This window comes from Phyllostomus discolor, chromosome 6 (genome assembly GCF_004126475.2).
Source record: "Phyllostomus discolor isolate MPI-MPIP mPhyDis1 chromosome 6, mPhyDis1.pri.v3, whole genome shotgun sequence".
In the NCBI taxonomy this organism is placed as follows: domain Eukaryota; kingdom Metazoa; phylum Chordata; class Mammalia; order Chiroptera; family Phyllostomidae; genus Phyllostomus; species Phyllostomus discolor.
This window is the reverse complement of record NC_040908.2, coordinates 118,508,228-118,649,131: the sequence shown is the minus strand read 5'-3', so window position 1 is coordinate 118,649,131 and position 140,904 is coordinate 118,508,228. Positions and strand designations below refer to the sequence as shown.

General features: G+C 39.0%; 1 protein-coding gene across 11 annotated transcripts; it reads left to right on the top strand.

The window, feature by feature from the left end:
- Positions 1-39,927: 39,927 nt before the first annotated feature.
- On the top strand, positions 39,928-119,865 carry EMSY (EMSY transcriptional repressor, BRCA2 interacting). Of its 11 annotated transcripts, none has more exons than XM_036028782.1 (22): positions 40,019-40,293; positions 41,991-42,099; positions 47,042-47,141; positions 48,772-48,846; positions 50,191-50,232; positions 53,599-53,774; positions 55,426-55,575; positions 57,747-58,006; positions 66,702-66,978; positions 73,797-74,051; positions 79,909-80,058; positions 82,881-83,051; positions 89,234-89,370; positions 91,769-91,942; positions 95,613-95,811; positions 105,913-106,077; positions 107,826-107,981; positions 108,985-109,026; positions 111,210-111,361; positions 113,230-113,793; positions 114,735-115,235; positions 117,883-119,865. In XM_036028782.1, exons 2-22 carry the CDS (start codon positions 42,030-42,032, stop codon positions 118,075-118,077), a joined length of 4,011 nt encoding a protein of 1,336 aa, XP_035884675.1. In that variant the 5' UTR covers positions 40,019-40,293; positions 41,991-42,029; the 3' UTR covers positions 118,078-119,865. The 11 variants fall into 11 exon arrangements, with proteins under 11 accessions (XP_028373138.1, XP_035884679.1, XP_035884681.1 ...); XM_028517335.2 differs by having other exon boundaries at positions 55,423-55,575; XM_036028781.1 differs by lacking the exon at positions 40,019-40,293 and adding an exon at positions 40,311-40,436 and having other exon boundaries at positions 55,423-55,575.
- The last annotated feature ends 21,039 nt before the right edge of the window (positions 119,866-140,904 follow it).

Here is a 140,904-nt window from a genome sequence, read left to right as displayed (position 1 = left end):
GGAGAGTACATAAGAAGAGAGATGTTCATTGCAGTTTGATGTCCCCTGAGTACAAAACGTCCCGCAGGCCCACCGTAGGGACAGGCAATATCCACCTCCCACCAGGTGGCCCAATCTTGGAGTCACACTTTCTTTGAGCCTCACATCCCGTCAGGTCTATGCCATCCCCCTAACATTTCTTAGCGTCTCTTACTGCAGCCAGACAGGGGTGGGTGGTCATCTGCTTGCCACCTCATTGTCCTGAAGTCCATCTTCTACACTGCTGAACACGTGCTGTTTGGTTTGGGGTTTGCTGAGAGCCAGGAGCTCTCTGACATCAGTTTTTGAGCTGGTTCGGGTCACACCTTCTGCCTGAAATCTTCCCGCTGCCATCCACCAAGCAAACCCCTGCTTGTCATTCAAGACTCAGCCTTGCTGTTGCGGTTCTCCACGCCCAACCCCTCTGAAAAGCAGCCACCACAGTGTATGGTGCACATTCATGGAGACTGTAACACTTAACTGCATGTGTCTGTAGAATGATTTTCCTCCCCTCCCAACCCAGAGAACCCTCAAAAGCCAAGACCATACCTGATAAATCTCTGTATTCCCCGAGTCCAGAATAAACTTGTCAGGAACTGCTCAATACACATTTGATAGATGAGTGAAAGAACAGACTTTTATAGTAATTGCTTTTTTTTTATTGCAGTGAAATTCACCATCTTAACTATTTTAAAGTGTGCGTTTCCATGGCACTTACTACATTCACAGTGTTGTATGGCCATCACCACTGTCTAGTTCCAGAACACTTTCTTCACCTCAGAAAGAAAACTGGTATCCATGAAGCAGTCCCTCCCCAATTCTCCTCCTACCCCTGGACCCCGGATACCACTAGTCAACTTTCCATCTGTATGGATCTGCCTATTATGGAAGTTTCATGTAAATGGAGTCATGCAATACATGGCCTTTTGTGTCTGGCTTCTTACTTAGCATACCATTTTCCAGATTTATCCATAGTGTAGCAGGTATCTTCATTCCTTTTTATGGCTAAACAGTATTCCATTGTATGCTACAGTGCATTTTGTGTATTCATTCCTCTGCTGGTGGACATTTGTCTTTCCTCATTTGACTACCATGAATAGTGCTGCTGTGAACATGTATGAACAAATTTTGTTTGAACGCTTGTTTTTAATTCTTTCATATGTATACCTACAAGTGGAATTGCTGAGTCCTATAGTAATTCTGTTTAACTTATTGAAGAACCATCGAACTGTTTCCACAGTGATTGCACAATTTACATTTCCCCCTGCCATGTATGAAATGAGGGTTCCAACTTCTGCAGATTCTCGCCAACACTTATTCTCCCTTCAAATTTTTTTTAAAGTTACATCTATCCTGCTGAATATTAAATGGCATGTCATTGTGTTTTTGATGTGCATTTCCCTACTGACTAATGATGTTGAACATCTTTACATCTTTTCATGTGCTTTTTGGCCCTGTGCATACCTTCTTTGGAGAAATGTCTGTTCAAGTCCTTCGCTCATTTTTTTATTTGGGTTGTTTGTCTCTTTGTTGATGAGTGGTAAGAGTTCTTTATATATTGTGGATACTAGACCCCTATCAGATATATTATTTGCAAATATTTTCTGCCATTCTGTGGGTTGTCTTTTCACTTTCTTGATAATGTGCTTTAATGCACAAAAGTTTTACATTCTGATGAAGTGTAATTTATCTTTGGGTGCTTGTGCTAAGAGATGATCATCAAACCCAAAGTCATGAAGATTTATCCCTCTGTTTTCTTCCAAGGGTTTTATAGTTTTAACTGTTATATTTAGGTCTTTGACCTATTTTGAATTTTTCTATATGGTGTGAAGTGTCCCACTTTTATTTATTTATTTATTTATTTATTTATTTTGCATATGGCTATCCCGTTCTCTCCACTATTTGTTTAAAAGACTATTCTTTCCACATGGTCACATATGCTTTTTTTAACATTAAAACAAGATTTACTTATTTATTTTTAGAGACAAGGGAAAGGAGGGAGAAAGAGAGGGAGAGAAACATTGATGTATGAGAGAAACATCAACATGTTGCCTTGCACACGTGCCACAACCAGTCAGTCCCTGGTCCACAACCCAGGCCTGAGCCCTGACTGGGAATCGAACTAGTGACCTTTCACTTTGCTGGATGACACACTTTATTTATTTATTTTTAGAAAGAGGGCAAGGGAAGGAGAAAGAGAGGGAGAGAAACATCAATGTGTGGTTGCCTCTCACATGCCCCCCACTGGGGACCTGGCCTGCAACCCACGCATGTGCCCTGACTGGGAATCCAACCAGCGACCCTTTGGTTCACAGCCCATGCTCTAACCACTGAGCATACCAGCCAGGGCTTGGTCAGGGCTTTTGAAATATGTTTTTAAATTATAAGTTGATAATTCTTTTCTTTCTTTTTCTACATTAAATACTTTGCTCCACTGTCTTCTGTCTTACATTTTTTCTGATTGAAAGTCTGCTATAATTCCAACTTTGTTCATCTGTATGTGCTGTTTCGTCTCTTGGTGCTCTTAAGACTTTTTCTTTATCACTGACTAGCAATTTGATTAAGAAATGCCTTGGTAGAGTTTTCTTCATGTTTCTTGTGCTTGGGGTTCATTGACCTTCTTGGATTTGTGGGCCTAAAGTTTTCATCCAATTTGGGAAATGTATGGGCATCATTTCTTCAAGAATTTTTTTGACCCCTTCTTCCTTTAGGACTCCAATTACACTTGTATATGAGGCCTCTTAAAGCTGTCCTACAGCTCATTATGGTGTGTCCAATTTTTTCTGTCCTTTTTTCCTGTCATTGTGTCTTTTCATTTAGTTTCTAGATCTATGTCTCTAAATTCACTAGTGTTTTCATCTGAAATGTCTAACCTGTTTTTATCCCATTTTGTATATTTTTTGTCTCCAATATTATAATCCCCATCTCTAGAAGTTCAGTTTGGTTTTTTAAATAGGTTTTTATTTTGGAGTAATTTTGTTTTTAAAGATTGTATTTATTTATTTTTTGAAAGAGGGGAAGGGAGGGGCAAAGAGAGGGAGAGAAACATCATTTGGTTGCCTTTCACACATGCTCCAACCGGACACTGGGCCTGCAACCCCGGCATGTGCCCCGACTGGGAATCTAACTGGTGACCTCTCGCTCTGCAGGATGACACCTGACCAACTGAGCCACACCAGTCAGGGTGAAATACTTTTAGATCTACAGAAAATTTGCAAAGATAGTACAGAGTGTTCCCACATGCTCCTCATCCAGTTTCAGTTTCCGCTAATGTCATCATCTTATATTACTATGGCGTACTTATGAAAACTAAGATACCAACACTGGTATGTTACTATTAGCCAAACACCACACTTTCTTCAGATTTCAACAGTTTTTCCATTAATGTCTTTTTTGTGTGTTCCAGGAACCAATTAAGGACATCCCATTTCATTTAGTTGCGGTGTCTCTTGAGTCTCTTCTGACCCATGACAATTTTCAGCCTTTTTCTTATTTTTCATGGCCTTGAAAGTTTTGATGAGTACTGGTCATGTATTTTACAGAATACCCCTTAATTTGGGGTTTGTTTGATGTCCTCATGATTATTAGCTTGGAGTTAGGAGTTTTGGAAAAGAATAGCATAGAGGTAGAATGTCCTTCTTATTACATCAAATTAGAGGGCACATGATATCATTGGTGATATAAACTTTAATCACTTGGTTAAGGTAGTTTTGCTAGATTTTCCTACTATGAAGCCACTATTTTTCCCTTTCTATACTGTTTTTGGAATGAAGTCATTAAGTTTAGCCCATACTCAGAGGGTGGGGAGTGGTTTAAGTTCTATCTCCTGGAGAGGGGTGAGTATCTACATATATTATTTGGAATTCTTCTGTATAGAAGAGTTATTTTTCTCTCCCTTTTTATTTATTTGTTTAATCACTTAATACCAATTTGAATGCATGTATATTTATTTTATATTTTGGGTCATAATACAATACTATGTGTTTATTTTGTTGCTCACATTGTTCTACATCTGGCCATTAAACTCTGTGTGGTTGGCTTCTGTCTGTGACATGCTCCCTCCCATCCCTTTTTTTTTTTTTTTTAAGTGTTTGCTTACTTTCTAGGACTACAGCATGCTCCAGGGTCATCTTGTATTTTCCCTGCTCCTTATCTGAAACCAACCATTTCTCTAAAGATCTATGGTTACTTTTATTGGAAAATGGTATTTAGAAACCAAGATATGGACACTGAGTATGTTTGCTGTTTCTGGGATTTTGGGTCTTTTTTTATACTTCTATTCTTTACTTGACAAGCTCAGTCTTTTCTCTAGAATCTTGATCACATGGAAAATAGTTGTAACTATTTAAATGTCCTTATCTATCCATTATACTTATCTTCATTAGTTTCAGTTGACTGATTTTTCTCCTCATATAGGTCCTTCTGTATGGGTCCTTTAGCTTTTTGGAAATAGTTTTTGGCTATTACTTTTAGCTTTGTTAGATGGGACCAGAGCACCATTAGTCTAGGGCTAATACGGCCCCACTATTAGGGCAAAGCTCACGATGCCTTGTGAAATATGCATTGCCACTCTGAGTGTTGGGAATAGAAACTAGACCTATGTTATCCCCAAGAATTGCTCCTTCTGGTCCTTTTAGGTGGTTCTCTCTCTGGCCTCACATAACTTCCTCATATGCATGCTGAAGACCCACGGGGACCTCAGCAGATGACCAGAGGTTTCTTCTTGTGCAGCGCTCTTCTCTTTGGTGTTCTCCCCTGTGAACTCCTGCCACCTTGACCTCCCCGGGTTCCTAACTCCATCTCCTCAATGCAGGGAAATGACTGGGTTCTGCCTGGATTTACTCCCTCAGCCCCACAGCCTAGAAACTCTCTCCAGGATGGAAGCAGGGACAATTGGAGGGCTTACTTCATTTGTTTTCTGTGTCTTAGGGATCATCGTCCTTAGTTGTTTGATATTCAGTGCCTTAAAAACTGTGTTTCATATATTATGTCCAGATTTTTAGTTGCTTCGGTAGGAAGGTAAATCCAGTCCCTATTAATACATCTTGGCCAGAAGCAACAGTATAAGCATAGGAAATTTATAAAGCCAGAGGCTAGGGTTAGCACACAGGCATGCATGTCATAAGGTTTAAAGAGGTAAGGTCATACAGTGATTAAGAGTAGGGGCTGTGGAACCGGGCTGCCGGAGTTCAAATTCTGCCCCCTGCTTTTTACTAGCTGAGTACTCCATGCCAGTTGTGACCTTTCTGGGCCTCAATTTCCTCATCTTAAAATGGGGATCATAATGATCCTATCTCACTGGAATGAGATGAGGGTCAAGTAGATTAACACATGAAAAGCATTTGGAACAGTGCTTGCTTCGTAGGAAGCATTTAATAAATATTAGCTATTATTATTCTACATACTTACTTATTTAAGTGGCCAGTAAATTTGGCTGAGTTTTCTAGTGAGCCTCACAAAGTAGAAATATCAATACATGATTTGTTGTCCATAAAATATATACAAACTCGTTGTACAGGAGAAGTCTGGATTTCAGGATATTGCCCCCCCAACATTCCTCACAAAAAGGATGCTATATGTGCCTGAAATAATACACCAGCCAGAGAGAGTTTCCCAGGATTTTGTCTTTACCATCCCTGCAGACAGCCAATGGCTTCACACCAGAGCTCAATTCAGTAAAAGTGATTCCACTGTGACTGAAATATTGCAGTACCTTGGGTCTGGCTTAATCCAAAAATAAAATTCATAACATCAAAATGAAACTACAGAACCACATGCCCTTTGAGATATTCTCTATAATATAGGAAGGTCAATTAGGAGGCAATTACAGTGGTTCTGGCAAGAGGCAACTAAAGCCTGACCCAAAGAACTAGCTACAGGATGAAAGCGCCTTGGCATGGAACCAACGCACGGTACTATGAGAATCCACAAGGCTTTGCAACTGACTCAGAGTGCGGCAACAGGGAGGAAGAACTTTCAAGGCCTAAGAATGTAAGTATGGAAAGGTGGAAAGAAAAAAAAAGCTTAATTGTTGTATTCGTGTCATTCAAATTTTCTACCATCTTACAAGTACTTTGTCAATCTATCCTCTACTGAGGAAGATGTATTAAAATCTCCCTCTGTGACCGGAGAGGCCATCTGGCCAAATCCCCTCATTTCATAGATGCATCTATATTTGCTAGGCCTTTGCTCAGAGATCTCGAATGACTTATGTGTGACCTTTGCCTTGTGTCACTGTGCCCTTAAGATGAGGGGCAATTCATGTCCTTTTAGTGCCAAGCCTCCTTTAATGAAACACAATCCTGCACTGGGATGGTCATCTGTTTTTTATACTCAAAACAAATTTTGCACTTGTGATTTAGCAGTGTTTCAAATAAAAACAAAAGGGAGCAAAGGAGGGGAGCAGGGAAGGGGCGTTTGCTTCGGCCCCTCCATTCTGTGCCCTGCCTGGGAACCCGACGCCTCTGGTGAGAGCCTCCCCTTCCTTCTGGGCGACTGCTCTTGGGAAGGTAAAACCAGAATCATTATGTAAATATAACGTATAAAATCCTAGTCAACGTATTTTAAATTTTAGCTTTCTTAATATTTAAGTATTAACCAAAAAAGAACGTTAAATTTTGTTTATGTCACTGTGTAAATTTATCCATTTCTCCTTGTAATTTTGTCTTACATATTTAGAGGCATTGTTTCCAGTTGATTCGAAGATGTTCTGGATCATAGTATCTTCCTGATGAGCTGTCCCTTTTATCATTCAAGTATATGACTCTCTTCCTAATAATACTTTTTGCTTTAAAATATATTATTACTGTATTATTTTGTTTAGAATTTGCCCACTGTGTTTTCTCCCATCCTTTTAACATTTCTATGCCAATACCTTATCAATTTGTCCTAGTAATTGACACACAGCTGGATTTTTAAAAATCCAATCAGAGTATCTTTGTCTTTTCTTAGGCATGTTTATATTTCTTATTATGCTGATATGCTGGGCCTGTTTTTCCCCATTATTTTGTTTTATCTATATGCCATATGTTTTCCTTTCCTGCCACCTTTTGAGCTGGTTGTTTTCTTTACACCCTTTTTATTCTCACTTGTGCTTTGAAAGGTATACATTTTAATTCTGTTGTTTTAGTGAGAGTTCTTACATTATTAATGTGCATACTTGCCTTACAATTGTTAATAACCATCTCTAGCCATTGTGAAGACTTTATGAGCCTTAGAACTCTTTAATTCTTATCTCTACCTTCTTCTATCTTTAAAGTAATTTGGGTTTTAGTATTTTAGTTCCAACCTAGTGTTAACCACTAACCCTTTCTTTAGATGTTTTAATAGCCCATATTTATTTAGATTTACAAAACTGTGTACCAGTTTATTTGCCTACCTTTCTTTTTATTAAAATATAATTCAAATACAATTAAATCCACCCTTTTAAAGTGTACAATTAAGTCATTTTGGGTAGATTCACAAAATTATGCAACAATCACCACTAATTTTAGAACATTTTTCTCATCTTGAAAGAAAACCCATACCCATTACCTCTCTATTTCTCCCTACCCGCAGCCCCTAGCAACCACTAATCTATTTTCTGTCTCTATGGATTTGCCTATTTTGGTCATTTCATTTATTTTTTTTAAAGATTTTGTTTATATATTTTTAGAGAGGGGGAGGGAAAGAGAAAGAGAAGGGAGAGAGAAACATCAATGTGTGGTTGCCTCTTTCAACCCGCTACTGGGGACCTGGACCACAACCCAGGCATGTGCCCTGACTGGGAATCGAACCTGTGACCCTTTGGTTCACAGGCCAGCACTCAATCCACTGAGCCACACTAACCAGGGCTGGACATTTCATTTAAATGGAATTTTACAATATGTGGTCTTTTGTGTCTGTCTGGTTTCTTTCACTTAACATAATGTTTATAAGTTTCATCCATGTTGGAGCAAGTATCAGTACTTCATTCTTTTTTATGTCTGAAAACTACTCCATTGTATGGCTATAGCAATTTATTTATCTATTTGTTGGTTGATAGGCATTTGGGTTGTGTCCGCCTTTTAGCTATTATGCATAATGCTGTTATAAACACTCATTACAAGTGTTTTTGGTGGACATGTGTTTTCAGTTCTCTTGGATATATACCCAGAGTGAAAACCAATTTCTTGTATTCAGTGGTGTGTTGATAAGTGTTTAACAATCAGCTTTCATGTGGTAGCAGGTAGTGGAGACCTGATTTGCAGCATTTGTTGGTCTCTGGGGTCTAAGTACACAAGTTACCAAGGTGACATCACGGAATGCAGGGATGGGAGGAGGTGCAGAGTAGCTGACCATTGTCCAGTAGTTGTACAGTCTAGATAGAACAGATACGAATAACCTCGAGGACACAGATGATAGCAAAATTATAGTAAAATAATTAAGAGGTAATGCATGGTGAGGATATTTTATTTTTTAAAGAATTCATTTAGTTGTAAGTTTATATAATTTAATTTCTTATAATGACCACATTTAATCATCAGTTCATAAAATTTCTGGAATTTTAATAGCTCTCTGGACTGATGTGAGCTGGCTATCTGTGTTCTTTCAGCAAGAGTTCATATGAAGTAAACTCATTGTCTTTGCTTTTCTGAAAATGTCTGAAAATTGAGCTCTCACTCATAACTGTAACTGTGTACAGAATTCTGGTTTGAGGCTTATTTTCTTTCCACACTGGGAACATGCCACCCTCCTGCCTTTTGGCTCCCACTGTTGCTGATGAGAAGGCTGCTGTCACTGTAGTTGTCATCCCTTTGGGGAACCTGTCCCTTTTCACTGGAAGCTTTTGTATTTTTCTCTTGACCTATGGTTTTGCAGTTTCACTGAAGCATGACTGGTTATGAAATTGTTTATTGACCTTCTTGGTATGTTTCCTCAGTTCCAGAAAATTATCAACCCTTGTGATGGTTGATTTTAGGTACCATCCTGGCTGGGCCGTGGGGTGTCCAGATATTTGGTGAAATGTTAACCTGTATGTGTCTGTGGGGATGTTTTTGGATGAGATTAACAATTGAATCATAGACAGAGCTCAGTGTGTTGCCCTTCAAAATGTGGGTGGACTTCATCTGATCAGGCCTGAATGGAACAAAATTTGGTTGACCATCCCAGGAATAATAAGGAATTCCTCCTACCTGGCTGTTTGAGCTGGACATCAGTCTTTTCCTGCCTTCAGACTCAAAGTGGAACATCAGTTCCTCCTGGGTCTTGAGCCCGCTGGCTTTCAGCTGTAGGCTTAGACCACGGGCTCTCCTGATTCTCAGCCCTTTACGCTCAGACTGGAAGTACACGGTTGGGTTCCTGGGCCTTCAGCTTGCCAGCTACAAGTCTTGGGACTTGTCAGCTTCTATAATTGTGTGAGCCAATTCTTTATAATCAGTAAATATATGTATAAATGTACATACATTTATACATATATATGGTATAGATATTAGATTTTTTTTCATATGCATGTGTTGGTTCTGTTTCTCAGGAGAACCCTGATGAATACAGCTATAATATTTTAAAAAATGATTTCCCACCATTCCCCCTATTAAATCTTTCTGGAACTCCTATTAGACACATGCTTGACTTGCTCACTTTATCCTTCATATCTTTTTTAAATTTAATCTTTATTATATTTTTTCCCATTACCATTTGGTCCCCTTATACACCTGTCCCCCCAGCAATCACCACGCTGTCGTCCATGTCTATGAGTCCTTTTTCCTTTCTGCTCAATCCTTCCTCCTTCATATCTTTTAAATTCTTGTTAAGACTTTTTTTATTTCTTTCTGTTTCTTTACTCCATTTTGATTGATTTCTTCCAGTGTCTCTCCTAATTCCCTCTTCAGCTAGATCTAATATGTAGTTTAACTCATCATTTGAGTTTTTAATTTCAGTGACTATGATTTCCTTTCTGGAAGTTCTGTATGATTCTTTTAAAAAATCTCCCAGTTCTTTCCCCCCATACTATTTGTTCTTTTATTATGGCTTTCATTACATTCTTATCTTTCTAATTTAATCATCCTGCTTTATAATCTCTTTCAAATATTTCTATTTTTATCCTTCTTTTCTCTAGCTGGCTGTGTTTGTTGACCCTTCATCTCGATCATTTCTTTCCTCACGTGATTTGTTACTTTTTGTGAGCATCTTTATCAGGGGTTGTTTTTTCTGCTAGCCCTGGATTGTTAAGTGTCCCTACAGAGCAATTTCAAATTTGTTTCAGCCCTAACCTAAAAATTTTAATAGGTCTTACTTCAGCCCTAACCTAAGAATTTTAATGGTCTGGACCAATTTTTATGTTATGTTATCTCAGTAGGTGCCTACATATACAGGTAGAGAACACTTAAACCTCCATATGCATTTGGCAGAAACTGAGGTTTCCATTTCTCATGAGTCCCATTCCCCCCCACAACCAAAGGCCTTCAGACATCAAGATTCCTTGCAACTTTTCTAACCCTGGGGTATAGTTTTTCCAGTCTCCTTTTCATGGAAGGGGGCAGAGCTTCCTACGTTAGGGCTTTATGCAGGGGCTCAGCTCAAGCTTCCTCACCTGGCTGGGACTTCAGCCCTGAATCCTGCTCCTGAGTGTGCAGTGGAACCTGGCCTGCAGTTCTCAGAATCCATAGCTAATTTGAATCCCCTGCATGCTGGCAAGACACATCACCTGTACCCTATTTTTCATTTCTTTTTCACTTCTTACATCTGGGGACTTCTCTTTATAGTTTTCAAATTTGGCAATAAAATTAACTTTTCTGGTCTAGTTCATGCAGCATCGCTATGTGTCTGTAGCAGGGGGTGGGATGGGAGAATCATCTATGCTAGAATAATGGTCATGTTTCTGGAAGTGGCCAGATTGGAAATAATAATTTTGTGAGAAAAATATTTATCGTCTCCATTTTATAGAAAAGAAAACTGAAGCTCAGAATGGTTGTCTAAATTGCCAAAGCCATAAAAACTTTAAATGGGGAAATGGGTTTTGTTTTCAGTCTGTTTGCCTACAAAATCCCATGCAAGATATGTTGGTATCTTAAAGGTAGCTCGGTACCTCTGGGTCCTCTCTGTTGTTAGCCTTCATGGACAATCCACTCATGGCATTTTGCTAACATAAGTACTCTGGAAAAGACTCCTTCTACTGCTAGGTAAGGCTGTTTGGAGATAAGGGGAGGGGGCTGAACATAAACTGGAAGCCTGAACCAGAGAGCTGCTGGCAGGAGCATTTGGCCGGGAGCACGTGGAAACCAACAGGCATTTCGGCCACCACCCGGAAGCATCCCTGCGTGTGCGGCGGTCAGTGAACAGGGCATACGTAAGGGTCCTGCCCATTGTTTTTGGCTTGCCTCTGGAAGGAGGAGGAAGCCCAGGCTAGGGCAGGATTTACCTGTAAATTCTGTGGGGTTTAGAGATGTCTCAGTAGAGACTGGCACACGTGTGCGTGTGGTTATATATGTTCTCCATGTCTCCTAACAATCCTGTGAAGTCGGACGCTCTCAAATGAGGCCTGATACACAGCTGGAAATAGGTAGAGCCAGACTTCAGACCCAGTGCTTTCTGACTTCAGTCCGAGGGCTCTTTCCATTGCTACATACGCCCCACTAGCCCCTAAACTGGCCCTCCTGGGTCTCGGTCTTGGAATCACATTAGGCCCAAGTGCACTTGATGAAAAGAGAAGGTGGAAAGGGATCAGCTCTGAAATAAGTTGACGCCTGTTCCTGGGGCTGTACACGGAGTAACGCTGAGAAGAGATACCACAATTACACGAGCCAGACTTGTGCCTCCACCTGAGTGGAGTCGCTTTGGAACGATCATGCTGGGAGGCTCGGCACTCATTCTGATGATACCACAACTGCCCGAAACTCCTGTGGGACCTCTCCTTTATAAGTCATGAAAAGACTTCAGTCCCATTACTGTAAAATTACACCTCATTTCTGATTCCAAACCCAGCTGCAGTTCCACATCTGATTTACCGTGAGTTCCAAATGGCTTTTGGCTGTTGCCAAAAATAAAAAATCAGTCCCCAGAGACAGAATTGTATTATAATTTAGATGCAAAAGAATGGGTTGAATGCTCTGCAGGCAATTTTCAAATCAAGATTACAGAAATGTTTAAAGTAGCAGAAGCACTGTTGAAATCAATATATTCTCCCAGGCTGATATCTTGGAAGAAGACAACTCTAAGTTTGGTTGTATAATTTCTGCTGTTTAAGAAAAATTATTCACCTTGAGGCATTGTGAAAAGAACACTGGCCGTAGTAAAGATACCAATGGGATGACACTGAATGCAGGCCGGGGCACTGTGAGATGGGCCTACTCAGCGTGATGGAATTATAAGTTGGTACCGTTTTGTCAGAGCAATTCAGCAATAAACAGCAAGAACCTTTAGAGAGTTTAAGTCAATTGACCTAAAAATTCCACTCCTAGGAATCTTTCTTAGAAAAATAGGCCAAGAGGTGGACAAAGATTCATGTATACGGCTAATCATTTTATTTGTAAAATAGTAAAAAGAAGTCAATAATCCCACAATGGGGAAATTGTCAGGTAACTTTTGTTGTACTTACTAAGTGAAATAATGCATCCATTCAAAATGATGTTTTTGAAGAATTGCCAGTGTTTGAAGATGTTCACATGGAGTAGGTGATAAAGTAAGACTATAAAACTACATACATTATATAGCCCCATGTTTACTTTCTGTATGCTAAAAAAGTTTCAAGATAGACTCAAAATGTTACCAGTGGTTTTACCTTTGTGATGAAATTATAGGTGACTTTAAATTTTCTTCATTATACTTTTATATAAATAATTTTTATCATCATAACTATAAGTATTACTTTTATAATTAAAACATGTACAATGAAAATTAATTTTAAAGAAAGGAAAGAAAGAAAGGAAGAAAGAAAGAAAGAGATTTTTTTTTCTTAAAGAAAGAAATAAACATGTTTTACTGGAAGAGATTTGCCCCCGAGAAGCTGATGGCTTAGTGGAGGAAATGAGACACATACACAAGTAAATTTATTAAGAGGTAATAAGGACTATAGAGCATTTACAAAGTGTAGAGGGAAAGATTAGCTCTTTCTGGGAGGGTTGAGGGTTGGTGAAAACAGGTAGCATTTATGCAGGGTCTTGAAGGATGAATAGGAGTTCTCTAGGGCTCTGTAAATTGTCAAGTGCTATAGAAGTGTAAGTTACTTTAGGGCCTTTATTATTACTGTCAAAGTCTACCTCATATAAAGCTTTCTTTCTTGTCTCTTTCCCATGCTTCCTAAAACCCAGGGTCCCTGGGACAGGAAGCAGCAGCAGTTAAACAGTCACACATCAGTGCGCTAGCAAGTGAACTGAGGTGCATCCAACTAAGGAGCAGATCCAGGACCAGAGGACATAAAATTATCTGGGAGCAGGGCCAGGAAGGTGCCGGTGGGTAAACAATTCCCCTTTATTTGCCACCCTGTGAAAAGGCTGGCTTTGCTTGGGGCCTCCACCCTGAGTTATGGGGCCATCTCCACCTGGGGGATGGTAAAACCCGAGAAGGAGCATCACACATCAGGTCGTGATTTACGTGGGCAGGAAATGGTGTGTCAGATGTCCTTACAGCCTCCAGACAGGGTGGAGTGGAAAGGAGGGGTGTGAGTGAGGGGACCAGGAAGGGTGGCAAGAGATGATTTATTTGGGAGAAATTATTAGAAGCTCAGGGTTGGGAGGGATTTAAAACTTACGTGGTTTAATCCTCCTGATCCCCTCCCCAACATCCTTATCACATTGCCATCCTCTGCTTTCACAGCTCAGCTCCAGGCTGCCTCTTCTGTTACCTCCCACTTCAATTCTTATGCTTCAGGCATTCCTCATTGTTCAATTTCATGAGAAAAAATACCAAGTATGCCCTTCTGTGCCTCCTGTTGCCTATTTATTTAAGCAACAAACGTGTTTAATGCCCACACTATGCCTGCAATGTTCTAGAATCTAGATGTTGTCAGAGAATGAAGAAAAAGACAGCCAAGGTCTCTTGTCCTCACGGACCTATCATTTGATCCATGGTTCTCATGGACCATTCATTGTAGTGGGGAAGACATACAATAAACAAAGGAACACGTAAGAAAATATCAGGCTATAAGTGTCAAGGAGTCAGCTTTAGGAAAATGTAGGGGAAGACCTTCCCATACAAGGAGAGCAGCTGATTCCAAGATCCGGGGGAATAAACTTTGCTCTGCGAACAAAAATAAGGAACCTGGCATTGTGCACAGAATACACTTTCTTGCTTAATATGCAAATAAAAATCTTTTCCTGTTTTAGGACTTGATGTAAGCATTGCCTCTTCAGGCAAATCTCTCCTGACTTCCCCGGGTAGAAGTGACCACTGTCCCCTTTCCTCACTGTTGACTCTGAGTGGGCTTCTGCAGGCAAACTTGTAACAGTCTGCCACTCTTACCATGGCAGAGCATCACTACTCCCTGGTGGGCCTCAAGGCGGAGCTTCCTCACTCAGTCCCTAATGCCCAGCACAGAGCCTGGCACAGAGTCTGTGATCTGTATGCATTTGTTCCTTGAATATGTGAACTCTTACTGTTCACTCTATCAGAATCTCCTTGTTGACACTTAATCCAGAATTAGCAACCATGTATTGATCAGAGCCAGTCCCTGTGTTGGGACTTTCAACTCAGCTGACTCTTACAAGGCTCATGACCACCACATGCGGTGTCATTATCCCACTCTGTAGTTAAAACTCAGAGAAGCAAAGTGACTTCTGAGGTGGCTCAGTAATAAGAATCAGAGCTGACATTCGAACCCAGGTTCTCTTGGCACCAAATTCCAATGCTTTATCTCTTATGTGATGCACTTGTCATGCACTAATCTGCGGAGCTGCCATCTCTGTTCTCCTAGATAGCCATTTCCCTGAAGGAAGGGTCTGTGCTTGACTTCACGCTGTATCCCGCATGACACCCCAACAGTGCTTTCTGTTTGAACACATTCAGTACGTGTGTCTCAAACACCCAAGGAGCGGAAAAGAAAGTATGAATGTATAAATGAATGCTCCACCCAAAGTGAACCAGCTTCTGATACCACTTCATAGGACCGTGATGGGTTGGAACGAGAAATATTTTTGAGGGGAGGGGCCTTCCCAGATACCTCCGCGCCCATCTGGGAAAGAGAGTGTGCTGTCTCCGTAGCAAAGCCCTCGTTTCTTAGAAATCACACCTTTTGCTCAGTTGTATATCTCAGCAGGCAGGCAGGGGCACAGAGGGGAACATGCATGGCTTCCAATGAGCTGGGAAAATGAGGTTAGGTTTCGATTCAGATAGTTATTTGTGTTTTCTGGGTCTGCACGGTCGATAAATTTTCAACGAGGAGTGATTCTGTTCCTCATCTTTCATGCTTTATGGGACTTCGGGGAATGAAAGCATAACATCCTGCTTTCCCATAAGTTCTCTGGCCGCTACCCTGGCACCAATTAAAGACATGTCTATGCAATTAATCAAAACCAATTTGGAAGCACTCCGGCGCTGCTCCTCTGATGTGCTGCCTGCTTCGCATACAGTAGTTCCTCAGCTGCAGCCACGGAGTCAGGCACATAGGAGCTTTTGATGAACTGGCTGAGCCGGCCCCAAGTGTTAACTATGTCATCTGACATGACTAATGAGGCTCCCAACTTGATTCGCGTGAGTGGAGCAGCCCTGCTGTCTGGAGGAGGCTCGGTTTCCGCAGCCAACCTTGGAAGAGACTGCAACGTGCGTGGTACACACTCCATCATGTCAGCTGGAGTCCTAGAGGCCTCTAGTGTTAGAGCTGGGAGTCGTCCTCTGGGAAGGGGATGGAAACTGTAGGCCAGGCTCTGTGCTGGGTGCTGGAGGGAATGTGACCCAACTGAAACTTGCAGCTCAGCCTCCTCATTTTATAGACATGGAAGACAAGACCCAGCAGAAGTGTGGAGCTTGCTAGACACCTGAGCTTTGCATACAGAAATAAAGAGAAGGGATGGTTCCTATCCTTGAAGAGTTAAATGCCTTCACAAGCATATAGATGCCCTCAGGAGTAACAGCTGGGGCCTGATGCAAGTATGCCTTATCAAGGGTTAAATCATGGGTTTCCTTTATTCTGCAAACAGGGTAAGGGGGGGGAGAGTATGTGTTCTTGCCACCTTTGCAATCCCCAAAGCATGGGATTTGTAGTCAACAGATTCAGGTTTGCCTCACAGGTCTACTTTGAGTTGATGTAATCTTGAACAAATCACTTCATTTTTCTGAGCCTTGGTTTCCTCATTGTAACACTGGGACAAGCCAATTACTTCTGCCCACCCAGCCTACTTCCTAGAGTCCTGGTGAGACCCAGCAGAATTAATGTGTGTGAAAGTGTAAGTGAGAATCTCTGCACATGTTAGTTATTATTCATATTATTACAGCCTTTAAGAACCCCTGGCTGAAATCTCTGAAATAAGGATCCACAGCTAGATTTAACTCTCGTTCTCTTCCTGCCTCTTCAAAATGCACAGGAAAGAAATGGATATAAAACCAATTGGTCATCTGCCTACAATTTTAACAGCTTCCCCAGAGAGTCCATGACACAGAAAGGAGAAGTACTCCGCCATTGTAATTTAATGTCATTCCACACATTGATCGAGCACCTACCATATGCCAGACATTTGCCATGCTGTGTGGGGAATCAGAGTTGGATAAGACATGTCCCTCAGCCACCTTGAGAAACTCACCAATTAGTGGGAGAAACAGACATGGACGTAAATAACTGTAACATACTGCAGAAAATACAATTGCCGTGCAAAGATGCAAATCAAGTGCTGTGGGAGCCAGAGGAGACTGGGAAATGTTTCCTCAAGGAACCATTCCTGAAGGATGGGCAGGCTCAGCCTTGTCAGGAAGCACGAGAAACGGTGCTCCAGACTGAGGGAACGGCATGGGCAAGTGGATGGGGTCCTGCGAGGAATGGTCAGAATAAAATCCAGTTTGGTATGGGGTGTGAATGTGAATGAAGGAAAAGTCACTGGGCCCCAGGTCTGAAACCCAGGCATGGGTGCTGCTGTTTCATTCTTCTCTTTGCTGCCTGGATCCCTTTGGCCTCTGTCCCTCAGGCAGAGAGAATCCCATACTGGCCCTTCCTCCAGCATGGATGAACCCAAGCCCCAGGCAGAAGAGCCAACAGCGAGGGAACAGCAACAATCGTAAAAGCAGAGTGGCCAGGGCTGGGAAATGCCAGTCACAGCCACACCTCCCCGACCCAGGTGAGAGCTTCACATGAATCCAGCAATGACACTGTGTCTGGAGCATGATGACAAAGACCTGAAGCCTCTTGGCATATGTCACATGTTATGTTTCTCTCCTTCCCTACTTTGTCTAGAAGAAGCCAACTTCTTTATGAGTAGCGCCATCAGAACAGCTTTGGAAGGTCGGAGCTGCAGCTGGACTCAAGGCATGTCCATGGGCCACCCAGGGACTCCTATTTTCTTGGCCTTCCCATTTTTTGTTGTAAATCATGTTTTATCATGCAAATGATACAGCGAAAAGGACGTCAACCCCAAAAATAAGAGAAAGGAAAGGAATGCCTACTCATACATTATCTGTTTCCTTTTTCCTTGCTCCTTCCTTGCTGTTGACTGTAAACATAATGTTTTTTTGTCTGCTTTCATCACTGATACAATTATATATTCTATTTTTATCACTGAGAAGTGTATCGTACAGCTTTTTGCATTTAGCTACTGCCAACCACTGGTTTCCACACAGGCCTGGCCCTGCTTCCCCAAGACTGGAGAAAGAAGCGAGGGCTGTGTAAAAGTGGCCCCCCACAGATGACACGGGTACCATTGACAACTGGCATCACATTGCCGAGGAAAACCACTGACTGCTCTGCCATCACATAGGTTTGGGTTGGAATCTCAGCTCCTCGACTCTGAAGCTAGACAGCCCTGGGCCAATCTCTCTCTCTTTGAGCCTCCGGGCTTTGTCTGTGAAATGGTTAGGGAACGGTATCAGTGCCATCCTCATGGACTTGCTGTGAGGATTACATCAGATACCAGAAAGGAAATGCCCAATCCAATAAATGGTAGCTCCCCTTCCTGTGCCCTTGCTGGGCCCACCTAGGGTGCACTCTGGTTCTACCCTTCCTTTCTTGCCCATCTTGTACTGTCTCCCCTCCCCTGGGCCCAGCAGGCCTCGTGGGTGAGCCCACCCAAATTCTGATAGGCACACCAATCTACATATTTATTATTCATTGGATGAGTGCACCATCTTTTACTTAAGTATTCTCCTCTGATGGAAGTGTTGAGTTTTTTCCCCAATGTTTCACTATTTCTAATAATGATGCAATAAATCTTAATGTGTATCACTCATTTCATCCCTTAAAAAACACATTTGCTTAGAAACAATCCCCAAGAATAGAATCACTAGGACAGGGGTTAGAAACATCTTAATGGCTTCTGATGGGTATTTCCCAGTGGTTTTTCAAAAGTTTGTACCTGTTGTCCTGCCACCAGCGGGAGGGAGAGGACCATTTGGGCTACATTAGAGGCTCTTGGGCTCTGGCTACAAACTCCCCTCTTGTTTAGTTTCCCACCATTTTCTCCCCTAACACGCCTCCTGTATTACAGTCACGTGGATGACTCACTATTTTCCCCTAAAATGATGCTCCCACGCTTTCGTGTCTATGTACTTCTTACTGCTTGCCATCACCCTCGTATAAGAATATCTTTACATCCTTCCCCTTAACACATCCTCTCACCTCAGCACTCACCCTTCGTGAAACTGGGAACTTCTACACTCTCTTCAAGACCCAGCTCAGATACCCTTTTTCTGTGAACTAGTTCCAGTGAGAGAGAGAGAGAAAGAGAGGGAGAGAGAGAGAGAGAGAGAGAGAGAGAGAGAGAGGGAGAGAGAAACATCAATACAAGAGAGAAATATCAATCGGTTGCCTCTCAGAGGTGCCCCATCTGGGGTCTACACCCGCAACCCAGGCATAAGTGGAATCAAACCACTGACCTTTTGGGTTGCAGGATGATGCCCAGCCAACGGAGCCACACTGCTCAGGGTGAAGAGTGAGTCACTCTTGCTACATGTGGTGCCTGGAGGAACTCTTCGCATCCAAGGGGTCACCTGAAACCGTCATCCCCTAACCCAATACGTGCCCAAATCTGTGTGACTCTCCTCCCTCTTCCCCTCCCTCGCCCTTTGCACAAGGCAATCACCAAGTTACACCAGGTCACAGCTTGAATATTCTTGGATCCATTTATCTCCATCTCATTGCCATCACTATTGGCCATCACTTCTCATCAGGGTTCCAGCAACAGTCTCCTAAAAAAGAAAAAAAGAGTAATATGTACATAGTTCAAGTCAAATTTTTCCCAAAGGCTTTTAGTAAATAACAGGAGATTCCTGTCCCACATGTCCCACACCAAGCCCTGCTCCTCAGAAATGATGAGCCACTTTCAAGTCTCTGGGCTGTTTCTTTTGGTATTTACTTGTCTTTTCCAAATAATGTACCTATACTGTTGTTCTTGATTTTTAAGTTTAGAAATTATCTACTGACTTTGAACAATGGGAGATTTCTCTAACACCACTTCCCTGCCCTATCCTTCACTGTAACCGTATCATAATGTTTGGTTAAATTGTTGTGTGATATTTACATATTGTGACTAGGAGTACCATTATAAATATTTGCCCTCTGAGATGCCAGCATCCCCTCCAGAACTGCTGTCCTTCCTGGTGAGGCCTAAGGCTGATGGCAGAGGGCGGAACACTGGGGGCAGGAACTGTTGTGGGGGAGGTGGGGCAGGCTGGCCATTGTCTAGCAGGTGGTGGGCACCAGAACAGTCTCTGAATGGTTCCCATGCTGGGCTCTCTGGGCCCAGGCAGGTGTAGCAAACAAGGCTGAGGTAAGCCTTCTGGGAGAGCCAAAGGCAGTGCCGAGGCAGGGCTAGAGGCTGCTGATTGGCACAGGCACCGACTGAGCCAAATGGGTGCTGCCTTCTCTAACAGGGTTCTGGAGACACTGGCTGTGCCAGGGCTTCTCTCTTTGGATGATGGACCCTGGGAAGGTTAGGGAGTTGTAAGACAGGCAGCAGGGGCAGCTGGAGCAATGATGCTCAGGGAGCTTTGGGGTAGCTACTATTTACTAACCACCATAGAAGAATTTCAACACCAACAACTAGTACAGTCTAACAGAACGAATACAGTCCTGTTGGCTCTGGTTATGACTATGTAAATATTATTAAGTGAGTAGGGCTTTGTGATTAGATTTACATTCATTGTAAGATTTTAGTTTTTCCTAGAATTAATAATTGTCTTGTTGTTTTCTTTGGCTTAGTTTCTCCACACCTATCACTAAATTTTCTTCAGACTCTTTGATAGAACAATATCATAGCCAAATCAGGTAATTTCTCACTTCTAGCCATGTACTAGGCACTGTGCTAAGCACTAGGGACTCAGCTGTGAACAAGGTAGATATGTCCTTGCTTTCATTAAGTTTACAGGTTAGTAAGGGGTCAGACACAAAATAATTACAATTGTTTTAAGTATTACGAATGAGAGAAGTATGGCTTCTATGGGAAAACACAGCAGAAATACCTCACTCAGCTAGAGAGACAGGAAAGATTTCAGACTGGAAAGATGGATAGAAACTATTCACTCAGACAAAATATATTTAGTCATTCTCTGCTACTTGATGGGCACTGTTCTAAATGCTGAAAACGTAGTACTGGACAGCCTAGGCAAGGCCTCTGCCTTCCTGGGGCTTACGTTCCAGTGAAGAGAGGCAGATAATTAACACAGAAGATAATATTCAATAGAAACAAAATAAACCAGGTGGCATGATGGGCAGGGCAGGTGGTGGGGTGGGGTGAGGCTATTTTAGACAGGTTGGCAAGGTCACAGAGGAGGTGACATCTGACTTGATATCTAAAGGATGAGAATAGCCAACCAACTATGTGAAGATCAAAGAAAAGAGGGGCCCAAGCGGAGGGATCATTAAGTGCCGGATCTGAGGAGGAGCAAGATTGTGAGCCTTTACAGCAGAACTGGAAAGCAGTTCCATAAGGCTGGAACATGAACGGTGGAGGGCCGCAGCTAAGATAAGGGAGCTGTTGTTACAGAGCGGGAGCCCTGGCACCTCCTAATAACACTATTATTGATAAAATCCAGACTCTGCAGCTATGTTGTAAGATACATCCCCAGTCTGTTTTTCCTCTCTTTAGTATTACAGGAAGTATGGAAACCTGCAAGTTCCATTTTGGTAGACTCCCTTCCCAGGAGGATGGTGATGAAAGGCACATGGAAGGAAGAAGCCATTGTTTCATCCGGCTTTTTGGTGGGAGCTCAAGAGCGGCAGCAGCACCCCTGACAGAGCAGCACCTGCTGTGGGCTGGCTTCACCCAGTGGTGGAAGCTCCTTCCTGATTTCCCTATTTTTTCTTCTAACCCTTCCAGCCCTTTCCTCCTTGGGCAACTGTGCCCCATATCTCTGTAAACCATCTCCTGCTTTAAATCTCTGCTTGACATGATATAGAGTAGTGCCATCACATAGAATGCTCTGTGATGACAGAAATGGCCTAACTGTGCTGACCAGTGCAGCATCTACCCAACGGATGTGACTTCTGAGCTCTTGGAATGTGACTAATGTGATTCAGGAACTGAATTTTTAATTTTATTTCATTTTAATAATTTAGATGTAAATAAGCCACATGTGGTTAATGACGACTGCACTGGACAGCACAGATCTAGGACAATTTGTTTTGCTGACAGGACCCTGGCTGATATGGTAGCTGATATGAAAAGTGGTCATGGGAAACTGCCCCTCAAAGATGGGACTGTGGGGTTGTTATATGACCTGACTGGGCTTGAACTCAGTGATGACCTCATTGCCAGTGGAAAACGGGATACTGTGTCATGGAAGAACCCCAACCTCATGGAGATGGCAAGGAGTAACAGGACTCCAAGTTGGCTTACTGCACTCCAGAGGTGCTGAAAGTAGACAACGAGACTCTAGATCAGAGAAAGTGAGTTTATTTCACAGCACTGCAAACTGCAGGAGCTATAGCATGTTACAGCTGGTTTCCTTGCCCCCCTGGCCCCATGGGGCAATGCAGTGGGCCCTGATGGCAGCAACGCATGCAGTGGGGTTATACTGTCACTGAGCGGCCCTGTGCTGGGGCTCAGAACCATTTATAGTCAGCAGTCAATAAGCTAGTCTCCTTTCCCTGGGGCATGATCAGTTGTACAGTAGTCACATTGTGGTCACCTTACCTACTTAATTGCCTTTGTGACTAGTTGCAGAAATGACTCAGGGTCAGAGCATGGTTAGATCTTGCAGTTTGGCATACTCGACAAAGATGTACAGGGACCCCTGGGGCCCCTGGTAGACTGTCTCTCCCAGTAACCAGTGGTCCATGGCATGCAACAGCAAGAGTTACTTACTTGTAAATACCTGGGACAAAGTGCCTATTGAAGGCAAGTTTTTGGGAGACCAAATTGCTTCTAAAATGGACTTTTATGGTGGAAATTCTGATTACAAAGTTTTTGAGATGGGTTGGCTGCTTCTGACTGCACTGGAGAGCTTATTGAAAGAAAATTACAAGCTCAGAGTTTTAAACTTGCAGTTCTAGGCACATTTAGAGAATTGGAGAGCTTCTACTATGGCCCTAAAATAATTTTTTTACCTATTATAGCTACCGGACTAATGTAATTGAAAATCCGATCCAAACTTGGATCTTGTGGCTGCAGAATTATAATGTTGGTAGAATTTACAGCTTCTCCAGGTTTCTTAGATGAAAGGGCATGAATGGAGGTGAACGGGACCCTGAGACTCACAATGGAGACAGCTGGTCTAATGCAGGCAAATAGGAGACTCTGGAATGCCTAAACTTCCTGAACTCAGAAAAAAAAAACTTTTTAAAGAAGCTTATGGGTCTCTTTTCTATCTACTTACTTTCCTGGGGAAGCATGAGAATGTGACCAGGTTTTTTTAAAAATCAATCTTTGACCCTGGCTGGTGTGGCTCAGCAGACTGAGCACCGACCTGTGAACCAAGGGGTCACCAATTCAATTCCCAGTCAAAGTACATGTTTGGGTTGCAGGCCAGGTTGAGCCCCCAGTGGGAAGTGAGTGAGAGGCAACAACACATTAATGTTTCTCTCCTTCTCTTTCTCCTTCCCTTCCCCTCTCTCTAAAAATAAATTTAAAAATATTTTTAAAATCAATCTTCACATACAGAAGTGTGTGTGTGTGTGTGTGTGTGTGTGAGAGAGAGAGAGAGAGAGAGAGAGACTGAGAGAGCAGAGAGCACGTGTGTGCATAAAGGCACCTGTTCACCTCAACACCATTCAGGACCCCTTTGTTTGAAGACAGAATAGAAATATTCAAACCTCTTTCAAACCTCCAAGTCAAATGAGTCTAGATCTCCTAGAACCTCCAAAACACTTTGACTCTATGTCCAGTCCTGCCTATTAGTATACTGGAGGCAGGCATGGTCCGTGGGGAAATAGAAAATTTCTAAACAGAAATCTATCCACCTTGGAAGCATTCACAGCCTCTTGCTAACTCCAATTTCTGTCCTCCTCTTGGGGCCTATACTTCCCTCTCCCACTTGTTGCATGCTATTTTTATTTTTTTACTGAAGTACTCCAATTGTTGGAAGTCTCCCAAGGAAGTAAGTCATCATGCTATGGTCTGTGGGGCTGTTTGGGGCTCCACACAACACCCATGGCAGATGTGTATTTGTTGCCATTGTAACTTCATCGTAAATTGCAGGGTTCTCTTCACTGACAAGATTTCAATGCAGTAGTGATACTTCAACACTCTACCCGTCTGAGTGTAGAACAATGAATAATGTGGGGAACCCTGACCTTGACTCATGGTCTTACAATGTAATGGTAGAGACAGGGAAGGAAAAGACAGTTACAACCCAGGGAGATCAATGCGATGATAGAAAGAAGTGTAAGGTGCTTCAGGATCACTTGAGCTGTGGGTAGGAGGTGGAGAACGAGAAGACATTTTCCTAAACCCTGCCTGGAAGGATGAGGAAGGATTTTCCAGGCAAGGGGGGCAGTGGGGTTGGCAGTGAGCCTGGCACAAGAAAGTAGCACATGAAAAGGCTTGGAGGGTAGAGACAGATGGTCTGTTCAAGAACAGCAGGTCATTCATTTCCAGTGACCAGAATTTGAGGGGAAGGTGACGAAAGATAAAGCTGCACAGATGAGGACAGCCACCTGTTCCGGAAGAGTTTTGAGTGCATGAGTGACATGATTAGTTTTCTCAGTCAGCACTGTCATTCTGGAGAATGACATGGGAGCAGACAGAGTAGTTAAGAGGCGCTGCATTACTCCAGACAGGGGATGTTTGAGGCCTGAAGCAGGGTGGTTAGTGGGGCGGCGGAAGCATGTAACAATTTGAGGGTTATTTAAAAGGTGGCATTGATAGACCTTAGTAACCTATTAGACATGAGGGGTGTGGGAGAGGGAAGGATCAAGGGTGAGCCCAGGCTTTTGGTCTGGCTAGCTGGAAGTACTCAAAAGTGTGAACCAATGAGAACTTCAAGTAAGTGCTCTAGGAATTCAGAGGCTAGCGTGACCACAATGCAGGGATGTGGAAGGTGTAGTCAGTGAGCATCTCTGCCTTTAGAGAGGAGGTTAAGTGAGTAGATTAAGAAAGAAAATGGGTCAGTGGAAGAGTATGAGGCTTTGGCATCACAGATACATGAGTTCAAATCTCTGCTCTGCCACTAACTTGCTCTGTAGCTCAGACAAAGTTCTTATTCTCTGAGCTTTAGTATCACCATGTGCAAAAATTAAGATAGGGCTAATTTCTATTATCTCTCCAGGGAAAACTCAGTTTGTAAAAGTGTAAGTACTGGACCCATGTTAATTATCACTGTCTTCGTGTGCTTCAATTGTGTATATGCAGGGATTCACCGGCTGTAATCATCCCAGATAGTTACTGAGTGCTTACAAGAACTCAGACACTGTTTATCAAGACTTACTCAATTTAACAAGCATTGTGTATAGCCAGCATCTGATTTAATCTTTACCATAACTCTATGAGATGGATATCATATTATCATCCCTATTTTACAGGTTAGGGAAATGATATCAAAGAGAGGTAAAGAGCTTTGCCTAAGGCCGTGCTGCTGTAAGGCCCATCAGTGTAAGTGGTAGAGCTGGGATGGGAACCTGGATCCAACACAGCTATAGTCCTGGGTGCTACGGAGGAGCAAGTAAGACAAAAGATGGTTCCTACCCATCAAGCTCCCATCCTAAGCTGAGGACTCAAAGGCAAGAAATGATATCAAGTCTTGGTGGTGGATGGGTTGTTGGTATTAAGCCATCTGACCCTTCAGTAAGAGAGGTGGGATTGCTTCTAATCCATCTAGGGACAAGAGCACGAGGGCAGTGGGCTACCTCAAAGGAATCATTGTCCTACTGGGTCTCCTGACACAGAGGGAAACCTACTGAGCATGGGCAACTATTCCTGAAGGATTGAGGTCTGGCAAGTTAATCTCACACAGTCACAACTATAGAACATTAAATATGAACCGTTTTTTGTGCTCATGCTTTTGAGCCTTTCAGGCTGAGGACAAGCCAAGGAACCTTTGTTAGAGACATCAGCCTGCTGCCCAAGTATTCTGGCAATCATTGTATACAACTATAATAAGTAGCTATCATTTACTAAGCACCAAAGACTTTACATATGTCATCTCATTTAATTTTATAACCATTTAGCAAATTGATCATCGTATTTCCATTTTACAGATGAAGCAATTGGTGCTCTTAGGGTTATGTGACTTGAAAAGATCACAAAGTGAGTAAGCGTTAAAAATGATAGCTAACATATATTTAATGCTTACCACGTGCCAGATTCATCCTGGCCCTTTTCTTGTCACAGAATCCGAATTTTGTTCAGATATCCATCCCTCAGGAAAAAGGACTGTATATCCAGTATGACTGGCCAAGCCAATCACAGTGATTCTACTCCTTTTGGTAAGTGATTGGATTAATGGCAGGTTTGTGACCCAGGTCAGGCCAAAGATATGGGAGGGGGCATCAGTGATGAAGTCCAGTATGCAAAGGCTTTGAGAGGAGAGATTGTGTGTTCCATGAGAACACCTGGGAAAGGTTTTCTCACTCCTACCAAAAAAAAAAAAAGGTGACCCTGTGCTGTTGCTGCACAAGGTAGTGTCTGGATGTGATGCCTGGAACCATGGAAGCCGTCATGTGATCAGGAGGAAAGCCAGCTTAGGAAAGCCTACAGTTGGAAGTTGGAAGAGCATGAGGGTAGAAAAAACTTGGAACCTTGATGAACTAATTAACCAATCCTGAAAACTTCCCTATATCTAGACTGCTTGTTTTATGAGATAATAAATTTTCCTTATTGTTTTATCTATTTTGAGTTTTTGTTTGTTACTTGCAGCTGAGAACATTCTAACTGATACACACATGTACTTTCTCATTTAGTTGTCACCAGCAATCAATTAGAATGGTGTTATTGTCCCTATTTTACATATTAGAAAGTGAAGGCTCAGAGAAATTAGGTAATTTGTCCGAAGTTGCAGAGATAGGAAATGTCAGAAGAGCATTTGAACCTGATTCTGCCTAACTCCAGAACCAGAGTTCTTATCTACATCATACTAAGCAACTCGATGAGAATTGAATCTGGTTTGTCTGGCTCCAAGACCATGGTCTTTCTTCTACATTTTGCTTCCTTCCAGTTTCTGGAATGGAATTCCCAGAAACTTGAGTCCATGATGTTTGGTACTTAACATTTGCTGGCCCCTGTTAAGATGAGGAGGATGCAGGGCAGGATGACTGCAAGTGAGAGGGAGCCAGGTACATAAGTTGGCTTAGCCTCAGGACCCCATTATTAGCAGACTTTCCTGCTCCCAGGGCTTGGGGACATCTGTTGAAAGGGAGAACCTGGTGTCCAGTGAAACACAACTGAAATAACTCTCATGCCTTTGTACATGAAAATCCTGTCTTGCCCAGGTATTTAGTTCCACTTTTCCAACTGCCTCAGTGGGAAATTACTCAGCATTGTCCCCTGTTAGGGGTGTCAAGAAGACAGATTCCTATCATCAAAGGCAGGATTGGACAAAATCACAACTAAGATCCATTTCTTTGCTAAAAAGTCTAGGATTACATGAGAGGTACAAGGAGACCTTTTTTCTGAATGTACCAAAAAAAAAAAATCACAGTAATGAGGAACATAATCAGCTTAAATGTTTCTGAGCAACTTGTTTTCACTAGAGCCTGTCTGGGACATGGTGAAATGGATGAACATACATGACCCCTGTTGTCTGAGCTGAGTCTAATGAGAAGGCTGAGGCAGGGGCAACATAATTAAAATGAGGAGACTATGTCCAGGATTTAACAAGGAAAACACAATGTGTGGTAGGAACCTCAAGAGAGAAGTGACCTGTGACTGGAGCCATTAAGGACATTGAAGATAGCCTTGAGATGCAATTTGTAGAATGGGTAGTCTTTGAAGAGGTGAGAATAACCAGGGAGAAATGAAATACCAAGGCAAGAAAACTCCCTCTCTGCAGAGAATGGCAAGTATCCTTCTGGCTGAAGTATTTGGTGTTTATAGTGGAAGACAAGCCTAGAAAAGACATTTGGCTTGTCCTTGGAAAGGTCCAACATACAAGGGCAGATAACTTGGTTTGAATTTGGTAGGAAATGAGAAGCCACGAGACTTTTAATCAGAAACATAGAATACTTAGCATTATGCTGTACTGTATGTTAATTCAGTAGGTACATGCAGAATTGATGTGGGAAAAGATGCAGGGCAGGGAGATGAATTTAAAGACTTAGGGAATCCCTTCTCCCTGACCACCTAGTGAAGGAACTGCTTTCTAACCAGTGGAGCCCAAGGATCCTGCATACTGCAGAAAGGCAGCTTCAGGGGCCTGGGGAGAAACTCACACCTCACTCTAAGGGTTCCTGCCGGGCTCGAGGCTCCCGCACATCACGATGCACACCGCAGAGGTGCTGACAGAGTCAGAGGACTAGATCAGTTACACAGCGGGGAGAGGCAAGACTGCCAAGGACAAGTGCAGAGAATCGTCACTGAAGACAGAAGGCCCCAAGGGAGCCCAGGCAGCTCCTTCTCAGCCAGCAGCAAGTTGCTCAGAGCAGGAGTTCTAGGCTTTGAGAAGGCTGGAGGCCTTAGGTACTTGGAAGTGCAGTGTAGTCTCAGGATGTGAGGACAAGGGAAGTTCCTGCAGGATCCAGTAACCCTCTTACTGAGAAGCTGAGCCAGTTCTGCATGATTTCTGGGGGCAGCTCTGTGTTTTAGGCCTGGATCTAGAAGTGGGGGTTGCCCTGCATTTCCTCCAGGCTGTCAATGGCTACAGAGAACTCCTGCCATTAGCTGCCTTTTGACCACAGACAAGCCCTGTTCTGAGTCCTCTCAATTACTTTCTACTCGATTCATCTCCTCTGTGAGGCTCTGAGATTCAGTGTTGGCTCCTCTCTGACAAGCTGTGGCCAGACATGTATGCGTTTCTTCCCTACACCTTCTTTAAGACCAACATTCCCAGCACATTCCTTCTTTGTCTGAGTACATTGCCATTAGGTTTCATGAAAAGTAAGGTGGCCCCATGAAATCATCACTCTTTGTAAAGAGTGACTTACCTGCAAGTGTTTAACCCTGCAGGTAAGTTAAACAAGGGAAGGGGATAGGTTTAAGAGAAAGTTATAGCTCTCCAACAGATATACTCATTTGTTCACTTTCACAAAGAAATATGCTATTCCCCATTTTTTGGGATGCCTGGCTCTTGTGGGCTAACCTCCATTTCCCAAGTTTCCACAGACACATAGGTATTAAGAAGTATTCTCCATAAGAATGCAAGTGTAATGGCAAAAGGGTGTGGTGGAGATGAGCAATTTACAAAACACATGTGGCATCTGAGAAGGATAAACAACACTTAGCTCATGTGGGAACAAGAGCCAAGAGTGGCTAGATCTTCTGATCTTTCAGCAAAAGCTGGAGATCCAGAGTTTTATGTGAAATTTCTCAATTTTAAAATGTTGGCACAACAATTTAATATTTTTTGAGATGACTAAGGAGATGTATTTATTTTTATTTTTTTAAATTAATAATTTTATCTTTATTTTTAAATCTTATTTTATTGATTATGCTATTATAGTTGTCCTATTTTTTCCCCTTTGCCACCCTCCACCCAGCACCCCTGACTCCCTCGGGCAATCTACACACCATTGTTCATGTCCAGGGTCATGTATATAAGTTCTTTGGCTACTCCACTTCCTATACTGTACTTTACATCCCCATGGCTATTCTGTAACTACCTATTTGTACTTTTTAAACTCCTTATTTCTTCACCCATTCCCCTACACACCCCTCCCGTCTGATAACCCTCCAAATGATCTCTGTATCTTGATTCTGTTCCTGATCTTTTTTTTTTTGCTTAGTTTGTTTTTAGATTCAATTGTTGATAGATATGTTTATTGACACTTCATTGTTCACAGTTTTGATCTTCTTTTTCTTAAACAATTCCCTTCAACATTTTATATAATAACAGTTAGGTAACGATGAATTCCTTTAGTTTTTCTTGTCTGGGAAGCTCTTTATCTGCCCTTCAATTCTAAATGATAGCTTTGCTGGATAGAGCAATCTTGGCTGTAGGTCTCTGCTTTTCATAACTTTGAATATTTCTTGCCAGTCCCTTCAAGCCTGCGAACTTTCTTTTGAGGAGTCAGCTGACAGTCTTATGGAAAATCCCCTGTAGGTAACTTCTTTTCTCTTGCTGCTTTTAAGATTTTCTCTTTACCTTTAACTTTTGGCATTTTAATTATGATGTGTCTTGGGCCTCTTTGCATCCATCTTGTTTGGGACTCTCTGTGCTCCTTGGACTTGCATGTCTATTTTCTTCACCAAATTAGGGAAGTTTTATTTCATTATTTTTTCAAACAGAGTTCCAATTTCTTGCTCTGTCTCTTCTCCTTCTGGCACCCTTATAATATGAATGCTGGGACACGTGAAGTTGTCCCAGAGGCTGCTTACACTATCCTCATATTTTTGGATTCTCTTTTCTTCTTGTTATTCTAATTTGTTGTTTTTGCTTACATTCCAAATCATTGACTTGATTCCCAGCTTCATTCACTCTACTATTGTTTCCCTGTAAATTCATTATTTCAATTAGTGTACCCTTCATTTCTGACTGGATGTTTTTTATGCTGTTGAGGTCCTCACTAAGTTCCTTGAGCATCCTTATAACCAGTGCTTTGAACTCTGCATCTGATAGATTGCTTATCTCCATTTTGTTTAGTTCTTCTTCTGGAGTTTTGTTCTGTTCTTTTGTTTGGGCCCTGCATCTTTGCCTCCTTATTTCAGCCTCCCTGTGTTTGCTTCTATGTATTAGATAGAGCTATTTTGACTCCATGTCTTGGTAGTGTAGCCTAATGTAGTAGGTGTCCTATAGGGTCCAGTAGCACAGCCTTCTGTATCACTCAAACTGGGTACTCGAGGTGTGTGCCCTTTGTGTGAGCTGAGTATACCCTCCTCTTGTAGTTGTGCCTTGGTTGCTGTTGTCAGATCAATAGAAGAGATTTACTCAGGCCAGTCAGCTGCAAGGACTGGCTCTGACCACTTGCCACCAACTTCTGCCCTCTGTGGAGGATCAGCTGTGAAGGGGCAGGGTGGTGGTGCTCCGATGTGGTCTGTAGCTATCCACTGGGTGTGAAGGCTCTAGGGTTTTCTGGGTGGTGCAGGCCAAAGTCAGCCCCCATCTGTGTTTTTCCCAGGGCCACCCTGCCTGAGCTATAAAGCAATGTGAAATGGCTGCTACTTGTGCTGAGCTTGAAGATTCCCAAAGAAAGCACATCTCTGGGCCAAATCATTCTAACAACTTATCACCTCTGTCCTACAGATTCAGGTGTCAGCTCCTTAACTTAGAACTCAAGATATTTCTGACCTGTTTTGCTGGTCTCTGTCTGCGATACACATCCTCCTCTCTCTGCCTAGGAATATTTTAAGCAATTTCTCAAAATTTAGATCAAACTATACTGTCTTCTGAAAACTACCTTTTTCTTTGTAAGGTTTGATGCTCTTCCTTCTTTCTATGCTCCCACAGTACCCTGAACATACTTCAATGAGACCTCCTACTACCCTGTCCTGAAATTTGTGGCTTCCTTTCCTGTTGTGCACTAGCCGGAGAACTCCCTGAGAGCAGGACTTTCATAGTCTCTGACTGAGGACCTAGGGTAGGAGAGTGATAAATACACAAAGAAAGTAAAAATAGTTTAATCACTGGAAAAAATGAAAATTAAAATAAGATAGCCAGAGGCCTGAATATTTCAAGTAATATGTCCAAGGGGTGATAGCAGGTTATAAACAGAAGACAAACCCAGGAGTCGGGAATCAAGATGATTAAAACAGGTTGGGAAGTGCAATGATTTAAGGTAGAAGGTATGGATGAAATAAGCATGTATGGAGCCTGTTTTTACATGGTACTAAGATGAGATAGGGACACAGATGGGTCTCACTGCCTTCATGTCTTAGTACTGGGCTAGTTACTGGTAGTAGCTTGATAGTCTAATGAGTTTCTATTCTTCATTTCAAGGATTTATTCTTCCACTGAACATCTACTAGGCATCTATTCTGTGCTAGACATTGTTAGCACCATAACTGTAGAAAGGAATCAGATATGATCCCTATGCTTGAGCTCATGGTCTGGTGGAGGAAATGGGCATATAGATAGTAACAAGAATGAAATGAAATAAATGCTACAACAGAGAGAAGCAGAGGGGGCTATGATAGCACAGAGGGCTCCTGATCCTTTAAGGCCCAGAAATAGTAATTTACCTGAGGTGGTATAGCTAGGGAGGAGCGGAGCCAGGATGAGAACCCAGGCCTTTCAGACTTAAAAGCCCACAGAAGAGTAGAAAATTGGGAGAAGACAGAAAAGACTTTGTGGTGATGGAAGGAATTTATGTGTGTCAGCTTGGTTAAGCTTGCAACCATATGGCTCCAGATTAGTGTTGGTTAAATGAGGGTTGCTTGCAATTTAGGAAGCAGGGGTGAATCAGCAGCCATTGCTCCCTGAAGATCATGGGGTTAGTTACAGCAACAACAGACATGGAGGTGCCGTAGATTCCAGGTTGTCTTCACTCTCTTGCACTCCACATCCAGCTCGTCCCTACTGCTGGCTGGCCTGGACAATAGTAGCTCCAAGTCCACCACCAGACATTTGGCTGTGGAGCCACAGACTTCTCTGTTGACTTCTCCCTCAGCTCCCCCTTCACAGAAGCCGGTGCGCTTGGCTTCTTCTGTGATTGACTGCTTTGGTGATTCCACCTATCTCCTCACCCTCTATTTTCAGAGCTGTTACTGTGCTAGCTCCTTTCACAATTGTGTAAGTTCAAATTTCTATAGAAAATCCCTTATCCAAGAGTTCATAGGAGTTTGGCTTCCTTAGTTGAACACTTACTGAAATAGTGTGCTTTTCCCAAGGATGAAAATAACTGAGTAGATAGAACAAACTAAAGTTAGAAGTCAGCTTCACCAGTATCTCTATAACTCTAGTGCCTCTGCCCTTAGTAGTTCAGTAAATATGTGTTGAATTGCATTGAATTTTTCCATGGCTTCCAGTTCTTCAGTGGTACGGATATCATTACAAACAATAGCTTCTGGGGAAGAGGTGTTCTGTTTCATTTTGTTTTTGTTGCTTGTTTTTTGCTTCTGTTTAATTCTTTTAATAGGGTCAGCACAAGAATATGAAGTCCTTTATGGCTCAGGCTCTGCAGTTTTGACCCAGGATGATATCCATTGTGTTGGCTACATGTATTTTTCATCTCCTGGAGGTGCAATAAAATTTCCTCTGGCTTTAATTTTCCTCTCTATCCCTCACCTTCTGTCCCTTGCAAAAACAGAGAAAGGCCTCCCTTTCATGCATTTTCTCCAAAGAAAGTATTTCACATTCTAATCAGATCAGACCAGCAAAAAAAAGATATATTTGATTACCCTTCTGAGAATGTTCCTTTCACCAGGCTAGGTTGGAAGAAGGAGAAAGAAAGACATCTGGAAGTGCAGGCTCTGCTCACTTGGGCTGGACAGACAGCAATCAAGTCTGAACCACTTAATTGCCAGAGAATTTCCTCTTTGCTACTTAGCTCATTCAGCAGTTCTTAGGAGAAGACATGCTACATATTCACTTTGCATCCTGAAAGGCTGGATTAAATGTTGTTTCAATTAGGCAACCATTTATGGAATGTCTGTCCTAAACTAGTTCCTGTGCTAGCTGCTGGAGATAACTACCCTTGAAGCATTACCAGCTCAAAAGGGTGGGGAACAATGAGTTATAGCACAAGTCAGCCTATAGTAAGTGCTGCAAAAGAGACATAAACAAAGCACCATGGAACAGAGGGTCAATTATACCTGTCAAAGGAGTGGTGGGGTGGGGGAGAGAAGTCTAAGAGAAGTATTAAAGAATATATAGGCAGTAGGAGCTAACATTGATGAAGTGCAAAGATGGGTTTCACAGAGGAAGGTTAAACAGGGGAGAGAGCTAACAATTACTTGCTGATTGTCTACCCTTTGCCAGTCACTGAGGTACTTGCTATACATACATTCTTCCCAAAATCCATCTGGGGGAAACTGAAGCACAAAGAAGTGAGATAACTTGTTGAAGAACTTGGAAATAGTGGCATTGGGATTCAAACACAGATCTCTCTGACTTCCAAGAACATTCCCTGCTCCCTTCTGTGCTTGGAGAATTATATTCAAAAGGCATTTGTGGTGGTGAGAGGGAGGAGGGCGCAGGTATAAGGGGACTAAATGGTAATGGAAAAAACACAATAAAGATTAAGTAAAAAAAAAGACATTTGAGATGGACATTTGAAAGCTCAGTGTGTAAAGAATGAGAAGGATTTTGACAGGCTTCCAAAGGCAAGGGTGTGGAAGAAAGGATGGGGTGAAAGCATTTTGGGAGAACAGCCCCAGGCCCGATGTGAAGGTGCAAGGCTGGTCTGGGACATCTTAGGCAGTCTGGGGTGACTTTGTCATGTGCCCACAGCACTGCCTTCTCGAGTTTGACATGCCCTTCAGTAATTCACCCAGCAGCGCTGGGGATTCAGAGCTCAAAACTACCCCTTGCTCTCAAGGAGTCTCCAATCTAGTTAGAGTTTGGCAAGATAACTGCTGTCACCACTGACTGTCCTGTACACTTCAGCTTGGGGCAGGGGGGGTGTGCGTGCACGTGTGCATACTCATACAAGTGTTATTTGGACCATTTCCTTCCCACAGTCATTTCTCAACACATATATTCCCTGGGCTCTCCATAAGCGTGTGTTCTTTTATTGCCTCTTCCTTCAGCAAGGCTTGGCCCTGATGTGATAAGTTTAGAGCCCATAGCATCTCAACAAGGGATCTTTCAACCCAAGAGAGACCTGACGTGGTCTTCCACTAGCTCACTTAAAAAATAATGATCAACCCTAGGGTTGCAAGGGAAAGATCTTCATTGGCAATGACAAGAAAGTGAACACCTTCTACCATTTCTCTGCAGACTTCACAAGTGCTCAACACATCTTGAAACAGAATACGGCTCCAAGCCTCTCATTCAGCTGGCTGGAGCAGTTTTAAAAAATGCATTTTGTCTCTGGCAAATCACAGCAGAACGTCATAAACAGCTGGAAACTCTCTGAGGTGAAGACAAGCTGGATATTATGTTTGGATTTATAGCCCCCTCCCCCATGATAGCTGATTTCCATTTCCGACAGGGTTATTATTTCCATCTTTATAAAGTATCTTGGATCTCACCTTGGATAATTACTGATTATCATCAGCTCCTCACCTAAGGTGGCTTAGTGCTTGGGTGAACCTAAAAAAAAAATTTTAAAAAATGAATTAGGGAAAGCTCAGTGTGTGCGTTTAGGTATTTCTATTTTCATTTGCAATTCTCTTTGGCTCTCTAATGATTGAGTCATTACTCAGTGTCAAATCACCATCCAGAGCATAGACAATATTTTTGCCAGTTGGGTTCCAAGGCAGATTAAACGGCAGTAACTTGTGTTATTAGGTCTGGGGATCTCTTGTGATTTACTGTGGTAATCACAAACACAGAGACCTCTGGTGTATAGTCAAGATCTCGGTGGCTATCTGTGGTTTTTACCTAAGGATGTACATCACCATGTTTGGAAATTTGATAGAGTTCCCCAAGTTATTCTGACAAGTTCTTCCAGTTGAGGGCCTCTAGGAGTCCAGCACTCCTTGAGATGGCCATGCTATGCATCCTTTAAGCTTTCAGCCCTTTGCTTTTCCTACTTTGTCTGCCATGGTACTCCATCTTCACCTCACTTCTTTGCCTGGCCAAATCCTGTTCATTCTAGGAGCCCAGCCCAAATGCTACTTGTGTTGTGAAGCCTTCTGTGATGGAATCCCTTTTCCCTGATCCCAGAGCACTTCTTACACACCTTTATGAACAAATGTTCTGAGTTACCAGGTTCTTCTATGGTATACAGAGCTGTCTGCATGTGTCTAACTTCTCCATTCAACTGTGAGCTCCAGGAGGATACTGGTTGTACTTTATTCATCTTCCTATCTCCATGGCCTGGCATGGGACCTGACACTCATTCATTGAATGAATGAGGAGGTTGATTCCTGCAAGAACTAAAGAGATTTTTACTTTGGTCCGTATAGTCAGATCTGAGCTTCCTCTGCATTTATTCACTAAGTTGCTTACAAAGAAAGATGTATAAGGGTGTGAAAAAGAAGAACCTAAAGGGCCATGATGTTATTTTTCATATTCTTTTAAAAATACCACTTTCCAACAAAAGCAATAGTAGCTGCTTTGATTTGAATTAGTAATGAAAGTCTCAATATCAACTTGAAATTGAGGAAGTGTTTTCAAGGAAATCAAACAATATCATAAAAATACAAATCTTAATTGATGGTTATGTCAGTGTAGGCAATGTTAGCTTAAAAATCAGATCTGTTCCCTGGTTCCTGTGTGACTCTGTGCAAGTTACTTCACCTCTCTGAATCTCAGACACCTCTTCTGTAAAATGGGAGGTTAAATTGATTATCTCTGAGGTTCTATTACTTTAACAAGAATCATTAATCAACTGAAGCAGCAGTTTCTTCTTTATTCAGTTTTACTCCATCCTTAGGAGAATGTGGTATTCGTAATGAGACTAACAAGTTTTGTAAATGTTATTAAACCATAACAATAATGTAAATACCTAAAGAAAACTTGTAAAATAGAAGAAAAAGAATTATCCAGTTCTGTCACTGTAATATGTTATTGTTTGGGCATTTTTTATATTTACATGTACATGCTTTTTCCACTTATCATATTTATTGATGTTATTTATATTTCTTATTTTAAGTGACTGTATAATGAGTAGGTGTGTGGGATATGTAAATACTCTTCTATTGTAATATAATTAGGTTGTTTTTGATAGCATTAAAATTAAACATAACTTTTACCAGTTTTTAAAAATTTTATTTTTTGAGTTTTCTATGTTTTAAAGTTTTTGTTCAATCCTCCTACCTCATTCCAACCAGGGCACCACCCAAAAAGCTGTCAGCCTGTTTTCTATCTGAGTCTGTCTCTATTTTGCTTGTTCATTGTGTTCATTAGATTCCACATAAGAGTGAAATCACATGGTACTTGTCTTTCTCTGACTGGCTTATTTCACTCAGCATAAAGTTCTCCAGGTACATCCATGCTGTCACAAAGGGTAAAATCTCCTTCATCTTTATAGCCAAGTAGTATTCCATCTATCAGTGTACCCAACTTTTTTATCCACTCATCTATAATGGACACTTGGGCTGCTTCCAAATCTTGGTTATTGTGAATAACGTTGCAACAAATGTAGGGCTGTGCATATTCTTTCAAATTATGTTTCTTCAGATATGTGAGTGTATACATAGAAGTGGAATCACTGGGTCATAAGGCAGTTCCATTTTCTTTTTTTTTCTTTTTTTTTTTTTAAAGATTTTATTTATTTTTAGAGAGGGAAGGGAGGGAGATAGAGAAACATCAATGTGCGGTTGCTGGGGGTTATGGCCTGCAACCCAGGCATGTACCCTGGCTGGGAATCGAACCTGGGACACTTTGGTTCCCAGCCCGTGCTCAATCCACTGAGCTACACCAGCCAGGGCTTCCATTTTCAATTTTTTAAAATCTTCACCCGAGGATATACATATTTTTTATTATTGATTTTAGAGACAGAAGAAGGGAGGAGGGAGAGAAGGAGAAAGCAGAAGAAAGGGAGGGAGGGAGAGAGAGACAGACATCGGTTGCTTCCCATACACATCCGGACCAGAGATCAAACCTGCAACCGAGATTAATCACCTTAATGTATATAATAGGATCTGGAATAGAGAAAGCCCCGGATAAGTACTAGCTATTATTCTTATGTGCTGGGCACTAGAGTGCACAGACCTGGTCTCTCTCCTAGAAGACCTCATTGACTAGTCAGGGTGGTTTTCAAATGACTGTAACTCAATGTTCTAAGTCCTGTAACAAAATGTGTACTAAGTGGTGTAGGAGCACAGGTGGGAATGCCTCCTGTCTCATCCTTGAAGGAAAGGTAGGGGCAGGATTAGCTTCTTGAGGGTGAAGTTTGAGTTTGATCCTTAAAGAGAATTTGGGGAATATGGAGCAGTCAGAGGCAGCATGGGGAAGGCAGTCTCTGACCACAAAATACAAATATGGCTAGGAGGAAAGGGAGGGTATATAGATTAGATAGTTGATGTCAGAGCATCAACATCACTTGAAAGCTTATTAGAAATATAGGATCTTAGGCCCCATCCAGACCTACTCAATCAAATTTGCATTTTAATAAGATCCTCGAATGGTTCCTATTGAACATTTGTGTGAGAACCACTGGTCTAGACCAGACTCTGAAGCCAAGCTGCTTACTTAGGTTTAAATCCTGGCTTTACCACTTCCTTATAATGTGTGACTTTAGGCAAGCTCTTTAACCTTCTTCCTATGCCTCAATTTCCTCATTCAAATAGTTTCTACCTCATAAAGTTTTTTAAGGGCTAATAAATATGTGAATTAATATGTGAAATGCTTAGAACAGTACTGACACCTAGTAAGCACAATGAAAGTTATAATAATTCTTGACTCATATAATATTTATTACAGCCAGGGTTGGTTTTATAAGCAGCTTGCCTTTCCATTTCTACTCCATTATCTGTCACCTTAACATTTGCTGTAGAGGAAGTCATTTAGCTGTTAGAGACCTGAGTTTATAAAGCCCACCTCCCTTCAATTCCTAGCTGTGTAAAATTGGGTGAGTTCTTTTTTTTTTAAGATTTTATTTATTTATTTTTAGGGAGGGAAGGAAGGGGGGGGGAGGGAGAGAGAGGGACAGAGAGAGACAGAGACAGAGAGACAGAGAGAAACATCAATGTGCGGTTGCTGGGGGTTATGGCCTGCAACCCAGGAATGTACCCTGGCTGGGAATCGAACCTGGGACACTTTGTTTCCCACCCGTGCTCAATCCACTGAGCTACGCCAGCCAGGGCGTGAGTTCTTGAATATATGTTTTTCTCACTCATAGTAGGGAGGAACCTTATACCTGCTTCACTGAGATGCTGTGAGGCTGAATTCAAAGAATGTATGTTAAACTACAAAATCTTCTATTAAGGTTTCATATACCATCTTTCCAAGAGTTCTTAAGTAATTGGACTGAAAACAGGTGGTACCTCAAATTAGAAGGGAATAGCTGGAAGAGAATTCATTGGCAGATCACAGAGGGAAAGGAGGAAGAGCTGGCGATTACCTGCCCCATTTTGACTTTCTGAAAGGGGAGGCTTGGGTTTCAACAATAACCATTTTTCTGGACCTCAGAGAGTATTTTTAGTTAATGGGCGACTAGTAGGAAACTTAAATAGTTATTTATATTCTGATCTACAGCACCATTCAAGATCATGAAGTTTCACGTTTGTATAGTAGTCCACAATGTACACGATTCTTCCACGTTGTGCATCACAGTATCTCCATGGGGCAATATATACATAAGATTTTATTTATTGTTAGAGAGAGGGGAAAGGAGGCAGAGAGAGAGAGTGGAAAACATTGATGGGTTGCCTCTCTCACAACCCCAACCCGGGACCTGGCCGGGATGGATTCCAGGTTAGGGCCAGCAACCCAGGCCTGTGCCCTGGCCTGGAATCGACCAGCGACACCTCCGGTTTGCAGGATGACGCTGTACCCACTCAGCCCCGCCAGTCAGGGCTCCAAAGGGTAGTATTGTCCCCATTTTTTTTTCCAATAAAACTTAATATCAGAAGACATATCGAAAACCACTTTTACCAAATGTCTACAAAAATACAAAATTTAAGAGGGCAATCACAAAATTCGATGGAATCTTCAACATCAGACACTCGATTCGATTTTATGGCTGCGAGTAACTAACTATATATTGGGTCCCTTTGCGCATCTGTAAAACTGGGAAAATACCTTCACACAATTGTTCTGTGATTAAGAACAAAGGCTAAATGGTAAACCTACAACGTGATAATGCCTCAAACAAACCCCTTTTCCTTCTTGACTTTGACGGATACAGCACGAGATATCGCTATCATTCCCACTTCACACGTGTAGAAACCCGAAGTCAAGGACGCTCGGGTTCCCCAACTCCGCAACCCCATCAGGTACAGGCCAACTGCGAGGGCTACTACATCAGTTCTCGCATCGCATTCTCTCTCCCCGAATTGCGTCTTGGGGGGAGGGGGATGGAAGCCGCCGATAATTGCTCTTGACACTCTGATGAATACGATCCTAATCCTCCACAGCGCTTCGGGGACGAGTCTGCTTTTCCAGCGTCCCTAACAGCGCTTAAGATGAAGGTCGCGGTGAAACTTCAACTCCAGCTACGAACGCCATTTTGACCGCTTCGAATGACGCCACACGTAGCAGAGAGCGCAGCTAATTGGCTGGGAGACAGCGGCCGGAGGCGAGGCGCGCGAAGCCGTAGAGGAGCAGGTTGAGGAGAAGTCAAGAAAACTACAATCCCAGTCTTCCTTGCGCGTGCGACAACCCGAGTTTGGGCTCGGACCACAACTCCCAGTACCCCTTGCGATGTCTCTCGTTTCCTTTCAAAACGCGGTGGATTAAGAGGGACCGGGAGGATGGAGGCCTTCTGCTCTGTGTTCTCCCAAAGGCGGGAAAGGCGAACTACCATTCCCGATCGGCAGCGCGCGCCTGCGCCTGCGCCCTGATACCTGTCGCCATCTTGCCCCTTCTGAGGCACCGCAAACAAACCCAATTCCTGGTGTCCCTTAGTCTTGGCGAAGGAGCCTTTTAGATGAGCCCCGAAAGGCCGGGCAGGTGGGTGACTCTGAGACCGGGTGCTGGGAAGAGCTGGCAGATTAGCCAGGCTGGAGGGGCGCTGGGCCAAGCATTCAGAGCCTGGCTTGGGGCGCCCAGCCTCATCCTCCGTTGTCTTCTAACGGGATCGTTGGGCTCCCGAGGTGGTTTGAGGGGGACTCTGGCAGGCCTCATGCTGGGATCTCGGGGGTCCAGCTCAGGGACCTTCCCGGTGAGTCTCGGTCGTCTGCTTGCTGCCCACGAGTTTACTCTCCTCGATGTCCTCTCCGCAGAGGAGGGAGCGAAGCGCTCATGTTGGCCAGGTCCCCTTGACACCGGCTATTGGTCCGAAGGGCTTAGGTCGTGAGCTTGACAGTAGGGTCGGGGCTGAGCGGCTGCGGTGAGGATGTTGGGCTGGCTGCTGTGGTGGTGCTGCGAGAGTGCATGTTTGGGGAGGGGGCGGGGCGGGCTTGCTTGTCTCCTTGACACTTGAGTAGGGGAAGGATTATACAAATCTCGGTTCCGGGATCAGGCTGCAGTAACTGCTGCCCAGGTTTCCAGTGCGATGCGGTGGGGTCCGCTGGCGGGGACTCGTCTGGATGCCGTTACGTGGTGCCTGATTCCGGCGGTCGCTGGCCGCCTCCGAGATCCTGTCGGGAGGCGGGGACTGGGTTGTGGAGGGAGCGGATTCCTTTGGCTCTGCCCCTTGTTCCTCCTCCCCACCCCTTTTCTTTATGTCATCCTGCCGGCTGGGGTGCGCTGTCCAGTTCTCCTTGCTCCGCGTTGGTTCTTAGCTGAGAGGACTGGGAAGTAGGGGGATGGGGACTTAACTCCGGGTGAGGAGTTGGAAGTTAGCAGCCCCAGTGACTGAAACGGGATATGGTAGTTCAGTGCTTAGGCTTTGGCGTCTGACTCCTAGACCAGTGAGCTCGCTCCTTGGTTCATTCGTTTCACTCATTCACTCATTTTACTCTTCTCAGTCATTCATTTATCTATATGACAAGTATTTACAGCGGATCTACAGTGTGCTAAGCAGGTGGTGTGCGAGTGCCCAGTTCTGCTGTCTTTTTATCCTCCAGATTAGGGAATTCCATTACCAAGTAAGTTTCTGGCATCTAAACTTTTGGTAAATGGTGGTTTAAAAACTATAGGATGTACATTTATCTTTAGTTATGATTGAGGAGAAAGTTCGTCATTAAGATCCAGTAACCCAGTTACCGTGCTAGGATCTTTACATATTTTATCTCATGTAACTCATAAATTGAAAAAGCCAGCAGAAGTCAAGTAACTTCCCCAGGGTTGCACAGGTAGTACTGCCTATTTATTCAACAATGTACCAGCCACGGTGATAAGAACTTCCCAGAGACCGTTCTCTAATCCTCATAACAAACTGGGTGATGATACCTCTGTTTTAAAGATGAGTAAACCGTATGCTCAGATATATCAATTTTCCTAGGATCACACAACCAGTAAGTTGAAACCTGAAACTAGAATTTAGAGGTCTGACCGCACTGTCAGAGGTGCCTTTTCCACTGTCATAGACTGGAATAGTGAGCTCCCAAATGGTGGTCTAGTTCTTTACTTGTCAGAAGTTGGAGAAGTGTGGTGGTAAAATAGGATTGCGAGATATTCTTACTGGTTTTACTTCTTAGCCTTTGTTTCTCCAGGTGAGTGGCCTTTTGATTGTACTTTGGTAATTTGATTTTTTGTTTTGATAGAGAAGACAAGCTCTTTAGGGCTACCAAAAAGAAGCAACAATGCCTGTTGTGTGGCCAACCCTTTTGGATCTCAGCAGGGATGAATGCAAAAGGATTCTTCGAAAATTGGGTATGTTTTTCATTTTCAATGTTTTATACCTCTATGATACTTTTCTGTTTTTATTTGGATCATGGCTGTTTGCATGGATGACATATCTTTTGTTGCATAAGAAATTCTTTATAGAGGTATAGTTCCCATCTTATTCATTGTTATTTCCCCAATGCCTATCCTAGTGCTTTGTATGTAGTAGGTGCATGAATCAATAATCATAGCAACTAAGAGTTCTTGAGGGGTACTGGGCTATTCTGAGTTCTTTACATTCTCATTTAATCCTCAAACCAAAAAGGTAGGGTTTTTTTTTTTTTTGTCTCCATTTTACAGATGACAAAACTGAACCTTAGAATTCAAGGTAATACTGATAGTAAGTCCTGGAGTCAGGATTTCAACCCAAGGAATATGATTTCTGTCGTATTCCCTGGGAACATGAATGTATGTGTGAATTGCATATTGTTTCTCATTTGTAAGTTAATAAGCTATGCTGACTTACCCAAATTGTATTTCACTGTCAGTAATAAAACACCCTATATGGTTATAATGAATTACATAGGATGTATTTCTTTTCTGTTAGAGCAGCTTTACTCAACTAGCATTTAGGGAATTAAGCCCCAGTGCTAAGGCATCCATTGTATGTAATGAACTAACTTCTCCTCATGCAACTTGAATGGTATTTGCTTTGGGAAAAGTGAGAAAAAGAGTTACTCAAATCATTTTCTATATTCTCTGGTTCAAAGTGAAGATCCTTGAGAAATGCTGCCTTAGCCTGTAAGGTCCAAGAAAGACGTTATTGTTTGTCTTACTTACCACTGTAGTCTTAGGCTAGCACATAGTAGGTGCTCAATAAATGAAAAAATACTTGAAAAGAACAATAAATATTTAGCAATATATATGAATTATTTAGATACCTGTGATTTTGAAGGAGAAAGTGTACACCTTGAATTCAGACCGATCCCTGGGTCTTGGTTCTGTTACTGATGACCCGCATGATTAAGGACAAGTTATTTAGTCTTCCTAAATCTCTTAACATTTTGTAAAGGAAGGATAACAATATCTGCTGCATAAGCTTGTTATGTGAATTAACTGTATATAAAAAAGGCATATCACAGTGCCTGACATCTGAGAGTATAGTATTTTAAAGCAGTTACTTTCAGACATTAATTAAATTTTTTCACATGAATCTTTTCTTCGAAGGAAATGTTTGCTGGGAATTCCCATGTATAAATCTGGTCGGCGCTCCTCTGGCCCTGCCTGCTTATAACTTTGGCCATTTTTATTTCACCTCAGGCCACTGTGAGAATTTCTCTATTTTAAACTACTACTTAGCATTGTATTTTAGAACAACTAGGGATTTTTTGGTCAGTCATTCCTTTTTCTTTTCTTTAACCTTATATCCAAACTTTTAGTACCAACTTAAGATGGTTTTGTATTCACTTACATTCAACTACTTTAACTTGCTAGCTGTAAACTACACAGTTGGGCTTATATTTATTTCATAGCTGAAATAATTACAGAGGAACAGATCGTAACTACAGCAGATTGATTAAAGTTTTTGGGCTTTTAGGGCCATGAATCAAGACATTATGTGTAAATATAAAAATGGTAACCTTTAAGTCTAAATTATTCCTTAATTTTAGTAAGAGCTGTGTGAGAGTAATGCTACTGGAGAGCCACTCTACGCAAAAGAAACAGCCTTCCTACCAGGCAGTGTCACCTACTACGGCCCTTTACTTTGGGAGTTGAGCCTTGACAATGATTTGCAGAGAGACTTCCTCTCCACCCATTGGCTAATTATCATAATAATGAAACCCTTCCTTCAGATGCTAGCTCCAGGTTTGAAGTTTAGAAAAGGTACTATATTTAAGAATTGGCTTAAAATATTTTAAGAATTAGCTTTGTCCTTTTAAAAATAGTTATAAATCATTGTAAGGTAAGATGCTAAACATATAGATTTTACTTAAATATAAAGAAACGGGGACAGAGAATGTTTTTTATGATTTACTGAACATACCAGTGAGAGTTAAATGCTTCCTTTTATTTTATGCTGCCTTTTCTTTGCCCTCCCCCACCCTCTGTTTAAAATAAGGATTCTTGAGCTACAACTTTAACGGGCTTTGTGGACTATAGTATAATTAAATGGCTGATGGGTTTAAATGGAATGGGTTGAGGGCTTTATAAAAATGATTTGGTAAATCTTTTATTTTCTGTGGTGGTTGTATGTGTTTATTATTTCATTATACTTACGTGTCATTAGAATTCACATTACAGTAGAATGGCACCAAAATTAATATCAGAAATTGATATTTGTCAGGATCTGAGGATACCCATCAAAGTGGAAATCAACAAATGTGAAGGAGGTTGGGAAGCTATTAAAGGTCTTTACAATGAGTGAATTTCTGGAGAAGGGGAGGAAGTACCTTGGCTTTTGTAGCTATGATAACTGTTCTGAGTCTCAGTATTGTGTGAGGTTGCCACCTCTTACTTTTGTGCATGACTTTTTAGTTAGACTTGGAGTGAGACTTGAGATGTCAAAAATGTTTGTCACATTTCTAAAGAAGTTAATTTTACTTATTTTGAAATAGTGTCATTATCACCATAAATTTCAAAGGCAAAAAGTCAACTTCTTTTTCTTTTTCCTTAAACCACTTCCACTTTCTGACCTCTCCATTTCCTATGATATTGACATTCTCCTAAATATTTTGTAAACTACAAGACCTGATTCCTTTCTTTCTGCCATTCCTTCCACATTGAATGACTGAGTCCTATCAAATAACTTTTTAGACTGGAATAAGAGGCTGTTCTTAGTCTGGCACCAAACTACTTTTCCATTTTTATCCTTCTCTGTTCCCTTCTATGTGTCCCTTTTTGGATTTTAATCACCTGAGGATAGGGACTTTGTTTTGTTTATGTAAATGTTCTCCATGGTATCTAGTAGTACCATGTTCAACTAGGAATTTGGTTTGAATTAGTGACTGTCCAAATACAGAGATGTTTTTACTTGTAGTATAAAACTCTCAAAATAGTCACTTACTGGAAGTTTGATGTCTGTATGAAATATTGTCTGCTCTCTTATTCTTTGTCCCTTTTGCATATTTGCCTTTTCTTCCCCTGCCTTTTCTTCCCTTGCCTCCCTCCTTAGAACACGGTTTCTTTCTGATTAAAGCTTATGCTTCCAGACTAGAATGATGTGTTTCTCCTCTGTGCCTTTACCATTGTATTATAAACTGCATTATAATTGTCTGATGACTTGTTTCACTGTAGCTTTATTCTAGAGTTAACTCCTTGAGGGCAGGATTTAGCATACTATCTGGTATATAGTAGGACTCAGTACTGATTTGTTGAATAGAGTATTTCATAAATGGGGCCTAAACATTAGAATATAGTGATTTCTTAGTTTGTTATCCCCAGAGTCTTTCTGAACTCTACTTGGGTCTTGATAATAGCTAAAATATGTTTTCTGGAGCTAAGTGTCTCCTTCACTACTACTCCAGAGCATCAGAGCTTTGTCCTTCCAGAGAGAGCTTGTGAAACATCGCCATAGTATCCAGCACAGATTGTACATGTGGGATGTTTACATCTGGGATGATTCTGTTGGACCAGAATATAGTTTGTTTGTTTTTTTTACACAGAACTGTGAATAGTATGACCTCAATGAGGCTATTAGTTTATTATTCATGTAGTGCTTAGGATACAGGTATCCTCGCTTTCATCATTTGGCTAACAGTGAGTGTCTCTTGTGTGTCAGGCATTGGCTATCGCAAATTCTGGTAGCACCTTGAATTTAGTAAGAAGATAACTGTAGGCTGGACACTTTCCATCATTTTGTTTTATTCAGCTATACCTGTCCTATAGTATTAATAATTTAAAACAGCCACTATTTTATAATTTCTCAAGATTCTGTGGGTTGCTGGTCTTGCCTGAACTCTCTCATATGGCTGTATTCAGTTGGTAGCTTAGCTGACTGGCTGGGTTCAGCTGAGATGGCTGTACCTCTCTCTCCAAGTGGCCATTTATTCTGGGATTTTACATGGCTTGGTGATTTCAGGGTTCCAAGGGAGCCATGCCCTGTGTGCAAGTGCTTATCTGTTTGTATCATGTATACTGATGTTTCATGGATGAAAGCAAGTCACATGCCAAATCAGTGTGGGAGGGGACCACATACAAAGGTAGTACGCGAGGAGTACACTGGAAGGCAGGCATGGTTCATTGGGAGCCTTTGAGGACTTTCTGGTTTTGTATTTTAACCTGTATTAGGGATTGTCAGTCTCATTTCATGGTGGCTATTGCTGTGAAAAGATAGCAAAATGAAACTGTCTGGCATTAGGGTTCAGTATATTAAGTCCTGGTTGCTATAAGAGCAATTCATGTTCCCTAATCTGCCTTAATTATTTTTAAAATTTTATTTATTATTTTTAGAGAGAGAGGAAGGGAAAGAGAAAGAGAGGAAGAGAAACATCATGTGTGGTTGCCTCTCACATGGCCCCCACTAGGGACCTGGCCTGCAACCCAGGCATGTGCCCTGACTGGGAATTGAACCAGCGACCCTTTTGTTCGCAGCCCGTGCTCAATCCACTGAGCTACACCAGCCAGGGCATGCTAAAAACCTTTTATCAGCCTTATATCATTTAGAGCCTGTTTCCAGTTGTTGGTAGCATCTGAGTTAAATGTTCTTTAGTGATAATGTGGGAGACAAAATATTTACTATTAGATTGTTCTACTTATACATTTTATACATATGACTGACTTCTTGAGGCAGTAAAAAGAAAATGATATAAACTTATGAAAGCCACATTTTAATCTGTGTTATTGGATAAAATTTTTGAGAGGAATTTTAGAAAGTATTTATATATTGATTTTTAATTGATTTTTAGGTTTCTTGTTCTGAAGTTTCACTATATGTAGCCACAGTATCGAAATATTGAAGGCCTTTCTTAATAATATAATTTTCTTTTTCTAGAGTTGGAGGCATATGCTGGAGTTATCAGTGCACTTCGGGCACAGGGGGATCTCACCAAGGAAAAGAAAGATCTTCTTGGAGAACTCTCAAAAGTTCTTAGGTAAATTATCACAAAAGTTTGTGAGACATGACTCTAGAATGTTCATTTTGAGGAGTTTCAATACTTTTCACACTCAGGTTGAAGACAGGCCTTGAAGTTGTTGGTGCTTAAATATCTCATCCCAGTTGTGTGCTTTGTTATAGAAAGTTATGCAGTTTACCATTTATTCTATAATATAATCAGAAAGGGTTTAAGGGAAGTTATTTTTGGCTTGTACCCTCTAGGAAAGAGGGTATTTTTGACATGGGTAGAGGAAAGAAGGGCTGTCAACAACTGGATATGAAGATCTAGAGTGGCCCACTCACTTTTTAAAAAGATTTTATTTATTTATTTTTAGAGAGAGGGGAAGGGAGGACGAAAAAGAGGGAGAGGAGCATCAATGTGTGGTTGCCTTTCACATGCCCCCCACTGGGGACGTGGCCTGCAACCCAGACGTGTGCCCTGAGTGGGAATTGAACTGGTGACCCTTTGGTTCACCAGTCACATTTTTTGAGGGGAAGGAGGAGATGCTAGAAAGTTGCCGTAATTTATAGAAACCGGTGGTGATTTGTAGTCATAGCCTTAAGGATAGTTTATCCCTTCAGCTTCCCGTTAGAGTGGCACTTGAATTCATTAAAAAATTATCGTGAAAGGGTTCTTTGATATTTTGATTAATCCATCCTAACATCTTGAGCTTTCTCAGAAGATGTTCTGTTTTAAAGGAAGTTTCCTTTCTACATTTAAAACAAAATTTTTAAAAAGTGAAAGTAGGGAAGAGGCTTTTCCTATATTTAACATTAGCATAGGGGCATTATTAAGACAAATCCTCAATCTTACTGTCTTCATATTTAACAGTTTATATTTTTTGTTTGTTGTTTATACTTCCTCATAAGTTCTGCTTTTTAGCCCCTTAAATTTTATTTTAGTCCATGGTATGGATTAGGCTTATATAATAAAGATTACAATTTGAAGAGTGGCATTTATTTTATTGAGTATGTATGAATGGAATGGGTGTAGCCTTTTTTCAATTGTTTAGTAGTATTAACTTTACCTATATTTAATCAGGGTCAATTTAAGCACATTTTTACCATAGTGGTAACATGATGTACTGTAGAAGACACACAGCTCAAATGTGGACTAATAAAGGGGTAATATCCCGGTGTTAAGTTTCATAGCATCTAGCCACCAGAAACAGATTATTTTGTCACTTTTATTTCTTTATTATATTCATTGAACATAAAATTATAGACTCTTGAGCTTTAGAAAGACTTCAGAAGACTTTTTCCTGAGTGATTAGGGTGTCATTCAGTGGCTGTATATTTAAATAACAGGAACCTCTGCTAATCTTGAACATGGTCTAACATTACTGAGTTTTGGAGATAATGATTTGATATCAAGCTGAATTTGTCTTTCTGGGGTTTCTAATTTGTAGCTAATTCTCTCTGCAGTTCCACAGAATCGGTATGATCCTTTTCTGTGACTTTAATTCAGTAAAGCATTTGAAGATATATGTTAGGCCCCATCTTTACCTTTTCAGGAATCAACCTTGATCCCCCCTCCCTCAAGCAAAATGTTGACTTAAACATTAATAAAAGTATAGAAAAGAGCTGCCTGCTTGGCAGAGTTCTATAATGGCTATTTTTTTTCATAGCATCTCAACAGAACGCCACCGTGCTGAAGTTCGGAGAGCAGTAAATGATGAACGGTTAACAACAATTGCACATAAGTAAGCCATTAGTCATACCACCCCTGATTTTTTATGATGCAGTATAATATAGTTTTGAAACAATCTTCTTATTGTGTAGCAGATTCCTGAGTCTTTTATCCTAATACTAATACGTCTATACTCAGGGATCTTGACCATAATGGTATTAACTGTTTATTCAGTTGGTTATGGTTTTGCACTTGGTTAGGCAAACTCTAATACTCAGTTTTGGAGATAATGCTCTAATACTCAGGTCAAATCCCGTTACAATGTAATCTCTATATAACTAAAGGCCACCACAATTTAGCAGATGATTCACTTGAAACAAAGTTCAGTTACAAAGTGATGTGCTGCTCCCCAAATTTGACATTCCCTCAGAGGTTCTTTGTAATGGTATTTGATATGTATATTGCCTTATAAATTGGCATTATAAATTTTTTGATAACTGACTAATATTTCATGTGTTTTGAGATTCACAAAAAGATTATAAAATATGTTCTGCTTTTAAGAAATATGAATACATTATATTCTAAAAATCCAACAAAATAAAATTATAAAGCATTCTTATCAAATTGTTCTTAGATTGTTATAACTACTTGACAGATGGGGTGGAGGGTGGTGGAGGACTGCGGGCATAGATCAAGCATTAGTAGAGTATACAGGAGACAGTGCCTCCTAAAGAATAGAGAGAAATAGAAATTATCCTTTAAATGTGAATGCAAGATGATAGGAATATTTCATAAAATGTTATAGTATAACATTTTTAAAATTTTTATGTCTTAATGTGCAGTAAAACTAAAGGAAAAAATTCAGTGCATTTTCATAATGTGATAAATAGTGCATTTAAACTAATTGACCTCAAAGATTCATTAGCTTCATGTTGTGCTTCACTGTTCCTCATTTTACTTAAACTATAAAATGGGGTACTTCCTTTTTAACTTCAAAGTTTGAAACTTACCTATTTGAATTTTGAGAGTTTTCAGTGGTAGATATGTATGCACTGCAGAAATTTAAAAAAGAAAAAAAAAAGAAATTTTCCATTAGAGACATTAAGTATTTCGTTGTCAGGCCAGCATTATTGAAACATAATATTAATGGGTTCCTTCTTTAATTTGCTGTAAACTTTTGAATTGGGATGCTCTAAAAGTAATAACTGAGCCTAGACTCTAATTTTAGAACTGGTCATAGAAATGTATGTGCTAGATAACAGAGTAGTTAACAGTAGCTTGCATTCAGAGGCACTTAGATACAAAATTAAAACCATTGAACAGTATTGTGGGGCAATTAGCTGTAAGTTGATGCATCAGTGTCATACGTGAAGGATAACGTTTATTTAGTCTCCTTTTCCTTTTTTCCCCTTTAAAGAATGAATTTATCCTTATATTTGGGTGAAAGACCAAGTTACAGGTATGCAAATAGGTTATTATTATTTCAGGCTTTTTCTTGTATTTATTTCAAAATTGAAGCTCTCAATTATTCAGGGGCGCATATTCCATTTACAAATTAACCGTGCCCCTCGCTTTTCCCTCTCTTCCCCTCCTCCCCACCTAATACTGCCCACCCTTTAGCCATTTTGCTGCTTGGGAGTACCTCTCTAGTCAGAGGGTGGGAAGGGAGAGGAGGTGAAAATTTTAATTCGTCGTTTTACTACTTATTAGTTGTCTTGGAAAAAGTTTGTTGGAAGAATTTTCAAGTATTTGCCAAAGTATTTTTAGATAATATCTGAGTTTCTTTAGTCTGTTTGACCTCTCCCTTTCCCTCCTCTATCTATTAGCATGGATAATTGAGAGTTGGCTTTTATCTGCCTGTGTTTCTTTCTTTTCCCCCCTCTCCTTTCTGATTTCTTTAATACATTAATTTAATTTTTTGAAAAGAGTTTATCTCAGTGTCTAATTTAAAACTTATTAGGTCTTTCAATATTCCTGTTTTAATATTTTATATTGTGGTTTTAATTTGACCAGATGTCACATTTACTTGTTGAGCCCAAAGGCCAGTGAGTGGGAATTGTGAGGAAGTCATAGATCCTTCATTCTCTCCATCTCCTCTGCCTTTCCCTCAGAGGTAGTAACAGAGCCTAGCTTCAAAGAATATCTATGGGAGGGGTCATACTCTAAGCCTGAAAAAAGCAACTTAAGCCAAGGAGGAATGCATCTGAACTGACTTGCATTCCCCTTCTCTTCTCCCTTTCCTCCCCTCCCCCACTCAAAACAGCAGTTTAGGCCCTAGGAATGTGGTTGAAAGGTGAAGGGAAAGCTGAGATTGAGCACAAAGGAGGCAGAGACAAAAGGCGTGGGATGTGTAGAATAATAATAAAAAAATAATAAAACCTTGCCTGTGGCTTGAAGCATAACACTTGTTTATTATTTTGCACCATACATTAAGTTTAATTCAGTTTTGAGACATGTCAGAATATTATAGTATTAAAGCCTGGAATGTCAAGGGGCTTTCAGAGTTTTTAATTAGGCCACTTTGGCCAGCATCGCGTCTCTAGAACTCACAGAAAGTGGCAGCCTAGAATTTTTGTTCTCTTAACTCCTTCGGGAGCCCAGCATCATAGGATACTGCGTGATTTTCTATGTGAAGAGGAGGATTTCTTGCTGATGCCCTGCACACCAAAGGATGTCATGTTAGATTTCTCAGAACAGGGGCTGGAGCCAGGTTTCCATCTTAGTGTAACTTAGGTCTGCCAGGGAAGCCCTGGAGCAAGATGTTAAAAACTCCTAAAATTTAGTTTAGTTGATTAGTGCAGCTAATGCATATCTACACCCTCATTACTAAGCAGATAGGAATTTTTTATCTAAATTTAACATGATGTTTAATTTTTCATCACTTAAAGTTTGAGCATGTTTGCATAAGTCAATATTTGGAAGATTTATAGATTAAAAGTTGCAGTTGTTTCTTTTGCGCTGCAAATTTTGTCTTTTCAATAGCATATGTTTGTGTGTTTCGAATTATTAATCTTCCATAATTTCCGCCACCATTTAAACAATGAACCAGGTAAGTGTAGATACCACTTTATTTGTGTGGTACACTCTCACCAAGCAAATTTATTAGTGATATTCTAATAAAATAATAGCAGAATAGGAGTTAGCCAAGAAAATGCTGAATAGCTTTTAGAATTTTTTCCTTTGACAATTAGCTATAGCTGTTTTCTGTGTCTCTTTCTTGTTTCTACCACTCTCTGTTTCAGAACTAGGATCAACTTGGTGTTAATGTAACAAATATGTGAGAGTTGTTGGGGTCCTAGGAACTCCTCTTCTGTCTCATCTTAAATGGGGCTGTGTTAAGTCATCAGGGGATTTGCAGGTTTCTCACAGTAACCCAGCTGAATTCTTTAACTCCTAGAAATTCCTTTCTGAAGTGAAAGTAAATCCTTCTCAAGCTGTAAAGTAATTTATTTGTTCCATTCAGTGAAAGTTGGTAGTACTTAGATAGCAGTGCCCAAATAGTATAAATCAAAGACTAAAGTTAGACATAAAACACATTTGAACATTTTAATACTCTCTACTTATAATGTGGTGAATAGTTTCAGTAGCATGTTATATACTTATTGAAGGAGACATTTAGTAGCTGTGTGACCTTAGGCAAGTTAGTTAAGCTCTCAGTTTCCCCATCTATAAGTTTAGTGATTTCATAGGATTTTTGAGAGAATTACATGAGTTAATGATGTAAAATGTTTAGAACAATGTCTGACATATAGTAAGTGCTTAATTGATGTTAGTTATCATTATGACCATCATTATTATCATTCCCCTATCTCTTAATTAAGGGTTTTTATGTACTCTAAATATGAAGGATCAGTGGACATAGAGAATCTTAAACGCTAGGTTGGGTTGTAAAATCTTTGGTTTTGAAAAAGGTACAGAAATACTTCTGATTTAGTGAAGAGGTCGATTGATTCTGAGTGACTTTTCAACCTCAACCCTCGACATTAGTCAGGAGAAGTGACACAGCCACCTGTTACGGAGCCAGGTAAAGAGAGGTGATGCAATTGTCTTTTCATATTTCAACCTCTGGATTCCTGGGATAAAATTTGCTCAGAAAGTTTAGAGAAACTGAGAGTAGTGTCTGCTTAAGGTAGAGAGTTCAGCAGCCTCAAATACTTAGAGTGAAGACTGGCATAAATAAATAAAATTAAAGTAGTTGCAGATTTCTTCCAATGTCCTCAGATCTAATCTATTTTAAGTAAGGATAATAATATAACACATTGCCAGGGAAACGTGCAGTGAAATATTCAGCCCTCTTCTATCCTTCCCAGCTCCCTCATTTACTGCCTCAGTTGCCCATCTTTGAAAGCCTTAGAATCTCTGGCCATGCAGGCAGTCGGATAATTTTGTAAAGTTTCATTGAATTCTATCCTTAATTATTAAAGAAAATCTGATTTTAAAAATTATGAGTACTTTTTACCTTTCTAGTTTAACTACAAAGTTTTAAAAGTTAGTAGAAATGCTGGTTTTTATTAGCACCACTGAATTTAAATTAATGAAAATGTCGATATTTATTTAGAAGGCATAGGAAAAATTTTTATAGTTTCAATTATGTTCATTGTAAGATTCAGATTATAGAATAAAAATATGTAAGAAACTAGGTATATGTGGAATTCCTTGAATTCTGATTATTCATAATTTTTATCTTGCTTGCTTAAAATGAACCCTCTCCTATTCACCTAGGGTACTTTATAAATTTAAAAACTTGTATTTGTTTGAGAAAACATAGTTGATTCTCCTTCTGGTGATTGAGAACCCTTGTAGCAGCGTTTTCTTTTTTGTTCAGTATGTCTGGACCTAATAGCTCTTCAGAATGGTCCATTGAAGGTCGTCGTTTGGTACCACTGATGCCTCGGCTGGTTCCCCAAACTGCCTTCACTGTGACAGCTAACGCTGTGGCCAATGCGGCTATCCAGCACAACGCGTCTCTTCCAGTGCCTGCAGAGACAGGAAGCAAGGAAGGTGAGTAGAAAAACATTTGTGAATAGAGATGACTTTTCTTAGATTCTTCAAGAAAAGTTATCTTATTTTTTTCATCTATTTTTATCCCAATGTTTAAAGGTTACAAAACAGTGAGCAATTCCTGTTCTGAAACTAGAAACTGCTAAGGTTTTAGTCTCAGCCAGAATTACATCTCTCTTTCGTTCAAAGTGTGGATTGTATTAATCACAAAATTGCAAAAAGTTTTGGAATGAATTTTTGGTATCTGTATTTTGTTAAGAGTGAGTAAAAGGTCTTAATGGGTGACATGGAAAATAAATAAGATGATAGAAGCCATTCATTTAGCTGCTGGGGAAAGATGCTGAACTTACACTCTAGAATATAAAGTTCTGTTTTTGTCTTCTGGAATCAATGGTATATGCTGCTTCTCTGTTCTAGTCAATGTGCCAAATGGAATAGGGATTACCTGGCAGATGGAGAAAACTTTCTTATTGTTATTTAATCTAGTGATTGACACATAGTTTAAAAACCTATGAATTCTCCTGATGTCACCGAGCGTAATATTAAATTTGAGAGCACACATTTGGATTAACTTTGGTAGCTTACTTTGGTGTTGCATGAAAATCACCCTGAAGATAATGTAGCTGTCAGCTGACTTTAGGGAATTGTCTTTTCTGGACTAGCAGTGGGCTGAGGAGCAGAGTGAAACACGCTTTTCATGCATGCTAGGCTCTCTTTTTAAGCTGAAGGAAGCTATATTCAGAGAGAGATAGTTAATGGTGTACCAGTGTGCAAACTTGACTTCCATTGAGTTTCTGTTTTGTCTGTTGTAGGAGAGGTGTCTTTTCTTCCCACTTAACCTTTTCTATCCACCATCTCTCTAGTGGAGTGGAAAGAACATAGGATTTCCAGTAGTTGAATTTACGTTCAAATCCAAGTTTTGCCATTTCCTAGCTATGTGACCTCCAGCAAATTTTTTAGCTTCTGTGAACATTGGGTTCCTCACCTTTAAAATGTGGGTGTGGTGTTGTGACAATTAGTAATAATATATAATAAGATTTAGTATAGTGCGTGGTACTCAGTAAATGGTATCTTAGAGCTATTTTTGTTTGTTGTTATTTAAGATACTGAAGTATGATGTTGTCATTACTTTAGTTGAGTTATTGTTGTACTGCTTGGATGGCAAGGGACTAGTGAGTTGGTTTATAATACTGGAACCCTGCCTTGGTTCACCCCTAGTAGCCAAGTTGGAAATTGCTGTGGTTAGGAAAAAAATCACTCCATCACTCCATCAGTGGTGCTGCTAGTAATATGAAAAGGGAATACAATACTATTTAACTCCTGCCTATTTAATTCCTACCATGAATGAAAAAGGAGTTTCATTTTTCTCAGTGTAGTTTTCAACTTGATTTCTTTGTAACTGTGCTCTTCTCCGTTAGCAGTGTCACCTATAGAAAGCTGTTAAGTACTTGGGGGAAACCCAGTTAAGTGATAATTTTCAGGAAAGGATATTAATGCCTTTTAACTTATAGACCTAATACCTAGCACTGGCCTCTAACTTCTGATCATTTGAAAACATTAAAATTGGCCTGCAGTAAAAACTAGTTTTTCTGTATGAGTGGACAGTTTTGGTGAAAGTTAACAGCAAACTTTTTTATCATTCCTTCAGTAGTGGTTTGCTATTCCTACACAAGTACCACGTCAACCCCAACCTCTACCCCTGTTCCAAGTGGCAGCATAGCAACGGTTAAGTCTCCAAGACCTGCCAGTCCTGCCTCCAATGTAGTTGTCTTGCCAAGTGGAAGTACTGTTTATGTCAAAAGTAAGTGATTTTCTCAGTGTTATTAGGGCCTTCTTGGCTAAATGCTACACAATAGGCTCTGATTAGATCTGCCGTCCTGCATTAAATTATTGATCCACTGGCTATTAGCAGTGGTTACTTTTTGAAGGTTCTAGAGAATTTTTTTCTTTACATGTGACTAGGTATATATTGCTTTTTAATCTGTTATGGGGGTTGAAAATATTACTTCTTTTTTGTTCTGTGGGGAGCCCGCCTTGAACAGTGCTGTCTTTCAAGTATTTGCTTGTTTTGATTGTCCTGGAATAGAAATGTGAGTAGAAATGAAGGAATAAGCTTATTTTATTTATTCAGTATTTACTCCTATAATTGTAAACTTTGTAGTATTTTAAAAAATTATTTATGAGCCCTGGCTGGCGTAGCTCAGTGGATTGAGCGTGGGCTGCGAACCAAAGTGTCGCAGGTTTGATTCCCAGTCAGGGCACATGCCTGGGTTGCAGGCCATGACCCCCAGCAACCATACATTGATGTTTCTCTCTCTTTTTCTCTCTCTTTCTCTCTCCCTTCCCTCTCTAAAAAATAAATAAATAATATATTTAAAAAGTGTCTTTAAAAAATTTTTTTTTAAATAAAAAAATAAAATAAAAAATTATTTATGTAACATCTTAGATTCAGTGATGCGTTCTGGCGAATCCGTCTTTTATATTTCTAATTGAGTAATTTTTTGAAGTTTATTTGCAGTTTTTAAACCCCTTGATTCTACCTTGTAAAGCAGTTTAATGTCCAGTTCAATTTTTTTTTTGTTTTTAATGTCTTTATCTGCTTTTGATATCAACTGGAGATCATTAATATTTTATTTTAATTTTTCTCAATATTGTTATAAACTTGATTTTTTTCTTTTTGTAACTTTTAGAGGTGGAGTTTGCCATTTTAGACAAGACTGATTTTCGGTCATTGTCAACAGTGTTCAAATTAGAGTCTAAAAGTTGCACATGTAGGGAGTTGTATTTTATTACCAGTTTCATGAGTCATGCTGTATACTTTTTAAATGTCTGCTCTAGAGATTTTCTGTGTATGTTGCAAGGTTTTATGTTTCTCACTTGATTTTTAAAAAAATTCTGCAAAACTAGTCAAGGCTTTAGTACATAAAGAAAAAACTAAAAATTTGGGACTATTAAGTTTATATCTGTTTTCTCTGGATTTAGCCAAGATGGTCTTTTAAAATAACTTTAGAGATCTACTTTTTAATCATTTTGTAAAACCTTAAGAGGGAATCCCAAACATGAAGAAACCATTTTATATAATATGTAGTTTCAAGTAATAGGAAGTTTATTGCTTTATTCTTAGAAGTCACACAGGCAACATTAGTCTGGGATATAATCATTCATTCACCTAACTTTATACGTGCAAGACACTATACCAAGGAAATCAACCAATGAGACTTAGTCATTGCCCTCTGGGAGCCCATTAATTATGGGAAGTACGCAGACTGACAGTCAGTCACATTGCCATGAGACAAGTGATACAGAAGAGAATGTACAAAGTGCTTTATAGGCTCAGAGGAGAGGTGGATTCTCTGAGGAGATGGCCTGCAGGACGGTGATTGCAGAATAGAAGGTGGTCATTGGTGCAGGGTGGTATTCCCCAAAGGTCAGTAGTGTGTAGAGACTTCAGATGGATAGAATGTGGTAAGGTTTTGGGGAATGGTGAGCAGTTCAGTGTGCCTGGGTTACAGAGATACACAGGTTTAAGTGGAAACAGGGTACTGTCTTCTTATAAAGAAATGGGACTTCGAATGATACAGTAATGATTTTGTGCCTCATCTTGTAGGGAGATTAAAACTGTTCAAGAATTTGAAGCAGGGCGTTTGCATGAATTAGATGTGAGATTTATAACCAATAGTAGGTTGGAGGGTGGAAAAGAAGTAGGGATTAAAAGCATGAAAACCTTTTAGGAGGTTGTTAACTAAAATATAGGCAGGGGCTAAGAAGGTCTTGACATGGCCGCAGGGTTAAATAAAACGGAGGGAAGACATTCAGAGCCAACTTCTCTGAGGGAGGATTGATAGGACTTAATGTCTGATTGGACGTGAGGTAAAGGGACATATCAGGGATGATTTGATAACACAAACATTTAAAAATAAAGTACAAATGCAAGATTGGTATACATACAGCAATATTGTTATTGCCTTTCAGGTGTTAGCTGTTCAGATGAAGATGAAAAACCCAGAAAACGAAGGCGAACAAACTCTTCTAGCTCCTCCCCTGTTGTTCTAAAGGAAGTTCCAAAGGCTGTTGTTCCCGTCTCAAAGACTATCACTGTGCCTGTGAGTGGCAGTCCTAAGATGAGCAATATCATGCAGAGCATTGCCAACTCCTTACCACCCCACATGTCTCCTGTGAAAATAACCTTCACCAAACCATCAACACAGACGACAAACACAACAACACAGAAGGTATGTGGTGGAGGGAGTCTCTGCCTGCCAGTTGTATTTCCATCTCTTTCAGTCAGTATTCAGATTTAACAAACATTCACTGAGTGCTTACTATGTGCTTGGCATTATGCTGGGAATGTTCACGTCTCTTATTTTAATTCTGCACATAAAGCTTTGGGATAGGTATTATTTCATTTTTTCCTAATGGGGCTCAGAGATGTCAAATGACTTGCCTAATATGTCATAGCCAGCAGATCTGTTACTTCTAAAACTTTCATTCTATTTCTATTATTGTGATGCTATTTGGAAAAATATAAAATACAAAAGATTTTTTTAATCTGAAATAAGAATAGGATGACTTTACCTTTAGAAACTCAGTTTTTACTTTGCCTGAGTAACAAAGTTGTCAGTTAGGTGTTTCATAGAAGAAGGAAGCATATGATTAAGTGAATAATTGTTGTCTTCTGGTTTTATTCTTTGTTTGCAGTCATCAATTTATTCCTAACCTCTTGTCTCAGTATGTTCAAATCATCTGTCTTCTGTCAATTTCATGTTATTAGAACCTTCTAACATCGCACACTAATCTGGATGCTGATGGCATTCTAGATTTGTTGGATGCACATCTGTGTTTCTGGGATCTCCCTTCACCACATTCTGACCTTCCTCTCTTTTGGTTTATTTACTCATTTACTAGACTGTGTCCTGTAGTAGATTCTTGGTGTATAAATGGATGGAGGGTATACTTTTGAGACCTCGTATGGCAGCCTGAAAATTTCTTTATTCTACCACTTTCTTGATGGGGGCATATTTGAGGATTGCAGTCATTTTCCCTAGAATTTTGAAAATATTGCTCCATTGGCTATTGGCTTCCAGTATTGCTTTTGAGAATCCCAGTGCTATTGTAATTTCAGATCCTCTTTTCCTTTTTGAAAACTCAGTAACTTTCAGAGTTCTGAAATTTCAAGCTAATTTTTCTTAGTGTGAGTCCTTATTTTATTCACTGGGTTAAGTACTCAGTGGTATCTTTCATTTATTTCTTCTATTTTTCTCTGTTCTCTCTTTTTAGATCACCTATTATTTAGGATATTGAACTGCCTGGATCAGTCCTTTAATTTTTCTTATCCTTTCTCGTGTACATTTTCCATTTGTTTGCATTTTTCTCTCTACTATAGTATAATGGTTAGAAGTCTGGATTTTGGAATTAGACTTCCTGAATTCAGATTCCAGTATTTGCCACTTACTATCTGTATGGCTATGGGAAAACTAAATTCTAGTCCTAAGTTTTCTCATTTGTAAAATAGGAAAAACAATATATCCATTTTTATAGAGTTTGGTGGTATAAGTAAATGAGACAATAAGTATAAAACTGTTAGAAAAGAGCCTAATACATAGTGTTTTATAAGTATTATTTTTCTTTATCCTTTGCTACTTCATGGAATTTTTAAAAGTTTGCTGTCATACTTTAAATTTCTTATCACTCTTTTTTGTTCTCTGAAAGTTCCTTTTGTTAAAAAAGTAGCATCAATATCCTGCTCTTTCATACAATCACTATATTCTCTTATCCGATGATAATTCAGGGTAATTTCTTGATGTTTTCTTTCATGTTTTCTCTTTAACCTGTAAGTTTCTTTTATCTGTTTGTTTTGATCTCTTTCATATCAGAGTTTCCTTAAATGCTGGCTGTCTGTTTATATATGAAAGTGGGCATTAACCTGACAGAAAGCTCTGTATATAGGGTGGGATAGGCTGGCTGGTGACTTTCATTATAGGTTGACCTAGATGGGATACTTGTTGAGAAACACCCACTGCCCCTATACCTACACCAAGCTGTCACTCTCACGAAGGCTTTTCATGGACTGGTCACTTTCCTTAGAGAATCTTTCCATCTCCTACCTAGAGCAAGTCTTTCTGCCCTTATTTTGAGAGTAGTAAATGGAAAGAGGGGGCTGGATAATCCCACCTTTCAGTATATAGACTTTACCTTTGTTTTCAGAATAGCATCCACTCCATCTATCCTGATGCCATCATATTCCCTTGGATTTAGTCTTTCTTTAAAATGAGGGAGGATAACTGGGATTTAAATGCTATTTAAATGGACTTTCAACTAATTTTTTTTCTCTCTAGTTCCACTTTTATCCCCACTTCAGAAGTATCTGGTGCTTTCAGCTCCCAAGTCCTTCTGGAGTTCTCTGATGCAAATTGCCTTGCTTTTTGTTCTTCTGTTTGCTGTTTTAAGCTTTTACTTTCTTGGGAATGCTTGCTTGCTTACTGCTTGTCTGTTTGTTTTCCAGTTTCCAAAACCTTTATAACTGTTGTCTCCTTTCCATTTTGACCTTATAGGTTTATGCCTCTTCCCTTTAAAAAAAAAAAACCCTTCATACTTTCAGAGGGATTTGGGGGGGAGAGTGGAGGTAAATTTTTGTGTTCAGTGTGTGGTCTTCCCCATCTTTGAATATTCATATCCATAACTTCCATTTAAAGAATCTTCTTAACTTTCTTAGAAAGATGTCATTAGATAATATATAAAAAAGATCATTTTCTTAATTAACTGGAAGTGATGAGTTAATCTGTGGAATATAATTCTATTTTCAGTCTTAGAATGAGGTATTATGGTATAGTATTAAAATCAAGCAAGAATCTTTGTAGTTGAAGTGGCCAGGGTTGGACCCCAGCTCTTTCAGTCTGACCTAAGATAACTTAGTGTTTCTAAATTTGTTTATCTGTCAGTTGAGAATAATGTCGATCTTTAAAGGTCATTGTGAGGATTAAATGAGATTGGATATTTTAAATTGCAATATAACATATGTACCCAAAAAATGTTAGCTCCTTCCCTTGCAGTTATTTTATGGAATGCAGTGCTTTTTATTTGCACCTTTATCAGTGAGCTGTTCCAAATAACTGAATCCATCTCTTAAATTTACCTCTTAATACATAGAAATTGACTATTTTAAATGACTTCTTAAATGTCATAAATTATGTCTTAAATTATGTAAACTGAACATAATTTTTGCATTTGTATTTGATGACTCCAAGGTAATCTTTCTGAATATCACTTTTTATATATTATTATAATACAGTTATTGCTTTCTGGGATAGCCCTATATTAGGTAGCATCACGTGCTATACTCAGCTACACTGAGTTTTTAAGTCAATATACTATAATTTTTTTACTGTTCTTTCTTTGCTGGATCTTATTTTATCAGTAATTCTCTCCTCCCCCATATCTACTTTTTAAAATTCAGTATTTGAGAAATAGTGTAGCAAAGTTATAGCTAAAAGAGCAGTCACTTCCCATCCATGTCCTTCTATTCCCTTACTGTTTTATTTTTATTTGTTATGCTTATAACTAGGTGACATTTTATACATATTTGTTTATTTCCTTTCAGAGTATAAGTTGCCAAAGGTAGGGACTTTTGTCTTATCATTCCTTAGTGGTTAGAATAGTGTCTGGCATGTAGTAGGTGTTAATTAATATTTGTTGGAATGAGTGAATGAATGAATGAATAAGTTTGATTCCACTATTGGCTCTACTACTTTTCTTGAGCCTCAGTTTGCTTAGAAAGCAGAGTTAGCAACAGTATTTACTTCCTAGGATTATCAGGATGATTAAATGAGATGATTTATAGAAAGTGCTTTACATAGTACATATGCCAAGTTCTCAGTAAGTGTCACCTAACATTATTAACTTTTGAATTTTCCTTGGTAGACCTATATAAAGATACTTAGTATAGATGGGGGTTCACATAAGTGAAGTTAGTGGGGGTTTTTTAAATTTGGTGACTTTACCATATCTTTATTTTTGTTTCTGTCTTCTGACTGGTCAAATGAGAATGGATAGTTGAGGTTGTCACACTTATGATGTTCATAAGTTGGCATGTTTATCTCTAAAGTCATATGTGAGCCATGCTGTGAGAATTGAGGCTCAGAGCCTTAGATTTTTTCTACTGTGTTTAAAAAATAAGCATTTAAAACAAATTATGTTAAAAGCAAGACTTATTTGTTCTATAAATATTTATTATATACTGTGTTCCAGATGCAGTACCATTAGTTTTATTATTTTTTGGACAAACTGAGTATCTGTAGGACTAACAGATATTCTTTGGGATTTTTGTTTGTTTTTGGAATTTTCCTTTTGCTGGGTAGTTGGATTTTTTGAAATCTTTGTAAGGCTGTTATTACATTCACCTTGGATTTCCCACTAATCCTGTATAAGTTAACTTAGGAATTATTTTAGGTAAAGTGACTTTTACATTGAATACAATTATTTATGATTTTGTGGACTTGATTCAAATTCAAATAGGTCATATATTTTCAAGATAGACAAATTCCCACCTATGTTAATGTGGTGCCATCATTTTAAGTATAACCTTGGTATGTCACTTATATAAACAAAGCAACAGAATATAGCTTTGTGCTTTCATGTGCTTGATTGATATTTTTCATTTTATCCTTAGGGTGCAAGTCCCAGCACTCTTAAGGAGTTTTTGTGAGTGCTAGAAGGTCAGTAATTTGAATTATGGCCTGAATAAACACTGTTTGGTACTTGGTTTCAACACCCCCTTTTTTTCCCCTGTTGTAATAATAGGTAACTTTAAAGTGCAAGTAAATTTTCTTCAAAGTAGATCTCTAATTTTGGATAACCCCTTTTCAGATAAAAATCGGTTTGCAGACTGAAATCCCAAAATTTGTTTTATCTTTGTATCTGTAACCTAAAACACACTCTGAAAGACTGGAGATTTATTTTCTGTAATTTTGTTATCTTAATGTTAGAAGCCTACAAGCATACTCCAGTTCTGAAATTGCAAATATTTGATACAAGTATGAAAGTTTTCCCCTTCCCTTGCGCATGACAGACATTGCTAATTAATCGTGTCATACTTTTTTGCCAAGCCTTGGTGAATCCTCATCTGTACTGCAAAGTCCTTATAAACACTGTAGTCCAAAAAGCTGCCACTATTACCATAGTTCAGAATCAGCAAATGTGAAACCTAATTGCTATTACTACGCTAATTGGTTTGGCTATGGTAGTAGCTATGTGAGTTCTTTTGATTCTCAGAATTTTGGAAAAAGGTATCTAAAATTTTTTAATGAAACAAAAATAGAGCACACTAAAATATATTTCCAGATTGATTTGATATATAATGTCTTTACTATATTCTTTTAACAGTTATTAAGTAGTAATAATAAGCTACTAATACATACCATTTGTTGACTGTCAAATATTGATCACCTGCTATGTGCCTAGCACTGTGTTAGATGCTTCACATCATTACCTCCTTGAATCCTTGTAATGATTTGCAAGGTAGGTATTGGTCATCCCTATTTTACAGATGAAAGTTGGAGCCCAGAGATTTGAAACTTATCCAGAGGTCTGTCATTTGTCAGTGTCAGAGGCAAGTTAAGTTCAGGTTCCTTTGACTCTTAAGTTTCTAGTCTTTTTACCATATTTGTCTACTTCCCCGTTTATATGATGGCTGATGGTCATTTTTGTAGTAATACTATTATAGGTATTTGCTGATCAAGTCTATACAGAAGTATGCTGATCAACTCTATATAGGTGTTTGCTGGTCAAGACTTCTCTCGACTACTCAGATAATTAACAAACTCCTTAAAGTTATGGACATGCACTAATTTTCTGTAACACTTGAAATATATATAATAATAATATAGTGAAAGCTTCTTTGAGATATAAGTACTGAGTAAAGACATAGTAATTTGACTGATTTAAGTTCAGGCCCTCTTTAGGACTAATAAATATTAAAAAAGAATTTCTCCCTTAAATCCTTGGGAGTTTTCAAAACAAATTTCTGCCCTTGTATAAGAAATTTTGGTGCCCTGGCTGGTGTAGCTCAGTGGATTGAGTGTGGGCTTGCAAACCAAAGGGTCAAGGTTTGATTCCCAGTCAGGGCACATGCCTGGGTTGCAGGCCAGGTCCCCAGCAGGGGGCATGTGAGAAGCAACCACACATTGATGTTTCTTTCCCTCTCTCTCCTTCCCTTCCCCTCTCTCTAAAACTAAATAAATAAACTTTTTTTAAAAAAGAAATTTTAAGCTCTGGCTGGCATAGCTCAGTGGATTGAGCACGGGCTGCGAACCAAAGTGTCGCAGGTTCGATTCCCAGCCAGGGTACATGCCTGGGTTGCAGGATATAACCCCCAGCAACCGCACATTGATGTTTCTCTCTCTCTCTCTATCTCCCTCCCTTCCCTCTCTAAAAATAAATAAATAAAATCTAAAAAAAAAAGAAATTTTGGTGAAAGATGAAAAGGACATTCTGATTTGGGTATCCCTACACCACCGTTATACTCACCCAGAAAAAAATTGTGATACTACACATTTGTAAATGATTTTTGTGTTCTCAACTGTAAGATAGGGATAATAATAGTATCTGTGTCATAGGATTGTTTGGAGGTTTAAATAAGTTAATGTGTATTAGCTCTAGGAGCTAATCTTGGTTCTTTTACTTAATGCTGCCATTTCCATACATCAAGTCCTATCAACTCTACCTCTCAAAATAATCTAACACTGCTCACTTTTCTTTATTTCCACTAACACCCCAGTGCAAGCAGCCTCTATCATTGCCAAGTCTACTGCAATAGCTTCCTTACTAATTTCACAGCCTCCACTCTTGCCTCTTATTACATAGCAGCTACAGTGATCCTTTAAAATAAAAATCAGATATTTTTGCTTCCCTACTTAAAAGCATCCCATGATTTCCATTATACTTAGTATAAAGTTTAAATTTTTTACTTTGGCTTACAAATTTGATATGACCTCTGCTTGCTTTTCTACTCCCTCCTTGCCCTACATGGATGGTTTTGCTACACTAGCCTGTGTTCTGTTTTCAAGTACATTGAGCTAATTCCCACCTTAGGACCTTAGCTCCATCCTCTTCTCTTTGAAATGCTTTATGCCTATGTCACAGTATTTTAGCCATACTGGCTAAACTTGAAGTTGCTTTCTTGCCCTTTATTTTTCCTCTGTTCTCTATATCATCCTATGAGCAAATCCTGTTGGTTCTATCTTTAAATATATTCAGAATCTGTTAACTTTTCGCTACTTCTAACACAAACACTTTGATCACCATCATCTCTGCTTTGTTTATTGCAAGAGCCTCCTGATTTGTCTCCCTATTTCTATGTTTCTGCTTTCTCTGCTGTACCATACTGACAATTTATCTGTCTGTCTGTCTATCAATCTATCTGTCTATCTGTATATGTATTTATTTATAGAGGGGAAAGGAGGGAGAAAGAGAGGATGAGAAACATCAGTGTGTGAGAGAATCATCCATCAGTTGCTTCTCGCTTGCCTGCCACTACCCACCCCCCACCCCTCCGCCCTGGGACCCAGAGTCCAGGCTTGTGCCCTGACTGAGAAATTGAACTGGTAACCTTTTGCTTTACAGGATGATGCTTAACCAACTGAGCCATACCATTCAGGGCTAGAGTAATATTTTCTTTTAAAAAATACTTTAGTTTTTGAACAGTTTTAGATTTACAGAAAACTTGAGAATAGTACAGAAAGCTCTCATGTACCTTGCACTATTTCTATTATTTTTAATATTTTATATTAGTATGGTACACTTGTTATAATTAATGAACCAAATTGATGCATTGATATTAACTAAAGTCCATGGTTTATTCAGATTTTATTTTTTATTTAACCTATTATCATTTTTTGTTCTGGGATACCATATTACATTTAGTTACCATGTCTTCTTAGGCTTCTCTTGGCTGTGAAAGTTTCTCACACTTTCCTTAATGTTTGATGACCTTCACAACTTTGAAGATTACTATTCAGTATTTTGTAGGTTATTCCATTATTGGAATTTGTCTAATGTTCTTCTCATGATTAGACAAAGGTTATGGATTTTTAAAAGGAGACCACAGATGTAAGGTGCCGTTTTCATCATGTCAGAGTAAGGGAATGTACTGTCCACATGGTCTTCCGTCATCCAGTCCTCCGTTGCTGCTCTGAGTCTGTCTTCTGTTGCTCTCTACTTAATAAATTCCAATCCCATTTATTAGTCCTTGAAGTTTCTTGAATATACCAACCTTGATTCTGCATCAGGGCCCTTGGGTTTACTGCTCCCTGTGCCATTGGATGCTCTTTCTCTAGGTGACCACATGGTTCACACCGTTTGGTTGTTTAGGTGTCAGATGTCACCTGCTTTCTGCTCAGATGTCACTTTATCAGAGAGATCTTTAAATACTTTATAAAAAGTCATAAAGCACTCCCATTATTTTTTATGTCCTACCCTGCTTTGTTGTCATTTCCAACATGAATATATTTACTTTTTTATTTGTTTATTGTTACTCATCCTCTGCTAGAATGTAGTTCCATGAAAGTAAACACTTTGTTTTGTTCATCCCACTATCCCCAGCATCTAGAATCATGCCTGGCACATAGTAGATGCTCAACAAATATTTGTAAATGAACAACTATTTAAATTATTTTCTAAAAAGATTGTGCCAATATATATCCCCTTAGCAGTATATTAAAGGTCTGTGTCTTGAACATCATTGAGTGTTGTCTTTTAAAATATTTGGCTGGTAAAAATTTTTTATTCAAATATTTTTAGTTGTATATTTGTTGAATTGTTTCTTCATGTTTCGTGTTTTGTAAGTTATTTTTGAATGCTATATAACTAACTGTGAGTCTAGATACAATAGTAGTCTAACAGGTATATGAAAATAACTTATTTTTCCTTTCTTAGGTTATTATAGTGACCACATCACCAAGTTCAACCTTCGTACCCAACATTCTCTCCAAATCCCATAACTATGCAGCAGTCACTAAGCTTGTACCAACATCAGTAATTGCTTCCACAACCCAGAAGCCACCAGTGGTTATAAGTGCTTCACAGTCCTCTCTGGTCAGTAGTAGCAGCAGTGGCAGCAGCAGTTCTACCCCATCACCTATTCCTAACACAGTTGCAGTAACAGCTGTGGTATCTTCCACACCCTCTGTGGTCATGTCAACAGTAGCACAAGGTGAGTAGTGATTCAACCTGTAATTCTGTCCTTGTGGTGTAAGAGAATTTTGAAGAAAACTCGATGGGTTTATTTTTCTTCTTTGGGTCTGAAGGCCCCTCTTGTTTCATCACAGATTACCACTTTCCCTCTCCCAGTTTGAGAATGTCAAGATAGTGGGTTACTCAGGTTTTTAATATTAGTATGCTTACTCCAAAACTTTTGTTCACATGCATAGTATCTACTCACATAGGCAATTAGCATTCCCAAAATGTAGGTTAAATCTTGTCACAACAGATTTCAATGGTATAAACAAATATCTTTAATGTAGGAGAATTTTTAAATAAGAAACTTATGATTATTTTACTATAGGTTCTTTAGAACAGATATTAAGTATATAACATCTTCAAAGTAAGTCACCCAATGATAAGAAGTAGGGGGAAGAGAATGATTTCAAGGAACTGTCATTTGCCTTTTTTTTGGTTTCCTAAATTTTTCTCTATCGGTGGGTCATGAGAGGTATTGAGAGGCACTGAGGCTGAACTGAAGGACAATTGCTTTTTTATAGAGGAAAGGATATGTGGAAACCTGTCTTCTGTTAGCTTAAATCAGTTTAGACCTCTTCTATACTTTTGGTGAAAGGCAAATAGCACATTGTTAAAATTTTCTTTCTACAGTGTTGGTAAGTCTTAAGATGGGGATCAGAGAGAAACATTTATTATACAGAATTCATACTCATGGGAATATTTATTATACAGAATTCATACCAAAGGGAACATAGAAGCAATATAGAAGAGTACTTAGTATTAGTTTTCATTGAATTTTATTTGAATAATATATAGCTCAAGATAGACTGAGACTTGGAAATTTCCTAGTTTATGAACTAGTAGCAAATGCAAGTAGTCGAATAGGGGGATAGTGTCTTTTATAATTGCTTTAGTCATGCTCACTGTGTTCTGATCACTGTGTTAGTAAGGAAGAGGTTACACAGATGTCAGTATTCCTTTTCTGTGGCCCTAATGGTAGCATGTGAGAGCAGCTGTCATTATTTTCTGACTCTGATATCCATTTAATGTCTCAGTCAATAAAAGGAAGAAATAGCAAGCTTGAAATTTTCTCTTGTTACCTTAACTAATTTTTTTTAAAAACATTCTCACTTTTCTATTTGTGCAGCAGTAAACTATAATGTAGTATTATTAAAATATAAATAATTTCTCTACAGAAAGTTTGTTTAAAATGCTGGTTACAAACATGATCTAAATTCATTTCAAAATTTGAAGGTGCAAGAAGGAAAGGCCACCTGTCTCCCTACCTTGCTGATCCTTATATCAGAACTATCACCCATTGACAGTTGTTTTTCCCTTCTAGTCCTGAGTATACAATTTGCTAAAGTTTACTATATTAGAACGGTTACTGTTCTTACAAGTTATTATATGAGATAAAAGGGGTATTCCTCTTAGTTACTAATGAAATATCTTTAGACAAAATGATTATTCCATGCTTCTGTTTTTGATTCTTAGTTTTTTCCAGGTACCCTCTGAAGCTCTTGGGAACTTATGACTTCCCTGTTTTCTTCTTTGCTTCTGTCATCCTGTATTTCTTTGAGTCTTAACTAGTTATAGGGGAGCTGGATAAGCTGCCTCAGAGATTTTTCATAAATTCACTGGAATTCAGTAGAGCATGAGAGATATAAAGGTATCTGAATGTAGGTACTCACAGAAACTGTATGACTACTTTGAGTTTCTGTTTGAGATATTTACTTAGAAATTATTAGTGCTAAAAAATTAAGGCACCTTCTTTTTAATGAACTATAGAAATGATCCCTGAAAGTGTAGTCTTAAGGTACCTTCTTTTTAAAAAGATAAAGTTTAGTGGAAGTGGTAACATACAGATTGTAGTCGTGATTCTGGCTACAGGGCTTCTGTAGCAGCACCTCCTGTGTGGGTACCTGGGGGACAAGCACAGTCAGTGTCTGCTTTTGTTGGAGATTAAAGACCAGCTGTTTTAGAGCAGATGTCTCCATCTCCAGTTATTCTCGTAGGGGCAGCTGGTGGTAGAGGGGGAAGAGTCTTAGTAGCAGTAACTTGGTTGAGTGATTCCTTGTTTATAAATGTAGAGATGGTTCCAAACATAGGGAGTAGGGGGATTGTATATGGTCAGCTCATGCTGCAGGAAGGGAAAGGAACTCCTTAGTATTTGGAATATGGGAATTCTTAAAATTCTGATTAGAATGGTTCTGAGTTGGTCATCTAGAAGAAAGGATAATTTTAAAGATTTATTATGGAAAATGCCAAACATAAGTAGAGAGAATAGTAAAAATTTAGAGTATTTACAGGTTTTGGCATTATAGATTTAACTCTAGTGAACATCTCTGTGAATTTAATTGAGCCTTTTATTTTCTTAGATCCAGCTCTCAAGAGCAGGATTACCATGTTAAAAGGTTGGAAATTTTTAGTAGAGTTTTTTCTAAATGACATATTTTAACTCCAAGAACTGTATCATCTTGGAACATTTCACTAGTATGTGTCCCACTGTTAAGTCCTTGCTCTTCCTATTTACCAAAAAAGGGAGGAGTATAATAACAAGGATTTTTAAAAATTCATGACATGCTATTTAACCAGTCAGTTTAATATCTGATTTTTTTCTTTAAACTCTATGGCTATAAGACAGAACATAGTTGATATTCTTAGAGTCATGTATTCTTATCCCTTTATTTACATGACTTTGTTTTTTGATGTTTTCTGGGCATATTTCTTTAGACCTATTAAAACTCTAAACTAAGTATTTTATATTCAGAATTAAAATGTAGCCTGAACTGTGTGCAGTTCCTCTAAATATGGACTATACTGTTTGCCTCAGAGGTTGTATTAACAATAGCATATAACCATTTGGGCTTTCAGATCACACAGATAATATGTGTTCATGTGTTGAAGACATGATTTGAATACTATTCTCTAACTCTGAAGTCATCCTGACTGCTTTTATTTATTTTTTATATTTTATATATATTTTACTCATTATGCTATTACAATTGTACCAATTTTTCCCCTTTTGCCCTTCTCCAGCCAGTACCCTCATTCCCTCAGGCAGTCCTCCTGTTAGTTCCTGTCCATGGGTCATGCATATAAGTTCTTTGGCTACTCCATTACCTATACTGTTTTTAACATCCCACTATTTTGTACTTACTAAAGTACAAACTTTGTACTGACAGTCTTATGGGGATGCCTTTGTAGGTAAGGCTCTGCTTTTCTCTTGCTGCTTTTCAGATTCTCTCTTTAACTTTTGGCATTTTAATTATGGTGTGTCTTGGTGTGGTCCTCTTTGGGTCCAATGGGTCCAACTTGTTTGGGACTCTGTGCTTCCTGGATTTGCATGTCTATTTCCTTCACCATATTAGGGAAGTTTTCTTTCCATCTTTTTTCAAATAAGTGTTCAATTTCTTGTTCTTCCTCTTTTCCTTCTGGCATCCTTATGATTCAGATGTTGGTATGTTTGAAGATGTCCCAGAGGCTCCTTATACTGTCCTTTTCTTTTTAAATTCCTTTTTTTTTTTTCTTGCTCTTAATAGTTGAACTTTTTTTCTTCCTTATGTTCCAAATCATTGATTTGATTCTTGGCTTTATTCCTTGTTGGTTCTTTGTAGATTTTTTAAAAGATTTTATTGTTTTATTTTTTAGAGAGAGAAGAAAGAGGAGAGAAACATCAATGTGTGTTTGCCTCACATACCCCCAGTGTGGGGCCCGGCCCTCAACGCTGGCATGTGTCCTGACTGGGAATAGAACTGGTGACTCTTTGGTCTACAGGCTGGCACTTAATCTACTGAGCCACACCAGCTAGAGCCCCTGTAGATTTTTCTTTACCTTACTTAATATAACCTTCATTTCTGCCTGGGTCTTTTTTATGCTGTTGAGGTACCCAATATGTTCTTGGAGCATCCTGATAACCAGTGTTTTGAACTCTGCATGTGTTAGATTGCTTATCTGCATTTTGTTTAGTTCTTTTACTGGGGTTTTGTTCTCGTCTTTCATCGGGCGGTATTTCTTTGTCTCCCATTTTAGCAGCTTCCCTGTGTTTATTTCTGTGTATTAGGTAGACCTTCTTTGACTCCCTGTTGTAGTAGCATAGCCTAATGTAGGAAAGCACACCTCTAAGTTTTATGGGGTGGAGCCTTACATAATTGCCAGGGCAGGGCAACCTGTGTCCCTGCTTTGTGGCTCTGCATGGGAGGGCTCCGAGAGGGAACAATGCTGCTGCCTGGCCTCTGGAGTTTTGCCGGGGAGGAAGGTGTCTCCTGGCACTCGCCCTGATGCTAGTCATTTCAGTTATTCCCTGTGTGCCACTTGTGCCCTTCCAGCTGTTGCCCTGGTGCTGAATCCCAGAGGGAGGGAGTCTGTGTAAGTCGTAAATCTGTTGCGGGCCCTTTAAGAGGAAACTCCTGCAGTTTCTTCTGCTGCCCCAATCCTCACTGGCTTTTACAGACAGAAGTTATGGGGACTTACCTTCCTGGCACTGGAACCCTGGGCTTGATGGTCTGGCTTGGGGCTGGGATTTTACTCCTGAGGTATCCTTCCTGATTTTTATTTACCACATGTAGATGTGGGACCGCCCATTCTGCATCTCCACGTTTTTTACCTCTCCACCTTTCGTGCCTCTCCTTGTGTCTCTGCGTCTCTGCCCCTCTTATCTGTCTGGATGCACATAGCTTCTTTAATTCCTTGGGTGTTGGACTTCTATACAACTCAATTTTCTGATGATTCTGGGTGATACTTGTTTTGTAGTCTAGTTGTAATTTTTGCGGTAGTTGTGTGAGAATGTGAGGCGTGTTTACCTATACCTCTATCTTCACCAGAAGTCCCCTACTTTTACATCAGACACTTTTTGTGTACAGAAGTATATGGAGAACATAGTTCAGGTAGGGAGTTACTCGTGCACAATTTACCTTAATATGAGAGTTTATTAGGAATGCAATATAAAGGTTAGGCTTTTACATAGTTTAAAAATAACTTTCACTTGTATAACATGTTATACTGTATTTCTCGGACTATAAGATGCACCCCCTGAATTTGGGAGGAAAAGGGGGGATGCATCTTATAGTCCAAACGTAGCTTCCCTGGCTCACTGGGGGGTGGGTGAGGGTCCTAGGTTATTAAATATTGTACCACATTTTTTGCTTCAAAATTTTTTTTCCTATTTTCCTCTTCTACAGCCTAGGTGCATCTTATGGTCTGATGCATCGTATAGTCCTAAAAATACGGTACTTTACATAGTCACAAAATGTTGGTGCCTAAAGGGGCTCCAGACATAGCCTAGTTCAGCCTAACTAAGCAATGTAACATACACGTAATGTCACCCAAACTAGTGTTCAGTGGGGGTTGGAAGTAGGCAAGGTGGGATCCTGTGTAAGTAATTGAGTAAGCCCCCCATTTTGTAGACAAAATTATGACTACACCTTTTGTCTACCTTCAACTATTTCTCATTCTGATTTTACCTGACCTACAGAACAACTGCTAGACTTGTAGTGCAAGGAAAATTCAACAAGTGGGGAAGCTGAGGCCCAGAGAGTAAGAGTGACTTCTCAAGGTTTCTCCATCTTCATCATTCTCCAGAAACATTTTACTAAAGGATGTGATATTTTAAATTTTTTCTGTAATGCAGTGTTGGGCCAGTGGTGGAAGAGGGTGTGAAATAGCCTAAGTACTTGATAATTAGGCTATTAATTTATTAGTTTCTTTTCATTGTTTTAGCACTGTTCAGCAAGTTGAGTATGGTGAGTTATATTCTAGGTTCTTTTTGTTAGGAATATTAGTTTATTTACAAATAGCTGTCTTATTGTGTTGTTGATCAATTATAAGATTATTGATGAACTATCTGGGAGAGGGAAGAATTTCAGACTCATAGATTTTAGTTGAAGTTACTGGTACTCTTTAATCATTCATGCATTGTAATATTAGTTTTGCACTGAAAAGAAATGTCTTACAATCTTTTTTCATCAGAGTGTTTTTTGCTGTGGCTATATTGAGTATGCCTACTTGTAACTTTTCATATGATTATGTAATGACCCAGTTAGAGGGGTTTTTTAATTATTTTATTTTTGATTTTAGGGAGATGGGAAGGGAGGGAGAAAGAGAAGACAAGAAACTTCGATGTGAGAGGAAAACATCAATTGGTTGCCTTCTGCACATGCCCCAGGGGATGGTACCTGCAATCCAGGCATGTGCCCACTGGGAATAGAACGGTGACCTTTTGGTTCACTGGGCAATGCCTCATCAACTAAACTACACCAGCTGGGGCCCAGTTAGAGTTCCTAAGAAATAACTTAATTTATAGATTATTGGAAATGAGATATAGAAAATCTACTTTACCATGCTAAATAGTTCAAAAGATAAGTGCTTCATTGTGAATTATTTTATTTCATGCCGTGTTTAAATTAGTTCACTAGAACCTGAGAAGTAATTTCTGAAAAAAAAAAAAAACATATTAGAAATAAGATTCAAAACTTAGTTTACTTTGTTCTTATATTACATTGAGAAACCTGTATTTTCTAACAGGAAATGTATTGAGACATCTGTGAGAATATCCTGCATGATACTTTGTTTCTTTTGTGTCTCTTTACCAAGGGAAAATCAGTTTTTTTAAATGTGAGAGCAGTGATGCCTCTCTTGCAGAGTTTGGTGATTAGATATCAAATGTGTAAAATATCACACATTATATCTGACACTAGGTGCTTAATAAATTACTGCTTCTATTGATTTACCTAGTCTGTATTATCTACTGCAATAATCAGAAGTAACTTTAATTATGTTTCACTGGTGAGTTTTCTTTTCCTGACTCTTCTACAGGTGTATCTACATCAGCAATCAAAATGGCATCAACCAGACTTCCTTCCCCGAAAAACTTAGTGGGTGCCCCAACTCAGATTCTTGCACAGTTTCCTAAACAGCAACAACAGTCTCCTAAGCAGCAATTACATCAAGTGCAGCAACAGACACAGCAACAGGTGGCCCAGTCTTCTTCAGTGTCTCATCAGCAACAGCCTCAGCAGTCTTCTTTGCCGCCTGGTATCAAGCCTACCATTCAAATCAAACAGGAGTCAGGTAACTGGGAAATGCTTACACAATATGGTAATCCTCCTGTCACCAGGTCTCTGCAAAAATGTACGGATTTACTTCCGTAGATCGTTTCCTCAAGCCACGAGATTTTTAAGTTCCAAAATGTATTTTCAGACCCTCCTGTTGGAAATACCTATATATAAAAAATTGGAGCTTGGGAATAGAAAAGTAATAAAAAATAGGTTGCACTGCAGGAAGAGTAGTTTGTTTGTTTGTTTGTTCTCTCAATGAACTCTGAGGAGAGATAAAGAAAGCTGAGGAAATAAACCCAGAATTATGCTCTGGGGCCCATTGGGGTTATGGGAAGTGGGCAGTGGAAAAATTAGTCTGGGGAGTCTTGTGTTAGAGGGCAGTTCAGATATACAAATATGATGTAAAATTGTCATGAGCAGAAGAGGTGCTAAGATTATGGGACATTGTGTACAATGTGGAAGTTTGTGGTTTTTGGAATGACGATTTAGCAGTTTATTGAAAGCATCTCCAGCACAGTGGGAACTCAGATGTAGGAGTCAATTACTGTAAGTTATCAAATCATAAAAGTATTAAATAGAAAGGTAGAGAGGATGGAGTCTAAGTCAAAGGGAAATTAAAAAGCCTCTTAACATACTTAATATCTTTAAGAAAATGGATGTTTTTCTCCAATGAATCTGTACTTTATTTGGTGGTAGAACAGGAATTTGGAGGATGCTGACATTTTTAATTTATTTTGTTTTGTTTTGTTGATAGGAACATGTAATTTTTTTGAGATATTGTCGTGTAACATTGTATTAGTTTTAGGTGTATAACATAATGACTTGCTGTATGTATACAGGAGTAGGCAAAAGTAGGTTTACAGTTCTGAGTATGTGAAGCACAGAATTATTTATTATTGCACTGTTTTCCATACAAACAATTGTAAACCTATTTGCCCACCTCTATATATTATAATGATGACCCTAATAAATTTAGCTAACATCCATCATCACACATAGTTACAAACTCCTTTCTTTGTGATGAGAACTTTGAAGAACTACTCTCTTACCAACTTTCAAATATGCAGTACAGTATTGTTAGCTGTAGTCACCGTGCTGTAGATTACATCCCCAGGACTTACTCGTCTTATAACTAGAAGTTTGTACCTTTTGATCACCTTACCAATTCAGCCAGCCTCTTACTTCTTGTTAGTTCTCTTGTATCTATGACCTCTTTTTTTTTGTGGGCTTTTTGTTTGTTTTTTAGTTTCTGCATATAAGTGAGATCATACAATATTTATGTTTCTCTGACTTATTTCACTTAGCATAATGCCATCCATGTTGTTGTAAATGGAAGAATTGTATCTATCTATCACATTTTCTTTTATTATTCAGATTTAATGTTTTATTTTTTTAAGTATTTTCAAAAATTTTCCACATGATTTTTCAGTCACGTATAAGCAAACCTTAAAGTAATGTGTGATAAAATCAGCGATGAAAGAAGCAAATAATTAGCCCTGGCTGGCACAGCTCAGTGGATTGAGCGCGGGCTGTGAACCAAAGTGTCGCAGGTTCGATTCCCAGTCAGGCCACATACTTGGGTTGCAGGCCACGGCCCCCAGCAACCGCACATTGATGTCTGTCTCTCTCTCTCTCTTTCTCTCTTTCTCTTTCTTCCTCCCTTCCCTCTCTAAAAACAAATAAATAAAAAATCTTTTTAAAAAAGAATACATTAAAAAAAAAGAAACAAAGACTTGTATGAGTGAGGATTATTCCCAGTTCATCGCAGGCCTCAATTACAATTTTGTCAGCAGCAAAACTGGACAGAGCAGTAGTATATGCCATACCATTTCTTTTAGCTTTGTCTATGTTATCTGTGACAGGAAAGAAGGCACCAGAGCTGATGGGAACTTCCCTAAGTCTGTCAAACCATTCCTTCTCATCCTTGGTTAATAATTCAGGGACTTCCTGAAACAGCGTGTTCCACTTTACTAAATCTTCATCCTCACTGATGGTTCTGGTAACATATTGATTGATGGCATTGGAGATTTCTGCTTTGTTTGCTACAGTTTTAAACTTCATTAAGATCACTCATGGATGATGTCTAAGCCACCAAAAGTTTGCCTTGTCTTCTGCAAGTCATGTGCAGTGTATCCGAGACGGCTGTCCTGCTCCAATGCCAATAACCTGACCGTTCTTGGCGTAGCACACGGAGTTAAACTGAGTATACCTGACAGCAGCGGTGGCCATTGTGAAGTCTCTTCTCTGAGTACATATTCCAGCAGATCTTTACTCTTGGTAACAACATTGCTAAATAATGACCTGTCGATGACAGCATTATTTCTCTTCTGACTTAAACAAAGACTAAAGAGAGTCCAACTTTATTTTCATTTGGACTATAAAACTGATCTATTTGAAGAACACAGTAGTTCCCTTTTTTTCCTCATCAGCTTGCATAATCTGCTGCTCTATTTTCAATTTTGCTAATTATTTTTTCTGCCAATTCAAATCTGTCATGAGCCTCTCTAGTGAATTTTTTTACTTCAGTTATTGTACTCTTCAGCTCCAGATTTTTCATTTGTTTTTATAATTTCTGTCACTTTCCTAATATTCTCTATGTGATGCCGCTTTGTCAATACTCTTTTACTTCTAAAATCATACTCTTTTACTTCTGAAATCATGCTTTCCTTCCCTTTTGTGAACATATTTATATTGACTACTTTGATTTCTTTTTTTGTTGTCGGATCTGACATCTGGTCATTCTCATAGGCAGTTTCTGTTGCTTGCTTTTTTAAAAAATAGTGTATGGGTCATGTTTTCCTACTACTTTGCATGCCTTCTAATGATTTTTGTTGGAAACCAGACATTTTAGATGTTCATATCGATATGTTAGATAATAGATATAGCTGGGTACTGCTCTTCTCCTCTCCCTCTGCCCCTGATATATTACTTTTATTTGCTTGGTGGTTCATTGTTTAGTGACTAGATCAATTACTTTAGTGATTTTAAACTTCTGATATTGTTCCTCAGGGAGGTACAGCTTTGGGTGTGCCCAGTCATCCTGAGATGACACTAGTGTTCTCTTTCTTTCTGTGACCACACTCAGCTGTTAAACTCTACTACTGATTGCTCTGTTGATTTCAACAATGCCCTGGAGCATAAGTTGCTCTCTACAAACTAATGAAAATTGTGGCTTCTTTGAAGAAATCGTTTCAGAGGTCTATTTTTGGTATTTGTTCTGACCACGAGAAGATTCCTCTCAGCTTCTTCATCTCTCAATTTTTTCCTGCAAACTGTCTGGCCTGTAGTCTCTAAAACATGCCTTTATTAAATCCATGAATCTCCTTGCAGTTGCCTTTTATCACATCCTCCTCTCTTCTCAATGTTCAGTTACAAATGATGTCAGTTCCTTTGGGAAGATTAAGAGCTAGGTTTTATGACCTATTTCTACCAACAGACATCCCTGGAGCTCTGGGGGTAGGGTCAGTGGTATGCTTCTCTGAATGACACCCCTGCCCTAGGAGCTGAGCACTCAGTGAAGGCAGGGGTAGAGGATGGGTATCAGTCTGAGATCCTCTTAGTTTCCTTTTCCTGGCAATGGAGCCACCGCCCCATAAGCCATGGCAGTGGTGATCAGGACCCCAGTCTTCTCAGTGGCACCATGCCCGAGGTAGAGCCATGGATCCATGAGCTGGGGCCTGGGCTGAAGAAGGGAGTAGCCACCTCTCCACTGCAGTTGGCCGGGACTCAGTCTTAGCAATAGGTGCCTGGGGGCAGGGGGCAGTAAGCTGAAGTCCTGTCGCTCCTCTAAAGAAAGCCTTCCAAGTGGAAGCTTGAAGAAGAGGAAACCATGTTGTCTTGACTGCAGCAGTCTAGAGAGGAGTCTGCTTCACTTACAGCAGGGGCAGGAAGAACAGATCTTAGTTTAAATGCCACATATCTCACCTTTCTTACTGAATTTCTCTACATTTTCTTGAATATGTTTCTTCGGTTGTCTTTGGGACCATTTCAAGAGCTTCTCGTTGGTGGTTTTATCATTTTTACCAGTGTCATCGTGCTACCTTTCCAGAAATTCATCTCTGGAATGGCTTGTGTTTATTTGTTTTTAATTGAGATATAATTGACTCATAACATTGTGTGAGTTTTAGGTGTACAACATAATGGTTTGATACAGATTTAGTTAACATTAGTTAACCTCCATCGTCACACACAAATTTTTCTGTGTGTATGATGAGCACTTGTAAGAGGACTGGTTTTTAAATACATTATAATTACCTTCTTTTTAAAGGACTGTAGAATTATTCTGTGAAAATATCTGGGCCTGCTGTTTTTTGGTATAGGGGGAGGAAATTTATTTTAAGGAAATTTATCTATTTAGGCATCCCTTTATTTTAGGTCAATTTTAATAAATAATATTTTTCCAGAAAATTATGTTTCATCCAAATTTTCAACTTATTTGTAGGACTGAGCAAAGTAGTCTGTTACGATTCTCTTAAACTTTTCCATCAGTGATTATTTCTTTGGGGACTTCTTATGTGCCTCAAGTATTATTATTGTAAATTCATTAATGTGATAATATTAATGCTAGAAATAATTTCTCCCTACAACTTCACTGTTTATGTTTTATTATGACCAGGATTTCTTTATTTTTATGATAATACTTTATTGAATTCTTGGTATGTACTAGGCACTATACAGTTTTGATTTATTTAATCTTAACAACAGCTCTAGAAAGTATATGCTAATAGTATCTTTATTTTGGGTGAGCCAGCTGAGTTGTAGAGATGAAGTTATTTGCCTAATTATGCTTAGAAGTTATAATTTTAACTTCTTTGTTGGCATATGAAATTTAAAATTATTTAAAGCTATTAAGGAAATAGATTTATTTGCTCCCTAATGTCTTAACCTAATCACCATTTTGAAAAGTAGTAAAATTTTTAATTGTCTATGACAATAACTCAATTCCATGAAAATAAACTCCTAGTGCAATACATTCAGTTCCATGAATTATTTCACTGAAGTTAATGGGGAAAGGGTTTACATTTGTAGTTAGCATGAAATATTTCTTTTAAATTCACATTTTACATTTGAAAAGTCAATGTAACAATTACAAGATTTAAATAAAATTTTTGAAAAATATAAAAAAATCGTAACCTCACCACTCTAACGTATTGCCTTCAAATTCTTGTCCACGTGCACATTTTTTATAGATGCAATAATCATGTTTCCTTTATTTTGTCTTTGACAAAGTGAGCTATTAAAAATACTTTTAAAAGCAATCAATTGAAAAATAAAGGTTCAAAAGAAAATGTTCTTGTTCATTTATAGTTTTCAATAGCCTTTATCATTTAAGAGGTTAGAGAACTATTTGGTGGTATATTGGGGAATATATAAAAACTATGTTAATGTTTGACTTTTTATCCTAATGCTTTTACCCCTATCTGCATGGAACAGATTGTTTATTTGTCTGTAAAAGTTCAGATCAATGATTAATTTGGTTTGAAAGCTCTTATATAACATGATCATAGAAAAGAAAACAATGTTTTTCCCTAAGAATTTAGTAGCCTATATAATGGTGTTTTTTTGTTTGTTTGTTTGTTTTTTAATTTTATTTTAATCATTGGTCAAGTACAGTTTTCTCCCTTTTACTCCCAATCCAGCCCCCCCTCCCAACCTTCCCCCTGTAATGTTTTAATTGTGTTCTTCAATGAGAGAAGTTAGGAAAGGGGAATTTGAGAAATAAAAGCTGGGAAAAGGTTTTTATCTATATGAAGAAAGCTTCTCTTTAGGCAAGGCGAAGTAAATGTGTGTAACTACTGCCCTCTTGGGTTGGTATAAGGCACATGTATTTTAAATAGTCCGTACTGATATTTATTTTTCTTCTTTCAAAGGTGTTAAAATCATCACACAACAAGTTCAACCAAGTAAAATCTTACCGAAACCAGTGACGGCAACTCTGCCAACCAGTAGCAATTCCCCTATTATGGTGGTTAGCAGTAACGGTGCAATAATGACAACTAAATTGGTAACCACTCCTACTGGTAAGTTTTCTTGAGCATCAGTCCATTCATTCATCATATACTCACTGAGTAATTTTAATTTCTCTGTACCAGCAAAGTGTTTGACACTGGTTACAGAGATTGAGACACTTCTTCAAAGAGGCCTTTCTTGACATCCCACTTCCCTCCAACTAAAAATAGTTTTCTCTCTCATTGTTGTACAGTCCTCTGTTGTTTTCTTTCATAGCATGTACTGCAATTTCTAATTACTTAGCTACTGTTTGGTGATTTAATGTTGTTCACCTTATTAGCTCATAAGCTCCCATAAGGACAAGGGACCATGTTTGTTTTATTACCCGTATACAGAGAGAGAGCTAGTCTGTAAGTAAATGTTTAGTAGGATTTATTGAGTGAGTGAAAACACAGTCTCTGCCCACAAGGATCTCACTTTGATGAGGTTGAGAGTCTGTATTATATTACAGTGTACTAAGCATTACTCAGACTTAGGGGGGCACAGGATGACATTTTGCCTGAAAATGAGAGCAACTAGGCTATGCCCAACGAAGTGACAGTGTAGATCATTTAAAATAATACCACCCTTGGTGACGCTGAACAGTTACTTAATCCCTCAATATTTTCACTTGTCTATTTAAATGGGATAATAATATCTATGCCATACGGTTATTGTAAGTATTAAGTGAAATCAAGTATATAAAGTCTCCAACGAGTGCTCAATAGCTATTACTATTAATTAATATTAGAATTAGCCATTGCTATTATTTTGAATTTGTATAGCTCTTACCAGTTGTTTTGGAGGATGGCCAGTATTTAGATAATAAAATCTAACTAGTTTAAGGTGATACCTATCTGAAGCTTAGAAGCTATCATTCATTGGCCAATATGTAAACGTCTGTACAAACAGCACATTTAATTCCCCTTAGGCTTTATTATCTCCATTTTCAGCAACAAAGCAAAGACTTACATTAAGCATCTTGCCCAAGTTTGCATAGTCAATAAAAGGCAGAAGTGGGATTTGAACCCAGATCTGTTTGACCCCAATACCAATGCTTTAAAAAAAATTGTGGTAAAATGTACATAACATGAAATATATTGTTTTCACCATTTTAAGTGTACAGTTTGTTAGCATTAAGTACATCCACATTATTTTGCAACCATCACCACCATGTAGCTCCAGAACTTTTTCATCTTCCCAAACTGGAACTCTCTAGTCTCACCTTCTCCCAGGCTTTGGCAGCCACCATTCTACTTTCTGTCTCCATGCAAAATCTGTGCTTTAGAAATACTGTTATTCTTGTATTAAATCTATCATACTTCCCCACAGACTTTTCACCATTTGGTCCAAAGATAGTAGGGTTAGGTATATATAATTTCTCGTGTTTGGGAAAGGTGGTGATAGTCATGTGCCTGTGCTTATGTATCTGTATTGGAATAAGTGTTTCTTTTTTTAATAAACAAAAGCTTAAGTTGAAATTTTTTTCTGGTTATAATTTAACAGATTCAAACTATGTATCTATATTATAACATATTTACTTTGCACTAGGTTTTTTTTCTAATTCAGATATATGTAACCAATTTAAACTAATTCTACTTAATGTGCTTTCCTTCCTCCCTCTTTTGAATAGGGATTGTATTTTTAAATGGTGAATACTGTGCTAAAAGAATTTTGGGGGGAGGGTATTGTTGAAAATGATTATCACAGTGACCTCTCGATCTAATTATCATGAAAAATTTTTTTTCAGTTGAAGAAGGTGTTATCTGAGTCATTTTCATTCTCCCCAGGACTAATAGTTCTTAGTTTATGATGGTATTTCTGAGTTACCAAAGTTGTAAGAAACTATAACAGGCTCATCTGGTTAGTTTTTAACTCCTCTTTGGGAAAAGAAAATAGTTCTAAAATTGTGGGGAGGAGTGTAAAATCCTTTGAGAGACATGAAGAAAAATACCTTCTTCATTTAACAGGTCAGTTAAAGTTGAGGAAATATGTAAATAATGAACTTTGTAGGCTAAAACAAAATATTCCTGGCAATTCTTGGCAGCTTCAATTTTAATCACTAGTAAAATGATGGCATAACTCTTTAAAGGATGGAAATGTATGTACAAGGTAGCAGAGTACAAAACAGTAAAAGTTTCTAACATTTTAGGCAAACAGTATTGCCTTATTTGCTGAGTGCTGACATGGGGCTTGGCTCTGAGACAGCATAAAACAGATGTGGAGACCTTAGAATCTATAACAGAAATGGCTAAAATGCCCTGGCAGGAAAGGTAGTTAAATTTATGTTTCTTTTGACATAAAACTAATGGAAGAAGAGTAGTGGAAGAAGCAACAGAATTGGTTATCCTTTTTCTTGGGGTTAGTAATTTGACGCAGCATATCATAGTATTTGATGTGTAAAATTGATTCAAATTGACTTGGCTATAGTTTTTAGCTATGTGTGTTGAAAACTGGCTGTAATTTGTTACTTAAGTCTTTTTTTTATATAAGTGTGCATAAACACATGCAAACACATTTTTTTAAAGATTTTATTTACTCATTTTTAGAGAGGGAAGGGAGGGAGAAAGAGAAAGAGAGAGAGAAATATCAATGTGCGGTTGCTGGGGGCCATGGCCTGCAACCCAGGCATATGCCCTGACTGGGAATCGAACCTGCAACACTTTGGTTCGCAGCCCGAGCTCAATCCACTGAGCTACGCCAGCCAGGGCTTGTTACTTAAGTCTTGACACTTTGAAATTCTATTTTCAAGTTAGAGCATTGTAGGTTACATTGAATTATAGTTAAACTGTATAAATTGTCATTTTTCTATAAGTAATGACACATTTTTCTTTTGGCTTTTCCCTTTTTATAGGCACACAGGCAACCTATACCCGGCCAACAGTGAGCCCATCCATTGGTCGGATGGCTGCAACCCCTGGAGCTGCAACCTATGTGAAAACTACCAGTGGTAGCATCATTACAGTAGTACCCAAATCATTAGCTACCTTGGGGGGCAAGATAATTAGCAGTAATATAGTTTCTGGTAGGTATATCTGAAATGTATAAAAGGTATAGGTGGTTCATAAGAGGAAAAAAACATTTCAACTGTCAAAGGATTCTGTTTGGTCTCAGTTTTCCACTTAGAAATCTAGAACTTTTTTTTTTTTTGGTAGCCTGATATTTAACAATTGTGGGGTTTTTAGTTCTGGTATTAAATCTTCACATATTAAGCTTTTGATATTTTTAAACTAGAAAGAACATAAGTTTGCTTTTAATCAGAATGGAAAGATTATGGCTTGCATTTGCATAGAAATTTTTCATTTATAAAATATTCTCCCATTTTTTAATCTGTTCAGACCTTATTACTCTGAAATAGTTGGTATCATCTCCAGTTTACAGATACAAATAGATTTAAGATTATGGAGATGAAATTGATCTGTCTCAGACCACACAAGCTAGACACTGGAAGAACTAGTGTTTATTTATCTAGGTATGTTTGAGGAACCATAACTCATAATTTCAATTGCTAATGTCACTTTAGCTTATTAAAAATAAAAATACTTAAATGCCTTGTTTTTCACCCTTTATATTGACTGTTTACTCTTAAAAAATATTTTACTTAGGTAGTGAAGGCTAATATTTATTGGAACTTTACCTGGTTTTTATTGGCTCATTAATTCCTAAAGTATTTGGGTTGTGGATTCTGAAGTGGAATGTTAATATGGCATTTGTTTTCATTGATTATTATTTTTTAATTAAAATGATGTAGATAATCTTTGATCAAGCAAGCCCTCTTGACTTTAACTGTTTACTATTTTTGTAGACTAGCCATATTTTGTATGCCTCAGGTGAGTTGTTGTAACATTTAAAAGTGAAGGGATTGAAGTTCCTAGCAGTAATGTGATGTTGCCGATAACTCAGAGAGTGAAAAAAAGCAAAGCAGGGCATAGTATTGGCATCAAGTACTCTATTTAAAGCTGTTAGTTTTGGCTCTGCTTTTAAGTACAAGTGATAAAAGCCAACACTTGCCAAACTGAGGAGGGTGAAACCAGGAGGGAAAGAATTATTGTACTCCAGATTTTTAAGAGGATATTTTAAATAACATAGTTAAAATTCAAATTATGATTTATTACTTGACAATATCTTTAAATAGTATATAACATATACTCAATTAAACATTTCTTAAAAAATGATCATGTTTTTCATTGGTATGTCGCCTTATATGACTATAAGGTTTTTTCTTTACTTACATATATAAATTCATGATTCTGTATAGCTTGAAGGGATGTTGATGTTATAAGGCCTCTGTTTTCAAACATTATTTGTGATTTAGCTGCTTTGTACCAGGTTAGAGCAATGCAAAGCAAGCACATTTTTCTGGAAGCAAAGAGATGGTGAGATACAACATTTATAGATTTTATCATGTATGTAATTTATCCACCTTTCTATTGTTTTTTTTTTTTTAAGATTATTTATTTATTTATTTTTAGAGAGAGGGGAAGGGAAGGAGAAAGAGAGGGAAAGAAACTACAATATGTGGTTGCCTCTCACGAGCCCCCTACTGGGGACCCAGCCCGCAACCCAGGCATGTGCCCTGACTGGGAATTGAACTGGCGACCTCCTGGTTCTTAGCCCATGCTTAATCCACTGAGCTACACCAGCCAGGGCCCACCTTTCTATTTTAATACAAAACAACTCATAGTTGCTATTTCAAGTGTGTACATATACATGAGAAGAAGAATTAAATTTTTCAGCACTATAGGATATGCTTGGCACAGAGATGAAACAACATCATTTACTGCAATGGAGCCATTTTGTCTGTGCCTCTGCCTGACTGTTTGACACTTTTATTCTAAAGAACTGCTCTCATTTCTGACTGCTCTAAATTGATCCTCCTGTTACATATCGATGTTCTTTATAAAGACAGTTCTCTTATTTTATAATATTCTTGTTCTTTGGGATACTAGAATTATAGGTTAGCTTTCAGCCCCAGATTTCCTATTTATAGTAAAATGTAAGTGTGGTTGGATGAATTCAAACAGTTTGTGCTTTCATCCTTGAGCAATGCTGCGTTCCAGAGTTCGGACCCACCGCACCGTGACACCATCCATGTTCCCCAGTGAAAAAAGAACGTTTTTCTTAAAATACACTAAAAATTCTAGCTGTCTTGAGTAGGAGGCTTTTTTAAAAAGCTAATTTTTTCCTCATTGTAGGGAATTTGGAAAATGTAGAAAGGTACAAAGAAAAATGAAAAACTTATAATTTTCACTATCCAGAGGAATGTGTTGAAATTTAAGTGTATATATTTCTGTATGTTCCTTTTTCTGTTTTTGTATATATGTGTTTGTGTGTATACATATTTTTTAAATTGAGAGCTAAAGTTATCTTTTTAATATAATAACATTGTTTTCTCATTCCATTAACTGTATTTTGACACTCCTCCTGCCCTCACGTAATGGCTCCATAGTGTTCTGTCATATGAAGCACCATAATTTATCAAGTTTCTTATTGTTGAATATTTCAAGTTGCTTTCAGTTCTTCTTGGCCATTATCAATAATCACGTGAGGAGCATCATTATATATATATATATATCATTATGTGAAGGTCTTACTTCTTTTGTATAATATCCTAGAAGCCATGCTTCCAAAGTGCATTCTAAAAAAGGTCAGATTTTCCTTTTTATTGGAATAAGCAATTAAATGGAAGGCATGACTTTTTTGCAGTTTAACTCATATCTTAATAGAGTCAAATATTTACTTACATGTGTATACTAGAACTTTGTTGAGGGTTGGTTGAAGAATCTTGCATATTTTATGCAGATGATTGGATTCTTCAGAGGTGAACTCATTATCTTGTCCCTGAGGACTTTACAAGGAGCCATGACAGTGACAAAACTTGATTCTGATTCACTTAATGTTTAGTACAATGTCCAGGCAAGGAGCAAGTGTTCATATACTTTTTAATTCATTTATTAATTTGCATATTCTACAAGCAGAACAACATAAGACATTACCCAAAATAATATAGTCAGTAATGCCAAGATGACTGGATATGGGGTCTGGGGGTTCTTGGGACAGTGGGGGGACCACTCTATAAAGTGCATGGTTTTCTGGCCACTTCATTGTACATCTGAAACTGGTATAGAATGGTATTGAATGTAAACTGTGGTTGGAAAAAAACATTACCCACAAGACCAAGATTGTCAGGATGGCTCAAGAATCTATAATAAAAAAAAAAACTGTGGTACATATATACAAATGGACTATCACTAGGTCATAAAAAGAACTAAATCTTATTATTTGTGATAGCATGGATGGACCTAGAGGGTATTACGCTAAATGAAGTAAGTCAGAAAGACAAATACCATGTGATTTCACTTATATGTGGAATTTAAAGAACACTATAAACAAACAAAACAGACATAGACTCACAGACATAGGGAAGAGACTGATGATTACCAGAGAGGAGAGGAATTGGGGAACTGGGTAAAAAAGATGAAGGGATTGAGAAGTGAATGTGTTTAGGTATTAAAGTTGATTGTAGTCACTGAAAAAATAAAGAGAATGTGTGAATAGTAAAATCTGGACCAATAAATTTGTGTTCTTTTAAGCCTACCTACCATAATACTCAGACTTTTACGTGTACCTTATTTTTAATTAGAAATCCCTGGAATGCATCAGTATTATAGCCCATGATCCAGAAGTGTTTCACAGGCATTTGTACCCATTGTATCTTGACTCTTTATAAGTAAAGACTGTATGTGTACATGGGTTTTCTGATACACTGTGAGCTAGATGCTAGGCCGGGTGCTGTGATAACAGGGATGTACATGAGGTATGTTCTCTGCCCTAAAGAATGCTTGACCTGTATATATTCTGTTGTAACATGAAAAATATAGACTGAATTCTATGAAGGCATAGATGAAGGCCTTTTTAAAAAATGAGTACTACTACTTTATTCAGTATGACATAGATATCACCCGAGATAAAGAAACATGCTCACTGGAATCTTAAGAGTTTGATAATTCTAGTCACAAATTATGTTGTATTTTAATGTAATGCTGTCCTTGCTTTGCTTTATGCTGTGCCTCTTCTATTTTCTTACACACGTACCCCCAAATGCATGCACGTTTTGTTAAGCCAATGGTCCTTGTACTTTGATGTAAAGTTAAAGCTTAGTTTACATTTCCCTGGGATAGCTTTTAATGCTTACTTTCTAAAAAGTTTTTTATTAGCCAAAATTTGGTGAGGCTGCATTGTCAAAGGAGAATCACACATGAGGGATTAGAGTTAAAGTTGATACAACTGAATAATGTGCAGTTTGGTTTTTGTGGCTCTTAGCCTACTGTGTAGATCCTACAGATAAAGGAAGAAACATTTTTGAAGCTGGGGTATGTAGATAAAAGTACTTTTTTGTGTAACCTGAGGGTTGCCTTAGACTGATGAGATACCAGATGACAGCAAGTATATTCCAAAGACATTGTAACAAGATTACCAAAAATTGACATACAGCTAGAATAAGAACTAACAAGAATAAGAATTAAGAACATTCTCGTTCTTAGTACAGTCTTATTTCTAAATCTCAAGTAAGGAATGCTGAGGTTTTTCAGTCAAAAAATTTTGTTTAATTTTTCCTTTAGAATATATTAATAAGTTGTGATGCTTTATGGCTTATTAATGAGTACCTGTTCTATGCTTAGTCATTTAATAAACGATATGTAAGCTGATAAGAGAAAAATATGATCTGCCTGCTTTTGTAGGCAGAGGGAATTGCAGTCACAAAAGTTGCATTGGGACTGGTATGCTCAAGGACCAGTGTGGAAACCAACACTGAAGGAGAGATATATATTGGATAACCCTGAAAAATAAGTCTGACAGAACCTAGAAAGCTAAGCAGAAGAGTTTGGGCTCTCTGTGGTAGGTAATAGGAAGCCATAGGGAAGAAGTTCATGTTAGACTAGAGTTAATGGTGTGTATTGTGGAGTAGCAACAAATAAGATCAAATCAGTAGGTTAAGGGCCAGATCATACAGGAATTTGAAAATCAAAGTGGGAAGTAGGAACTAGATACAAGAGGGAATAGAAAGATTTTTAACCAATGTCACATGTTCTGGGTTCTTGACATGATGAAATTAGGGTTTTTTTAGATGTTTGATATGACAAGGACCATTCTTCGATGCTATTTGTATGAGAAAAAGTTGAAATAGGAAGAAAATGAGAACACAAAAGAGTTGAAGGCTTGTCTGTTGAACTGATATTGATAACATGTTTGAAGAAGACATGTTGGTGACAAATTAAGTTAATTCCTATATTCATTACTGAGTAATTGCCATACACTGTGTGCCTAGCGCTGAAGAATCAGTGACATAAAAAAATAACAGATGTGGATCTCAAGAGGCTTTCATTTTGTCAGGGGGTAGGTACATGGAGTGAAGACAAGGCATGAATCAAAGATTTGCACCAGGAGTTCCAACATGGACAATTACAAGAATATAGGGTTCAGATTTGATAGGTAGATAGAGTTCAAAGGTAGGAGGGAAGCACATATGGAAGGATGGGGGGGAGAGGGTAAGATAATACGATATGTGGGTCAGTACATATACCACTACAAAGTAGAGCTTAATTGGGAATATAAATTTATATCTATGTATATAAAATAGTTTCATCCTCATTCCTTAGAGTGTTGTAGATTATAAGAGCACATGTTGGTCTGTGAGTCATTGTTAGTTTTGTCTTTTTTGATCACATAAAAATACACGACATTTCATAAGTTTTTGTAGCGTCTGGTGTTATGCAGATTTTGATAAGCATTTAATTCCCTCTTTTTTATGATCTTGAAGAGTTTTCCCCTCACACTAGCCATATAGATATATAATACTGAGTTTGGGGGAAATATATGTCATGGGATAAAGATTCTGATTTGTTTCAGTTAACTAGTCGGGAGAATATTGGTGGAGACACAGATAGTGATAATTTTACGTTCTGAGTTTGGTGTGCAGGTCCTCAGATTCCAGAAAGATGCCTTGTTGTAAGAGTCAATTCTTAATATTCTCTTTTTCTAGGACAAGTTGTAACTTACTATTCTAAGCCTTCATTTTCATCTGCATGACAGCCTTCATGTCATTTTGGGATGACATGCTCATGTGTATTTTGTACAATATAAAGAGAAATAATCAAATATCACAGTCCTTAACTCAGGCCTCCTTTTCTCCCCCCCTTCTCTAAGGAACAACTACCAAAATCACTACAATCCCAATGACTTCCAAGCCCAATGTGATTGTTGTGCAAAAGACCACAGGAAAAGGAACAACCATTCAAGGCCTCCCGGGCAAAAACGTTGTCACAACATTGCTAAATGCTGGAGTAAGTAAGAGTTTGAACTGCAGATTCAGCAATACACTGAGGACTTGAAAGACCAGCTATACAAATATTTGCTTAAGAACTTCAGAACCCAGCAATGGCCAGAATGGCTTGATTTACCACCACTGTGATATAACAACTGCTAAAACACCATCTACTGATCTCATTTTTCACAGTATTTCTAAAACATGTTGCTTATAACCAGGTTGCTTAAACCATGATTTAGATGCTTAGTTTGGTTCAGATGGAGGATTCCACTGGCCTATTAACTATAGGGGACCTCTGTTAGAGGAGAATTTTATTGCTGCATGTGGCCAGTAGGTAGCAGCCTAGTATTTGGCCTAGGCCGGGCAAAGAGGGATATATAAGATTAAGACTAAATTAATTGACAGGGAGTTGTTACTTTCATTTTTACCTTAGAGCTAGTGAAAATATTCAAATAACAGATTTATTTATAACTTTGTTAGTTTATATGCAGTTGTTAAGAGGTTTCAAGCTACGTAAACATTTTTCCAACATAGTTGTTGGACCTTGGCTAATTTATTCAGCTTCTTAGACTCAATTTCCTCTTTTGTATGTTGGGGAAGATAATCTCTGCCAGTGAGTTTTTCACTAGCTAGTAGCTTTTTTGAAAGTGGTTAGAACAGTGCTTGGCACATAGGAAGTCCTCAATAAATGTGCTTTTTTTATTGTTATTAATCTTGGTACTTAACTGTTTGGGCTTGGTAATGTCCCTACTTTGCTGGAAAAAGAATGCTATACTTCATTATAGTAGATCTCCAATAGCTTCCTAGGTATCGCAATCTATACAGTGTTGACAGAGGTGCAGCATAGATTTTTTTCATCATGTGGGAAGTCAGATTGTTTCTAGCCTGAGTTCACATAGTAAGCCAAAAGTAAAATCAGGATTAGAATTTAGCTTTTCAGAACCCTGTGTAGTCTGGTTTGCAATTTTATAGAATTGGATATATAAGAGGGGTTGCCATGTAACCTAGGTCCTATGGTCATGTAGATCTAAGAGTTATTTGTGAATCCTAGCTGCTGGATATATCTAATAGCAACAGTGTGATGGAAGAAATAGTTACAAGCAGAAAAGAGTATAACACTATCCTTTTTACCACACATGTGCATGCACTTGTACTTAACTGCTTATTCTTCAGTGCATGCTCACACACATGTCAGAAGAGCTTTTGCAAAAAATAGCCTGCTGGTTGGTTTTGAATTGGCTTTGAATGGCTCAGTTTACTTGGACAGGGCCCATCAAGCCATTTTAATCAATAGATGTGGCCATTTGCAAACCAGCTGTTCTTGGCAAATGAACTAGATAGAGCTTTTGCCAGAGATGCTACTGTGAAAGAGGCATTTGTGTTAAAATAAGGAATCACACAATTTGCATACACTTTATGTTTCCCATAGGTAATTATAGCAGACAGTTCCCTTTGTGATTTTTGTTATAACATTTAGCTCTAAATTCATAGTGAGTACCTTTCTGCCAGCTCACCTGGGTGCTTTGTTTTTACTGGCTGTTAAGTTTAGACAGACACTAATCACTAAAAAATAAGAAAAACTGGTAAGGTGAAAAATTTCAGAACTTTTCTTTTTACTTATGGATTTTAATTTTTTTAATTTTAATAATTTAGTAAAGTCATTGTTAAGGTCAAGTATTGATTCTATAAATGATACTTAAGAACAAAGCAGGGGAAAATGAACAAAAATGGTGAAAAGTTAATGGGCTTAAGCTACCTAGTCAATAAACTAAAGTGATATTAGTAACATACTGGTAATAAAATGTGGGAAATGCCCTAAGTCTTTCTTTGGATTTTCCCATGTAATCTCAGAAAGAATGTTAAGTCTTTGCTGATGTTATCTCTTGCCCATTCTTTTTCACATAGACATTCTGCTATTTATCCTTCTAATTTATATTTGGGAACTTAGGCAGTTTATTTTGTATGTGTACATTTAGCTATTGGTTTAATACACAGTTTTTTTTTATTATATAAATGTTCATTTTAGATAAGTTAGAAAATAAAGATGAGTGTAGGGGGGAACAAAATATAATCCCTATTCTGTTAACATTTTAGTATATATTTTTCTATAGTTTCCTGATTTTTCATATAATATATCCTGTGAATGAGACAGTATAATAAGATTTATGTCAATAATTTTTAAAATTTACTCATTAGGAAATAATGCCTTCTTTGGATACAAAGTTAGATGACTTCTAAGATCATTTCAAATAAGTCTGAGATTTTTGATCACCTGGAAACATTGTACTTTGTTACACAATTTATAGTTCTTTTTCCCATCAACTTGGTAAAATCTTTCTGTGGTTTTTCAGTAAAAGGACAGTTTTTATCATTTAAATGCTTGTGAATCTCATGTATTACTAACTTCAATTTAGGGAGAAAAGACTATTCAGACAGTGCCAACGGGAGCAAAGCCAGCTATCATCACTGCTACAAGACCCATCACCAAAATGATTGTAACTCAGCCAAAAGGAATAGGTTCCACAGTTCAACCAGCAGCTAAAATCATCCCAACAAAAATTGTTTATGGGCAGCAAGGGAAAACACAGGTAAGCTATAAAATATGGTGATTTTTCTTGACTTAGGTATATTTTAAATTCCTAAAATTCCAAAGTAAAAAATTTGAATGAAAAGATCAGTAATATTTAAAAAGTCAAATTATTTTTTAAATATATTTTATTGATTATGCTATTACAGTTGTCCCATTTCCCCCCTTCTCTCCTCTCCACCCTGTGCCCCCTCTCCCACCTACGTTCCCCCCCTTTAGTTCATGTCCATGTGTCATACTTATGAGTTCTTTAGCTTCTACATTTCCCGTACTATTCTTGCCCTCCCCCGATCTATTTTCAACCTACATTCTATGCTACTTATTCTCTATACCTTTTCCCCCTCTCTCCTCCTCCCACCCCCCTGCTGCTAACCCTCCATGTGCCCTCCATTTCTGTGGTTCTGTTCCTGTTCTAGTTGTTTACTTAGTTTCTTTTGGTTTTGCTTTAGGTGTGGTTGTTAATAATTGTGAGTTTGCTGTCCTTTTACTATACATGTCTTTTCTTTATCTTCTTTTCTTAGATAAGTCCCTTTAGCATTTCATAAAATAAGGGCTTGGTGATGCTGAACTCCTTTAACTTGACCTTATCTGAAAAGCACTTTGTCTGCCCTTCCATTCTAAATGAGAGCTTTGCTGGATAGAGCAATCTGGGATGTAGGTCCTTGTCTTCATGACTTGGAATATTTCTTTCCAGCCCCTTCTTGCCTGTAAGGTCTCTTTGGAGAAATCAGCTGACAGTCTGATGGGGACTCCTTTGTAGGTTACTGTCCCCTTATCTCTTGCTGCTTCTAGGAGTCTCTCCTTCATTTTTACCTCGGCTAATGTAATTATGATGTGCCTTGGTGTGTTTCTTCTTGGGTCCAACTTCTTTGGGGCTCTCTGAGCTTCTTGGAGTTCTTGGAAGACTGTTCCTTTTGCCAGATTGGGGAAGTTCTCCTTTATTATTTGTTCAAATATGTGCTCAATGTGTTGCTTTTCCCCTTCCGATTCTGGTACCCCTATAATTCGGATGTTGGAACGTTTAAAGGTGTCCTGGATGCTCTTAAGCATTTCCTTGTTTTTTTGAATTCTTATTTCATCATGCTTTCCTGCTTGGTTGATTCTATCTTCCTTCTGGTCCACTGTATTGTTTTGAGACTCAGATTCCTTCCTTTCACTATTGGCTCTCCTCCGTATATCTTCCTGCATCTCTTATGGTAACCTGCACCCTTTCATCTAATTTGCGCCCAAAATCAACCAATTCCATGAACTTTCTGATCACCAGTGTTTTGAACTGTGCATCTGATAGATTGGCTATTTCTTGGTTGCTCAAAAGGATGAGTCCTGGGGGACTGATCTGCTCTGTTGGAAATATGTCTTTCCCTGTCTCTCTTTTTTTCTTTTTTTTTCCCGGTCTGGTTGCTCTTGTTACGGTGGGGGGCGGAGCCTTAGGTGTTCACTGGGGCTAGGCACCCCAGTCGCTAGATTGTGACGTTATATGTGAGGGCGGGGCTGGGAGCGGGGACAGGAGGGAACAATGGCGGTAGTTCTGTTCTCCTGGGCTCAGACCCTTCTCTGGGATCCTGGGCTGCGAGCTCTGCCCTGGTCCACAATCGCTGCCTCACTGGGTCCGCCAGCCGTAGCTTGCGTACTCAGGGATCACCGCTGCGTTCTTGCGCCCCGGATGGCTGTCGCACCGATTTCGCGCCAAATTTCCCCTGACCTCCGCACGCTGCCGACCCTCGCCAGCCCCGCACCCGCCCAGCTCGTCCTCTCCTACCAGTCTGGATGTACGGGTCTATTTCAACTTCTTGGCTGTCCGACTTCCATTCAGATAAATCTTCTGTCAGTTCCGGGTGTTATTCTGTCTGTAAATTATTGTTGTTCTAATCTTGGTTGTGCGAGGAGGTTCGGTGCGTCCATCTATTCCTCCATCTTGCCAGAAGAAAAAAGTCAAATTATTTAAAGTTATGACTGCATGTATATAATTATCCGTCCATTTTCAAAACCTGTGTTTCACTCTTCGGTACTTTTTTTTTTTTTTTTGATATCTGGATATTTGTGTCATCATGAGCAAATATTGGCAGAAAACAGTCCCCTTGGAATAAAATTTGTTGAAGGTGTATATTGTTATTTGAGGAGTATATTGTTGAGGAAGAACAGTAATTATTCAGAATCTCTCAGAAAAAAGTATTTACTTTTTATAAGCTAATATGGTCTTTAAAAGCAATTTATTTACTTATAAAATTTGCTTTATTTGAAAATTAAATATGTAGAAACTAGAGATCTCTTTGCTTTTCAACCACTAAGATAACTTTTTGGAGATTTGCCAGGGAAATTGAGGCTCAGGATTAACCTTTTGTTGCTGGTCTCCTGTTTATTTCACATGATGTATGAGATATCAAAGGAAGCAAAGTCAGCTTTGGTTGAGAAATGCTATCCTAGAATTTTTGTCAAAGGTAGTAATTTACCTATAAACTAATAATTTACCTTTCGAATAATTTCCTCAGAATTATAATCAAATAGTTTACTATCTAAACAAGCAAGTTTGGTGATTAGAAATAAGTCCAAATTGCCTTTAAGATTCAACTGGAACAATTTTATTTGCTCCATTATCTAAATTATTGTGTATTTCATTCTTGAATTCTTAGAAATAGGTGACTTAATAGAGTCTGAAAGGTTTAGAATCTTGCCCTATTGGTTGGGCATCATCCCACAAAGCAAAAGGTTGCTGTTTCAGTTCCTGGTCAGGGCACATACTTGGGTTGAAGGTTCAGTCCCCTGTCAGGGCACCTATGAGAAGCACATTGATGTGTGTCTCTCTTTCTTCCTCCCTTCACCACTCCCTAAAAATAAGTAAAATATTTTTTAAAAAATAAAAGGTTTAGAATCTTACATATTGGAGAAATGGAAAAAAAATGTGGTAAGTTAATATTTTCTTCCATGCACCCAATTGAAGTCAACTACTAAAGTTCAAATTTTGAAGTGTAATGGTTCAAGTTTGAAAATGTTTTTCCCATTTCACTTCTTTTAGAGTCTGTGACTTTCGCCTTTGCCAAGAGTTGATCTACCACATGTCCATGTGGCTTCTAGTAGTTGACTACATCATTGTTCCTCTGGGGAATTCTTCAGAGATGATTTAGGTCCCAGGCAGGTTTACTTTGAGCACACGTGTCAGTTAGGAACTTCATTTGGTTGCTAATGACAGAAAGCCAAAGAACAGTGAGTTAAACAAATTAGGGTTTTATTTTCGTGTTAATTAACATTCAGGCTGGGGAAATCCAAGACTGTTATTGTGGCACAAAAATTCCACAGGGAATATTCCGTGTATCTTCCTCTTCTGTCATCCTTGGCTTGTGACTGTCATTGCTGCTCTATAGCCAACAATTATAAAATGACTCCTGGAGACATCATAGGAGTCATCTGCAAGAAGAAAACAGGGGCAAAGGTTCTCGTCAGAATCGTGGCTGTTGTAATCTGGCACATACCACTTAACTGTTGTATGTGGCTTGACTATAATTCGTTTGTAGATTGAATTAGTCTTTGACGTACAATGTTGTATCCAAAGCATAGTAAATGAACAGAATGTGGTTTACCACATCAGGAAAATATTATTGTTCATGACCTAGAAAGTTAACATTTTAAATAGTGCTCTAAAATTTAAACTGGATACATTTCTGCTTTTCTTCTAGGTTCTTATTAAACCCAAACCAGTGACGTTTCAAGCCACAGTTGTTAGTGAACAAACAAGGCAGCTGGTCACAGAAACATTACAACAAGCATCCAGGGTGGCAGAGGCCGGTAATTCTTCTCTTCAGGAGGGAAAAGAAGAACCACAGAGTTATACAGACAGTAGTTCCTCTTCCACAGAGTCCTCCCAAAGTTCCCAAGGTAAGACCCTTTCTATATAATTGCTACTGACCTAGTGCCCTGTTCCAAAATAGTTGCATCTAGGGATTTCAAACAAACATGTATGCTTTGATTTGTCCATTCTTTTGAATTTGTTCTCTTTTGTTTCATATGTTTGTTTGTGGTAAGGCTTACCATTCTTGACTGCATGGTGAATGTTCATCAAATAATTGGTAAACTTTAGATGATGATTTTGACATATAGGTATTATCAAACTGCTTAGGGCTGTGATTCCTCCTGTTTTCTTAGGTAGGTAGTAGGAGCATGCAAGAGAGTGAATATACCTTTTGAAATGATTGTTGCCAAATTTTGAGACATAATCAAGGTGGCCAGGGGTGGGCTATAAATAAGTAGGCTGTAAGTAAGGTGATCATACACCACAGTCTGCATGGGACAAGTCTTGTTCACAGGTGGCAAATACAAGGCCTATGGGCCGAATCCAGCCCTCCACCTTGTTTAATCCGGCCTGGCACCTTGTTTCTATCCAGTGGCAGGACTGAGCTCCTTGTCCCTAGTTAAGGAGTAGTTACATTTATACAATACTAAAATTACATTTGGCTCTTTGAAGGCAACCTCGAAGCTGATGTGGCCCCCAGTGAAAAAGAGTTTGATACCCCTGTGACCTAGTTTATGTCTGTTCTAGCATAATTATTAATGGTATTCCTTTTCACTCTCAAAGGTATTCCAGTTTAAATGATAATTGTATGGCTCTTCTAATTATAAGGAAAGGACTATGAAGTCAGACTTCATAGTAGGGATGCTCTTTGTCCTCAGTGCTGTTTTAATTATGTTGTTCTTCTCGGAAGTCTCTTGAAAGTAACTCATGATCATAATCTTTGAGACCTTCTACAAATCTACTCAGTTACTTTAAAACCACCTGAACTGTCGATGCAGTGTATTATGCCTATGCTTATACACTGTGATTCATCTAAGCAAAGCTATTTATCTTCCCTTGATCATTCCTCACTCAGTCTCTTCCCTCTCCCCACCTGCCCATTATCCTTTCTGGAGTGCTTTGTTAGCACTTTTCTAACCTAGATTCTTCATATTGTGCATTTTATCATTTTAAATCTTAGATAGAATCTTCCCAAGTTGGTCTTACATGATTCAAATCGTTAATTATCTCATTAATTGACTTTGAGAATATTTATTTGTTTATACTATGTAATAAGTATTATGCTAGATTAAATTTTGTATCTTTTACAAAGGCTGAGTAAAATGTGGTTCTTGCTGCCTAGGAGCTTAAACTCTAGAATAAGAGATTAAAAAAACATACATGTACAACTTTAGTATAAGAGTTTTATTAGTAACAAAAAAAAAATGCCAAAGGCTGAAAGTTCGTACTCCAGTAAGGTGAGGATGAACAAGAAGGAAGTATAGCATTTGAAGTGGTCTTTGAAAACTCATCAATTCAAAGTAAATTAAAAAGTTGATTTTAACAAATAGTTTAAAATCATTTATTTTATTATCATGATTTTTTGTCATTTATTTTATAAACTATGTAAAATATTTAGCTTATGAGTTGGTGCTCAAAGGCAGACATGCACAGTAGATGTCTGTATGTGTGTATATACTTACATATAAAATCCTAGATTGTCTTTTGAAATCGCTCTTCTTTTGCTAAGGGAGCTCTAAGCCAATTAGTACTTTCCAAACATGTCATTTCATTAGTGAGTCTTCAGTTTTATTTCTAAGAATGGTACAAGAGTTTGGCTATTTTTAGAAATGATTGAGTATAGTTTTCTGCTCTTTGATCTGTTGTGTGAGCATCATCTCTCCCTCTCTCTTTTTTTAAGGTTTTGTTTATTTCTTTTTAGAAAGAGGGGAAGGGAGGGAGAAAGAGGGGAAGGGAAGGAGAAAGAGGGGAAGGGAGGGAGAAAGAGAGGGAGAGAAACATCGATGTGTGGTTGCCCCCCACATGGCCCCACCTGGGGACCTGGCCCCACCTGGGGACCTGGCCCACAACCTAGGTGTGTGCCCTGACTGGGAATTCAACTGGCGACCCTTTGGTTTGCAGCCCACACTTGATCCACTGAGCCACACCAGGCAGGGTGGCATCATCTCTTTTTATTTATTCTCTATCTTTCATTCTGTATTTTTAAAAATATTCCGTAATGCAGAATATTGTATAATTTAGACTAGGTGTATCTACTATAATTCACTGTAAAGCCAGTTTTTATAATCTTCATTTGCCCCTCTCCCCGTATCCTTTTATGGCTCCTTAGTACATTCTCACAAAGACAGGGAGCTGGGAGTGTATTTGCTGTGATCTAAAGAGAAAGGAGAGAAAGGGATAAAGGTGTGGGACAGTCTAAAATGCTGTTTTTCAGAGTATATGATGACCATAACTACTAAGAATGTAAATACTAGGTAGCAGTCCTTTTTTCTTTTATATTACTTTTGTGGTTTTTTAGCCCCCTCCCCCCACACTTACAGCAATGTTTTCTTTTTTTTTTTAATACTTAAAAAAAATTTTTTTAACTATATTTATTTATTTTTAGAGAGGGAAAGGAGGGAGAAAGAGAGAAAGAGAGAGAAACATTAATGTGCAGTTGCTGGGGGCTGTGGCCTGCAACCCAAGCATGTGCCCTGACTGGGAACCGAACCTGCGATGCTTTGGTTCACAGCCCGAGCTCAATCCACTGAGCTATGCCAGCCAGGGCTTCCTATACTATTTTTAAAATCCCCATATCCATTTGGTACCTACCATTTATTCCCTGCACCTTTTTCCCCATTCTCCCCATTCCCTTTCCCAGCTGATAACCATCCAAGTGATCTCCATAACTGTGATTCTGTTCCTGCCCTGTTTGTTGGCTTAGTTTGTTTTTTAGATTCAATTGTAGATAGTTGTGAATTTATTTCCATTTTAATGTTCATAGTTTTGATCTTCTTTTTCTTAAATAAGCCCCTTTTACATTTCATGTAATAATGGCTTGATGATGATGAACTCCTTTCGCTTTTCCTTGTCTGGGAAGCACTTTTATCTGCCTTTCCATTCTAAATGATAGCTTTGCTGGATAGAGCAATCTGGGTTGTAGATCCTAGCTTCTCACCACTTTAAATGCTTCTTGCCAGTCCCTTCTTGCCTGCATAGTTTCTTTTGAGAAATCAGCTGACAGTCTTATGGAAACTCCTTTGTAGGTAACCGTCTCCTTTTCTCTTACTGCTTTTAAGATTCTCTCCTCATCTTTAACCTTTAGCATTTTAATTATGATGTGTCTTGGTGTGGTCCTCTTTGAGTCCAACTTGTTTGGGACTCTTTGTGATTCTTGGACTTGAATGTCTGTTTTCTGCACCAAATTAAGGAAGATTTTTTTCAGTATTTTTTCAAATAAGTATTCAAATTCCTGCTCTTGTTTTTCATCTTCTCTTTTTGGCATCCCTTTGCTTCGGATGTTGGTACGTTTGGAGATGTCCCAGATGTACCTTACACTATCCTCTTTTTTTTTTTCCATTCTTTTTTCTTCTCACTGTTCTGGTTGGATGTTTATTTCTTTCTTATGTTCCAAGTCATTGATTTGAACTTTGTCATCCCCTCCATTGTTGGTTCCCTGTATATTTTTCTTTATTTCATTCAATGTAACCTTCACTTCTTCTTGGGTTTTTTTTTTTTTTTTTTTTTTTTGCTGTTGCTGTACTCCGTGAGTTCTGTGAGCATCCTGATAACCAGTGTTTTGAACTCTGTATCTGTTAGGTTGGTTATTTCTGTTTTGTTTAGTTATTTTTCTAGGGTTTCGTTCTGTTCTTTCAGTTGAGCCATATTTCTTTGTCTCCTCAATTTAGCAGCCTCCCTGTGTTTGTTTTTATGTATTTGGTAGAGTTGCTTTGACTCCTAGTCTTACTAGCATGGCCTGTTGTAGAAAAGGCACTGTAAATTTTGAGTTCTAAGTCTGTGCTGGCCCTTTAAGTGGAGTCTCCTGAAAATCTTGCAGTTTCTTCTGCCATCTCAACCCCCACTGATTTTTACAGCCAGAAGTTATGGGGATTTATCTTCCTGGCTCTGGAACCCTGGGCTGGGATCCTTTGCTCCTGCAGTATCCCCCTCGATTTTTATTCACCACATGTGAATGTGGGACCACCCATTCTACCACCTGTCTGGGCCACACCGGGTCTCTGTGCCTCTATGTGTGTCTCCATGTTTCCATTCCTCCTACCCATTTGGATGAATGTGGCTTCTTTAAATCTTCGGTTGTTGGACTTCCACACAGCTTGATTTTCTGACAGTTCTGGGTATTACTTGTTTTGAGGTCTAGCTGTAATGTTTTCTTTAGTGTTACAAGAAGGTGAAGCATGTTTATGTATGCCTCCATCTTGACCAGAAGTCCAATTTTTAAATTTCTCAACCATTTGAGGGAAAGATATAGATATCATGCCCATTACCCCTAAATTCTTAAATTTATAGGTCTATATTTCCTTTTTTTAAAATTTTTATTTGTTTACTTATTTAAAGAGAGGGGAAGGGAGGGAGAAAGAAAGGGAGCAAAACATCAATGTGAGAGTGAAACAGAAAATCAATTGCTTTCCTCTCATACATGCCCCAGCTGGGAACAAAACCTGCAACCCAGGCATATGCCCTGATACGGAATTGAACCAGTGACTTTCGCTTTGCAGGACAAGGCCCAACCAACTGAGCCACACCAGTCAGGGCTGTACGTTTATATTTCCTAAGGGTTAGTATCTTCGAACTAAAATGCAATTATTAAAATCAGTTCAGTGCTGTGATTATGTAGTCTGCAATCTGTTCAAATGTCATCAACTGTCCAATAATGTTCTTTATTTTGCTTTAACTAGGATAATCCTTCAGTCTGTCTTGGTGTTTCTTGAGCTTGACAATTTTGAAGGGTATTGATCAGTTACTTTGTAGACTATTCTTCAGTTAGTTTCTTCAACTAATAGACAACTAATATTCTTCAGTTGTCTGATGTTTCCTATTGATTAGATTCAGCAGGAATTCCACAAATGTGATGTTGTATCCTTAGTTTGATCTTATTAGTAGGTACCTGATGTCAGTTTGTCCCAAAATTGATGATGTTAATGTTGATCACTTATCTTCCCTTTTTTTGCATTATGAAGTTACTATATTTTCCTTTGAGATTTATATTAATTTGTGGGGATATACTTTGAGACCATATAAATATCATATTTTTCATTAAACATTTGTGTACTAATTTTAGCATCCATTGATGATTTTCTAAAACCCACTATTTATGTATTTGACTGTTGGCATTCTACTGTAAAAATGAAAAAACATTGCCATGGCTAGTGTGGCTCAGTGGATTGAGTGCCAGCCTGCAGACCAAAGGGTCGCCAGTTTGATTCCCACTTAGGGCACCTGCCTGGGTTGTGGGCCAGGTCCCCACTAGGAAGTGGGGCGAGAGGCAAGCACACATTGATGTTTCTCTCCTTCTTCCTCCTTTCCCTTCTGTCTAAAAATAAAATAAATAAAATCTTTTAAAAAATGAATCAACCTTTTTGTGACTTCAGATCTTTTTTGTGATGACTTCCCTTATACAAGTCCTGGAAATAAGGATGTCTCTTATGCCCAGGAAATTTCTTGATTCTACTTATGGTTTCTAAACTTTCCCCACCATTTCCCACTCCCAAAGAGGAGCGGTTTAGTTCTTATATCTTATTCCTGAACTATCTCCTCACAGATTAGAAAGAGGCCTTCATTTCACCTTGCCGTACCACTTTTTTAGATCACCCTGGGGAAGGTTCATTATTCCTTCTACACTATGCCTCCAGAATTGCTTTATATACCAGCTATTTTGTCATTGATCATTTTATTTTGTGCTTTTTGTTTGTTTATAATAATTGTTTTTCACAAGGCTACCAGCTTCTCAAGGTCAAGGGTCATCATATTCATCTCCATACCCTCAAATATTAGCAAATAGGTTAACTAGCACTAAGTAGACACTCAGTAAATGTTTCACTGAATGAACAAACAGCAAACAGCAGCCATAGATCTGTGGCATAGTGTTAAGCTTCAGCCTTATAAACTCATTTTTGTTTCCTGAATCTAAAATGTTGTTTCCCTTTCCGGGATTCCCTCTAACCTTGGTGGGTGGGCTTATTAAGTGGTACACATGTGGAGTATTTTTAGATCTTGTTAGACAGCTAGATGGCCAAGCCTAAGAGATCAAGACCATACTTGCCTGGGTCACTTATGGAGTTTGGACCATATGCCTTCCACAGCTCCTTAACTTTTCTTCCTAATTAGATCTTCGTTTTTTCCCTTTCTTACTTGGGAATAGGCTAGGCTTAGTGGATCCCAGATTTCTTAAAAAGAAAAACTATTAAAGCTTTCTTTTCTCATATTCTATTTATTCCAAAAAGTTTTAAGGTAGGTTAGATAGGATACAAGATTATGTGAAGTAAAATGGAAGAGAACAAGGAGACAAAACTAAGAGTAGGGATTTAAGGTGGTACAAAGCATGAGGAAAATACAAAAATGCACCCTGGCAAGGCTGTGCTTTAAGTAGGCCACAGCTTAGTTTCTAGGATGATTTTTTCAGAAGCTTCACAATGTGCGTAGTCACGGTAAGGATGGGGAATAAATACAAGCCAAGCAAAACATACTTATTATAGAACTTCCCAGAGCTTTTATGTACTACTAATATATATTGTGAAAGATGAAGAGTGGAGTATATAATGCAAAATGCTCCCCAACTTTTTTGATGATGGATCCCTTTTTTGTAGAACACTTTGCAAAACTAATGTTGTCTGGGACATTTTGGGCAATGCTGTCTAGGCATTTAAATACTGTGAAGGCCTTAATCTTTATGACAGTACTTCAGAGGGAAGGTACATACTATATCGTAGAAGGGATATAGACATCTTGGGTTCAGTTTAAAAGAGGTAGTTTAGATGGGGAAGACATTGGGAATCATTTTATATGAGGAATGGTTAGTTGAGACTGAACATTTATCGTGGAGAAGAGAAGATGAAGATTGGATTGGGTTGGGGGATATGGGAGCTCTCAGGTTATCTTGAGGACTGTGATGTGGAAAAGGGAAAAGAATTGGCCTTTGTGGGTACATGGATAGAAACTAGAACCATTGGGTAGAAGTCATAGGAGAACTTGCTTCCACCCCATACAAGAAAATTTTCTAATTGTCATAATTGTGCAGAGATGGAAGGAAACTGTTTTGGAAAGTAGTGAGTTCTCAGGTGCTAGAGTTCCAGGCTGGCAGTGAAGATTTCACATAGGCTGATGATAGTGTTAAACAAATTTTTTTTTTTTTAGAATTTTGGTTGTATGTATGACTAGTTCACTGGTATCTTTTTAAAAAAGATTTTATTTATTTATTTTTAGAGAGGGAAGGGAGGGAGAAAGAGAGAGAGAGAGAAACATCAATGTGCGGTTGTTGGGGGCCGTGGCCTGCAACCCAGGCATGTGCCCTGGCTGGGAATCGAACCTGTGACACTTTGGTTTGCAGCCCGTGCTCAATCCACTGAGCTACGCCAGCCAGGGCTTAAACAAATTTTTTTATCTTTTCTAGCTGATAGGTCTTACGATTTTATGAACATGTGATATAGGCATTTTATAGTAAAGCTGTAAGAGACATTTTTCCATAGAGATGCCTGAGTCTGCCTTTGGATATAATAGTGCAGTGTGTATCTCTAAGTACCTAACATGTGGTAGATATTAAATAAATATTTTTTTAGTGACTTGTGGGGAAAGATATTTGAGGGTTAGCAGGCCACCATCTTCAAGAAAGATAGGGAAGTCATTCAAAAAAATAATAGCCTCCCCAAAGAAAACAAAATCAATATACAACAGATCTGGAATTTTTAATTACCATTTACAAACTATTCCTACCTATTCCCGCAAAAGAAAAAAAAAAAAGCACTGGGTGGAATATGTGCCACACCAGGGATATATAATTTTCATTACACTTGCAAAAAATCTAGAAGATAAATGCATGCCACATAATCACATGATACTGTGAGATCAGGCTCCTGGGAGCACAGTCATGACTGTCGAACCCCAGCATCAGAGGTTATAGGCAGTGGATTTATCCAGACTAAGCGTAGCCAAAGGTAGAGAGGAAAATCACTCAAGAAATGGTTTGCACAGCTAAGTTCACTCTCTCATGTGTCACAGTTTCTGGGGTTGTTGCAATAATACTTTGTGATGGTCAACTACTCTTTCTGAGTATGGGCAGAAAGAGTGAGCAATCTCTCCAGTCTCAATGGGGTGATGTTATTTCTGGTAATGTCTCTGACAGGCGCTTCTATGTGGAAATTTGTGGTCCTTTTCAAGTCTCTTTCTACCATATCCCTCTATACATAAATCCTTGCTTTCTTCTAGATGCTCTGTGTATAGAATGGAGTTGCCAAGTCATTCTTTGCCTATAGATCCTCTCACCTAACAAAAGGGTACTTATATCATCAATGGAATATTTTATATTTGAGAATTTAGGTTATTTAAAAAGATTGATTCTCTAATATAATTCTCTTAAGTTTAGATTCTATATATCTACTTAGAATGAGTAAAGGAAAAATTTTATATGCTTCATATGTAGTATTTGGTATTGCAGGATAGTGTCCTTCAATTTTCTAGATTTGGGGGGATGTTTAATGAAAATTATGCATCCCACATGTGGCATATGTCCTACCCATTGGGTTCTTTTGGAGGGGCGTACAGTTTGCTAATGGTAATGGATACAGTTTGCTGTTGTAAACTGATTCTGTTTTCTTTGTTAAGGTTATTGCTTTGTTTGTTTGTTTGTTTGTTTGTTTGTTTGTTTGTTTGTTTTTGAAGGGTTGTTACCCCTACTCCAACCTTTTTGGACAACTGTGGTTTTCAAAAATCTAATAGTGTTCATGGAAGGTAGAATTTATATTGTATTTAGTCTTCTTTTGGCAGCTACATGAATTCTTTTTATTCTGTGATGCTTTCATTTTCATTCTAATTCAAAGCAGTCTTTTTCTTTTTATATATTTATCTTATTTGCCCTAATCCTTTGATTTACTCAGAAATACAAAGCTGTATGTGCCTTTATTTTGTGTCTCCTCCATTATAATCCAAACTTGGGAGTAGAGATTGTACCTTTGTCCTGCATCATTTTCTGTGTGGTGTCTTGGACAAAGGAGTTTGAGAACTTAACAGTAGTCTAATCCAACCTGCTAAACAGATGGAAAACTCATAAATAACTTGTTGCTTGATTTGATGCACATTTAGTATTTATGTGCATACCTGTATAGCATGAATACAATAAATTTTGAATTACTGTATAATTTATCTTGAAACTAACAAAAAGTCTTAGAAGTAAGAACTTTACTGCTACCACCACCACAATAACATTTCTATTGTTCTTGATAGTTTATAAAGCTCTTTTACATGTATCATTTCCTTACATCCTCAGATCCTCAAATTTTGTGAGGTACAAAGGTGATTTTATTGTTGCCATTTTAGAAATAACGATACTAAGACCCAAAGAATCAACTTGCTAATAATTGATAGAGCTGGGGCTGTAAGCTAAGACTTTGAACTCCAAATGTTATGTGTCCTATTTTGTCATGCTGCTTCTAGATTATCTATTCATTCTTGTCAGTAGACAGGGTAGGGTATTCTTTCAGTAAATCAGTCATCCAAAGAGTGTTGACTGGATGCTGAGTTTGTAATGCAGAGCACATTTTTCAGGTGCGTTGGGGGAAGTAATACTCCTACAGCATTTTGTTCTTACTCTACACAAATATGCACCCACCTACACAAATGCACACCTACTTATTACAGCAATGATCACATTGAATTGTAATTTGTCTTTTTACATGTCTGTCTCCCCAACCAGACTGTGTGCTTCTTGAGAATCCTCTGACTATTCTGTGAGCTCCTTTGAATTCTCAATGCCAGATATAGATCTTGGCACATAGGTGTCCAGTTTGTTGAATCAGTGAATGAATGATTAAGTGAATACAGACATGAAAAAACATTATGCCCTCTCAGGACTTACAGTCTTCTTGGGGAGATAAAGCATGAAATTTACAATAAATACAAAGATTTAAAAAAAAAAAACAAAAATTTTAAGAGAAACTTTGTTTATAGGGTTTGTTTTTTTTTTAACTAATATAAAACAGATTCCCAGCCTGTAGTTCATGTAATTGCTTCCCGGCGTCAGGATTGGTCAGAACATGAGATTGCAATGGAGACTAGCCCCACCATAATTTATCAGGATGTATCCAGTGAATCACAATCAGCTACTTCAACAATCAAAGCTCTGTTAGAACTCCAACAGACAACAGGTATGAATTCACATGCTCAATTGAATGAAGCATGTTTTCTCTAGAGATGGGTTGTGCTAAAATTACTACCACTGTTCTATTTTCTTTGTTATTATTTGAGCACATTTCCCCCCTCTGGACCTGTCTATAGTCATTGGTGCAGTCTGTTTACTTGTCAGCTCATTAAGGTGTGCACAGGAGTACGGAAGGATAGATACAGTCAGCAGAAAGGGGGCAGGGGGGTAGGGGAATGGCAGAGCTCTTTTCTTCTCTGTCTCCTGATTAAAATGGACAGTCCTGTTGCATTTTGTTGTCCGAGGAGAAGATCCATTGCTTCTAAGTGGAAAGATAGGTACAGTGCAGTTGCCAATTCTATTCAAGAGTAGTAGGAGGTAGATTGAAGGGCCCCTGCCATCCTCCTTGATATTGGTGGAGCAGTTTTATGTTCATAAAACACTATTAATGGCCCCTTCTAGCATTCTAATTTGCTTTATATCTTCATATTTCCTCGTATACTTTAACCACTTGAGCTTTCATGCAAAGCTCTCCTTATTTAAAAAGATCTTATCAGTATTTCTAGTTACTTAATATCTTCAATGAACTCTAGGCAAAACCTGTGTTATAAATACTGACTTTTCTATTATAATAGGTCAGAGACTATCAGAGTATTTAAGTGACCTTAACAATGATCTTATCCAACCCTTTCATTTTATACAGAAGTAAACTGATATCTAGAGAGGTTACCCAATTGGTTAGTGGCAGAGTAAGACTCCATGTCTTGATTTCTAGTTCAGTGTCCTACTTGTGGGGTGACTCTTGTATTCTTTTGGTTTTGTTTTTGCTTTCTTTGTTTAAATGATTATTTTGATTTTGTCACATTATATGCTTTGTTGGAATAATCTGAGTGATCAGTCAGTGGACTTAATTACTGGTTACTACTGTTTGGTATAACAGCCACTCTACACTACCCAAAGAATACTAGCATTTAATGTAAGTCTTTGGTTAACATTTCTATATATTGATGTTATTTTTGGCCTTAGTCATTTCCTCAGCTCCATGTTTTTAACATACTCGGCCATTTCCATTAATGCCTTATAGAGAGGGTAGAAACTGAATGAATAGATTTTGTAGAAAAAGTGATGAAGATAGAAAAGTAAGTCTATCCACAGAAACTATATCCTGGTGCCAGACTATTCCATAAGACATTTTCCTGCAGGTCATTTGACCTACAGAAAGGTCATTTTTTCCTAACATTGAACATTTTTATTCTTTAAGAGTCATTGAAAACATTGTAACATTTTTTTTAGAGATTATCTCAAATTTTTAATAGATCAAATTAAACTGATCACTGTGTTGCACTATTCTGGGTAGGTGTGCCTCAGAGGAAATTGTGCTTTATACTGCTTATTCACCCTTTATTTTCAGGTTGGTGAATTCAAGGATACCAGGGACTACCTTGAAGAAGAGTAAAGGAAATACTCTAAGAATGTGTACAAGGGAAACAGAACCAGCTGTCTGGCCTAGTGATGGCAGGGGGGAGTTTCATTCTGATTGCATATGTGTCCTCTGCTAGGCTCTGGGTACGATTGCAGAGGCTGTGGATTCTCTAGCCCTGCAGAGCAGTCTGCTTTGTTCTTTTCAACTCACTGTCTCCTTAGTTGCCACCAGAGTAGCACCCCAGAGGTCTGGTTCGATAGTCCCATGGACAACTCTGGTTTTTGATACTTGTTTGTAATAAAAGTTAACTTTCCCCTGACTTTTTTATGCAGTAAAGGAAAAATTGGAATCTAAACCAAGACAACCCACTATTGACCTGAGTCAAATGGCAGTGCCCATTCAGATGACCCAGGAAAAGAGACATTCTCCTGAGAGTCCATCAATTGCTGTGGTAGAGTCAGAACTAGTTGCTGAATACATCACTACTGGTAGGTGTCCTCTTAAAAAGTTGTATTAAGGTAGGAGAACTACCTCTCTGGATTTCATGGGATAGTTAATTCGGGGGAGAATATATCTTTTGCAGTTTGCTCTAAGAACACATTCACTTTGTCCTTGGCATTTACTCTTTTACGACTGGGGGAAAAATCAGCAGGTTGTTATGGAGTTTGACAGTTTGCAAGTAATATAAAACTGCAGCTTGGCCCTGAATGATATCTGTGGATGGTAGGGCAACATTTGTAGACAGAGGATAAACTCTTTCTTATGTAAGAATAAACATTTTTAGGCATCCAAATTTTTTAAATTGGGGGGAGGGGAGGTGGATCATGGGAAAAAGAAAATCCAACCATTTTTTTCATGTAAAGGAAAAATGTGGAAAATTTCAAATTCTTATAAATACTTAGGAGTTCTGGTGGAAAGTGGATTAGGTATTTGTTTAAAATATAGTCTGGCAGAAAAATACTAATGAGATTTTTGGATGGCATATATACAGAATGGTGCAGGAAGGATAATAGATTCATTTTCTTATTCTGGTGAGACCACACCTGGAATACTACTTGCTGTTTTGGACACTTCATTACCTCAAGATTTGAAATAGTTGAGAGAGTAGTAATGTGAATAATTAGGGGGTAGGAGAGAGGGCTTATGAGGCACTATTTAAAGAATACTTGTCTTAAGTGTTCTTTAGCAATAATTAAAAGAGAACATAAGATTACAAATAGTTGAAGGATGTAAATACCAAAGCAGAAAAGGAATTATTTGGCATCATTTTAGGAGATATTAAGACCAATTGGTTAAAATTGCCAAATAGGGAAATCCATTTAAAGATTATGGAAAGCCACCTAGCATCTTTCTTTAGAGATATTTAGCAGAAAGTGAAATGAAACAGAGGGCAGTATGTTAGTAAAATCAGTATTGACCTCTGGGGATAGACTAGATTATCATAAATAGATGAAAAGACCTATGATTTCTTCCCATACTTATCCTTTTCAGAACGCACTGATGAGGGGACAGAGGTTGCTTTTCCCCTTCTCGGTAAGTGGCGTGCATCCATTTGTAGTTTAACCAAAGGTGAAAGATGATGGGGGAAACCACCTAAATGGATGTGCTCTACTCTGGTCTCTTGGAGGAAAGGGAAGCTTCAGTCAATGAAAGAAAGGAAGAGAAATTTTCTTTCTTTCTCAGAAATGAGCAGTTTGACATTGGAAAAAGAAGAGTTTTTTTAAGAAATAAGTGACTATTTACTGTATTTATTTGGCACAGTTAAGGTCACTTCAGTTGTTTTCCAAATGTTCACTGTGACCTCCTCCCATACTCTCCTCCCATCATATCCTCAGTCACAGGAGCATTTTCTTTGACTTCAAAGCCAGCTTAGTGGGCCTAGCCTCTTGTATTACCCTGCAGTGGTGTTAGTTTTGTCTTAACTCCCCTGTGCTCTGGGGAAGAATTCACAGTATCTTGAATAAAGATTATTTTTAAATGGTTTTAGTCAGCCTTCTATTAAATCCATTTCATTTCTTAATAAAATTAATGTAATAATTATAAAGATTATATGGATAGCAGAAATGTTTCATATAATCTGATAATTTCATCAGAAATTGTCTTTACTTTTCAAATGTCATTCATTTCTGATGATGCTTTCATCAGTAAAAACTACATTAATTTGCTTAATTTTAATATTAGTATGATTTATTTTTTTATTCAGTTATATTGTAAATGATTTTGGTAGTTGTTTTGATATGAACCCTAACTCCTTTTTTTCCAGTTTGGTTGAGCACATGAGCACATATGGAAGATTTATGAATTCATATAGTTTAAAATATACATATAAAACAAACTGATACTGCAGTGCATTTATAAAAGAAGAGTAGTGGTGCTGCCTATAATCTCTTACATTAGATGGAGGCATATGTACAAGTATACCAGTAATTCATTTGTGAATATAGGTAGAATGTGTTATAGAAAGAAATAAAGCTTGTTTCTATTTCACTGGATAGTTTTAAAGTCCTGTACTTAATGACATATAAATGTCACTTTTACATTGACTTCTGTGGTGATCATCTTACCCTTGGACACCCCACTAATGACTTTTCTAAGTATGGAACCACTACTACTTGAAATTGTAGGTCAAAATATGTGAGCATGAGCATTAGAATCATGGATTATTGAGAGAGTTTTGATACTCTCAAAATCCTTAGCTACTTTTCTAGATATTCTTTCTCAATAAACATAATCATTTTTAAAGCTCTGTAGAATAAGAAGTGGTAAATGTATATACTGCTTAAAGCATTAAAATTATGATCAATTGGCATCAATATAGATGAATATTTTTCATCTGTACTTTACTCAGTGGGACCTTTGTAGCAAGAGAATATTATTTCAATCTATACTCTTATCCATTTGTGCCAGATGAGCTAAATTTGAGAAGATGAAAGAACACTAATTTTTCTATTATTTTAAAAAATTTATATTTTAGTACTTAATAATTTAGGGACTGTTTTCAATCCATTACTTCCTTTGGGCCTCTTCTGGGTAGAAACAAATTTTTATTATCCTTTAAAAAATAAAACTGTAAGTTATAGAGTTAAATAGAGTTTAAGTGACCTCTTCAAATTCACACAGCTGGTTGGTGGCAGAATCCAGAATCCAGGCGTGACTCCTGGTCCAGCTCTCTTTCTGCAGTGTCAACTTGACCTCTGACATCTTTAGGAGTTGTATGGAATGAAACAGTGTCACTTCATATAAAGGAGTGGATGTTTCTGGTTTTTGTTACATTTGGAACTGGGATAAAGAGAGTAATTTGTATTGTCTTACTATCCTTAAATTTACCTGGCATCTATTACAGAAACAAGTTACTGTTTTTTTACCTTAGTGGAATAAAGGACATTGGAGAAGTGAGTACAACTCATAGGAGGTGTAACTCTAAGGGATTTGTTCCTCCTTTATGATAGTATTTTTCACCATGCTTCCACATACATTTTTCATATCATCCTTATAATAGCTCTGTTATTCCCATTTTACAGATGAGGATAGAATCTCGTAGAAGTGACTTTCTCAGAATCACATAGCTCATAGATGGGCAGACTCTGGTCTTCTGCCTCCTAGTTCACAGTATCACACTTTGTGATGCAGTATCACAGACGTTTGTTTAAAACGGCTACTGGTTACAGATGCTGTAGTGGTTTCTGGAGAAATATCATCACCTCCTCTATTTTCAGTCAGTCATCGCTCCCAGCCTCAACAGCCCTCCCAGCCCCAGCGGACGCTGCTCCAGCATGTGGCTCAGTCACAGACTGCAACTCAGACTTCAGTGGTGGTGAAGTCCATCCCAGCCTCTTCCCCAGGAGCTATCACCCACATTATGCAGCAGGTTGTATCTTCACTTTTTCTTCCTACCTTCTGTAATTTTAGTTTGCTTGAAATGAGGTTCAGTTTCTTCCCCTGTTGTAAAAGGAGAAATAACTGAATCAGAGTGTTTGTATTTTTCTTTCCTCTCTGAGGAGTGAATAGAGGAAATGAATGGAGAGTCTTAACAGAAAATAATTAAGAAATAGTATTCTTGGATTTTCTGTGAACCCTTACTGTTTCAAAAGGGTGGGGCTATCTAGATGACTCTATAGCATCAGAATTGGTCACTGCTTCTAAGAATTTTATTGTTATGCAAGAATTTATCACTGAGGTAAGATTTTCAAATGAAATAGAGGTTGCTTGTTTTGCTGTTTGTTGCTTTTTTGTTTGTTTTACTTTTTGCTTTTATAATGAATCCTCATGGGAACATACAAATAAGTAGGTAAATAAATATTTGACTTATTTTACTATATGTGACCAATTAAGAAGGAAAAGACTCAACAGTAAGGAGAATGAATGAATTAAAACAGAAAATCTGGTACCAGGGATGCAGAAAAAGAAAACACATTGATAAGTTGATTTTGTGTCAGATACTGTGCTTTGAGCTTTAAATACATTAACTTATTTAATTCTCACTATTATCCTATAAGGTGGGTGTATTGTCCCTCTTACAAATGAGGAAACTCATGCTCACAGAAGTTAAATAATCTATCCTAGGTGGCAGAGTCAGGATTTAAACCCCAAGCAGCTTGCCTTTATTTTAAAGTAATGTCATAGATATCAGATATTCCCATGACTTATTAGTATTCACATAAAACACCATCACTCGACTGGTAACAGTTGACCCTAGTGGTAGGCAGTGAAGAGATTGTTGAATTAAAAACCTATGTGTGTAAATTCATTATGAGATAGGGGAGGGGCTTCGATTTAATCCCAAAGCCTTAAAGTTTAGAGTGGAGGTGTAGCAAGAAGGATGAAGTTGGGCTGGATCGTGTGACACTGAGGGAAACCAGATGGCCAGAGGTTTTGCTGGGTGTCCGATCTCAGCCTGGAGTCTGGCCCTTACCTGGCCAGTCCTGACGTTGACTTTTCTCAAGACAGCCAGAGAAGTCAGGCAGGCTGGTCCTGTTACTGAAGATCAAGATCTCCTCCTAACGCTATTATAACCAACACCAGACAATCTCCCTTTCCACTGACAGGAGTATTCTTGTCCCCTCCCCACCCTTTTTCCCTGCTGGGAGCCAGATCTCTGGGAAACTATTGCCTCATGAGCCTGGACTCTGAGCAAAGGGGCAAGGAGGGGTAGTGCAGAAGTTTTTTTCCTAGACTTTTGTGAAGTCTGGTAAACCATCTCCACTCTCACCAGAGAGGCCCTCTGTGGGGACTAGGATAAACAGGTTCCTCAGACAATAATTCTTACCTTCTGGACAGCATTGGAAATGCACATGGCCAAAGTGGGCTTCTCTGAACCTTGGCTTTTCTCCGGATGCTTTTTCCTGGGTTGTTGCACCTTCTTTGGATGGTTAACATTGATGACCAGGCTGAAGAGCTGTTTCTTTAGCCAGGGAACCTTTCTTTCTCTTCATGTGTTGCCCTGTGCTTGCAGAGCAGCCTTATTCTTCTTGCCTGTAAGTTCTGGTCCCTCTTGAACTTTTCTTAGTGAGTAGACCAGTTTTTACAGTACTTAACACCTGAGAATTGAAATTATAAGAGTCTCAATGTGAAGTCCCCTTTAGATTTGGGAACCTTAAGGTTTCTTGGTCTTTTTAGGCTCTTTCCTCTGAAAATTTTTGCATGAGTCTTATAACCAAGTCTTTTCCAATTTGACGAAAATGTAGCAATGTAGGTGTTTTCCTTATTTCATTCTTACTTTGTGCCTTTTTTACTTAGGCATTAAGCAGTCACACTGCTTTTACCAAACACAGCGAGGAACTTGGAACTGAGGAGGGCGAGGTTGAAGAGATGGACACTTTAGACCCTCAGACAGGTCTGTTTTACCGATCTGCCCTGACTCAGTCACAGTCCGCTAAACAGCAGAAACTTAGCCAGCCTCAGCTGGAACAGACTCAGCTGCAAGTGAAAACTCTGCAGTGCTTCCAGACTAAACAGAAGCAGACCATCCACCTGCAGGCAGACCAGCTCCAGCACAAACTCCCGCAAATGCCCCAGCTTTCCATCAGACATCAAAAACTCACCCCTCTCCAGCAAGAACAAGCACAGCCCAAGCCAGATGTACAGCACACACAGCATCCTATCGTGGCCAAAGACAGGCAGCTTCCTACCTTAATGGCACAGCCCCCGCAAACTGTAGTACAGGTGCTTGCAGTGAAAACCACACAGCAGCTCCCTAAACTGCAGCAGGCTCCGAACCAACCAAAAATCTACGTGCAACCCCAAACCCCCCAGAGCCAAATGGCGCTCCCAGCCTCGTCAGAGAAACAGCCGACAAGCCAGGTAACGGAATATTGATAGCATGCAAAGTTAAACTTCTCTGTACACGGAAAAAATGAGACCATCACGACCTTAACGTGATTAGCGGTGCTTTCTCCTGGCAAGAGGAAACTCGAAAGCCTCATTACACTGGTGTTAGTTTACCCCATCAGGAGGTTGGCATTAGGGAAGAAATGTACACCTTAGTATAGGAAGGGGGAAAATATCACTCAGAACTTGATTTTCCAGGCATTTTTTAAATGAAGTCACTTCAGCATTGACCAACAGTGCATAGAAGTGATATCCCTAAATTATTTTTATTCTTTCTGTATAAAATATTTATTTCCATGCCTGTAAACTTCTATTTCTGTGACATTAATGCTAACTGTAGCCTTTTAAGGAGCTTCATTGAACATCTTCCTTCGTAGTTTACATCATCACCATCTAGTTAATAAATTATCTTCTAGATTGCAGAGGAATTATCTGTGGATATTTGAAAGGAAAACTATATTCGGGAAAGTCAGTGGCTTTGGAGTGACGTGTGTATGTGTAAATTATAAATATATATATAGAATATGTTTGTGTAAATGTATTTTGAAGCAACATTTTTAAAACCCTTTTTATTTTAAAAAGCCGAAGATTATATGAAATAATTTGAGATAGGTTGAAGGTATACTGTAGGAATGTAAATCCCAAAGGAAAACAAGGCTGCTGTGACTTTTTTTCCTTTATTGCTACGAACCTTGGCTGGCTGAACAAAGGTTCTTTCAACCCCTCCTCTTCCCCTAGATTCCTTAAAAGTAACCAGTTACTTTCCTACTCAGCCCTCTTGTCAAAACACCAAGCTTCACAATGTCTTCCTAGTATACCGCACGAATGTTTCTTTTGCCATATTGTCTGGGGTGTTTGATAGGTTTTCTCAAAGAGATGTAGCTGTAACACACACAACCCCAATTTGTTTTCAGGTGGAGCAGCCAATTATAACCCAAGGATCCTCTGTTACAAAGATAACTTTTGAGGGGCGCCAGCCACCCACAGTTACAAAGATAACTGGTGGCAGTTCTGTGCCTAAGCTGACATCACCAGTTACAAGCATATCTCCCATTCAGGCCTCTGAGAAGACAGCAGTGTCAGACATTTTGAAAATGTCTTTGATGGAAGCTCAGATTGATACAAATGTAGAGCATATGGTAGTGGATCCCCCAAAGAAGGCTCTTGCCACTAGTATGCTCACTGGTGAAGCAGGATCATTATCCTCCACCCACGTGGTAGTGACAGGGATGGCGAATTGCACTCCCCAGCAACAGAAATGTAGAGAGTCCTGTTCAAGTCCATCTGCTGTTGGTCCTCCCCTAACATCAAGAAAAATCGATGCACCAGGAGTGCCTGCGACAGGCCAGTTCATGCGTATTCAAAATGTAGGCCAAAAGAAAGCTGAAGAGAGCCCAGCAGAAATTATCATCCAGGTAAGAATTAGAGCTCTTGAGAACTCCTGAATGTGAGAACTCTCTGGCGTCTTGGCGGGTGGCGGTGGGTTGGGGGTGGCGGGTTTGGTGTGTTAGGGGTTGTCACAGGAGGAGTCAGGCCAAGATGGGAAAAAGACGGATTATCTGGATATACAATGTTTGACAAATTTGGTTTAATACGATTTCGATGTACAATTTTATATTTATTTTTTGGAAGTGAGTCCTAGAAAATTGATGGACATTGTCACAAGGCAACCCATATGTCAGCTGGGTTTATAAAAGCAAGCCACCTCTGAAGACTGGCAACTTCCTGGGGTCAGTTTTGGGCTCCCTAATTTTTGCTCAAACACTCTTGGGAGATAATTGCATTGTACTTCTATTTCAAGTACATTTCAGGGACCCTTTCCTTGGAAAAACACAGTTCTTGATTTTGGTCCAAATTCATGGTTTTCGGGACAATAAACCTTAATTAACTGACATGTCTGGAGAAACATGTTGTAAGAGAATTTTCTAAGTAATTTAATTTTATAACTTGGGATTAATCATAAAGCTTTGCTTTTTGTTTTAATCATTGTTATTGAAAAATTTTGTTATGGTTACTGTTCTGCCTTGGTAAGTACAGGCCAGTGAATATGTCTTATATTCCCTTCATTCTAAACTCATCTTCCATCGTGCATAACAGATCAAGACTGGAGAGCTACTTAGTTCAGACTGGCCCTGAGGAACTGTGTTTCATTGCCCTCTCCCCTTGCAGGGTACCATGCTGTATTCTTGACAGTTGTCATTTTTTGATAAGCTGACAGATGTCTTAAAAGGGATCAGAGCAGCACATTTTAGCTAATTGAGAACATTTGGATTTATGAAATGGAGATAGTCTAGGACTTACCATAGACTCAAACTTGGAAATTTCTATGGTAAACTTATCCTTTTCCATGATGCCAAGCTATGAGAGAGTGCAAATTAACTAATATTAATCCAAATATGATATAATTAAATATGGGGGAAATGCTTAAAGGCACATAGAACTGTTGAATTATTCAAGTAATTTGGTTTTCCCTATTAAAACAAACGCTAGTGAATTAAATAATCTTTGACAAAGGGATTTTTTTTCCTCTAAAGAGAGAGTACAGTGAAAAAGAATGGTGTCCTGGCTTTACCATTGACTGTGACTTTGGGCAAAGCTACTTAACCTCATTGAGCCTTAGTCTCCTCATCAGTAAAACGGGGAATAAGGTACGCCTACTTTATGTGATGGATGTACGGATTACATACAATTGAAATGAAGCACCTAGCACAGTACCTGGCTCATAGTGATTGCCCAACAGATGGTAACTTGTTTTATTTGTTTTGTGTATCAAGGATAATAACTAATTAATAGTTTCTCTACAGAATAGTCAGCTAACTTTTAGCATGTATCATGTATTAGATTGCGATATCAGAGGCAAGGAATCAAACTTTTAGAGTCAGAAGTAACTAGATTTGAATCTCACCTGTACTCCTTACCGAGATTTGGGTCTTGAGCAATAGCTAACCTCTGTGCCTCAGTTTCATTATCTGTGAAATGGAAACAGTAGCATTCACATTGTCAGCACAGGGTTGTTTTGAGAGTTTGGTGAGAAGACGTATATAAAGCATCTGGTTAAGTGTCTGATGCCAGACACTTGTTATAATATATAGCCCTTGTTATAATCATCATTAATACATTGTGAGAACATTTTCAGATCATATTAGTAATACTTAGCTTAGACCTGAAGTATTGATTTTACTGATTCGGTAAAATGCCTATGGGGGAGAGTGAAAAAAGTCTGCAGAAGTGCTTTGGTATTAAATGCTTTGAATGAAAAGCATGTCCTTTTAGACAGCAGTAATGTGTATTTCATTCATTTGTTCACTCATTCCACATGTATTATTTAACCTTTTATGTTCCAGGCACTGTGCTAGGTACTGGGAATAAAATAATGAACAAGATGAATCTACTGTCCTGAAGGAGTCTATATTGTGGAATTCATAGTATTTTAGAACTGCAAGGGTCTTTAGAGCATATTTTCTCCAACTGTCTCATTTTACACAAGATCAAACTAAAGCTCGAGGAAGTGAAGTGACTTTTTCAGAGGTCCACAAGTAGAGCCAGAGCTGAATGAAAATCCTGGTCTCCTGACTCTGAGACTTTTCCCACAATGATTAGCTATATGAAACGAGAACAGACACACAAAAAAATCTGACTGTATTTACATTTAAAATGTGCTTAATGATCAAATTAAAGTGGCCTTCAAAGTTCTTCTCTAATTAGGCACAGATTTCAGCCTCCTATATTGGAAGAGGAGCCATCAGGACTAGTCACACTGCTTTGAGTTTTCTAGGACTTAGCTTTGAATCTTGACATTAACCCTGGCCAGCTGTGAGACCTCGATTAAGTCACTGAACCTCTTGGTTTCCTCATTTGCAAAATGGGAGTAATGTTGTCCTGACAGTGTTGTTATGGGAATTTAGTAGAGTATCATAGGTAAAAGGCCCTAGCACAGTGCCTAGTCTGTAGTAGTTGCCTAATAAATGTCAGATCCCTTTTCCTTCTTTAGTGTTGCAAAAATCCTTCTGTTACCTTTTTTTACCATAAAGCTTCTTTTCTCTCCTGTGTCTTCTCTTCCAGGCCATTCCCCAGTATGCTATTCCTTGTCACTCCAGCTCCAATGTAGTAGTAGAGCCCAGTGGGCTCCTTGAGCTGAACAACTTCACCAGTCAGCAGTTGGATGACGATGAAACAGCAATGGAGCAGGACATAGACAGTAGCACAGAGGATGGAACTGAGCCCAGCCCCTCTCAGAGTTCTGCTGAACGGTCCTAGTGTTTTGGACACAGGAGTGCACTTTAAAGCCTACTTGGTTACCAAGTGTCCAGGGAAGCCCTTCTATTTTGATGTCTAAAGAGAGCACTTTGCCCATGCTTAGGCTGTAGATAGACCCTACAGCAGCAGTGTTTCAGCAAGAATTGCTGCAGGAGCAGCATTTTAAAACAAGATAAAACTCACAGGGGAATGAATGTACTTTTTAAAAAAGAAGAAGGAAAAAGAAAAGGAAAGAATGCACATCTACAGTGGCATAAGACCTGGTGTCCTTCCTCTCTTGGACCACGGCTGGTGAAAGAGTTCACCTTGCAGTGCGAAGACTTCTGTGAATGTTCCTCAACTGGTTTCTGCTGAGCAAAACACCATCAAAAAAGGAAAATGTGAATAGTTTGTACTTTGAAACAGTGTTTCAGGAACAGGGTTTTTTTTTTTAATCTTATGTTTGCAAATCCTTGGATTTGCAAAAGTGTTAAATTGGTTAACATTTTACATTTGCTCAGATCATAGTTTATAAAATAACTAGAAAAATACTGGCATTAAAGAATCCTTGCTGGATGGTGAAAATCAGATCCCTAACCGGTGGGAACTGCTTTTTTGGGTGGCTTGTACATTCTCACCAATTGTATGCTAATTTATTGTGTTGTTGTTCCTTTGTGCTCTAGTCTGGCACACTTGCCTTCTATTTATTTAAATGTAAACATTTCAAAGCAGACTATATTTCTTGTGACAAATTTCCTGTAAACCAGGATTGCCTACCTTTTCACCTCCCCACTTCCCACTGTAAGAAAACTTAACGAGAAAACTGTTTTATTGTGAAGCAGAGGAAAAAAACATTTTCTGTCCCAAAGGAAATGTTCACTTACATTCAGGAAAACAAATTATTCATATGATGCTATCTTTACATTGAAATTGCACATTCATGTTGGACTGAGAGTTTGAAAATCTTTTACATACTTTTGTTTAACGCCCTTTGAAATGTATAAAAAGTTCATTTATAGTTCCGAATGTAATGTTTTTAAGCATTCTGCCTTTTTAGGACGCAGTGTGTTGAGTAGTATGTTTGGGTCTCATGATCACTGTCCATCACAGTAGAGTGAGGGGTCAGAGGGCGGGAGGGTAAGAGGCAGTTCTGACAAGTTGTGGCAAAGGAAACTATACTTTTCATTTTTTAAAAAAATGTAAATAGAAAAGTTTTTAACGGTTTTATATAGATTTCACTATAAATAAGCGTTTTAAGACTGACAAATGTTGAACTGTACATACATATATCAGCATAACTGCCCAATTTTTTTGGTGCTGAAGTACTGTAAGTAGAATTCATCAACAGTCTCCTGACTTTTGCATCTATATCTGGAAAGAAAAACTGATACTGTAGTTAATAAATTCCCACTAGAGTGACACTGAAGATTTAAACACAAGCATTCATAAGATGCACTAATCTCTGGTAGTTGTCATTATTTCTGTTAGGTGATAATGACTTACCCATAGATGGAGCTGTTGGATATTATTTTATTGTACAAATTCATGTTTAAAAAGACTTTGTGACTGTTTATAGTTAAGTAATTTTTTAACCTCTTGGGTCATACACTTTGAAAATCTAATTACACTATGAACTCTCTCACCAAAAAGATACACATGCCAATATACATGTTAGGTTTTGCATACAATTTTAGGGGTTCATGGGCCCCTCAGCCTATCCTGTATTCCAGGTTAAGCCCTCTGTTATGGTCAATCCATTACTTACAGATGTAAGTTTTTATAAAATAAAATATCTTAAATATCTGTGAATCAGGTAATATGAGCGAACTTGAATAAAATTTTACGTTCTACTTCTGTATATTTTGGCAGCATAGCATACCCATGTCCCTTTTAGAATAGCGCTTTAATATGTTTCAGCAACCAGAATGGCAAATGAAACTTTCATAGTCTACATTTTAAAAAATTAGTGTATATATTAACAAATTATCAAATGAGGGATTTAATTTTTTTCTTTTAAAGGTATTAATTTCAAGGACAGCATGAACTCTTTTATTCAACAAATACTAATTAAGCATCTCATATGTTCCAGGTACTATTCTAAGCACCAGGGATACTATAGTGAATAAACAAAATTCTGCCCCTACGGAGTTCACAACAGGACGTCCTGCCGATGACATGGATGTGAGGGCTAAAGAACGGAGGAAACAAGAGGGCCTCTCAGGTCTCTTGATGAAGCAGATGGTGATACCGTATAGCTTGTTGGCCATTGGCCATTCATACCGCTTTGGAGAAATGTCTGCTCAGGTCCTTTGCCCATTTTTCAATTGAATTATTTTCTGTTTTATTATTTAAATTGAAAGCTTTTGAAGTACAGGAAATATTTCAACTCTTAAAAGTACGCTCCTCCCTGGTAATTAATTCATCATCCTTAAAGTCTTAGGTTCTAGTTCTTCCTCTTCAATGTAACAAATTGCTTAATGCTCCTAAAACTATAGACTTCCTCTATAGTTGGAAAAACTTTTAAATACTTCTTTTCTAGTGAGGTGGTTCTCTCAAAGCTGCTGGGATAGGAGACATAGTAATAGGGAAATAGTGGTCAGGCGGTCTGGATTTGAGTCCCAGACTCCTCTTTTTATTGATTATATGAGCTTGAGCAAGTCATATTACTCATAATACAATGTGTTTCTGACACCGCAGGGTTATTGTAAAGACTAGATGTAATAGTAGATGTAAAATGCCCAGCACAGAGTTAAGTGCTCCATTTTTGAAATCTGGTATTTATATCACCCTCACTTTCTATTGAATAAATAGAAGACTCAGAGACAAATGATGTACCAAAACACAGATTAAATGCCAGTAGGCATCCTGCTGAGCCATGAGTTGCTGCTCTCTATAGAGGAGTGTGTGTGTTCCACCAAACAGGACTGACCTTTGGAAGGGTAGAGGAACTTGGTGTTGGTCTACAAGGAGGGACCCCAGAAAATCTGGAACTATCTTCTGGAGCATGGTCCCCTTGTAATACAGGCTTCCCTCACTAGGTGAGTGTTCTAGGAACCCGTCTGTACCAGTGTACCAGCTTGCATTTTTATGAGAGGCTGCATTTGGCTTCAGTGAGTTTTTTTGCATATGCTTTTAACATTTGCCCATCTCATGATGGGTGATTTACAAGCACACCTGCCCACAGCACACTGAGTATTCATTAGTTTTTGACCAAAAACAGTATGACCTCTGTGCCTCACCACCCCCCTCTGCCCCTTCCCATTTAACCATTCACTCCTAGTGACCTTTTGTTTCCCTGGATGAAAAAAAGTCCTCAAAGGGGAACATTTCGCTGATGTGGAAGAGGTGAAGCAAAAAACGGCAGAAGTACTAAAAGGCATCAAAATTGATGAGTTCAAAAACTTTTGAGTGGTGGAAAAAACGTCTCAATAGGTATATTGCAATCAGATGGAGAGTACTTTGAAGATGACTGAAGTTTAATGTAAGAATAAATACACAGATTTTTATAAACAAATTCCGGTTTGGGGGGGAAAATTCCCCCTTATATAACATCTCTTTACCAGCCTTGGGTGATTTCACACAGGTGCTCGATTTAAGTTTGTTTTTTGAGTTCAATTGTGTGTCACAAATCCCAGATAAGAGGAAGTAAAGTGAAAAAGCACCATATAAGCAAGGCCTTTCCAAGAAAGGACAGCGAAAAAAACAGTCTGCTGTTCTGCTTATAGGTTTATAAACCTTTAAATAGGCAAGGCTTGACCTATATTGAAAAAAGAAGAAGCTATTAATAGGGTCAGATTAGTAGAGAAGCACTTGTGAGAAGCCTCACTCCATCTTCTTCCCTCCTCCTTACATATACACACTAACTAAAAATACGTGCTTGCCTTTTTTTTTTAAACCAGACAAGTCTGAGTTTGAATCCTGACAAGCCATGTGAACTTAGACAAGCTCTAAGAGGCTTAAAACAGTGGAAAATGAAAAGATAATGCCACATTATCTAATTCCCACTAAAAAAAAAAGACTGATCTGGTATCTTGGCTTTTCTTTCTCTTTTGACAAATAGTTGTTGGGTACTTTTCACATGCAGACATTGAGGATGTAGTTGTCAGCCAAGGGGAAAAGCCCCTACCCTGATGGAGCTTCAGCCCAGTGAAGGAGATATGGTAAAGTTCACAAGTAAGTACATCGCTGAGTACACTGTGTGCTGTGGTGGAGAAATACATGGTGCCGTGGTAGCATAGAAATGGGGTGAAGGGAGAATTTCCCTCAGTATGGAATGCTTAAGCCATGATCCGAAGGAAGATGGGACTAGGCAAAAAGGACAGGGACAGCTGTCCAGACAGATGGACAGCAGGTACAGAGGCCCTATGGCAGGAAGGGGCTCCCAGTAGGCCAGTGTGCAGCAGCATGGAGAGCAAGGGCAGCCAGCATGGTGGCAGCAGAAAGTGCAAAGTGAACTGCATGTGGGTTATGATAAAGGTCCAGGTCTTTATTCTAAGAATGAGATGTCATTGAAAAGTTTCCAGGTTTTGGAGCTGGCAAAAGGAATCACTACATTTACAAATTATTTGGAGTTATATTGGTTCATTAGAACAGAAAAACAAATAATTTGACATTTCTTTTTTGGGTGCCAGTCTCAACTCCTTATGTCCTTTTATCAGGCATCTTCAGTGGTTTCCCCAGTACTGAACTGGGGAGTCTGGCATACAAGGGTCTCAGCCAAAACTTTAACCAGTGTTTCTAGATTCAAAATCCTTTTCACTGCCCTGACCTACTGCTTATCCTCCAGCAAACATATTTTAGGCTCTGCAGTTGCAAGTCTCACTCATTCCTCAAAACCCAGCTTGAATTCCTCCCTTTTCTTTTTTTTTTTTTTATTTTAATCATTGTTCAAATACAGTTTTCTCCTTTTTACTCCCAGTCCAGCCCCCCTCCCAACCCTCCCCACTTCCCTTCCATTACCACCTTCCCCCTAGTTTTTGACCATGTGTCCTTTAAGTTTGTTCCCGTGAACCCTTCCAAATGTCCCCTGAAATTCCCTCTACTCTCCTCTGTGGTCACTGTCAGCCTGTCCTCTATTTCAGTGTCTTTGGTTATATTTTGCTTGTTTCTTTGTTTTGTTGTTTAGGTTCCTGTTAAAGGTGAGATCATATGGTATTTGTCTTTCACTGCATGGCTTGTTTCGCTTAGCATAATGTTTTCCAGCTCCATCCACGCTGTTGCAAAGGGTAGGAGCTCCTTCTTTCTTTCTGCTGCATAGAATTCCATTGTGTAAATGTACCATAGTTTTTTGATCCATTCATTTACTGATGGGCATCTTGGTTGCTTCCAGCATCTAGCTATTGTAAATTGTGCTGCTATGAACATTGGGATGCACGGGTTCTTTTGAATTGGTGTTTTAGTGTTCTTAGGATAGAGTCCCAGCAGTGGAATCACAGGGTCAAAAGGCAGATCCATTTTTATTTTCCTGAGGAAGTTCCATACTGCTTTCCATAGTGGTTGTACCAGTCTGCAATCCCACCAGCAGTGCACTAGGATTCCCTTTATTCCACAACCCCTCCAACACTTACTGTTTGTTGCTTTGTTTATGATGGCCATTCTTACTGGTGTGAAGTGGTATCTCATTGTGGTTTTAATTTGCATCTCTCTGATAGCTAGCGATATTGAACATCGTTTCATGTGTCTTTGGATTTTCTGTATGTCCTCCTTGGAGAAGTGTCTGTTCAAGTCCTTTGCCCACTTTTTAATTGGATTCCTTGTCTTCTTAGAGTGGAGTCGTGTAAGTTCTTTATGTATTTTGGAGATTAAACCCTTGTCTGAGGTATCATTGGCAAATATGTTTTTTCATACAGTTGGTTCTCTTTTAATTTTGATACTGTTTTCTTTAGCTGTGCAGAAGCTTTTAATTTTGATGAGGTCCCATTTGTTTATTCTTTCCTTTATGTCCCTTGCTCTAGGGGACAAGTCAGTAAAAAAGTTTCTTCGTGAAATATCTGAGATTTTCCTACCTACGTTCTCCTCTAGGACTTTAATGGTGTCACGTTTTATATTTAAGTCTTTTATCAAATTCCTCCCTTTTCACCAAGACTGCTCACATCTCTCCAGTGAGGACTCATCCCACTGCACTGCGGGGTTCCTTTGGCATTTGGGGAGAAATACATGTTCACTTAGTAGTTAGCATTAATTACCTACTGTGAATTGCTTGCATTGCATTATGGTTGTCTGTGTAGGCAAGGATTCACGTTTTACTTTTTTGAAGTCACCCAATTTCTTGTATGATATCTGATAGGAATTCTAGGTGTGCACTATCACACAATTTGAGGGTTCCTTTGTAATTCCCTGCAATGCATCTTACAGTTATTCTAAAAAATTCTTTCAGCCTAAAGTGAGAGGTACTGAGCTGTCTCCATTTTTCTCTTATGTCTTTGGATCTCAAGGCTTAGTATTCAGATTTGTTAGAATTTAGTGAGGTCATTGATAATCTTCATAAGATTCACTTTTATTAAGCCAACAACATTCATTCTATTTGGTTCTCCACAGGACCAGCTGCTTTTCCCCTGTCTGGCAGAGTTCGACTCAGCCCATGTCCCTGCTCACTCAGTACAGCCTTCCTGGTGCTGCCATGCACACTGTGGCAGGGGGGTCCAACCTTTTGGTGTCGGGGCCAAACTGGAAGAAGAAGAGTTGTCTTGGGCCACACATTAAATACACAAACACTAACAAAAACTGATGAGCAAAAAAGGGTCCTTGCATAATTTTCATGATATCCGCCACCACAGATAAGCAAAAAAGTCCTCACATAACCCTAATGATGCAGCAGGCCTTTCAATAATCTTTTAAAATAGTCAAGCAGGTCCCAAGTATGGGATCACTAATATAGAAAATATACATATCTAAGTAATAAATCTTCATATAAAACTTGTAATAAAACTAAGTAATGGTTTAAGTAAATTTAAGATTTTGTGTTTGACCGCATTTATGGCCATCATGGGCCTCGCACTATGGCTTCAGCCTCGCTGCCTATGCGTTAGATCATTGAATATATACTTTGTGAGCGGTTATTATGTCCCAGGAACAGTTCTAGCCCTATTTTGTTCTAGGAACAAAATAGTGGGGGGGGGGGGGGTGGAGACTTCTGCCCTACATTGTTTACATTCTAATTGGGCTATAAATACAAATTTAAAAATACATAGCATCTTAGTGATAAATAGAGGAGAATATCAAGTTCTAGGGCTTATGGGTGTGAATTTTTAGGCAGGATAGACAGGGAAGTACACCTGAAGGCAACTTGAAGAAACCCTGAAGAACGTGAGGGATTCAGCCAGGCTGATGTCACTAAGACGACTGTTGAAGGGGGAGGGAACAGCAAGTGCAAAGGCCGTGGGATGTGTATCTGGCATGTTCAAAGAACACTAAGGATAACAATGAGATCAGATCAGAGTGAATGGGGTGAGAGGGAGAGGTGGAATAGAAAGGTCATTGGGAGAGCTGGAACTACTTGTAAATTGTTTTTATTATGAAAAAATGTTGGATTTTGTGAAGTGCTTTTTATGCATCAATTGAGGTGATTACGACTTTCCCCATTTATTAATGTTTTAAGTGGATTGATTTTGCTTATGATGAACTATTCTTAAGTTCCTGTTATAAATCCCACATGGTTATGCTATATGTGGGATGCTTTTAATATGCTATATGCTATATGCTTTTAATATGCTGTTGGATTTGATTTGCTAGCATTTTGTTGAACATTCTTGTGTTTATATTCATGAGGGATATTGGCCTGTAATTTTCTTACATCTTTAGCTGGCTTTGGTATCAGAGTAATGTTGGCCTCATAGGAATAATTAGGAAGTGTTCTCTTTTGTTTTCTGGAAGAGTTTGAGAAGGATTGATGTTACTTCTTTAAATGTTTGGTGAAATTCACCAGTAAAGCCATCTTGGTCCTGGAATTTTCTTGGTTGGGAGGTTTTTGATTAGTGATTCAATATTTTTTCTTGTTATAAGTCTGTTGAGATTTTCTATTTATTTTTAAGCCAGTTTATATAATGTGTGTATTTCTAGGAATTTGTTCATTATTCTCCATGATCTGATTTGTTGGGTTACAATTGTGCATAGTTTTCTTATACATTTACTTCTGTAAGGAAGCAGTCAGGTCCCTGCCTTCATTTCCAGTTTTAGTTATTGATGTCTTCTGTTTTCTTTGTCAGTACCTAAAGGGTTGTCAGTTTTATTGATCTTTTTCAAAAACTGTTTTTTATCAATATTTAGTGTTGTTTTTCTTTTCTCTATTTTATTTATCTTCATTCTGTTCTATTCCATTTTGCTAGTTTTGGGTTTAGATTTGAGAGATTTCTTCTTTGCTAACATAGGCATTTATGAGTAAAATTGCCCTCTGAGCACTACTTTTGCTGTATTCCATAAATATAAGTATGTTATGGCTTTAAAAAAATTTATCTCGAGGTATTTTCTAGTTTCTCTTGTGATTTCTTCAATCTTGGTTAAGAATGTGTTGTTTAATTTCCACATATTTGTGAGTTTTCCAGCTTTACTTCTATTATTGATGTCTGTCTTTATTCCATTGTGGATATCCAATCCACAGTTGAGAGTGGGACACTGAAGTCTCCACATCCCCACTAATGCAGAACTGCCTATTTCTCCCTTCAATTCTGTTACTATTTGCCTCAGATATTTTGGGACTCGCTGCATATATGTTTATAATTGTTACATCTCCTTAATGACTTAAATCCTTTATTTAGTGTCCTTCTTTGTCTCCAGTAACAATTTTTGATCTAAAGTCTATTTTGTCGATAGACTTTTGTCTGATATTAATGTAGTCACCTCAGCTCTCTTTTGATTATCATTTAAATGGCATATATTTTTCCATATTTTCACTTGCAACCTGTTTGTGTCTTTAGATCTAAAATAATTCTCATGATATTGTCTTGGATCTTCTTAAAAAAAAATCCAACCTACCAATCTCTGCTTATTGATCAGAGAGTTTAATCCATTTACATTTAATGTAATTACCAATAAGGAAGGATTGACTTCTGCCATTTGGTATTTGTTTTTCATGTGTGTTATGCATTCTTTTCACCCCTCATTTTTCCCCATTGCAACCTTCTTTGGTGTTTATTTTTTTTGTAGTGAAATGTTTTGATTCCCTCATTTCCTTAGTGTACTTTTTTTAGATATTTAGACATTTCCTTCATGGTTAACATAGAGGTTACATTGAACATCCTAAATTTGTATCAGTCTGGTTTGAATGATACCCACTTACCTTCAGTAGCATGCAGAACTCTGCCCTGTTCAGCTCTGTCCTGGCTTCATGTGGTTGTCATCACAGATTACATCTTTGTAGGTTGTGTGTCCATTAGTAGAGATTTGTAATTATTTTGCGTATTTGTCTTTTAAATTGTGAAAGAAATAAAAAATAGAGTTGCCATCCAAGAAATACAGTATATACAGAGTTTTATATTTGCCCATATAGCTACTTTTACCTGGAAACCTTTATTTCTTCATTGGCTTAATAAAGGCCATTCAAGTGGCCTTTAATTTCAACTTGAAGGACTCACTTTAGCATTTATTTTAGGGAATGTTTAGTGGTGATGAACTCTGAGCTTTTGTTTATCTGAGAATTTCTTAATTTCTCTCTCATTTTCAAAGGACAGTTTTACCAGATATTAGGTTCTTAACTAACAGGCTTTTCCCTCCAGCACTTTATATATGTTATCCCCGCCCTGGCTGGTATGCCTCAGTTGGTTGGAGCATCATCCCATAAACCAAAGGTCACAGTTTGATTCCTGCCCAGGGAATATACCTGGGTTGGGAGCTTGATCCCCTATCAGGGCACCTATGAGGCAACCAATCAATCTTTCTCTCTCACATTGATGTTTCTCTCTCCCCCCATCCCATGTCCTTGAGTGAGGATAAACAAACAAACAAACAAACACACTGCTATTTGGGCTTTATGGTTTCTGGTGAGAATGGGCTTTAATCTTTTTGAGGGGTACTTGTAGGTGACAAGTTGCTGCCCTCTTGCTTCTTTCAAGAATTCTCTGCTTTGTCTCAACAGTTTCATTATTATGTATCTTAGTTTGGATCTCTAAGTTTATCATCCTTGGATTTCTTTGAATATCTTGAATGTAGAGATTCATGTCTTTCATCAAGCTTGGTAAATTTTTGGTTATAATTCAGATATTTTTTCTGTCCCCCTTTCTCTCTCTTATCATTCTCGGACTCCCAAAATGAATATATTCCTTTTGATGGTATCCCTCAGGTCCCATAGACTCTGGTTACTTTTCTTAATTTTTCTTTCTGCTTCTTGGACTGGATAATTTCAGTTGTCCTATCTTTAAGATCACTGATTCTGTCTTCTGCATGCTCAAATTTTTGTTGTAAGTGATACCATGCACGGTTTGTCTTTCTGTGTCTGGCTTTTTTTTTTTTTAAGATTTCATTTATTTACTTTTAGAGAGGGAAGGAGGGGAGAGAGAGAGAGAGAGAGAGAGAGAGAAACATCAATGTGCGGTTGCTGGGGGCCATGGCCTGCAACCCAGGCATGTGCCCTGACTGGGAATCGAACCTGTGATGCTTTGGTTCATAGCCCGCGCTCAGTCCAGTGAGCTACGCCAGCTAGGGCCTGTGTGTTTGGCTTATTTTATTGTACTTTTCATGATTACCTCCAGGTTCACCCATGGTGTTGCAAATGACAGGATTTTCTTTTGTTTTAAAGGCTGAATAATATTGGTGTGTGTGTGTGTGTATGTGTGTGTGTGTGTATTTCACACTTTCTTTATCCATCTGTTGACAGGCACTCAGGTTATTTCCATGTTTTCACTATTTTGAAAATCGCTGCAATGAACACGAGAATGCAGGTGTCTCGTGGAGATACTGACGTCATTTTCTTTGGATGTGTCCAGCAGTGGGATTGCTGGATCCTGTGGTAGTTCCATTTTTTTTTTAATATATTTTATTGATTATGCTATTACAGTTGTCCCATTTCCCCCTTCACTCCCCTCCACCCTGTGCCCCCTCTCCCACCCACATTCCCCCCCTTTAGTCCATGTCCATGTGTCATACTTATGAGTCCTTTAGCTTCTACATTTCCCGTACTATTCTTACCCTCCCCCTATCTATTTTCAACCTACATTCTATGCTACTTATTCTCTATACCTTTTCCCCCTCTCTCCTCCTCCCACCCCTACTGCTAGCCCCCGCTTGTGCCCTCTATTTCTGTGGTTCTGTTCCTATTCTAGTTGTTTAGTTTCTTTTGGTTTTGCTTTAGGTGTGGTTGTTAATAATTGTGAGTTTGCTGTCCTTTTACTATACATGTCTTTTCTTTATCTTCTTTTCTTAGATAAGTCCCTTTAGCATTTCATAAAGTAAGGGCTTGGTGATGATGAACTCCTTTAATTTGACCTTATCTGAAAAGCACTTTATCTTCTCTTCCATTCTAAATGAGAGCTTTGCTGGATAGAGCAATCTGGGATGTAGGTCCTTGTCTTTCATGACTTGGAATATTTCTTTCCAGCCCCTTCTTGCCTGTAAGGTCTCTTTGGAGAAATCAGCTGACAGTCTGATGGGAACTCCTTTGTAGGTTACTGTCCCCTTATCTCTTGCTGCTTCTAGCATTCTCTCCTTCGTTTTAACCTTGGCTAATGTAATTATGATGTGCCTTGGTGTGTTTCTTCTTGGGTCCAACTTCTTTGGGGCTCTCTGCGCTCCTTGGATTTCTTGGAAGACTGTTCCTTTTGCCAGTTTGGGGAAGTTCTCCTTTATTATTTGTTCAAATAACTTTTCCACTTGTTGGTCCTCCCCTTTTGGTACCCCTATAATTCGGATGTTGGAACGTTTAAAGGTGTCCTCGATGGTCTTCAGCTTTTCTTCGATTTTTTGAATTCTTATTTCATCATGCTCTCCTGCTTGGTTGATTCTATCTTCCTTCTGGTCCACTGTGTTGTTTTGAGACTCTGATTCCTTCCTTTCACAATTGGCTCTCCTCCGTATGTCTTCCTGCATCCCTTTTATGGTAACCTGCATTTTTTCATGTAATTTGGATCCAAAATCAACCAGTTCCGTGAGCTTCCTGATCACCAGTGTTTTGAACTGTGCATCTGATAGATTGGCTATTTCTTGGTCACTCAAAAGCATGAGTCCTGGGGGACTGATCTGTTCTGCTGGAAACATATCTTATGTCTTTCCCTGTCTCTCCTATTATTTTACTTATTTTTTTTTTTTTCCTCCGGCCTGGTTGCTCTTGTTACGGTGGGGGGCGGAGCCTTAGGTGTTCACCGGGGCTGGGCGCCCCAGTCGCTAGCTTGTGACGTTATATGTGGGGGCGGGGGCGGGAGCGGGGACAGGAGGGATCAATGGCGACCCTTCCGTTCTCCTGGAATCAGACACTTCCCTGGGCTTCTGGGCCATGAGCTCTGCCCTGGTCCACAATCGCTGCCCCACTGATTCCCCCAGCCGCTGCTTGCGTACTCAGGGATCACCGCTGCACCGCTGCGCTCTTGCATCCCGGAATGCTGTCGCGCCGATTTTGCGCCAAATTTCCCCAAACCTACGCGCGCCTGCGACCCGCGCCAGCCCCGCGCCCGCTCGCTCGGCTTGTCGTCCCCTGCCAGTCTGGGTGTACGGGTCTACTTCAACTTCTTGGCTGTCCGACTTCCATTTAGATAAATCCTCTGACAGTTCTGATATTATGACTGCAAATCATTGTTGTAAATTATTGTAGTTCTGTTCTTGGTTGTGCGAGGAGGTACGGTGCTTCCACCTATTCCTCCATCTTGCCGGAAGTCCCAGCCTGATGTTATTCGGTAGTTCCATTTTTTAATTGTTTGAGGAAGTGCTATGCTGTTTCCATGAAGTTTTTATTTTAATAATTATATTTTTCATCTCCAGAATTATCATTTGTTTCTTTTTTATAATTTATTTTTCTTGATATTCTCATTTTGTTCATACATCACTTTTCATATTCCTATAGTTATTTGTCCATGTTATCCTTTAGTTCTTTATGCATATTTAAGAGTCATGTTGAAGCCTTTGTGTAGTGAGTACAATGTATGGGTTTTCTTGGAGACTGTTTCAATTTTGTTCTTTGAACAGGCCATACTTTCCTGTTTGTTTGTATATTTGTGACTTGTTTGTTGCTGAAAACTGAAACATTTGAATATAATGATGTGGTAACCCTGGAAATTAGATTTTCCCATTCCCTCAGTGTTTTCTGGGATTTGGTTTTGTTTGCTTATTGGGTTTGGTTTAAAAAACATTATATTTATTTGTTTTTAGAGAGTGGGGAATGGAGGGAGAGAAACATTGATGTGAGACAGAAACATCAACTAGTTGCCTCTCGTAGATGCCCCATCCGGGGACCGAACCTACAGCCCAGGCGTGTGCTCTGCCCAGGAATGGCACCAGTGACTTCTTGTTTCGTGAGCCGATATCCAACCAGCTGAACAACTGGTTAGGGCTGGGTTTGGCTTTTTTGATTTTTAAAGGCTGTAGTGGTTTATTGGTCTTGTGACTGCTTCTAACTCTTTTTTTTCCCTGAGCCTATCTCCCTTTTCGTGTGTGGTGACACTGAGAAACAGCGTCTGTTTCTCAGCATGTGTTTAACTAGTGCTTTAACAGAGATTTGCCTGAACTGCAGAAGTTAGGCACGCAACTGAGTGAACAAACACACACACACTTCTTGTCTTTGCAGACTGGCCTTGTGCTGCGGCTCTTCAGCACTTACCCAAGACTCCTGCTGGGCCTAGGGACCAACGAGGTGGAAGCTTGAGGTCTTCTCAATTCTTCTCTAACCATGTGTGGCTTTCTAAATTCCTCTTTCTATATAGGTGCTTTTGAATGCCCTAGTTTCTCAAAGAAATTCTCTCCTTGGATTCTCCACCCAGGCCTTAGGTGGTCTATTATACATCTTAACCATAATCTTTTGCCTTAGGTGTCTGAGGATTGTTAGCCTTAACATGTTTTCAAGCAATTTCTGCTGCTTTTCCAGCCTGGTTGAGTTCTAATTTAGGTAAAACAGAGAGAAATGGCTTGCATTAGCTCTTCAAATAGCCCAGAGGCAGGTCAGAGCAGATGTGCACAGTAATTTGCAAATAAGGTCTGCTGAGCAGAGGAGCTTGGGACTGCCTAGGCTGCAGTGTTCATCCAGAACCAGGGGGCAGGACCTCACATGGGTAGCGCAGACAGCATGGGCTAACATCATCAAATGCTGCTGAGCTAGGGAGAGGGTAAGGCAAAGGCTACTAAAAACTGCCACAAAGCTCTCCTACAGTGATCTTCTGCCTCATTTTTTATTGTGATAAAATATACATAGCATAAACTTGACCATTTTTACCATTTTGAGTGTACAGTTCGGTGACATTATGTATGTACAAACATACTGTTGTGCAACCATCAGCAGTACCCATCTCCAAAACTTTCCATCATCCCAAACTGAAACTCTGTACCTGTTACAAATGACCTCCCATTCCCATCTCCCCCAGCCACTATTAGCCACCTTATACTTCCAAAGTTGCTGTTTTCTTGATTCAGCATTCAGTTGCTGCTGTGAACATGTGACAGTGTTCCGGAGTTCTGACAAAGTTGATTCTGATCATTTCTGCTCGTTTTCCACTGTCTCTGGGGGAGCAGAGGAGCTTGGGACTGCCTAGGCTGCAGTGTGCTGGCGTCACTCTCAGCACCACGGTTTTGTCCTGAGCAACTTAGAAGAGCAGAATGGCCCTTCACTGAGGTGGGAAAGACTGGGAAAATCTGATTTTGAAGGAGAACGTCAAGGGCTCAGTTTGGAATGAATTAAATTCAATACCTCTTTGACATCAAGTGGAGCAGTCATTTAGATAGTTAGAAACAAGATCCAGGGCTCATCTCTGGGCAGTCCAGCACTCGGAGGTCAGGAAGGCAAGGCAGAACCAGAGGAGATACTAGAGGAGTAGCCACAAGGACGAGCAGTAAAGCTGGAGCCTGAGACTGTAGTGGCTTGGAAACAGATAAAGGAAGCTGCTACGTCAGTAAGAGGAGGACTGTGGAGTTAGCCGAGTGCAGCCATGGGTGGCCTGGGGAAGAGCAGTTTCAGTGGAATTGGGGACAAAGCGAGGGGAAGACATGAGGAGGGAATTGGAGACAGAATACGAATAATCCAATGAGTGGCAATAAAGAGGTGCAGAGATACGGAGTAGTTGCTGGACAGGCAAGTGAGATCAAGATGTTTCTGGTTTTTTTAAAAAATAAAGAAATGGGATTCCCAGTGGCATTGATGCAGTGGAGAGAAGAAAGTTGATAAAGCAGGAGAGAAGAATGCTGGTGCAGTCTCCTTGAGTAGCAGGAGGGCACGGGCTCTGTGCAGGCGCTGGGTTCATCTGTTACAACAGAAGGGAAAGGAGACATGCAGGGGCCGAAGCACGTAGGTGGTAGATTCATCTGCTTCAGTTTTATGAGTCTCAAACCTGTATCGACAGTCACTTTCTCTTGCCTGGCACCAAAACCCACTGCCTGGGTCATCCCAACCAGATTCCCTACAAGTGCTTCAGCCTCAAGTTGCCCCAGACCGAGGTCATCACCTTTTCTTCCAATTCAAGCTTTCTGCAGCATTGCCACCTGTCCATGGTGAGGAGGGGAGGAGCCAGGTTTACGGGAGGGGTGCAGGCCTCAAAAAAAAGAGCAACCCCTGAGCTGAAGCTGGAAGACCAGTAGATGTCTTTCATGGGCAAGGAGATAGAGGAATGAAAGCACCCAAAGTGGGTGGGACACTGGGTTTGGGCATGGGGTGATTCGGGAGAAGTGAGCTCAGAAGAGTCACCTGCTGGCTGTTACACACCCAGAGGCCAAGAACATTCTGGCAGGGTCTGTGGAGTTAACCACAGTTTGTTACATAGTTCAAGGGGCTATTTATCTTGAGTTTTTCTTCCACAGCATTAGATTGTTGTCCTACTGAAAGAACACTCCCAAACCCTTTCTGTCTATGGGCCTTGCACACGCTGGTCTTCTCACACTCCCCTCCAATTGTTGACCATGCCCCCTTTTCACCCTTCATCCCCAAGGTTATCTTCTGGGGTGCTTTCCAAGACTCTCTTCCTTCACCTCCTTATCTCTATCATTATGGCTCCCAATTTTTGCCCCATGAGAGTTTTGCTCTGAGAGTTGGATTCAACTTCATTTTTTTAGAACAGGACCTTGTGTGGAGGAAGCATCAGCAAGTTTGCTGATTGACTGTACAAACCCCCCACAGGCCATCCTGGTCCTGGGTCTCTCCCCACAGGTGCACAAGTGCTTGTTAACAAATGCACAAGCAGATCCCAGAAATAGCATCCTTATGGCAGGTTATTTTTGGGTAAGGATGTTATTGTTGTGAGATGTTTGTGTATCAGCCTTTCTGGACTTAGGGGACAGTGCCCATCTCTGCTGTCATTTGTTCTGCCACTTCAAAGTGCAGGAAAACCATGGGAGGTGATTTTAGGATCTTATTCAAAACCCTCAGGGAATGAGTCATTTTGCACTGACGACTTTTCCGGAGAGCCACGGTACCAATTAATTAAGCAATAGGATATTGTTGTTATTGTTAATTTTAATCATTTTAGATGGTAAATTTAAGAAATTCATTATCATACTTTTCTGAACATGATTCTACCATTTCTTTCTTCAGAATTATTATTATGAGCATAGGTACTATCATTTTCCTGCTCAGGAAGGAGAATACAGAACCTTGCTAAAGGAGTCAGAGCAGGGTGACTCTTGCTCAGTTTCTCTCTAGAACAGATCTGGATCTCTGGGTAAGAGCCCAAACACTAAGGTAGAGGCAGCTAAGCTGCCCCAGAAATCACAGGGGCACATGAAGGAAAAGAGGCAGTCCCTGACCCCACGACAGGACCAGTGTCTCAGCGTCAATGGCACTCACACCACCAGGGTCTTGCTGTAGTGCGGGTTCTAGTTCTGAGCTGGGGTTTGAGGTTTACATTTTTAACAAGGTCCCAGAAGATGCCAATGCTGCTGGACCACAGACCGTTCTTTCAATATCGAGTCTTAGTTGACCTCCCAGAGATTTTCTTGTGATGGTGCACCAGTTTTATTGGGAATCTTACCTGTAGCAACTTTGGGGCATCTTTCAAGTACCAGGCTTCTAGTCGTAGTGATTCCTCCATGTGCACAGTGTGGGCACCTTTCTGGAGTGGTCTCACGTTCCGTTTCTCTTCATTCTCACAGTAGTCCTCGGGGTGAGTTAGCACCATGACTGACTAGAAAGCCAATTCTTGACATCCCACAGCGTGTGAAGGGGCCACACTGGAGCCCATGCCTCCACTTTGTGCTCTTTTCACCGCTTCCTGCCACCGGTGTGCCATATACAGCCCTGTGACTTCTCAGCGCTGTGGGAACGCTGGGGGAGTGGTTGCACGTGCATGCACATGTGTGTACCTGTGTTAAAGTGAGAGGTTGAGCTGTACAGCTGAAGCACGTGGGGTCGGTCCGTGCAGCCTCACTGAGGAAGCCCCAACTGAGGATTGCCACTCTCAGATGATGTTGCCTTATGGTGATTAAATACTAGACCCACAAGCAGTAAGATGGGATGCTGAGTGACATGTGGAGGTACTGTCAGTGCCCCACCCATTGCCCCTCTAAGACTTTCTGTTTCCGTTTCCGTTGCCCAGACTGGATCTGCTAACAGCTGTCTGGCCTGCTCTGCCTGTGCAGGCACAGCAAAATTCACACCCCTCGGTCAAACACAGGCCAGTGGGAGCTGATGAAAAAAATTACTGGCTCTCTTGCCTCTCAATTTGGTGTAACACGGGGACTTCCCTCACATTAAGGCCCAGTTACCCAGAGTAGTAACTTGCCTGATAATGTCACCTTTATTTGCTGCTTCCCCCTCCCTGTCTCGCTTCCCCACTCCTGTAATGACATTTCCGGGGATCCTCTCTTAAGTGAGTAACCTACGGCTCCTTATCTCAGGACCTGCTGGGGGAGCCCAAGTTCAGACCTTCTCCCAACCACCATTTCTACTGATCTAGTAGTATCTGGACCGACATATCTCACTTTCCTCAGTCACAGTGGAAAAAGTATCCCAGTTCCTTGGTAAGGTCGCACCCTCTACTGGGGACCTGGGTTACATCCCTCTGCTTCTCCAGGACTTCCCTCCTGCAATTATCCCCTTCCCCTTGCTGCTGCAGCAGCAGGAGCAGCAGCATCTTCATATCTCCCTCCCCCCAACCCCAGATCATTCCAACCTGGAAACATGCCTCAGTGTGACCCCTCAGGCCATGGTCTGCTGGGTCTGGCCAATACAGAGTGGCAGGGACTGGGTTTTTTCTTCTGCCTAAAACAACAACAACAAACAAACAAATATATATGACAATGATTTTCAGGACACTGGACATGAAACAACAAAGGATGGTGATTATTGGTTATTTGGCATGCTGTCATTAAGGGAAGTGGGTGAGCAAACTTGGAAACAAAAAGATATATAGCAAGATGATAAATTTAAATCTAGCCATATAACTGCATTAAGTGTAAACAATCTACCCCCAATTAAGAGGCATAGATCATTAGATTAAATATAAAAGCAAGACCCAACTATATGCTGCCTACAAGAAACACACTTTAGAAATAAATTCATAAGTAGATTAAAAGATTAGGAAAATATATACCATGCTATCAAAGAAAGTTGGAATAACTATGTTAATGTTGAACAGAGTTCAGAGCAAAGAATATTTTCAAGGATAACGAGTATCATTTTCTAATCAGAAAGCTGAAATCTCGAGGACATAACCCTAAAACAATATGCATCTAATAACATTTCAAACTATATTAGAGAAAAACTAATAGAACTGCAAGGAGAAACAGATGAATTTGCAGTTCTGTCTAGAGACTTGAACTTACCTTTCTTATTAATTAGTAGAAGAAACAGACAGAAAATGGGGACTTAAGTAACGCTATCAACTAACTTGACCTCATAGACATTTTAGAACACTCCACCCAACAACAGCTAAATACACACTGTTTTTGAGTACATGTGGCATGTTTACCAATATACCAAATTCTTGGTTAATTTGAAAGGATTTAAGTCATACAAAGTATGTTTTCTGATGATAATGGATTAAATTAGAAAGCAATGGCATAAACACTTCTGGAAAAAATGCAAATATTTAGAAACTAAATAACATACTTCTAAACAACCCAAGGATCAAATAATAAATTGAAAGGTAAATTGCAAAGTATTTTCACTGAAGAAAATAAAAACATATCAAAACTAATTTGTGGGATGCCATCAAAGCAATTAATTCTTCAGGGAAATTTATGACATTAAAAACGTATATTACAGTAGAAAAAGTGGTCTTAAGTCAATGGCCTAAGCTTCCAGCTTAAGAAACTAGGGGAAAAAAAAAAAACAAATTAAGCCCAGAGTAAGCAGAAATAAAATGACAAAGATCAGAGCAGAAAGTAGTGAAGTAGAAAACAAACAAAAATAGAGAAAATAAGTGAAACAAGAAGCTAGTTTTTAATTCATTAAAATTGATAAATCCTAGTCAAACTATTCAGGAAAAGGAAGAAAAAGACGCAATTACCAATATTAGAAATCAAAGTATTGATATCACTACAGAGTCCAAAAATATTAAAAGGATAGTAAGCCCTGGCCAGGTGGCTCAGTTGGTTGGAGCCTCATCCTGTATACTAGGAAGGTTGTGGATTCTGTCCCTGGTCAGGGCACATGCCTAGGTTGTGGGTTCGATCCCTGGCAGGGCATGTAAGGCAAGCAACCAACCGATGTTTCTCTTTCACATTAATGCTTCTCTTTCTCTCTCTCCCTTCCTCTCTCTCTAAAATTAATAAATATATCCTTGGGTGAGAATTTTTTTTAAAAAGGAAGTCCTCTATAGTTCTTAGCTTTGTGCTTCTAAGTAATTTGTATTTTTCCACCTCTGGTATCCTTCAAGATTTTTTATTTGCATTTGTTTTGAGTGGGATGTATCTAGGGTCTCTCTTTTGTTGGATTTTTATTCTTCCTAATGTTATCTCAACTTTTTGGATCTGTAGGCTCATCTGTGTGTTTTTTAATGGTAAATATCATTGTTTATTATAGCATATTTAATCATTTAGTGGTATGTTTTAGTCATATTATCAAGATTCCCAATTTTTTATTTTTTAAATAATTATTTATTTTCTAATTACAGTTGACATGCAATACTATATTAGTTTCAGGTGTACAGCCCAGTGATTAGGCATGAATAACTTATGAAGTTACCACCTTGATAAAACAAGTACCCATGTGACACCACACAGAGTTATTACAATAGTATTGATTATAGCTCCTATTTTATACTTTTTATCCCCATGACTATTAACTACCAATTTGTACTTCTTAATAACTCCATCTTTCTCACCCATCCCCCCAGCACCCCTTCCATTTGACAGCCGTCAAGGTGTATCTGTAAGTCTGGTTCTGTTCTGCTTGTTCCTTTACTTTGCTTTTAAGATTCTATGTATAAATAAAATCATATGGCATCTGGCTTCCCCTGTCTGACTTATTTCACTCTGTGCAATACCATCTAGGTCTGTCCATGTTGTTACAGATGGCAAGGTTTTATTCTTTTTTATGTCTGAGTTATATTCCATTGTATATACAAGCCACTTCTTTATCCATTCATCTACTGATGGACACTTAGGTTGCTTCCATATCTTGGAAATAGTCATTGTAAATAATGCTGTAATGAACATATGGGTGTATATGTCTTTTCAATTTAGAGTTTTGGGTTTCCTTGGATAAGTACCCAGAAGTCGAATTCCTGGGTTCTTCTCTGTCTCTTGTTGTGGCCTTTGTTTTAAAGTCTATTTTGTCTGGTGTAGGTATTCCTACTCCAGATTATCCTTTTTTTTCCTTCCATTTTCATGAAATATCCTTTCCCATTCCTTTACTTTCAGTCTCTGTGTGTTTCTCAATCTGAAGTGAGTCTCTTGTAGATAGCATATGTAAAAGTCTTATTTTCTTATCCATTCAGCTACCCTATTCTTCTAAAGTAATTTTTTAACTTTTTAAATTACATTTTACATTGAATGTTATTTTTTATTAGTTTCAGGTGTACAGCATAAGACCCTGTATCTTTTGTTTAGAGCATTTAATCTATTTGCACTTAAAGTAATTGTTGATAGATTTGCAATTATTGCCATCTTACTATTCATATTTTAACATTTTTTGTTTTCATAAAGAAGACCTTTTAATATTTTCTGTAATACTGATTTGGTGGTGATGAACTCCATAAGATTTTTCTTACCTGGGAAGTTCTTTATCTGTCTTTCAATTCTAAGTGATAGCTTTGCTGGGTGGAGTAATCTTGGTTGTAGGTCCTTGTTTGTGTTTTTGTTTTTTACCACTTTAAATATTTTATACCAATCCCTTCTGGCCTGCAAAGTTTCTGTTGAGAAATCAGCTCTTAGTCTTATGGAAGCTCCCTTGTAGATAACTAATTGCTTTTCAGATTCTCTCTTTGACTTTAACCTTTGCCATTTTAATCATGATGTGTCTTGGTGTGGACCTCTTTGGGTTCATCTTGTTTGGGGCTCTCTGCACTTGCTGGACTTGTGTGTCTGTTTCCTTCACCAGGTTAGGGAAGTCTTCAATCATTATTTCTTCAAATAGATTCTCAACCTCTTGCTCTGTTTCCTCTCCTTTTGGTACCCTTATGATGTGGATGTTGTTACACTCAATATTGTCCCAGAGGTTCCTTAAATTATCCTTATTTTAAAAAATTTATTTATTTTTTTGCTGTTCTGATTGGGTGTTTTTGCCACCTTGTTTTCCAAATCACTGATTTGATCCTCTGCTTCATCTAATTGCCTGTTGATTCCTTCTAGTGCACTCCTTATTTCTGGCTGGTTCTCTTTCATGTTTCTATGTCCTTTTTTATGCTGTTGAAATTCTCACTAAGTGCCTTGAGGATCCTTACAATCATTGTTTTGAACTCTATATCTGGCAGTTTGCTTGCCTCCATTTGATTTAGTTCTTTGGATGTTTCTCCTGTTCTTTCATTTGGTATCTGTTTCTTTGTCTCTCCACTTTGGCTGCCTCTCTGTGTTTGTTTTTAGGTATTAGGTAGATCTGCCTTGTCTCCAAGTCATGGTAGAGTGGCCTTACATAATAGCAGGTGTTGTGTAGAGCCCAGTGACGCAGCCTCCCTAATGACCCAAGCTGGGAGCTCCAGGTGCAACCCCCATGTGGGATGTGCACACCCTCCTTTATTGAGCTTTGATTGCTGTTGGCTCATCACTGACAGGGATTGACCTCCAGGCCAGCTGGCTATGAAGACCAGCCACAACTTCAGAAGAGCCACTGTGCAGAGACTGACCCCAAGGAGTAGAACTTGCTTCAATGGGTTCTGGTACCTGCCTAGTCTACCCTCCTAGTGTGTTGCCCATGAGGTAGTGGGTGGTGCTCCAGCAAAGTCTGAAGCTGGCCACCACGTGCACTGGCTCTGGTACCTCCTGGGAGGTGCAGGCCAAGGTCTGCTTCTGCCTCTGCCATGCCGCAGACCACCTGGCACGAACTACAAAGTGATCTGCAGATGGTGCTAATAATGCTGGGCCTGGAGTTGCCTGGGAGTGGCCAAGCTGCAAACCAAGGCTGGCTGCCCCTAGTGCTGGGCCTGGGGCCACTGAGCAAGAGGTACATGGCTCACCAAATCCAGATGCTACTTGTTTGGGGTTTGTGAACCTTTGAGAGAATTTAGGAAAGTCCACAGCATGAACCAAGACAGGCCATTTGAATGGAAAAACCGCTGGAAGCTGCTTGGGTTAACCAGATTAATAGAGACGCAGATATGGAGACTCAGGTGCCTGCCTATACCTGAAGGGGCACTG

What these genes read in the sequence shown, in the direction of transcription:
- EMSY (XM_028517335.2), top strand. Translation starts at nt 42,030, where the DNA reads ATGCCTGTTGTGTGGCCAACCCTTTTGGATCTCAGCAGGGATGAATGC. An exon ending in TAGCAGTAATATAGTTTCTG is followed by an intron (nt 83,052 to 89,233) that starts GTAGGTATATCT and finishes CCCTTCTCTAAG; the next exon opens with GAACAACTACCAAAATCACT. An exon ending in TCACCCACATTATGCAGCAG is followed by an intron (nt 111,362 to 113,229) that starts GTTGTATCTTCA and finishes TTTTTTACTTAG; the next exon opens with GCATTAAGCAGTCACACTGC.